General features: G+C 46.5%; 2 protein-coding genes across 2 annotated transcripts; both read right to left on the reverse strand.

Annotated features, from left to right (window-relative positions):
* Window positions 1-23,911: 23,911 nt before the first annotated feature.
* On the reverse strand, window positions 23,912-26,562 carry myod1 (myogenic differentiation 1). The gene is made up of 3 exons (XM_086007818.1): window positions 25,726-26,562; window positions 25,199-25,274; window positions 23,912-24,629 (listed from the first exon to the last, which is right to left on the reverse strand). Exons 1-3 carry the CDS (start codon window positions 26,233-26,235, stop codon window positions 24,388-24,390), a joined length of 828 nt encoding a protein of 275 aa, XP_085863944.1. The 5' UTR covers window positions 26,236-26,562; the 3' UTR covers window positions 23,912-24,387.
* A 3,133-nt stretch (window positions 26,563-29,695) lies between these two features.
* On the reverse strand, window positions 29,696-52,138 carry LOC147106742 (ferritin light chain). The gene is made up of 3 exons (XM_086007819.1): window positions 51,346-52,138; window positions 33,937-34,083; window positions 29,696-32,161 (listed from the first exon to the last, which is right to left on the reverse strand). The coding sequence occupies exons 1-3, from the start codon at window positions 51,517-51,519 to the stop codon at window positions 31,862-31,864; spliced, it is 621 nt and encodes a 206-aa protein (XP_085863945.1). The 5' UTR covers window positions 51,520-52,138; the 3' UTR covers window positions 29,696-31,861.
* Window positions 52,139-144,179: the final 92,041 nt, after the last annotated feature.

The following is a 144,179-nucleotide window of genomic DNA, read 5'->3' on the forward strand; positions in this document are numbered from 1 at the left end:
TCGACCCTATGTAAACTTGAGGTCATCCAAAACTCTGCTGCCCGTGTCCTAACTTGCACCAAGTCCCATTCACCCATCACCCCTGTGCTTGCTGACCTACATTCACTCCCGGTTAAGCAATGTCTCAATTTTAAAATTCTCATCCTTGTTTTCAAATCCCTCTGATGTAAGCTACAGGCGGACCAAGTGATATACAAGGTCGACGCTGAGCTATAGTACAGATGACAGACTTCGATCGGAGGTTCAAAACAGTCTTCATTCACAGGCCTGGGGAGAACCTTCTGAGACCCTTCTCAGATCCGACTCCACCGAAAGTTTAATGAGTTACATTCTTATACATAATCTTATCATTCATATCCTGCCCTAGGGGCAGGTACAAATCTATCAATCATAGTCTCTAGTATTCCATTATATCCATTGCTTCTACCGTGTGACATTCTTACGCTTCTCCCCATATCCCGCAGTTAATCATGTTGTTTGCTTGTTTGACTTATTCCAACTCCTCTATCATTGTGGCCTTCTTCTTATCTATTCTTGTAGCCTGGAGCCACAGCAATAGTTCTTGTTCAATCGGCCTACTGGTCCGAACTATCTCTGCAAAGAACAGATTCTGACCTTGTAACCTGCTCATGTTACTTCTGCAAGGCAAGCATATTTGTAATTAGTTCCACCAGACTTTGATGTAAGCCATTTTGTCTTTTAAAAAACCATGTTGTAGCTTCACAAACAAGCGAAGGCCGCCTTGTTACTCAATTCTTATGTATGTTATCTTGTATGCGTGCTATCCTGCCTGGCTGCATTTTCCCACGAGCCAGACTTTGCAGCTGACTCTGCAGTTTAATTTCCATCATCTCAGTACTTGTCTTTTAGAGTTTAGCTGGATAAATACAATAAATTCAGACCTATCTACCGTTTAACTCAGGGTATGAATTAATTCGCTACCTCCACCCTGTACACTGGTGCTACCGTATACATATTCTAACATAAACTAAAGTTATGTTAGATTTGGTTACTACACCCTCCTTGGCCTCGCCCCTCCCTATCTCTGTAATCTCCTCCAGCCTCATAAACTCCCGAGATATCTGCGCTCCTCTAATTCTGGCCTCCTGAGCATCCCTGATTTTAATCGCTCAACCACTGGTGGCTGTGCCTTCAGCTGCCAAGGCCCTAAGCCCTGGAATTCCCCCCGTAAACCTCTCCGCCTCTCTACCTCTCTTTCCTCCTTTATGACGCTCCTTAAAACCAGCCTCTTTGACCGAGCATTTGGTCATCTGTATTAATTGCTTCTTATGTGGCTCAGTGTCAAGTTTTGTTTGATAACGCTCCTGTGAATCACCTTGGGACATTTTACTACGTTAAAGGTGCTATACAAATGCAAGTTGTTGTTATTATTAGTGACCAAGTCGGAGGCACAGAGCAATTAAACACATTCATATGTCGATGTGTCTCTCAATCCTGCAATGAGTAAATCCTGACACAATCGTAATTCACATTTAGGTTTAATTCCCCATGTGCTTTTTTTGCCCACTGTTTAACAAGTTTACATAAATTTCTGTCCATGCTATTTTAACAGAAAATAAACAGGTTAACAACTTGCCTGATGCAGCTCGGTCAGAGTTTATGTAAATACATAGTGCACATGTGGAATGAAAGACATTGTAGTAGAACAGGCGGATTCTACAGTTCTAAATTGATGGTCTCACTGAAAGATATCACAGGGTATGGATAAAAGGAAAATTGTTGCACTTGTACAGTAGGGGTGATCTGAGGGTGAGGCACATTGTTGGGACAGTGTAGAGGGAACTTCTGTCTGCATTTAACTCTCACTGCACCTGATACTGCAGGATGGTCAGGACTGTATACTGTTCAACACGGCTAGTCATGGTATTTATACCTAGTTAATATTAAAAGATGTAGCGTGGAACTATTTTTGTTCCCTTTTAAAAAAAGAAAAAAATTCTGTCCTACGTTATCAAAAATAAAACTCCATATACAAATAGACTGAAAAACCCCCTTCTTTTGTTTCCCTCTTTTCCTCCCCTTCTGGTGCTAGGGGCTTGGTCAGCCTTCCCTACCACTTCCAAGTGGCCATTGTTTATGTGTGAGCCCAGATAGTGAGTGTTGACAGACTACTGCAGCTGAGCACAATCCTGTCCTCTTCTAGAATATAAGAGCAGGGAGGTTATGCTAGAACTGTATAAAACATTAGTTAGGCCACAGCTGGAGTACTGTGTACAGTTCTGGTCACCACATTACAGGAAAGCTGTGATTGCACTAAAGAGGGTACAGAGGAGATTTACGAGGATGTTGCCAGGACTGGAAAATTCTAGCTATGAGGAAAGATTTGATAGGCTGGGGTAGTTTTCTTTGGAACAGAGGAGGCTGAGGGGAGACTTGATTGAGGTGTATAAAATTATGAGGGGCCTAGATAGAGTGGATAGGAAGGATCTATTTCCCTTAGCAGAGAGGTCAATAACTAGGGGGCACTGATTTAAAGTAATTGGTAGAAGGATTAGAGGGGAGTTGAGGAGAACTTATTTCACCCAGAGGGTGGTGGGGTTCTGGAACTCACTGCCTGAAAGGGTGGTAGAGGCAGAAACCCTCATCGCATTTATGCACTTGAAGTGCTGTAACCTACAAGGCTACAAATCAAGAGTTGGAAAGTGGGATTCGGCTGGAGAGCTCTCATTCCGCCAGCACAGACATAATGGACCGAATGGCCTCCTTCTGTGCTGTACATTTCTATGATTCTCACCCAATGGCAACGCACTTGAATTTTCCAGTCAATTGATAATGATCAGGAGAGGGGGAAACTTTAATTTTTTTCGCTCTCCCTAGTCCACAGTTTTGAAGGCCAATTATGGCATTGACATTGCTTCCCAGGGTGACATCAATGAGCCTTTTCTTGGTGTTTACTTCCCAACAAAATACTGAGGTTGCCAACTAAGTACTTGTGGTGAGACCCTCCATCTAGTGGCTAAACTAAGGTAGTGCAGTGGCTGGAAAGTGAAGTGGCACTGCTGCCCAGGAATTTGAATTGTGGCTATCAGCTTGACAGGTGGTAGTTGCCTGTGTCCTTGTGTTGGTGGTGAAAGTAAATGATTTGCATTTTTGGTTTTTGTATGCTATCAAATTGTTTCCTGGCCTGTTTGTGGCATTGGACTGTGTCATTTAGTCCCCGTTCAGAAATAAACCACTCAGCCAAATGTTAACCTACTCTTTCTCGATGAGATTTTACTTCAATAAGTAAATATTATCCAATATAATATTTATTTAAAAAGAAAGTTACAAGGTTGTACCATTGAGGTCAGCTAACTCGGCCTAAACCTGGTCTGTGCGGCTCAGTTGTTCAGCTGCCTTTCCCAACTGAACCACTAGGAGGAGCTCATGTCGTTTTATTTTACAGGGATTTCTTCTGCTTTTAAACATAGAAACATAGAAGATAGGAGCAGGAGTAGGCCATTCGGCCCCTCGAGCCTGCTCCGCCATTCAATGCGATCATGGCTGATCATCCAAATTCAGTACCCTCTCCCTGCTTTCTCCCCATATCCCTTGATCCCTTAGCCTTAAGAAATATATCTAATTCCTTCTTGAATATATTTAATGAATTGGCCTTTACTGCCTTGTGTGGTAGAGAATTCCACAGGTTCACCACTCTCTGGGTGAAGAAATTCCTCCTCATCTCAGTCCTAAATGGCTTACCCCTTATCCTTAGACTGTGACCCCTGGTTCTGGACTCCCCTGTCATCGGGAACAGCCTTCCTGCACCTAGTCTGTCCAGTCCTGTTAGAATTTTATAAGTTTCAATGAGATCCCCTCTCATTCTTCTAAACTCTAGCGAATATAAGCCTAATCAACCTCATCTCTCTTCATACGTCATTCCTGCCATCCCAGGTATCAGTCTGGTGAATCTTTGCTGCACTCCCTCCATGGCAAGAACATCCTTCCTCAGATAAGGCAACCAAAACTGCACACAATACTGAAGGTGTGGTCTCACCAAGGCCCTGTACAACTGCAGCAAGACATCCTTGTTTCTGTACTCGAATCCTTGGTGAGCGGGCAAGCGGGCAACCTGTTCTCGACTGTTTGACAATTCTGTTCTACAACCATGTGTTGAGGTTGGATGTTCGTGCCTTCCTGCCAGAAAGTGCCTGACTTTTCACGTGACAATTTCCCATCATAGCATTGGTAAAATCGGGAATTCGTCATTTGAGAACTGTAAAGTGAATCTCTACGCTGTCAGTCTGTGATTTTAGCAAAGAATGGAAACTTTTTTTTAAATTGTGAAACTTGGGTGAACGATAAAAGCCTGTATTGCAGGATTTTATCCAAGGTAGAAAGAGTAAAATAATAGCAAAATACTGCGGAAGCTGGAAATCTGAAATAATAACAGAAAATGGCGGAAACACTCAAAAGGTCAGGCAGCCTCTGTGGAGAGAAAAACAGAGTCAACGATGGGTCGCAGACCTGAAACGTTAACTCTGTTTTTCTCTCTCCACGGATGCTGCCTGACCTGCTGAGTGTTTCCAGCATTTTCTGTTGTTATTTTACAATGAGTAAAAGACGGATAACGCCAAGTTTGTTTTAAAAGCTTGTGGATTATAGGAAGAAAGGAATACTGAGAGAGGTGAAACGTTTCACCAACTTGAGGTCCTGGGAAAGAATGAATTAAAGAGGAGACCCCATGTGTCTTGATTTAAAACAAACCACTGAGGATGCAGGAATGAGTAAGAGCGTGTCGGTGATTTATTTGCAGTTTAAGACGAAAAAGAAGGGAAAATTCACATAAGCACTGATCCTGGTAGTGCCAACAAAATACAGACAAAAACATTGTAATGGGGGAGAAAGAGGCTGCAGAGGGTCAGAAGTCTAACGTGATTGTCACATTATCACTTGTAAGAATGTGATCTTACATCATGTGACGTGTGCTGGTCCATTTGATACTGATGTACACAGTGTCTTGTAAACAGATACCACACTTTTGAATGTTCCAGTCTGTTGGTGCCAGCTCACGGCTGTGAGGTTTAACAGAGCTACAGTGAAGTTTTGCGTAACTTTTTCTTTTTGTGCTTGGTTCTGTTTCTACAGGTGTCAGCCGTGGCTCGGTGGTAGCACTCTTGCCCCTAAGTCAGAAGGTTGTAGGTTCAAGCCCCGCTCCAGAGACTTGAGCACATAATCTAGGCTGGTACTCCAGTGTTGTGCTGAGGGAGTGCTACACAGTCGGAGGTGCTGTCTTTTGGGTGAGGTGTTATCTGAGGCCTTGTCTGCCCTGTCAGGTAGAAGATCCCATGACACTTTTTGAAGAAAAGCAGGGCGGTTCTCCTGGTATCTTGACCAACATTTATTCCTCAACCAGCACTTAAAACAAATGCTTGTTTATCTCATTGCTGTTTGTGGGACCTTGCTGTGAGTAAATTGGCTGCCGTGTTTCTTGCATTACAACAGTTACTACCCTTCAAAAGTACTTCATTGGTTGTAAAGTGGTTTGGGACATCCTGAGGTCCCGAAAGGCATTATAAAAATGCAAGTTCTTTTTTATTTTGTATTTAACAAAGTATAATCCTACTTTCTACCAATGACTATCATAAGGTATATTTAAAATGTTGGGGGAAATACGGGACTGCATGGTACAATGTTTTCACCCCTGGATTCTGAGTTTAAATGTAGCTGACTGATGTACTGTAGCCTTATGGCTAAAAACTTTATTCACAAGGATTTTCTGTATTGCAGTGTAGGAGGAAACAGATTTTCCTGCTGTGCTCCCCCAAGGAGTGAATGTATCAATTAGTAATGTATTATTATAGAATAATGAGTTACAGAGTGGAATCCAAATTCAGTTGATTTAGTTAGAATAATCTTACATGTTGTTAACCTTATAGGGTGTTTTTATTCCATTTTGGGTGTGCTTTTTGTGACAATCTTGGTACTAGTGCTGATGGTCAGTGTACTCTTAAAGTTTGTCATAAACTTGCAGTGAAGCCATTAGAGAAGACCCTGTGGTGGTGGATTGGGAAATAGAAACATAAACTTGTGCTGCAGTGTAGAGTGAAATTTCAGCATAATGTCCACATCTCAGTTTAATAACAGAATAGAACCTGCATCAGGAGAACACGTGAGGTTTTGCCCCACGCTTGTCATTTTACGTTGAGCTCGGAGCAGCAAAGGGAGAATAGCTTCGGCCCAGAAGCAGGGATTTTCTTATTTTGTGAATAATGTTCATTTCTGACTCCTCACCCAGTCTTATCCTGGGGTTAACGAGAACTAAGATTCAGGCACTTCTCCAATCCCTGTTGCTATGTGTTACTTTTTTTTTGGTGTAGAATGTTGTTGTATGGGTAAGTGCCTCTGTTGTTGATTCACCCTTTAGTCTACCTGCCTGTTCAGGTGGACACGAAAGATTCCATGACGCCGTTTGATGAAGAAGAGCAGAGAGTTCTCCTGGCATTTTGCACAACAATCTTCCCTCAACTAAAACCACAAAAAAAATCCAGGATGGCCTGGATTCAGACACTCTTTCCATGTGAGATGGCGATTTCCAACTGAGGCAGTGAGTTCCAAATGCACTCTACTCCTCTTAATTCAAATAATCTGATAATTCATTTTTTTCAGCACACAATTCTTACTTCACTGTGTTAATTATGCTTAACTGAGATGATTTTAGCACAGAGAATGACACTGAGTTATCCAGATTAAACATATTCAAAATTCACAGAAAGGGTCGTCTCTATTTTAGGTGACCATCCTGCCAAACAGCTTCATTCTGTCTGCAAGCATAGTCCTAATTAAACACACCTCTGCCCCTTTCCCACTGAAGTTGCAAGTTTGGATTAGAATCTTTATAACATTCAGTTTAAAAAATGCCAATTTATGAATCTTAGTACCTCATCAATTCACCAACTAAGATAGTGTACATGGTGTGGAGATGCCGGTGTTGGACTGGGGTGGACAAATGTAAGAAATCACACAACACCAGGTTATAGTCCAACAGCTTTATTTGAAATCACTAGCTTTCGGAGCGCTGCTCCTTCGTCAGGTGAAGTGGAGAGATGCATAAAAACACAGCTTATATAGTCAGAGAATAATGTCAGATGTTTACAGGTAATCTTTCTTGTAGTGTATGTGCCTTTAAGAGCCCCCTGTGTACTGTAATACCGGTAATGGCCACTCGGGCTATATAAGCCTGTATATTGTGTTGTATCAGTTAGTTCACCTCCAGACTTTGTTCAGTAAACACCTGTGAAACCAACTCCTGCCTTCAGTGTCTCTATTAACACACAGATACAACAGTGGTGACGAATTGGAAACGGACTTACCTGCAATTCGGCAGCACCTCAAGGACATCGATTCCTCAGACGTCCAAAGTCGAAGAAAAGCAAGAAAAAAAAACTGTGGTTTCACCAGCTAGCCGAGCTGGTGGCAGGTACTGCAATAATCCTTCCTGGGCGGCGGGCTGGGGCTCCATCGGCTGGCAGCGAGGCCGAGCAGCGAAGACGGAGGCAAGCAGAAACAGACGGGGGGGAGCAATCGGGAAACGGCCGGCGCTGCAAAGCAGGTCGGCGTTCGGACCTAGCAGAGGGGGGGAAAAGTCCCAGAGAGTCCGGCGGGAACGAGTCTCCACCTGTAAATATTTTTTTTTTTTTAATGCCAAAAACAGCGTTGTCAGCAGCAGCAGTGGTGGGAAAGTGCGGGAAGCGCCATATTTTTTCTGCAGGAAAGAAAGGAAAGCGCGGGAAGCGCCATTTTTTTTCCAGGATGCCTAAGGCTGGCAATATTGATGCTTTTGATAACGATATAGAGGATTGGACTACATATGTGGAAAGAGTGGAGGTATATTGCACAGCAAATGGAATAGAAAATGATAAAAAGGCGTCAGTACTTCTAAATCTAATGGGCGCAAAGACATACGGGCTGTTACGAAACTTTGGGGGTAAAAACAGGAGGGTAGATTATTATCTAAATGGCAATAGATTGGGAGATGGGGAAGTGCAGAGGGACCTGGGTGTTCTTGTGCACCAGTCACTGAAGGAGAGCATGCAGGTGCAACAGGCGATTAAGAAGGCAAATGGTATGTTGGCCTTCATATCAAGGGGGTTCGAGTATAGGAATAGGGATACCTTACTACAGCTGTACAAGGTGCTGGTGAGACCGCATCTGGAGTATTGTGTACAGTTTTGGTCGCCCCATCTGCGGAAGGATGTTCTTGCCATGGAAAGAGTGCAGCGGCGATTCACCAGGCTGATACCTGGAATGGCGGGAATGACCTACGAGGAGAGATTGAATAGTTTGGGCTTGTACTCACTGGAGTTTAGAAGATTGAGAGGGGATCTCATCGAAACATATAAAATTATGGCAGGCCTGGACAGGCTGAATTCAGAGAGAATGTTTCCAATGGCAGGGGAGCACAGAACCAGGGGCCACAGTCTAAAAATAGCGGGCAAATCATTTAAAACAGAGATGAGGAAGAATTTCTTCACTCAAAGAGTGGTGAGCCTGTGGAATTCCCTGCCACAGAGGGCTGTGAAGGCTAATTCAATAAATATTTTCAAGAGAGAATTGGATATATTTCTGAAGGCTAAGGGGATTAAGGGTTACGGAGAAAAGGCGGGGACGGGGTACTGAACTGGTAAGATCAGCTAAGATCTCAGATGAAGATCAGCCATGATCTCATTGAATGGCGGAGCAGGCTCGAAGGGCCGAATGGCCTACTCCTGTTCCTATCTCTATGTTTCTATTATGTTAATCACTCCAGCCAAACCAAAGGACAAGAATTTTAAGGAAATTGTTGATACCCTACAGGAGCACTTAAACCCAACACCGCTGCTGATAGCAGAACGATTCAAATTCTTCAAGTGGAATCAGTACAAGAATGAAAGTAACGCTGATTACCTCACCGAATTAAGAAAGCTATCAAAGCACTGCCAATTCGGGGCAGGACTGGCAGATTCTCTTCGAGACAAATTCGTCTGCGGTCTCCTAAGTGAAGGAACACAGAAAAGGCTGCTTTCTGAGAAAGATTTGACACTGGACAAGGCTTTCAGTATGGCTGTATCATACGAAGCAGCCGCAAGAGGAGCTGCAGAGATACAACAAAAGATACAGGACTTCGGCACCCATGAAATGACACAGGGTTTCGAGAGATGTTATCGCTGCGGCAGATCCACCCATGAACAGAGGGACTGCTGGTTCAAGGACAAAGCATGCAGGCAATGCGGAAAGATTGGACACATTGCACGGGTATGCCGATCTGGACAAAAAAAATCCACGGACAGGAAAAAAAAATCAATAAAGAAAAGTACAGAAAGGTACAAATGATGACGGACAGTAGCTCTGAAGACCAGAAGAGCGATAGCGACTCCGGAAACAAGAGACTAAGCTGTCTCAAATTACATAATGTAATTGCCAAAGAAGATTACCAGACCATTTGGGTTACCCTCACGATAGCAGGGTCCCCAGTTAAAATGGAGCTAGATACAGGATCAGCTCTGACCGTCATAAATCGACAGGATTACGAGCGGCTATTTCCGCATATACCTTTAAAAGACACATCCATTATCTTGAAAACATATATGGGGCAGAAAGTATACCCCAAAGGAAAAATAAGGGTGCCTGTTGTATACAACGGCAAGGAAATACAGAAGTTGTATTTATACGTTCTACAAGATGGTGGTCCACCGCTGTTGGGACGTGAATGGATCAGGAAGATACATTTAGATGGGCACTCCATTCAGGCACTGACGGTGACCAGTAAGAAAAAAAATGATGATGACGTCATACCTGAACGATTAAAAGACATCTTGGCCAACGCCAAGGAAGTGTTTCAAGAGAAACTAGAAACCTTGAAAGGCATCACCGCCTCAATAAAAGTGGAAGATGCGGCAATTCCCAAGTTTTTTAAGGCAAGGCCGATGCCATACGCAATTCGTCCAGCAGTCAAGGCAGAGCTGGAGAATTTGGAAAAGGCAGGCGTATTATCCAAGATAGATTGGAGCAAGTGGGCAACACCCATCGTCCCGGTCATGAAGAAAATGTTGAATAATGATACATCTGAAGAACAGAGAAAAATTTGCATCTGTGGAGACTTCAAGGTGACTGTAAACCCGGTCCTTCACACGGTACAGTATCCTCTTCCGAGGATAGAAGATATTTTCGCCTCACTATCCGGAGGGAAACATTTCACCAAAATTGACTTGGCACAGGCATATCTACAGATGGAGGTTGAAGAGGCCTCTAAAATGTATCTCATGATAAATACACACAAAGGCCTGTACCAGTACAATCGACTGGTTTTCGGAGTAGCATCAGCTCCAGCTATCTGGCAAAGAGCTATGGAGCAAGTCCTCCAAGGGATTCCGGGGACTCAATGCTACCTAGACGACATCCTTGTAACAGGAGAAAACGACAACGAGCACCTTGCCAATTTGGAGCAGGTGCTCACTAGGCTGAGAGAACGGGGCCTACGAGCAAATCGCCCCCAGTGCGAATTTTTCCAGAAACAAATATCATATTGTGGCCACATAATTACTAAGGAAGGGTTGCATAAGTCACCTGAAAAAATTGAAGCGGTCATAAAAGCCCCAGCACCTGAAAATGTTTCACAATTAAGGTCGTTCCTGGGATTGATAAATTACTATCATAAATTTTTACCGAACTTATCAACTCTTCTGCACCCTCTTAATGAACTGCTACAAACAGGAGTAATTTGGAAATGGAGCGAAGACTGTAAACGTGCCTTCCATAAATGCAAAGACTTAATCACGTCCAAGGAAGTTTTGGCTCATTACAACCCATCACTGCCAATCAGACTGGCGTGCGATGCATCCCCTTACGGCGTAGGAGCGGTATTATCGCATAGATTCCCTGATGGCTCGGGACGGCCGATAGCTTTTGCGTCACGCTCATTGAACTCAGCTGAGCGTAACTATACCCAAATCGACAGGGAAGCACTCAGCCTGGTATGGGGAGTGAAGAAATTCAACCATTACCTACACGGACAAAAATTTACCTTGTTGACTGACCATCAACCCCTCATCTCCATATTCAACCCTAAAAAGGGTGTTCCCATTATGACAGCGCAAAAGCTACAGAGGTGGTCCCTTTTTCTAGGGGCACACCAATATGACATAGAATACAAAGGATCAAAACAGCATGGGAATGCTGACGGTTTATCACGCCTACCGTTGCCAACGGTAGAAGAGGCACCTACAGTAGACCCAGTGGAGATGTTCCACTCTACCATAGTTGAATGTCTACCAGTAACAAATTCTGCCATTGAAAGGGAAATGAGAAATGACCCGACTCTCTCACGAGTCTATGATTTAACAGTGAAGGGATGGCCAGCACATGGCGAACCACTGTTGCCAGCATTCTCGCAAAGAAGAGAACAACTGTCAGTGTGCCGAGGAACCTTGATGTGTGGATCCAGAGTGGTGATTCCACCCAAACTCTAGGATAAAGTGCTAAAGGAGCTTCACGAGGGGCATCTGGGTGGAGTGAAAATGAAGAACCTAGCCAGGGCGTTTGTATGGTGGCCAGGTATCGATGGAGACATCGAAGAAATGACCAAGAGCTGCCTAGGATGCCAGAAGGTCCAAAATGCCCCACCACAAGCCCCTCTACATCCATGGGAGTGGCCCTCATCTCCATGGCAAAGGGTACACATCGACTTTGCTGGTCCATTTATGGACTCAATGTTCTTAATCGCGGTTGATGCACACTCCAAGTGGCCGGAGGTAATAAAGATGTCCTCCACCACCACGGAAAAAACCATCACAGTATTAAGGACCATATTTGCCAGGAATGGGCTGCCTGAACAGCTCTGTTCTGATAATGGACCGCAATTTGTGTCCGAAGAATTCAGGAAGTTCTTAAAGAACAATGGGGTTAAGCACTACACGTCCGCCCCATACCATCCCGCCACCAATGGATTGGCTGAAAGGTTTGTCCAGACCTTCAAGAAGGCCATAATGGCCATGGGTAATGAAGACATAAAACTTCAGCATAAGGTAGATAACTTCTTGTTTGTATACAGGAATGCAACACATATGGTTACAAACCAAACTCCCGCCATGATGTTCTTCAATAGAAGCCTAAGATGCCGGCTGGATTTGATCAAGCCAAACATCAGAAGGGATGTGGAGAACCGGCAATTTCAAGGCATGAATGAAAGGCCAACTAGAACCTTCCAGATAGGTCAACAAGTTTTGGCCCGGGACTACCGTACCGAGAAATGGCAGCCTGGAACTATTTGCACACGACTAGGACCGCTGATGTATACCGTGGACATTGGAGAAAGCATAATAAGGCGCCATGCTGACCAGATCATAGAGTCATCCGAAAAGGGACAACCTACACCACAACTCTATATGCCTAATGATGAAGTAGAGATACCCATAGTAGCTACCTCCGATCCGGTGATACTGGAACCAGATGAACCCGACACTGGCATTCAAGCCAAATCAGCCTTGCCAAAAGAACCTACTACACCACCAGAAACTACTACACCACCGAGGCATTATCCGGACTGAGTCAGGAAGCCTCCAGAGAGACTGACTTAAAATTGATTAACTGCAGCAATGTGTAGATTATTGTTCTTGTAACATGTAATTAATGATTACTTAAAATATTATGTACTGGTTGGCTAAAAGGGGAGGAATTGTAGTATATGTGCCTTTAAGAGCCCCCTGTGTACTGTAATGCCGGTAATGGCCACTCGGGCTATATAAGCCTGTATATTGTGTTGTATCAGTTAGTTCACCTCCAGACTTTGTTCAGTAAACACCTGTGAAACCAACTCCTGCCTTCAGTGTCTCTATTAACACACGGATACAACATTTCTAACTGCCATTTATCACACCTCGGCAGAGAGATAATCACAGCAATCAAAGGTGTAAATGGTGTCCAAACAGGTCAGTCAGGAAAACATTACATCAAAGAACAATGAGGTGGGGTCACAAGGGGTCAAATGTTGCAGATGCTGGGGTCTGTATGAAAAACAAAAAAACAGACAAAATTTTTTTTTTGCTGGAAATCACAGCAGGTCCGGCCGCATCAGTGTGGAGAGAACAAGCCAACGACGACTCGAGTCTGGATGACCCTACGTCAGGTAGGGTTACATGTAGCGTGACATGAACCCAAGATCCCGGTTGAGGCCATCCTCATGGGTGCGGAACTTGGCTATCAGTTTCTGCTCGACGATTTTGCATTGTCGTGTGTCTCAAAGGCCGCCTTGGAGAATGCTTACCCGAAGATCGGAGGCTGAATGTCCTTGACTGCTGAAGTGTTCCCCGACTGTGAGGGAACACTCCTGCCTGGTGATTGTTGCGCGGTGTCCATTCATCCGTTGTCGCAGTGTCTGCATGGTCTCGCCGATGTACCATGCTCCAGGGCATCCTTTCCTGCAACATATGAGGTAGACAACATTGGCCGAGTCACATGAGTATGTACCATGTACCTGGTGGGTGGTGTCCTCACGTGTGATGATGGTATCTGTGTTGATGATCTGGCATGTCTTGCAGAGGTTGCTGTGGCTGGGTTGTGTGGTGTCGTGGTCGCTGTTCTCCTGAAAGCTGGGTAATTTGCTGCGAATGATGTTCTGTTTGAGGTTAGGCGGCTGTTTGAAGGCGAGTAGTGGAGGCGTGGGGATGGCTTTAGCGAGGTGTTCGTCGTCATCGATGACATGTTGAAGGCTGCGAAGAACATGGCGTAGTTTCTCCACTCCGGGAAAGTACTGGACGACGAAGGGTACTCTGTTGGTTGTGTCCCGTGTTTGTCTTCTGAGGAGGTCTATGCGATTTTTCACTGTGGCCCATCAGAACTGTCGATCGACGAGTCGAGCGTCATATCCCGTTCTTACGAGGGCGTCTTTCAGCATCTGTAGGTGTCCAGCGCATTCCTCCTTGTCTGAGCAGAAGTTAAGGTGAACTTGGAATATAGCTTCAAAGTAACATGTCAATTTGAACATTCTCATCCTTGTTTTCAAATCCTTCCATTGCCTCACACCACCCTATCTCTGTAGCCTCCTCCAGCCCTACAACCCTCCGGGATCTCTGCGCTCCTCCAATTCTGGCCTCTTGCACATCCCTGATTTTCATTGCCCCAGCAGTGGCGGCCATGCCATCAGTTGCCTAAGTCCTAAGCTCTGGAATTTCCTCCCTAAACCTCTCTACCCCTCTCTCCTCCTTTAAGACGCTCCATAAAACCTACCTCTTTGACCAAGCTCCTTATCTCACTCAGTGTCACATTTTGTTTGATAACGCTCCTGTGAAGCGCCTTGGGGCATTTTTCTACATTAAAGGTGCTATATAAATGCAAGTTTTTGTTCAGTAGAAGCAGAAGATGTAAGTTTTAAACCAGTAAAAAGTAATCCTAAAATAGAGATTAGAAACATTTGATTTACTCAAAGATATCAGACAGGTTAGTGGAGCCAAAGATATTGGGGGCATTTAAAATATCGGAGCTTGCTGCCTGGTGTAAATTAGTTAGACCCCCAAGATTCTGCCAGGGTCAGTCACCAACATGTTCCTGCTAATTACACACCTGACTCCTGCCCAGTTGGAGACCCATGCCATTGTGTGGTGAGCGAGGGGAAGAAGGAAGGCACAGCGCTGGTCCACCTTTTTTAATCTGTTACCAAGTGAAGTGACACATCAAGTACACCAGGCTGAAAATAAAAATGCAAGACTTGGGTTTGTTCTGCATGTCTGAGGCAATATGGAGGCGTAATTAAATAAGGGAGTTTCCTCATTCAAGGTGGCAGTTTTGATTGGTGTTTCAATAAACCAATCCTTAACACAGAGCTGGAGAGGGCCACAGATTAAACGTTTTTCTCTTTCTCTCTTTCCGTTTGGAGAGTTGGTCTTCAGCTAGTTTTGAGCTTGAGGTGGTGAGTTTCATTTTCTCTCCAGCCAGAGGCAGGCTAAGTCGTGGCATGAATATATGTGGCTTAGAATCGGAAAAGTTAGTGCTGGCTAGTTTCAAGGATTGCCACCCTGTAAAGTGAGTTTAGTCCATTAAGTCATAGAGTCATAGGGCTGGATTTTGATACTGGAGGCGTGTAGGAGGCGGGACTACAACTTTCAGGGTTGTAGTCCCGCCTCCATCGAGTTCTAGCCAACCCACGTGATTTTCACTTGATTGACCTTGTTGAGCCCACCCAGCGGGCTCAGCAGGCCAATTAAGGGCCACCCGGCAACAGGTGACGTCACAGATTGACATTTCATCTGTCAAGAGCTTTTGACAGATGAAATATCAGCGTTTGACAGCTCTTTGAAGCTGTCAAACACTGACAATCTGTACACTAAGTTAATTCCTTCCTCTCAGGCTGATTTAGAGATCTCTCCGGAACAGAAAGCTGAATGCTGCAACTTTTGACAGCTCACGGCCATTCTGCTTTCTGTGCCAGTGAGATGAGGGACTCCCGAGACCTGAAGGAAGGAAGGCTGTAAAGGTAAGTAAAGGTAATTAAAACTTATTTAAACACTTTACACACACCAAACACACTTACCTCTGCACTCATGCACCCATCACTCACCTGAACACTGGACATCTCGAACCCCCCAAGCCATTCAGCCTGACGGTCCACCTCGCTAACTTGGCGTGGTTTGGAGCCATCGGGAATCCCACACTTCAGCAATAAAAATAGGGATTAGGCTAAAAACTGCCTGTTAGCTATCTGTTAACAGGCAGTTAATTGGCACTAATCCCCTTCGCACCTCAGGGAGGCGGGTCCCAGCTGGCATGGAGGCGGGTTGGGGGTGGGATGGGTTTGTGCCCCCCCCGATTTCGAGATTTTAACCCCCCACATGCCTCCAATCCTGCTTCCACGGCCCAATGAAAATCCTTCCCATAGAGTCATAACTGCACAGAAGGAGGCCATTCGTCCCATCGAGTCCGTGCCGGCTCTCTGTAGAGCAATCCAGTCAGTCCCATTCCCCCGCTCTATCCCCGTAGCCCCGCAAGTTTATTTCCCTCAAGTGCCTATCCAGTCTCCCCTTGAAAACATTTGAGTTTTGTTATTTTCCATGTTACAAGGAATGATATAAAATAGATTGTATTACACTGGAAGACTGTGCTCTGTTCATTCATGTACATCTTGTAAAATAAACCCATTTGTTGGTTTTCAATTGGCCTTGTTTCACTAGAGTACTTATCATGACATTTGATTACAGACAAGAGAATCATACCTAACGCTACATACAAGATCACAGAACCCAATGTACAAAATGAGGGCGCTAGCAAAATACTGCAGATGCTGGAAATCCGAAATAACAACAGAAAATGCTGGAAAAACTTAGCAGGCCAGGCAACATCTGTGGAGAGAGAAATAGAGTCAAGGTTTCAGGTCAAAACTCTTTGTCTTGACAAAGGGTTTCGACCTGAAACGTTAACTCTATTTCTCTCTCCACAGATGTTGCCTGGCCTGCTGAGTTTTTCCAGCATTTTCTGTTGTTATTACACAAAATGAGGGGTCACGTTATCATGCACCCTGACATTAGGTGGTAAAGGTACTCTCCAGTCATGGGGAATGCAAATTCCATATCAGAAGTGACTGATGATGCTGAACCCAAAAGAACATTTGGTGCATAATTGAGATTTCTAGCAATCTTTCATTTTGAAAGGGGTTATCAAAATAATATTGGCAGAGGTTCGCCAGAGGAACGGGGCCCTCTTCAGGACTGGCAACTAGTGCACTGAGCTCCAAGGAATGTAACGGATGAGCTGGCTACCAGTGTGAATGCTCAAAGCAACAGCCAGAGCACTGGCTGCAATATTGTAAAAAGTTGAATTACCTCACCAGCTGGATGACCCACCATTACTTTATATTAATACGGTGTACTAAGGCTGCATGGCACATATTTTGTTCCCCTTCACGATTTCTGACTGCACTATGAATGCTTACCATGAAAGCCCATAATACAGCAGGGTAAACTTTCCCTATAGGTATTCCTTGACTCGCATCTTTAAATGCTTTTCCTTCTACATAATGTAGTTGCATGATGTAAGTACAACTAATCACCCCCATTTTGGGCTGCACAGATATGAATTTGTCACTACTTCTATGCTGTTTACAGGAGTAAATTGCACATAATGAGAGAGAATGAAACCCTACAGCAGCAGAGCCCCAATCTCCTTTATAAACTAATTATTTCTCCTCTTCTATTCCTGAAGGCAGGTGTTGGTTGCCCTCTGGTACCTTGCCCATATGGGTAAAAATCCAGACGGGGTCATTGGATAGTGAGCAGGAGGAGGATCCCTGGCTTTCCCCCCACCCTCTCCTTAATCCAGATGCTGAAGCCAATTATAGAACACCTACTCTCACTCTGGCTGGGATCAGCTTAGACCAAGGATGAAACATAATATAAAATTATGAGGGGCCTAGATAGAGTGGTTAGAAAGGACCTATTTCCCTTAGCAGATAGGTCAATAACCAGGGGGCATAACCGGGGTGCATAGATTTAAAGTAATTGGTAGAAGGATTAGAGGGGAGTTGAGGAGAACTTGTTTCACCCAGAGGGTGGTGGGGGTCTGGAACTCACTGCCTGAAAGGGTGGTGGAGGCTAAAACTCTCATTACATTTAAAAAGTACTTGGATATGCCCTTGAAGTGCCGTAACCTACAGGGCTAATGACCAAGAGCTGGGAAGTGGGATTCGGCTGGAGAGCTGTTTTTCGACCGGCACAGACACGATAGACCACATGGCCTCCTTCTGTGCCATATATGCCTATGATTCTATGGACCTTCTTAGTCTGTATGGCTCAGTTGCTGACTGGGTAGCCTAACTGATCGATCGTGGAAGCATATCTGTCTTTTATATAATAAATAGCACAAAAGCTGGAGGGTAGTGGCACATTGAGGGGTTCAGATAATAGTCTCCAAGTTTGACTTTGACTTCAGCCTATGTTCCATAAAATGTATGCAGGTGTATGGGGAATGGTTCCATTTTATTTGATGGAGATGTTATTTGAAGGTAGGCGTCTTAATGAAATTTGTTCAATGTTAGATGGTTTCCATGGCCTTTGAGTTTCTGCTATTCCACAGTAAAATTTGGCAGGGTTTTGCGACTATACTGCAGTGATCAAAGGAATTACGCATTTCACTGTCCATTAAAGGGAATAATATATTGTGGGTTTTTTTGGGGGTTGTACTTATAATGCAGATACCAGTTTTAGATTGGTACCTGTTTAGAATTACAGTGTAAGCTCTGCAATGACTTTCTAATCAGGGAATGTGCAGAGACCTGCTCCCTAGAATGTAAATGCTTGTTAGGTCTTTAATGTTAAATAAAGGGCTGACAGGACAATTACTGTATGATAATGTTTGAAAATGTAAAAAGTATTGCCTGGGAGCCTTCTAAAGTTTGCTATGCACTAGTTGTCTTTACTCTGCAGTTGGTACAAAACCGAAGGAGGGTAAGATTACCTATATTCAATGAATGCATTTTTTCTTTAGTTATACTATCAATTCTCATTGATGTGAAAAGGAAACCAGTTGACATTGAACAAGAGTAAGGTAGGTTTTTTTGTGTGTTGCTTGTGCTTCAGTACTTCCTGGGAAGCATATGTTGTGGGTGTTTGAAACAGTGCAGCTTATCGGACAGCAGAAACTGAGAGGAAGGCATCGGAGAACCCTGGGGAAATAGACTGAGGCTTCAGATGTAATGATGGAGGGTGGGGGGATAAGAATGTTAGCAGTACAGTCGCTATAATGTAGGCAATCGAATTACTGAAAAGTTGGAGAGGCCTATGGAGCTCTAGACCTCTCTATATTAATGTTCTAATGCTAAGTGATTGTCTTGCTTGTAAGGCATATTTAATAAACTAAGTGCCAACAAAATGTGATCCATTATGGTATTTTTTCAGTTATTATTTTTTAGCACAGGTTTTAATTCACATAATAAGCTGACAGTAAGCCGTGCTGCACAGTGAGATCATTGGAAGATAGTCACCCCGTGTGATTATCAGTCTGTGTGATATTCTATCTGCAAAATAAAATCATCTGATAGAAAGCATGCCATTCTATATTTTGCAATAGATTCACAGAGAGAATATATACCACGGTGCCAGGTGCTGATCAAAGATGCGGCGATCAGCCATGATCTTATTGAATGGCGGAGCAGGCTCAAGGGGCCGATTGGCCTACTCCTGCTCCTATTTCTTATGTTCTTATTATTTACATGAAACTGCATTAGAAATTGAGTTGTATTGCAAATATATAACCCTCTGCCCAATCACTTTTTAAAAAAAATGTTAAGATACCTGTTATTATTTTGCTGTAAAATTACAATATGATGCATTGTATATAGTTAAATGTCTATTCCTCTTGGTTAGGTGTAGAATGTTCTTGAGCTCTTTTTATTTAATTAAATCAAACTTTGGCGACTATAAGAATTATTTTCAATCTTCTGAACATTTTAAACAAAATTGGTACCAATGTGTTAGTAAACAGTGCTGCACAGTGAGATCATAAGATAAGCATCCCTAGTGACATTCTATCTGCAAAATAAAATCAGGTGATTGAAAGCATGTCATTCTATATTTTGCAATAGATTTAAGAGAAAATATATACTATGGTGTCAGGTCCTGATCAAAAATGTGGGTGAATAGTGTGAGCACCCCCCTGGTGGCCCACTTGAGTAAAGGCACTGCCTGGTCTGGTAGTAAGATATACAGCATAGAGGTGAGATTACTTGGACTTTTCCTGATTGTCTGGCAGAAAACCTGCAGGAACAGCAGAAAAAGCCATTTCTGCCGTTTATGCAGGGTTTCCCTCAACCTTTCACCAAAGTTATGGCGGATGATGGCGGAAGCTGTGGAATTTCACCCTATGAATGTAGATTCAATTCCTGGTCTCTATTGAACTATCTGACCTTAACTAAGGTAACTGTTGCTGTGCTGGGGAGGAGAGCAAATAGCCAGGGTCCACGGTGTTGGGTCTCCAGGTGAAAAGTGAGCATATATGGGTATCTGATGAGAACCTGAGCAGTCTTCACGCATTTCATTGAATGTGTAAGAATTGTAGAACTCTACAGCTGAAAAGCTGGAGTACTGTGAACAGTTCTGGTCGCTATATTATAAAAAGGATTATAGAGGCACTGGAGAGGGTGCAAAATAGATTTATGAAGATGATACCAGAATTGCTAGGTTATACCTATCAGGAAAGGATGAACAGGATTAGTCTCTTTTCTCCTGAAAAGAGAAGGCTGAGGGGTGACCTAATACAGGTCTTTAAATTGGGCTTTCGATAAGGTCCCACATAAGAGATTAGCGTGTAAAGTTAAGGCACATGGGATTGGGGGCAAGGTATTGACTTGGATAGAGAACTGGTTGGCAGACAGAAAGCAAAGAGTTGGAATAAACGGCTCTTTTTCCGAGTGGCAGGCAGTGACTAGTGGGGTACCGCAGGGATCGGTGCTAGGACCCCAGCTATTCACAATATATATTAATGATCTGGACGAGGGAACTAGATGTAATATCTCCAAGTTTGCAGACGACACAAAGCTGGGTGGGCGTGTGTACTGTGAGGACGATGCCGAGAAACTTCAGTATGATTTGGGCAGGTTGGGTGATTGGGCAGAAGCATGGCAGATGCAATATAACGTGGATAAATGCGAGGTTATCCACTTTGGTGTCAAAAACAGGAAGGCAGATTATTATCTGAATGGCAATAGATTGGGAGAAGGGGAAGTGCAATGAGACCGGGGCGTCCTTGTGCACCAGTCACTGAAGGTAAGCATGCAGGTGCAGCAGGCGGCTAAGAAGGCAAATGGTATGTTGGCCTTCGTAGCGAGAGGGTTTGAGTACAGGAACAAGGATGACTTGCTGCAGTTGTACAGGGCCTTGGTGAGACCACATCTTGAGTATTGTGTGCAGTTTTGGTTGCCTTATCTGAGGAAGGATGTTCTTGCCATGGAAAGGAGTGCAGTGAAGATTCACCAGGCTGATACCTGGGATGGCAGGAATGACGTATGAGGAGAGACTGGGTCGATTGGGCTTGTACTCGCTGGAGTTTAGAAGAATGAGAGGGGATCTCATTGAAACTTATAAAATTCTAACAGAACTAGACAGACTAGATGCAGGAAGGATGTTCCCGATGGTCAGGGAGTCCAGAACCAGGGGTCACAGTCTAAGGATAAGGGGTAAGCCATTTAGGACAGAGATGAGGAGGAATTTCTTCACCCAGAGAGTGGTGAATGTGTGGAATTCTCTACCAAAGAAGGCAGTAGAGGCCAATTCATTAAATATATTCAAGAAGGAGTTAAATATATTTCTTAAGGCTAAAGGGATCAAGGGATATGGAGAGAAGGCAGGAACAGTGTACTGAATTTGGATGATCAGCCGTGATCTCATTGAATGGTGGAGCAGGCTCGAGGGGCTGAATGGCCTACTCCTGCTCCTATCTTCTATGTTTCTATGTTTCTATGAAAGGTTTTGATAGAGTGGATACAGAGAGAATGTTTCCACTTGTGGGAAAGAGCAATACTGGAGGCCATCAATATAAGATAGTCACCAAGAAATCAAATAGGTAATTCAGAAGAAACTTCTTTACCCAGAGAGTGGGGAGAATGTGGAACTCGCTACCACAGGGAGTGGCGAATAGTATAGATGCATTTAAGGGGAGGCTGGATAAGCATATGAGGGAGAAGGGAATAAAGGAAGGCAGATTATTATCTGAATGGCAATAGATTGGGAGAAGGGGAAGTGCAATGAGACCGGGGCGTCCTTGTGCACCAGTCACTGAAGGTAAGCATGCAGGTGCAGCAGGCGGTTAAGAAGGCAAATGGTATGTTGGCCTTCGTAGCGAGCAGGCTCGAGTGGAGCATAAACCCCAGCATGGAGAGGTCGGGCCGAATGGCCTGTTTCTGTGCTGTATATTCTATGTAGCCGAATACTCTGTTTAGCATCCCACGTGAAGAATGGCTCCTTGAGCGTTGTAGAAGTGGTTGGCTACTGGAACCTGCCCCAGTAAGAAGGGAGGAGATTGGGAAAGAATTTGAGTGTGGATGTAATATCAGTGTGAAGGATCTGTTGGAATAAACCTTCCAACCAGATGTAGTAGAAGGCAACTTATCTCTTCCAATATTAATAAATTATTGAGGCCTGATTCTTGGTATGTAATATTTCAAAATGAATACTGTGCCACCCTACCTGGGAAACGACTGCCGTATTTTACAAAGGGAAAAGTTTGTACAAAATCAGGAAAATGCGATATGTTTCGAAGAAATATTTGAAGTATGCATTTAACGTGAAAATAACGCGGAATAAAACTTGGGGTAAAGATTGACCATCCACTTGTGCTGAGGTTTGATCTCCCTGGGTATTTCTGCTGGTCTGTGCTAATCTCATTTACAAAAGGCCTACAGCCTGCGCTATATGAGATTTTAAAGCTGTTCACTTTTGCTAAAATAAAAATAAGACACACACACAATTCACCAGCAGACCGCGCCAATTTGACCCTGTCCCCGCGAGTCCATCCCCCTACACACACCAACAATGAAAGACCTCTTTACAAGAACTACTTCTTAAACCAGCAGCAAATCCGTTACTTGGGATCGCTTGTGTATTTGTTCGAGTGAAGAATCCTAATCCTCGGTGTTGAACGCGGTAATATTCCCTGCGGCGGTGTGGAGATGGACAGCAGTGTGCGACCTTTTGCGGCCATCACTGAACCGCATAATTTAACCAATGGTTAGGTTATTTGGCAAGACATTCAAGGTCGGTACATGTTCAAGTGTGAGTCAAACCACATGCAATTCTCATTCCTTCCGAAATATTCCTTCACACGCCGGACTTTATCTGCGGGTCTAAATTTCAGACTACAGTTTAATTTGGCCAAAGCACACACACACACACACTTTGTCCTCCCTATTTTGCCCAATAATATGTTGCCTTTCCTCTGAATAAGGTTTACTGACACTTGTCTTGTTCGGGCCCCTGGTTTGTGCAATACTGATTGGGATGAAATAAGTTGAACATAATGGAGGCCCGTGGTTTAGAGTGACCAATAATCAAATTCCATTATGTTGGGATCTTTAGCAATGTTTTGAGGATCACATTTCACCACTCCGTCCATTCTTCTTTGAAAAGGGCATTTCAACGGCCTTGGACTTGATGAATTCCTGCTGCTAATCCGGGTCCCTGGAGTTGGTTTTTTAGGTGTGGGAATGGAGATTTTAGACTGAAGGCTTCCATTTACATTTCCGACTGATTGTGACTGGTATATGATATAAGGTAAGCTTTATTATGCAACGTGTAGGAAAGCAATCAAAGTAGCACCTGGTAATATATTCCCTAGTGTTTATTATATTTTGAATTTGAGTGTTTTAGCAATAGGAAAATTGGACATAAGTCCTTTTTTTACTTTGATTTGTTCTGTTTCCCTGTCGATCAGAGTGGCCGCTGCCTTTTTCATTTTAAATCGAGATCAATGGCCACTGCCACTTGCAAGAATAGAAATCATTTTCATTTATGGCTTCTCGCACGTCCACAGGACGTCACAGCCAATGAATTGTTTTTGAAATGCAATGTTGTGGACAAATGAGAGAAAGGATGTGTTTTTGGCAATGTGTTGGAGAATTCCATGGGATCGTTTATCCACTTAAAACAGGCAGAGGTTTATAATATCAGACGGCGCCTCCGACAGTGCAGCACCCCCCTCAGTACTGCACTGGAGTCTCAGCCGAGATTATGTGCTCTGGTCCCTTGAAGTGGGGGGTCGAGCCCACAACGCTCTCACTCCGAGGCACAGTGATGCCAGTGGGCCAAGCTGACAGCTCTCCCCCTGGGTAAAATCTCTGCCAGCGATTTGACCCCTTTCTATACTAATGAAACAAAGCTCACAGCTAAGTTCCTGAGCCCCTTTCTACTGTAACAAGTGGCCGACAGGAGTGTTCGAATCAGTGCAGAAAAGGGGAAACTTTTTTTTTATAAATACCTTTTTTATTTCGTATTTCTTGAAACAATCTTGGCATTCACACTGATAATATATATATAAATATATAAATTTAGTTTGGCACATCAAACCAAGCATTTCTATAAACAAGCGACATTAAATATTTAAATGGATTGGCAAAAGGCAACTCTTATTTACAAGTATACACAAAGCTTTACAAAAAGTGGTCCACATTATGTTTTTGATTTTTTTTCTTGGGATGCATTTCAAGAAGGAAAAATAGAGAAAAGAAACACAAATTTTGTTCTGGCCAACACAAAAATATGATGATGGGTTAGATGTTAGTACAAGTGATTGGGGGTTCTCGATCACAGCACTGTCAGTAGTGGTCTGTTCTTGGATGACTTGCCCCTTTGGCTATGAGCCACCCCCCTTAACGAGTGCCGTCTTCTCTTCTGCTGGGTTCAGTCCTTATCATCAGTGTTCAGACGGGACTGGCGGTTATAACACCTGGTAAATGGGGTTGTCACTCGGAATCTCGGTGCGGGTGCAGTTGTCCGGCGATGGGATGATGGCTGTGGGGTCGTTCAAGGTGGCTCCTTCCCGGGGAGACGAGGGACTTCCCATAGTCCCGTCTGGGACCATCATAACCGGACAAGTCGGCCGGTCTGTGGAAATCCTTTCCACGATATTGGAGAGACAGTCCAGGCTTGAAATAACGGAACTTTTTCCAGTTCTCGAATCTAAACATAATGAACATTACAATGATATAGTAAATGACAACTGCACTCGGGGGGGGAAGTAACTCAATAGCTTTTCGATGCGACAAAGCGCTATAGAAATATACAAGTAATTGAATAAATAGCAAATCGAATTAACCGCGGACTGCTTTTCAACCGATAAAGGAGAGACCGTAATATTTCTGAAAAATATCCCAACTCATTAAGACACTAGGTTCAATTATTTGTGCTCCATATAGGAGGCTATCAATAAAATGTGGGATAGATTTTTCTGAAAATCAATTATTCGTAAAGGAGTCGCGATTGTTCTTTAAAGTTTTCGTTCCACACCAGTTACCAGATATGTCTCAAATTGTGACAGCTTGGCTTATTTCTCTCTACTAATTCAATATTCTGAAGTACAACTCGATACCCGTTGGTTTGTTGGAAAGATCTACGGTGAACATTTGGCTGGAATTGATCACTGTGTACTTTAGGGATGTTCTTTCCCAGGATGGGATCCCGCTGCGCTCTTCGCCCGTGTGATTTATTTGTGTTTACGCTCTTGCTCCGTGCAGTAAACATTCACTCACCGTTTGGCGTTTCCGAGAAGTAGGAATTGCTGTAGTTACTGCGTCTCCTGGTGCACGTGGGGCCGCTGCAATCCAACTGCAAAGTCAAAATGAAAACCAGCGAGGGTCAGTCACAGTGCCCTGAACTCGTGTGGCCCACTAGTGTTTGTGTGTACAGGAGCTGAGAGATTTCAAATCGTTTACATAAGATGGGAATTAAGTCGCAGACAAGCCCTTCTTGCATTTATTTGGTCTTAAATACAGACAAAACAGTCTGGAAATCTGCCACCCAACACTTGCATCGAAAACTATACCACTTACGTTTAAAACACAAGGAGTTTTAGTAACTTTTACATTTTTACTTTCATAGCGTCTATCTACAGTACATAATTGTAAATATAATCTTCAAAACTCTTTGGTCGAACGAAATCAGTAGTTCATATGCAAAAGCAATCAAATGGTGTAGTTCTGTGCCTTCCTACCCTTTCTGTCTGATACTGTGTGTGTGTGTGTGTATACAATATCTATATATATCACAGCTTTCTTACCATCCCATCCGAGCAATTGGACCGGGGGCTGGAGGCATCTGAATCGACACTGTATTGATCCATGACCGAGAAATAGTTCTCGTCCTGCTCTCTCAGGAGGGCCTGCAAGCTCTCGATGTACCTGATGGCGTTCCTCAGAATCTCCACTTTGGGCAGCCTCTGGTTCGGGTTGGTGGACGTGCACCTCTTGAGCGTTTCAAACGCCTCGTTCACTTTGCTGAGGCGCCTCCTTTCTCTCATGGTGGCCGCTTTCCTGCGGTCGGCGTTGGTCGTTTTCCTCTTGCAAGCCTTGCAAGCCCAAAGCAAGCAGCGACCGGCTTGGTGGTGTCCACTGGGGGCTCGAATGTGCTCGTCCTCGGCCGGCACCTGGTCGGGTTTGAGCAGCCCAACGTGGACTAACCTGGGGTCTAGATCCTCGAAAAAGTGGATGTCTGAAGTAGAGAAGCAGGGATCATCATAGAAGTCATCAGCAGACGAGAAGGAGCAGAGAGAGGTGTCCGTTATCTCCATGGTGGGGACGATCTGCAAGCGACTGGATCCTAATAAACTTTTTTTTAAGGTTCTTTTCTTTCCCCCCTTTCTTTCTCGTTTCCTCCTTTTAAAATGTTATGTTGTTGCCTTTGGCTGTATTGCTCGTACCGTTCGGTACCTGTGCTCAGTCCAGTGAAAGTTTTGCCCTATTTATTCCAAACTCTGTGGGCTGCAGAGCACAATCCTCCCAACGCCCAGGCTCTGCCGTCAACCAATCCGATGGCTTTGTAAAACCGCTGCGTTATTCAGGGGCCGGGGCCGGCCCGCTTGTGATTGGCCGAGGGTCTCGCCGGCTGGGTTAGTTTCACCCTTCAGGGTTCAGTCGGGTTTGTGTCAGACTATTGGACAGAAAGCCTTTTCTCTCTCCTGAAGGATGACAAGTGCAATTTTCGTGAGGCATTATTAAATAAGACTTTGTTAATCACTTGCGTGCGTCTGTTTTTTGAAAAAAAAATTATTGAAAGATTAAGTTCTAACTTCTTTTGTTTCTAACAGTATTTTAAACATCGCCAGGATTGTTTTTGCTCAATACGGTTTTAAAATGTGGGAATGAAAAATCTTTCGAATGATTTTCGTTAAAGATGTAAACGAAATTAACTGCCGTGGAGTTCATCGGCAATCGGAGGTATTTCAACAGTAACTATTATATTCAAACGAACGCACCAAACAGGACAGCTTCTATGTAATGCGTTTCTTAACGGTGAAACGATTATTGCAGATGAAAATTACTTTGTGGTTACATTGCCCGATCTGTATTTCACGAGATAACTACACATGCTGCAGTGAATTCACTGTTTTAAAGTTCTCTACACATCCAATAAGGCAGAGAATGGTACATTCATTAGTTTAGAAACTACGCCTTAAACTCCAATATTGGGACCATATTTGAAAAGCCCGTGTCTTTTAATCCTGCGGAATGAAGTTATCAAATTATTAAATTACATTTAAACTTATAATTATAACATTAAGTTTGCAGACGTGTGTGAAGACCGGATCCATTTATTTTCCGTTTCTCTGAAGAATTGGCGATGTTTTTGAAAACTGGCACCTGATTTATAACCAGATATATAGAAAAGTGAAGGACCAGGACGATTTTATCATCTTTTTAAAAATTCTAGGTAGCTAACATGAGAGAATGAGAAGGCTTTGCTGTGAGGATAGAGCGAAATCCCCGGGGTCTTGTACAATAGGTGCTGAAAAACAGGATACTGCCCCTAGAAGCTGTGCCTTTGGTCCAAGCAGGGAGATAATCAATGCCCCCCGCCCCCACACACTTCAGAAGTATCAAAGCCCCGTGTAGCCTTACAGGTAGTTAGTTGCTGGGCCGCTTCTCCTTTATGTGTGGTAGGGTGAAACCGCTCCTAATGACCATTGCAGCCAGCAACACAAGGGAATCCGGTAGATGGAGTTAATTGCCCAATGACTGATTTGGCCACACTCGCTTCTGTGCAGTACAGCACCGCTCACCAATAAACCACACTTCCACACGCCGTTTAGAATCCCAATAATGTATTAACCACAATAATTTGTGTGAATAACGATTACCAATTTTCCGAAAGCCAGGATTTAATGGCCTATTTAAATATAAATGTTTGTCTTTCATTGTGCTGCTTTAATGAAAATATTATTTCGTTGTCAAATTAAAACCTTTCCTCTGTATAGGGTTGACTGCCTGCGCCCGCCATCCCTCCCTAATCTATAGCTGTGTCGGTGTTTCTCGGGACCCTGTGCGCTTGTGTACCGCTCAGTTTGACCAAACGTTACCCTTTCTGTGGAAGAGTTGTAATGAGAGCGTTTCTATTATTTTTCATAGAATCCAATTCTGCTTTTAGTGACGGGCTGTTCCGATACTGACTTGTTACTGGTTTTCACACCTTTTTGGATTTTACTTGAAGGTGAACATTTTACGGAAAACTAGGGGAGGGACAGTGGCCAAACTTGGGAACTGATGTGGGATAATAACCAAGAACGGGTGCTCGGACCTGGGACCCGGCAGCTGGTTAGTACTAGAGAGTGCGGGCAAGGCAACAGTACTTGGAGATACTGATTGAAAGCCTCATCCACCCCTCTGTCACCTCCAGACTCGGTAACTCCAGTGCTCTCCTATCCACTTGCCTCCATCAACTTCAGCTCATCCTAAAGTCTGCTCCCCATATCCGACCCATTCCCCTTCATTGGCTGGGTGTCCAACTCCTCACATTTTAAATGTTCATCTTTGTGTTTTAATCCATTCATTTCGTCGCCACTCTCTGTAACCACCTTCAACTCTCTGTCCCTCTGTGCATCCTCTTTCTTCACCCGACCAGTGGTGGTGCTTTCCGCTGCCCCACTCTCCAAGATTCCTTCAACTCCATCTTCCTCTTCAAAACCCTCCTGGCCAATATGTAGCCCTCAGCCAACATCACAAAAACAGATTATCTGGTCATTATCACGTTGCTGTTTGTGGGAGCTTGCTGTGCGCAAATTGGCTGCGGCGTTTCCCACATTACAAGTGACTACACTTCAAAAGTACTTCATTGACTGTAAAGGGCTTTGAGACGTCTGGTGGTCGTGAAAGGCGCCATATAAATGCAAGTCTTTCTTTCCTCCAAATTCACCCTTTCCACAAAGTTTTTGGTCACTCCTAATCTCTCCTTCGGCTTGGCGTCCAATTTTCTCTGCGCCCATGCAAATGACGTTTCTCTAAAGTTAAATACGCAATATAAATGCTTGTTATTATTACCATGATTCTGGCAATGGCACTATACCCGAGAATATCAGCTAGATTTTGAGACTGGGACAGTGTCCCAGAATGCCAGGTTAAAGTGGGAGTTTTGCGGATTCCGCTTTCTCTTCCTGACATTTTGCATTGCACGCGGTCTTTTCCGTGTCTAGCTCCGATACGTTTTACTCCTTTCCAAACGTCAAGCGAAGAGCTTCGACTTCCGGAAATAACGGAGCGCTTACCCTCTGTGCAACCTCCTCCCGCCAGAAGCGGCCACTTTCTGCTCAACTGCAACACGCCCGGCCTTTTCGAGTCTGCGTCCTCCGGTCAGTTAAAGTGACCTGTACAGCACGTCTGAGAAATATCTGTCAGGCCCACTGGTTCAAAGCGCTGGGACTCGAGTGCGCGATGGAGATATTAGTTATAATTGTGGAGGTAGTTTACAAGCCTGGCTAAAAAACTTCACTGAATTGTAACCGACGTATCCATTCACCGCTAATAATGCGAATAGTGTGTGTTGAGGGGAATTGTATTTATTGTATCAAGGCTGAGGTAGACAGCCGTGACATTTTTATGAAAACAAACTCTGCGGGCCTGAATGTTAACTGAATGCGGGTTAAAGATATGCGAGGTGAAGGTGCGGCCTCCTGTGTGGCATCTATTTTAGAACACAAGCAGCGCGCTCTTTTCCTCAGACTCTTTATTGGATTCCGGACACAAGCAGCGAAACAGGTGCACGGTGTATAATCTACTTTATTGTAAAACAGTGAGATGAATTGCACCAGTATAAAAGCATATAAACCTGCATGGAGCAACTTACAAACCCAATGCATCTCTACCTGGCATATCGGCATTGAACACTTGACAGGATGTAAGCGAGATAGCAGAGGGACAGGCTGATCCACCAGTTCCACAATACAGCCTACAGAACCAATTGTAAACCACTCCTATAATTGAGTGTTAAGCAAGACAGTGAAAATACCATTTGTATGAAAAATATTTAGGAAATAGCTTTCAAAAATCTCGGATTTAAGAATAAATTTATACTGCGATAGAAAATTTCAACTTCAAAGGTTATAAAACAATACTTTAATTTTAGTTTTTTTTAATATTTGAAGTGTCGAATGAATAACATTGTAAGGGCGCCCTCACTTGTAATTACTGCCGCTGGGATGCCAAGAGAAGGCAGACAAGAGTTTAAGAGGGATTACCGACCTAATGATAGCGGCCCCGCGGGGAGGCTGCAGGAACACTGTCCCCTACTGGCGACTTGGGAAGAGAGTGTCAGGATCCGAACCTCGTCAAAGTTTCTCACTACAGGGAATGGGAACTAATTGTAGACCTAATCATCTGAGTTGGCAGAAAGTGAGGATGTGTCGAGAGCGCACTTACAGAATAAAGGAGAGTATTACCCGGGACATCCCCTTAGATTTAGAAAATGATTTCACACCTACTGCCCGCTTCCCAGTAAGCTACCTCACTTGATGGGGATGCGGAGTCTCCATCTGCAGATTACGTTGAACAAAACCTCTTTTTTTAGTGCAGGACCCCGCTAAGAACCACAACATAATTACTGCAGTGGGACATCTCAAATCAATTCAGTACTGCACCGCTTTACCGAGCGCAGGAAAGTGCAGATAGGAAACTCGTTTATCAAAGAAGACGCTGCCATCGCATTGAATAGCCGTTTAACATTGATCTATCGTCAACTTGTTCTAATCAACAGTAGTCGCAAAAATAAAAAGCTGAGTTTTTGAACTTAAGTACAAGCATAAAATCTGTCTAAAACTAAGACGCGACATAAGTGTAGTGAAAGATTGGCCCACGGGAGAGAACATACTGTAGCACCGAATACAGCACGCATATAGGCTGGCGGGTCTTGGTCACTTTCGGTTGCCTAATTGTAAGGACTACGAGCGACAAAAGCTTGTAGATGCTACACATTTTATAATAGTCTTGGTTGTTTAGTTGTGTGTAGTTGCACTTTTGTGTTGTATTTGAACAAGAATCTCGAAATAAAGGGACTGTTCCATGATACGTGGTTTCACTGGGATCACCCACGTTGCACACGGAGAGAAAGGCGTCCTTTTAAAACCCGGCAAAGAATATCCGTTTAGTCAGTTAGATTTGAGAAAACAATAAAATTCCCGTTTTAGGAGATGGACCAGGCCCCGATTTTAACTCCTGGTGGATTCCCCGCTCAGGCCTGAGTTAAAATTACAGTGCGGTCTCAATGATGTCATTGGGCTGCAACATGTACATGCAAGGAAGGACCCTGTTGGCTCCAGGCACCTGTCCTCGCTGCCTGCTCAGGAGGGCAGGTTCATATTGCAGATGTTGCGATCATGGCGGCTTTCGGACAGGTAGGAGCCAGGACGATTTTAACTGCCCAACCGCCAGATTTCTGCTGAGTAGGGTTAAAATTGCCCCCTCTCTCTCACTATGGGTCCATATTTGAATCAAAATCATGTTCTCACCTCCAGTTGTTCTTTACCTTTAATACTAAAGAAGACAGTTGGAGACTTTGTACCTAGATACTCTTTGTAAGAGGGCCCCGTTCCTGACAACCTTTCTCATGCTGTTGTTTGGGGAGATTGGACATGGCTCCAATGTTGGAGCTTCTTCCAAACGAAAGTGCAGTTTACATGGGGCCCTACTGGAGTGTGTAACACTTACTGATAACGACCTTCATTCACTGTGATTTATCTATTTTCATAAATTTAAAAATAAATCTCATGGAACAGGATTGAGGTTCAATTTTTTTTTTTTTTAAAAAGGAAACATTTAAATCATTCACCTAGAAAAGGGGTGAATCATTTCCTAAAGGAGTGAACTCGATGCATTGCAGATAGAAAAGTTGTGATCTTTGGCTTATAGAAAGTAATAGAAAGGATGACCAGCTCAGGCAAGAGGCTTCTCCAACTCTTCCTGCAGCCGGTCAATGAGGTATTCCCCAAAGCTGACTTGCCCTTCGTCTGTACAACCCAGCCGGCTGGCGTTGGTGATCAAGTCGCCGGCCACTTTGATTTGCCGGATTTTGGGGACGAGTAGACGTTTCCTGATGAAGCTGGCGGTATGAGGGTCCGTGCAGCTTTTGCTCAGCGCACAGAGTTCTTCCAAGAAGGTCGCTACGGTTTTCCACTGGTGGAGTGTCAGCTCCAGCGCCTGGCAAATGTTCTGCACCGACTCAGTTCTGGGTTTCTGCAAGGGAACAAAAATTTCAAGTGACGAAGACTAATTGCGGGGGGGGGGGGGGGGTGGGCGGTGTGTGTCTCCCACTTGTCCACCCTAACCTCGGCAGAAAACTGACGAAACCTCTGGAAGTTCCAGGTTTTCCGCCGATGTTACGGCAGACCATCAGGAGAATCCAAGAAGACATTTACATTACAAGAATCATTTGGATGTCTCTGCCTGTGTGTCTGTACTTTCTGGTAACTATTAGGGAGCTGGCATCTGAATACTGTATTAAAACAGTGATTATACTTAGAAAGTACTTCATTGGCTGTGATGCGCTTTGGGACGTCAGGAGGATGTGCTATATAAATGCAAGTTCTTTCTTTACCGCATCCCACCTAACAGCGGACTACATGGATATTAATAGAACCCAATTGCTTAATGTGTCATTGTTCCCATCTCCCATTCAAAAGCAAATCCTAAAGCACGTATGTTAACAACCACCACATTTTACAATAGTCAACTGGAATCTCTGATGGGTTTAAGGCCTTGTAATTACTCCCATGAACCTGCTATTTTAATAAGACACTGACATTGTGCAAAAGTAGTTTTTTGTCGTGTTTTGTGATCATCATTTATCCTGGGCACAGGTCTATTCTCAGACCAACAACTCCCCATTCCCCGTAACTATGGCTATGGTCTTGCTTCAATTGTCAACTTCATGTTGCCTCATCTTTTAAAAAACTTCAGTTCTACTGTTGGTCCAGGCAACGTCCCTGCACTCTTGTTCATATGTAAGGCCTGTCGTTTAGATATTCAAATCGCTGCTGGACTGGACTCTAATTTGATTAAGATGGAGTAGCTATGGTTACAGATGAAACAATAAGAATTATTGGTATTTTAATACTGGATGTCGATGGCACAGCATCGCCCCATAAATCTGAAGTAGTTACATCTCTCATTAGCAAGCTGAGCTGTCACAGCGCATGGGAGTCACAGTTCATCATCTGGGCAGGGGGAAGAAACAAAGAAAGAGACTATTTGAGCTTGGTTCCTAGTTTGACATCCTCCGAACCTTTTGGACTGCTGGTTTGTAATTCAGTATTGGTAAATAACTTGGTAAAATAACCATCATAGCGGCCCTTAACGCACATTAAAAACTGAAGTTTCCGTGCGTTTATCGCATTTATGGTTCCAACCACTCCCGTAGAACCCAAGGGTCCTCTCTGTATATACCCTGATCAAATAAACCAGCAGTTCCAGATGGGTTTCAGAACCACAACATTTTCCTCCTCGCCCCCCCCCCTTATTTGTGCCATTTATTGCCCTATTTGAGCTAATGGCCAACAACCAGATCTTTTCTTGCCTCTTCCTACGACAAGTTCACTGAGATGACAATTCATGAGCAAAAAACATAATTCATTGATCTCTATACTCAAGGAAAAGCAATTTGCCTAAATCAACTTATTTCAAAAAGAATACTTTATGCCGATTTAGAACAAGTAAAGGTAACAATCTACCGTCAGCTAACGGTTCCTTGAGTGACCTAAGATTTGTTGCACATCGTTCCAGGGCTATTAAAGGTTTTCCACTTACACATAACACTGGGCAGGATGATACTGTGATAATGGTATGTATCAGAATTAAAAAGTCACATTACATATTGGCCAATGGATTACTCTTTTTGAGCTGTAACCGCTTTAGGATAAACACACACCTCTCTACATGACCTGCTATGGTACGGTCAGATAAACCCGCCTGCTGCTGGCTCACTGCTGCGGTGGCCGAACACTTGCCAATACCTGAATGTCCTTGGCGCAGTAGTGACCCCCTCGCTCCTTCTGGTAGTCGATCAAGGTTTCCGCGTTCTTCTCCTCCTCTTCAGCTGTTTTCCGGAAATAGCCAGCAACTCTGGGCAGAGCAACGTCATCTTGTTCGAAAATCTCCACCTGACAAAAAGGGGGAAACATCAAGCAGATATAGTGAGCGACGGCCAGCAGACTGATCACCAGCTAGAGCCCAAATCTGGGCCCCAGGAGCGAGGAAACCCCTGGTGCCGTTATTACACCCACAGCGTTATTTTATGTTACATTAACAGAACAATGTATGGAGAAAACAAAACAGTTGCCGATATAAAAGTTTAGTTCCAAAAACAAAGGACAGCACTCGTTCTTTATGATAATCTCTTGGGGGTTATGAATATGGAATGCATAATATGAGAGAAAAACGCCAAAGGACGAGGGGTTTAGGAGTGAGGGCTGGATGGTCTTGTCTTTGCGTGCCTCCTTCCCCATGGCCCTATAGCGGCTTAATGGAATATTAAATTACTCGCATGGTTACTATTTCAGTGCCGCTCTATTAGATCCGAGGGTCCAATGCCAATCGCTGCTGGGATTTTTACCCCCACAAATGTTATAATTAAGTCCAGAGTGAAAGACAACGGAGCGGAAAATTTACTGTGCCTTTTAGCTGTTTATTCAGTTAGGGCGGATCTTAAAACTTGTTCTTACGTGTATGTAAGGTATTTTTGTACTATAGGGCATTCCGATTTTATTGCAGTATTTCCCAATGACCCAGTTACTAACTTGATGTATACACACGGATCTGTGTCTGGCACTTTAGGAAGGGGAGGGCACTGGGTAAACAGTTTGTTAACTTTTATTTTTTGTTCACGATTGAAGATGCAGCATTTAGTAATTGTGTGATTGTTCCCAGATTGAAAGCTTGCGAGTCTTTTGGAGAATTCAACGGCCATCCTAATTGCAGCAGTGGCTTAAGTTGAATACTTTTTTTGTGAATGAAGCACTGAAGTGACCAGGACTGGCAGACAGCTGTGCAGAAATGAACAATGAGGAATTGTTAATGTTGCACTGTCTGTCTGGAGCCTGCAGTCAGTGGACAGGACAAGGGGAAATGGTTCTTAGTGTGTAGCTGATCTCCCCAGACCCCAAGAAATAGGAGCAAAAAAATGAGGGACTAGCAGCCTAGAAATAGTATTTACTTGGTTCCACTCTTACCTATTCAATCGTAGCCAGAGCATCTCCAATAATGACACAGTTACCTTGAGTCCTCCAAGGATCTATTCTTGGTCCCCTCATTATCATCTAAATGCTGCCCCTTCACATATATGCTGATGACGCCCAAATGCAATAATGGGCTTCCAGCAACCACAACCATTTTCTTGTGTTTTAACTATGACACAAGCCACTGGACCCACGTTGACTGTAGTTCTCCCTTGGTGCTATACTCAACCTTGATGCTGAGGACAGCTGCTCGCTTCTCCTCTGGCATTCAGCTCTTCTGTCCACATCTGGATCAAGGTTGTGATAAAGTTTGGTTCCCTGGTAGAAAGCTAACTGAGCATTAGTGAGCAAGTTCTTGGGGATTAGGTGCCATTTGATGCCACTATTCATGGCTCCTTTCATTACTTTGCTGATGATTGGGAGGTGGCTGACAGGGCTGTAATAAGCTGATTTGATTTATTCTGTATTTTTGTGGATGAGACCAACCTAGACAATTTTCCATATAGTCAGGCAGATGCCAGTGTCAAAGGTGCACTGGAACAGCTTGACTGGAAAGGCAGTTAGTTCTGGTATACAGGTCTTGAGCACTGCAGCTGGGATGCTTCCTCTGTGGGTATATTTGAACATTGGCCTTAAAGTGACATACCACTTTATACATGCTGCTTAGAAGCTAAATATCACTAATGTCCTTTAGGGAAGGAAATCTGCCGTCCTTACCTGGTCTGGCCTATATGTGGCTCCAGACCCACAGCAATGTGGTTGACTCTTAACTGCCCTCTGAAATGGCCTAGCAAGCCACTCAGTTGTAACAAACCGCTACGAAACACAAGAAGAATAAAACCGGACGGACCACCTGGCATCAACCTCGGCACCAGCTACGGATATGATAACAGCACACCCAGCCCAGTCGATCCTGCAAAGTCCTCCTCACCAACATCTGGGGACTTGTGCCAAAATTGGGCGAGCTGTCCCACAGACTAGTCAAGCAACAGCCTGACACAGTCATACTCACAGAATCATACCTTTCAGCCAATGGCCCAAACTCCTCCATCACCATCCTTGGGTATGTCATGTCCCACTGGCAGAATAGACCCACCGGAGGTGGCGGCACAGTTGTATACAGTCGGGAAGGAGTGGCCCTGGGAGTCCTCAACATTGACTCCGGACCCCATGAAGTCTCATGGCTTCAGGTCAAGCATGGGCAAGGAAACCTCCTGCTGATTACCACCTCCCGCCCTCCCTCAGCTGATGAATCAGTACTCCTCCATGTTGAGCACCACTTGGAAGAAGTACTGATGGTAGCAAGGGCACAGAGTGTACTCTGGGTGGGGGACTTCAATGTCCATCACCAAGAGTGATTCAGTAGCACCATTACTGACCGAGCTAGCCGAGTCCTGAAGGACATAGCTGCCAATCTGGGCCTGCGACAGGTGGTGAGAGAACCAACACGAGGGAAAAACCTACTTGACCTCATCCTCACCAATTTACCTGTCGCAGATACATCTGTCCATGACAATATCGTTACCAGTCATTGTGGAGACAAAGTCCCATCAGCAGCAGCAGAACTGTATTCCACTACAATCTGTAACCTCATGGCCCGGCATATCCCTCACTCTACCATTACCATCAAGCCAGGGGACCAACCCTGGTTCAATAAGGAATGTAGAAGAGCAAGCCAGGAGCAGCACCAGACATACCTAAAAATGAGGTGCCAACCTGGGGAAGCTGCAACACAGAGGACTACATGCATGTTAAAAAGCAGAAGCAGCATGCTATAGACAGGGCTAAGTGATCTCACAATCAATGAATCAGATCAAATCTCTGCAGTCCTGCCACATCCAGTCATGAATGGTGGTGGACCATTAAACAACTAACGGGTGGAGGCGGCTCCATGAATATCCCCATCCTCAATGATGGTGGAGCCTAGCACGTGAGTGCAAAAGACAAGGCTGAAGCGTTTGCAATCATCTTCAGCCAGATGCGCCGAGTGGATGATCCACATCGGCCTCCTCCTGAGGTCCCCACCATCATAGAAGCCAGTCTTCAGCCAATTCGATTCATTCCACGTGATATCAAGAAACGGCTGAGTATACTGGATACAGCAAAGGCTATGGGCCCCGACAACATCCCGGCTGTCGTGCTGAAGACTTGTGCATCAGAAGTAGCCACGCCTCTAGCCAAGCTGTTCCAGTACAGCTACAACACTGGCATCTATCTGACAATGTGGAAAACTGTCCAGGTATGTCCTGTCCACAAAAAAGCAGGACAAATCCAATCCATCAGTGTGGTAAACCACTGTTTGTATTCCACTGTGTACATGCCTGGACATGCCTCGGCTGACTCCTCCCACAAGTCCTAGTATAAAGGTGACTGCTCCCCAGCCCCTTTGTATTCTGGACCGGTCGACCACTCGAGGCAGACCTTCATTCTTTTGTTAATAAAAGCCTTTAGTTACTCTCTTAACTCTCAGTCTTTTATGAGTAATTGATAGCGCATCAATTTTATTAACAAAATTTTTATAATGGAGAAGATCCTCACACCAGCATGCCTGGACTTAGATCATCGGGAGGCGGACTCATCCACCAAGTTTACTCACTGGCTTAAGTGTTTCGAAAAATTCCTGACCGCCTCCGCAGCAATCAAATCGGACGAGGACAAACTGGATGTCCTGACCTCCAAAGTGAACCACCGAGTGTACTCGGTCATCCAAGACGCGACCTCATACGTGGACGCTATCAAGCTCCTCAAGGACCAGTACACGTGCCCAGTGAACGAAGTGTACGCCAGGCACCTTCTGGGGAGTCGTAAACAACAACCTGGGGAATCGACCGTGGAATACCTTCAGGCACTGTCTGTGCTTGGCCAGGCCTGTGGTTGTAAGGATGTAAAGGCCGCCGTGTACACACAGGAACTTATCCGGGACGCTTTTGTAGCGGGCCACAGATCCAATTACACCCGACAGCGACTGTTCGAGCAGAGTGACCTCGACCTCAACAAGGCCTCTGAACTCGCACTATCACTGGATGCAGCCTACCGGGGCATGGATGCCTACTCCTCTGCACCGTGGACGCCGCGGGGAATGACAGCCTGGGACACGGTAGGACCGCCTCATAGCGCCGTGCCACCCCAGCCACACCCCAGCAACAGCCCAACTACCGCAGCAGTGTCCCAAGGCCAGACAGCAGTGCCCCAAGGCCAGAAATGCTACTTCTGTGGCCAGGCAAAACACCCCAGAGCGCGCTGCCCGGCGAAAAACGCGATCTGCTCGGGCTGCGGGAAGAAGGGACACTACGCTAACGTCTGCAGGGCCAAAGCCACCCCGAACCCCAGCAGCGCCGCGTGTGGGCCATGCGGGCCGCCATCTTGGGCCTCCCCGGCCATGTGCGAACCACCGGTACAGCAGCCATTTTGGACGCCTCCAGCCACATGGGGATCATGGACGCCGCCATCTTGGACGACAGCCGGAACGCAGCAGGCCCCCAACACCGCCTCATCTGATACCCGCAGCGACACACCGACCCCTACGCTGGCATCCGTTACACTGGACCAAGCGAGACCGCACCAGCTGGCCAGCTCCACAATGGACATTAAGGTAAATGGCCACGATACAATCTGCCTTTTTGACTCTGGGAGCACGGAGAGCTTCATCCACCCCGACACGGTGCGGCGTTGCTCTCTCCCAGTCCTGCCTGCGCACCAGCGGATTTCTATGGCCTCCGAGTCCCAGTCGGCGGACATCGGCGGCTACTGCGTAGTGACACTCGTAGTAGACGGGACCGTGTACGATCATTTTAAACTTCTGGTCCTGCCCGACCTCTGCGCTGCCGTCCTGCTGGGGTTAGATTTTCAGTGCCACCTTAAAAGTGTTACGATGGCGTACGGTGGACCCCTACCCCCACTCACAGTCCGCAGCCAGCAGCTCCCAAATTGCCCGCCGCGCACCAGGTGCAACCTCTCCACACTCAGAGTCACCCCCCCCCCCACTGTTTGCTAACCTCACCCCCGACTGTAAGCCCATCGCCACAAAGAGCAGGCGATACAGTGCCGGGGACAGGGTTTTCATTAAAACCGAAGTGGAGCGGCTCCTGAAGGAAGGGATTATTGAGGGCAGCACCAGCCCCTGGCGAGCCCAGGTTGTGGTCGTTAAGACCGGCGAGAAGCAGCGCCTGGTCATCGACTACAGCCAGACAATAAATCGCTACACCCTGCTGGACGCCTACCCACTCCCCCGCATAGCTGATATGGTCAACCAGATCGCGCAGTACCGCGTCTTCTCGACCATTGACCTGAAATCAGCGTACCACCAGCTCCCTATCTGCCCTGAGGACCGCCAGTATACTGCCTTTGAGGCAAACGGCCGCCTCTATCACTTCCTTAGGGTTCCCTTTGGCGTCACCAACGGGGTCTCCGTCTTCCAAAGGGAGATGGACCGGATGGTAGATCAAAATGCGTTGCAGGCCACTTTCCCATATCTGGACAATGTGACCATCTGCGGCCGTGACTTGCAGGACCATGACGCAAACCTCGAAAAATTCCTCCGCACCGCCCAACTCCTGAACCTGACATATAACAAGGAGAAGTGCATATTCCGCACAAACCGCCTCACCATCCTTGGCTGTGTTGTGGAACACGGAGTCATCGGCCCCGACCCCGACCGGATGCGTCCCCTTATGGAACTCCCACTGCCCCACTGCCTCAAGGCCCTGAAGAGGTGCCTAGGGTTTTTCTCCTATTATGCCCAGTGGGTCCCCTACTATGCGGACAAGGCCCATCCGCTGATCAAGTCCACCTCTTTTCCCTTGACGGCAGAGGCCCGCTTAGCCTTCCACCATATCAAGGAAGACATTGCCAAAGCCACCATGCACGCAGTGGACGAATCCATCCCCTTCCAGGTGGAAAGCGACGCGTCCGACTTTGCCCTGGCCGCTACCCTCAATCAGGCGGGGAGACCCGTGGCCTTCTTTTCACGAACCCTCCAAGGCCCGGAGACCAGACACTCCGCTGTTGAGAAGGAGGCCCAGGCGATTGTGGAGGCTGTGCGTCATTGGAGGCACTACCTGGCCGGAAAACGATTTACCCTGCTCACTGACCAACGTTCAGTTGCTTTCATGTTTAACAACAAGCAGAGGGGCAAAATCAAAAATGACAAGATCTTGAGGTGGAGAATCGAACTTTCCACCTACAATTACGAGATCTTGTACCGGCCCGGGAAGCTCAATGAACCCCCGGATGCGCTATCGCGTGGCACCTGCGCCAGCACGCAGATCGATGAACTGCGGGCCCTCCACAATGACCTCTGCCACCCGGGGGTCACCAGGTTCTTCCACTTCATCAAGGCCCGCAACCTGCCTTACTCTATTGAGGAGGTCAGGACCATGACCAGGAACTGCCAAGTCTGCGCTGAGTGCAAACCGCAATTTTATAGACCAGACAGGGCCCACCTGATAAAAGCCACTCGCCCCTTCGAGCGCCTGAGCGTTGATTTTAAAGGGCCTCTCCCCTCCTCCGACCGCAATGTGTACTTCCTCAATATTATTGATGAGTACTCCCGTTTCCCGTTCGCCATCCCCTGCCCGGACATGACCAGTGCCACGGTCATTAAATGTCTGAACGACCTCTTCACCCTGTTCGGTTTCCCCAGCTATATCCATAGCGACCGGGGCTCATCGTTTATGAGCGACGAACTCCGTCAGTACCTGCTAACTAGGGGTATTGCCACAAGCAGGACCACCAGTTACAACCCCCGGGGGAACGGACAGGTGGAAAGAGAAAATGCGACAGTTTGGAAGGCCGCCCTGCTAGCCTTAAAGTCTAGGGGCCTTCCAACCTCCCGCTGGCAGGATGTGCTCCCCGATGCGCTCCACTCTATTCGGTCACTGCTCTGCACTGCCACCAACGCCACCCCTCATGAGAAAATGTTTGTCTTCCCAAGGAAGTCCACATCGGGGACATCGCTACCGCCATGGCTGACGTCCCCAGGGCCGGTCCTACTGAGAAGGCACGTGAGGACCCATAAAACGGACCCCCTGGTCGAGAGGGTCGACCTCCTCCACGCCAACCCCCAGTATGCTTACATTGCATATCCGGACGGGCGGGAGGGCACAGTCTCCATAAGAGACCTTGCACCCTCGGGGGCCGCAGTAACCCACTACTACTCACTACCACCCCCCCCCCCGATCCGATATCCAGCCCCAGCAGACGGCAGGCCTGGGCCCAGCGACCCGCTCGACACCTACGAGGACGACACGCCTGTGCCACAGCCTACGCGGGACTCGACGCCGGAAGCTCCACTACCCCTGCCGTCGCCACGCCGATCACAGCGGCAGACAAGACCTCCAGAGAGACTCCAATACACTAACTTTTAATACACTTCACCCCGCCAGACTCAATTTTAAACAAGGGGTGAATGTGGTAAACCACTGTTTGTATTCCACTGTGTACATGCCTGGACATGCCTCGGCTGACTCCTCCCACAAGTCCTAGTATAAAGGTGACTGCTCCCCAGCCCCTTTGTACTCTGGACCGGTCGACCACTCGAGGCAGACCTTCATTCTTTTGTTAATAAAAGCCTTTAGTTACTCTCTTAACTCTCAGGGCTAGATTTTCAGTTGCTTGCGCCAGCAGTTAGCGCCTTAAGAGAAGTGATTTTCGGGCGCTATTCGTGTAGCGCCCGGGCGCAGCGCAGTTTGCGCCCCGCCCCAAATTAAGTTGCCCGTTAGCGCCGGCGCAAAGTTTAGCGGCCGCCCGGATGCGCGCGCAGAAAATGACGTCACATCCTCGTGCAACGCCCTTTGGCCGCCCCGAATCCAAACTTCAGTTGGACCGCCCCATTCTGCGGCTGGCGTCCAGAGCGTTTGTAAAATGGAACGCAACACACCCTGGGGAGCGCAAATTAAAGGGCACTCCTCCTGCACTATAAACGGCAGTCTGCATGTGTTGTGTGGAAGGATCCAGTGTGTTGTTGTGAACGGTGTATTTATGTTTACCACCACCACCACCACCACCACCACCACCACCTCCGAAAAAAACACATGCACCCTTCCCCTTTAAGAGATCACTGGCACCAGAGTGTCTGCCGTGCGCTGCGCCCGAGCTCGGGCGCTGCGCTCTGCACCGCCGGCTTAGCGCCTAAAGATAGTAGTGGAACGCCTCTTTTAGCGCTCCACCAACCTCTTAGGGCGAAGCCACTGAATTTCCGGCAACGGGGCGCTACTTTGGGGCGGGCGCTAACTTCGGGCGGGCGCTAAGGTTAGCGCCCCAAAACTGTCTATACTGAAAATCTAGCCCTCAGTCTTTTGAGTAATTGATAGCGCATCAATCAGTCTACTCTCAATCATCAGCAAAGTGATATAAGATGTCGTCGACAGTGCTATCAAGCGGCACTTACTCACCAATAACCTGCTCACTGATGCCCAGTTTGAGTTCCGCCAAGACCACTCGGCTCCAGACCTCATTACAGCCTTGGTCCAAACATGGACAAAGGAGCTGAATTCCAGAGGTGAGGTGAGAGTGACTGCCCTTGACTTCAAGGCAGCATTTGACCGAGTGTGGCATCAAGGAGCCCAAGTAAAACTAAAGTTAATGGGAATCGGGGGGGAAAACTCTCCACTGGCTGGAGTCATACCTAGCACAAAGGAAGATGGTTGTCGTGGTTGGAGGTCAATCATCACAGCTCCAGGACATCGCTACAGGAGTTACTCAGGGCAGTGTCCTAGGCTTCATCAATGACCTTCCCTCCAACATAAGGTCAGAAATGGGGATGTTCGCCGATGACTGCACAGTGCTCAGTGCCATTCACAACTCCTCAGATAATGAAGCAGTCCATGCCCGCATGCAACAACACCTGGACGACATTCAGGCTTGGGCTGATAAGTGGCAGATAACGTTCGTGCCACACAAGTGCCAGGCAATGACTATCTCCAACAAGCGAGAGTCTAACCACCGCCATTAGACATTTAATGGCATTACCATCGCCAAATCCCCCACCAACAACATCCTGGGGGGTCACCATTGACCAGAAACTTAACTGGACCAGCCACATAAATACTGTGGCAACAAGAGCAGGTCAGAGGCTAGGTATTCTGCAGCAAGTGTCTCACCTCCTGACTCCCAAAAGCCTTTCCACTATTTACAAGGTACAAGTAAGGAGTGTGATGGAATACTCTCCACTTGCCTGGATGAGTGCAGCTCCAACAACACTCAAGAAGCTCGGCATCATCCAGGACAAAGGAACCTGCTTGATTGGCACCCAATCCACCACCTTAAACATTCACTCCCTCCACCACCAGCATACCGTGGCTGCAGTGTGTACCATCTACAAGATGCACTGCAGCAACTCGCCGAGGCTTCTTCGGCAGCATCTCCCAAACCCGTGACCTCTACCACCTAGAAGGGCAAGGGCAGCAGGTGCATGGGAACACCACCACCTCCAAGTTCCCCTCCAAGTCACACACCATCCTGACTTGGAAGTATATCGTCATTCCTTCATCATCGCTGGGTCAAAATCCTGGAACGTCCTCCCTTCACCACATGGACTGCAGCAGTTCAAGGCGGCGGCTCACCACCACCTTCTCAAGGGCAATTAGGGATGGGCAATAAATGCTGGCCTTGCCAGCAACAACCAGATCCCATGAACGAATAAATTAAAAAAAAAAATATGGGGCAGGATTTTGATTGGGCTGTGGAGTCGGGATTGGAGGCGTGCGGGGTATTAAAATCCCGAAATCAGGGGTCCCAACCGCATCCCGCACCCAAACCCGCCTCCATGCCAGTTTCAAAGGAGGCGGGTACCCGCCCTGCACTGGGACCCGCCTACCCGAGGCAGGAAGGGATTAGTGCCAATTAACTGCCTGTTAACAGGTAGTTAACAGGCAGTTTTTAGCCTAATCCCTATTTTTAAGGTTGAAGTGTGGGATTCCCGATGACTCCAAACCACGACAAGTTAGAGGAGGCGGGCCATTGGGTTGAAGGACTTGGAGGGGTCGAGATGTCGGTGTTCAGGTGAGTGATGGGTGCAAAGGTAAGTGTGTTTGGTGTGTCTAAAGTGATTAAATAAGTTTTACATACCTTTTCAGCCTTCCTTCCTTTAGGTCTCAGGAGTCCCTCATCTCACCGTCACAGAAAGCAGAATGGCCACGAACTGTCAAAAGTGACAGCCTGCAGCTTTCTCTGCAGGAGAGAATTCTAACTGAGTCTGTGGAGGAGGACTCATGTTTCATGTTAGAAGTAAGACTGTCAGTGTTTGACAGCTTCAAACAGCTGTGAAACGCTGATACTTCATCTGTCAAAAGTTCTTGACAGATGAAATTTCAGTCTGTGACGTCACCTGTTGCTGGGTGGCCCTTAATTGGCCTGCTGAGCCCACTGGCTCATCAAGTTAAAATCGTGTGGATTGGCCGCATCTCGATGGAGGCAGGACTACAACCCCGAAAGTTGTAATCCCACCTCCAACCCGACTCCTGAATGAAAATCCTGCCCATGGTCTCCTCCACATTTTCTAACAGCAATGGCACAGGAGATCTGCTCGTTACAGAAAACGAGAAAGACTTGTATTTATACAGCATCCTTCTACATTTCTCAGAAACATTTCAAAACTCTTCATGCACGATAATTATTTTGAAATGCGGTGACTGCTGTTATGTAAGCAAGTGCAGCAGCCATTTTGCACATGGTCTCACAAACAACACTGAGGAAAATGACCAAGTAATCTGTTTCTGGTGGTGTTGATTGAGGGAGGAATGTTGTCCAGGAGAACTCTTCTCTTTGAATTGTACCCTGGGATCTTTAATTCTAACCTGAACCACCAGAGCAGTAAGACAAGATCTTGGTTTAACATCTCACCTAAAGAATGACATTTCTAACAATAATAACAGCACAAATTGCATTTTTAAATGTAGAAACTATCCCAAGGCACTTTGCAGAGAATAAAATAAATAAAGCAATAAACATAGAGCCATGGAGATATGAGTTAATTGAAAAGTTGGTTGAAAAGATTTTTTTTTAAAAAGGTAGAAAGAAATGGAGAGAAGGTTTAGGAAGGGCACTCCAGATAGCAGGACTGAGATGGCTGAAGTATGGCACCAATGGTAGGGCAAAGGAAAGACAGGCTGATAAAGGTTAGAGTCCAAGAGTAGAAAGGTGCAGGAGCAAATTTAAGGCTGGAGGAGATTGCAGAGATTGGGTGGGGTGATTGATGCTGCAGAGGGATTTGAAGACAAGAACAGGGATTTTAACGTCTATACATTTGGGGTACAGGGAGCCAATGTATGTAAGCAAGGACTGGGTTGAAAACTGGGCCATAGTGCAGGACGGGATACAGGCCTTATCCAGCCCCTCGAGCCTTCCTGACCATTCCCACCTTACCCTCGACCCCAGCTCCAACCTTGCAACACTATAGCTTCTTTCCTAACTCCACCCCAACTCTCACCAGACTCAGTTCTTCCACAAAGCTCCTGTTGCCCTGACTCCCCTCCTAACTCAGGTGACCATTTATTTACCCCTCCTTGACCCAACAGCTCCTGCCAAAGCTCTTGATCTCATCCTCCTTCCTGGATCCTTGCATAAGTTCAGCTTGATGGCGTGTATAATTTTGTGTTCTTCTCAATCTTGAGCTGAGTTTCAAACCTTACATTCAGTCTGACCAGATTGCTTGCTTCTACCTCTGAAATGTTGCCCGTCTCTATTCTACCACCCCCCCATTTCTGCTGAAACCCTCATCCCTGTTTTTATTACTTTTTTATTCAACTTTTCCAATAATCTCCTCAATGGGCCTCACAAGCTCTACACTCCATAAACTCCAACTCATCCAAAATTCTACTACCCGCAACCTATCCCAGATGAAGTTCTGCTCACCAACTGGTCCTGTCCTTGCCGAGCCCCATTGGCTCCCATCCCCGAGTGCATCAACTTCAAAATCCTCACCGATGCCTACACATCCCTCTGTATCCGTGTTCCTTCCTTCAGTCCTACCTCCCTGTTTGTGTTCTCTGCTCTTTCGACTCTGGTTTAATCTGTTTTCCCCTCCCTTCGCTGTACATCGGTGGAAAACCTTCAGTCATCTGCCACCATGCTCTCTCCTTCAATTTGTCGCCTTGTGACATCTCTCCGCCCTCCTTCAAAATCTCCTTAAAACCTGCCTATTTGACAATGCCTTTTCCCACTTCTCCAATCTCCCTTCTACTCCTGCTCATGTCTGATTCCAATTGTGAAGAAACAGAGGTTCTGCTAAGTTAAAAGATGCAATATAAACGTTGCTGTAAGTTCAGATAACAGTGGGAATCTGTCAATTATGGTAACAACACTGTTCGTCAGGTCTCCTGTGGAAGAATCGGCAATATGGAGTGTTACTTTTTAATTCACAATTGACATAATGGTATTGAGTTTAGAAGTGGCATAGAAACTAAAAGTCTTAGCTGAAAACCTGAAGTACTAATAGTTCTTGATAGCCAGACTTACTTTTCACTTTTTTTCCCGCCCATTCTGAAGGTGCTACTGCTTGTTATGGTGCAGTTCGATGGACTCAGCAGACCTCCAGTATCCAACACAGGTGGCTATTCATTGTTTGTTGAGACAGTGACAGTCCACACACTATTCAACTAGCCTAATCTCACTTACATTCGAGGTCCAGAGATACGAGATCTTTCCAGCTAGCATACCAAGATAAGGGTCAGAAGCTGGTTAAATTCCCCTTCTCTCAGGGGTGCGAAGGCCTTTTGTGATGCTGCAACTAATGTCCTTGTTCAGATCAGATAATTCAACACAGAAGAAAAATCAAACCTGCAGGTCTTCTGCTATGTATATTTTGGTATTAAATTGTCCATTGCCTTTACCAATTAGGACCTAAGAGGAGCATCTTGAAATGCTTTTAGACTGCTGTTCCACTACTTTTCATGTAGATGGTAACTAGTTTCAGGTGTACATCGATACAAGATGACAGCATAAATCAGGACTCATGCTGGCAATCTCCAGTAATTAGTCACACACCACTCGTACTGTGTACTGAGTGTAGTATAACTCCCAGGGTCTGCCTGGGCACTTTTTAAACTCTGGGTAAGCCATTTAGTGTTCCGAGAGAAGTGATGCTCCCATTTGCTCTGTAACATTAAAAATGAGCAAATCTCCTCATGACTGAGCAGCGTGTGATGCATACTGAGGCAGTGTAACTTAGGTCTACCAACTAACTATTGCAATGTGCATCTATCAGTTTCCGAATGGTATCTGTAGTATAACAGCAGCCTTTAATGAACTATGAACATTTTCACAGTTAATACCTATGCACTTCCCAGGGAAAATCATTAAACACAGAACATTTACTGTAGGACTCAGAGGCAGGCTCTTTATGTTTGACTAATCCTCAGATCAGCTCCTCTCACATGCACAACAGTTGGTGTGGTGCAGTATATTTTCAAAAACAAATAGTGGCCAATCCTGTATTGCTAATCTGGGACGCTCCAGCACACAAATTATGTAATTGCTCCTTTTTCAAACCACTTCCATTTATTTCCAATTCAGTGCACTTCTACCGCCCAAAAAAACTGTCTTTGCTTTACAGTAAATACAGCTCATCAGTGACTGAAGTTGGGGTCAAAGTATACAGTGAGCTCTAGTGCTTCTGTGTTGTATTACAACCCAATTCTGAATGGAAGCAATCACAGAACTAATGAATGAAAGATGGTAATGACACTGCAGTTTGCTGAGACTTGGGTATCTTTATACTGCAGCTAAGTCCGAGACTGGTCACTACAGTATAGGTTGGAGCTAAGCAGTACCTTGTTTATATTGTCTGGCTCCCCCCTGACTCTTATTTGAATTTCCTTTACTGGGAGAGAGCTCTGTGCATGTAAATGTTTTGAGACGACAGGTGGGAGTGTCCACTCTCTAAAATACTGCATAGATTTATAAAGTTCCCAGGAAGCTCAAAGGACCCCTTGGGCATTTAGTAAGCCCTTGTTTTTGCAGTGAAGCTATACCTCATGCGGTGTCAAACCATTCTGCAGGGAGTCTCATACCACTCTCCTCTGGAGTCAATAGTACTAAAATTGCAGGATAAATGCATCATTAACCTACAAGTATTATAAAAATCTATTTTGGGGAAGGGCCATTTTATTGCTGACCCTAGAGGCATCCTCAATACTGTACACAGCACACACCTTGTTCATTGTTAATTCATTTTGGTTTAAAATGTAACTTGTTTTATGTAACACACTGAATTGAAAAGAAAGGTTCACATTTTTATGTCCCCGGAAGAGTCCGCGGTTCAGAAAAATGGGCTTAGTGGCAGGAGGCAGAGGGTGATGGTCAAAGGTTGTTTTTGTGACTAGAAGCCTGTGTCCAGTGGTGTACCGCAGGGATTGGTGCTGGGTCCTTTGCTGTTTGTAGTGTACATTAATGATTTAGATATGAATGTAGGAGGTATGATCAGTAAGTTCGCAGGTGGCACAAAAATTGGTGGAGTGGTAAATAGCGAGGAGGGAAGCCTCAGGCTACAGGGCGATATAGACGGGTCGGTCAGATGGGCAGAACAGTGGCAAATGGAATTTAACCCTGAAAAGTGTGAGGTGATGCAGTTTGGGAGGACTAACAAGGCAAGGGAATACACAATGAATGGTAGGACCCTAGGAAGGACAGAGGATCAGAGGGACCTTGGTGTGCATGTACATAGATCCCTGAAGGCAGCAGGACAGGTAGATAAGGTGGTTAAAAAGGCATATGGGATACTTGCCTTCATTAGCCGAGGCATAGAATATAAGAGCAGGGAGGTTATGATGGAGCTGTACAAAACGCTAGTTAGGCCACAGCTGGAATACTGTGTGCAGTTCTGGTCGTCACACTATAGGAAGGATGTGATTGCATTGGAGAGGGTGCAGAGGAGATTCACCAGGATGTTACTTGGGCTGGAGCGCTTCAGCTATGAAGAGAGACTGGACAGGCTGAGGTTGTTTTCCTTAGAGCAGAGAAGGCTGAGGGTGGACCTGATTGAGGTGTACAAAATTATGAGGGGAATAGATAGGGTAGATAGAAAGGAACTTTTCCCCTTAGTAGAGGGGCCAATAACCAGGGGGTATAGTTTCAAGGTAAGGGGCAGGAGGTTTAGAGGGGATTTGAGGAAAATCTTTTTCACCCAGAGGGTGGTTGGAATCTGGAACTCACTACCTGAAAGGGTGGTAGAGGCAGGAACCCTCACAACATTCAAGAAGCATTTAGATGAGCACTTGAAATGCCATAGCATACAAGGCTACGGACCAAGTGCTGGAAAATGGGATAAGAATAGATAGGGCTTGCTGGCTGGTGTGGACATGATGGGCCGAAGGGCCTCTTTCTGTGCTGTATAAATCTATGACTCTAAAGCTCGCCCCGTATAGAGTCTTTGTTTTTTTAAACGTGAATGTACAGAAACCCTGGGAGTGAGATTCTCGGCCCAATTCCTGCACGGTTTGAGCTCAGGTTCGGATTCCAGGAGCCGGTTCAACGGAGGCAACGATGCTGGCCCCGCCTTCCCACAATGCAGCGCAGTGGAGAAAAGGCCCCATCGACAGCTTGGGCTGCACTGCACTCTGGGAGCTTAAGTCACCTGACCCCGTGTTTCAGCCAACAGTGACTGGCTGGAGGGCAGAACCTTTAAAATGTGCGGGAGAAGCCAAGGGCATGGTGAGAACTGGTGGGTGAATGGATTTACTTCATCTCAGAGATCAGTATGGTGTATCTTTTTTTTTTACTGAATAAGGGAAGCTCTAAAGTCTCCCACCAGGAAGAGGATTCTGAAACCTTCTGAGACACACCTTACCTGGAAAATCTCAGTCTGTTTGGAACAGATTTTAAAATTGAGAAATGAAAAGTTAGGGTATTTAGGGACGAGTATAGATGGTACAGATTGCTAGAACACACGCAAGATTCGAGATTCAGTGTAAAGTGAAAATGGAGTTGTCTCTATGTATATTCCACTAGCAGAAGCAACAAAGTCGAAACGCACCCTGGCTACTTTGCTGTGCTCCCACCCTATGTGACCCGGATTCGGTTTAGAATATATGGTCACCCTAATCTATTGCCCCCTATCTCACAGGGATGACCCCAGTTACATTGACTAAAGTAGAAGCTTAATCCACTGGTCAGTACTTAAGGCCCAGTCCGTGGGGAGGGAACAGACACCACCCACCGTCCCCACCCCCATTCTCCAGTACAAGAGCCAATCTGGGGGTAGGGAGCAGACACCACCCAGCCCCCCTTCCCTCTCCACCCCAGTACAAGACCCAGTCTGGGGGTGGGGAGCAGACACCACCCACCCCCCTCCCCTCCTTCCCTCTCTACCCCAGTACAAGACCCAGTCTGGGGGATGGAGCAGACACCACCCACCCCTTCCCTCTCCACCCCAGTACAAGACCCAGCCTGGGGGTAGGGAGCAGACACCACCCACCCCAGTACAAGACCCAGCCTGGGGGTAGGGAGCCGACACCACCCACCCCAGTACAAGACCCAGCCTGGGGGTAGGGAGCAGACACCACCCACCCCAGTACAAGACCCAGCCTGGGGGTAGGGAGCAGACGCCACCCACCCCAGTACAAGACCCAGCCTGGGGGTAGGGAGCAGACGCCACCCACCCCAGTACAAGACCCAGCCTGGGGGTAGGGAGCAGACGCCACCCACCCCAGTACAAGACCCAGCCTGGGGGTAGGGAGCAGACACCACCCACCCCAGTACAAGACCCAGCTTGGGGGTAGGGAGCCGACACCACCCACCCTAGTACAAGACCCAGCCTGGGGGTAGGGAGCAGACACCACCCACCCCAGTACAAGACCCAGCCTGGGGGTAGGGAGCAGACACCACTCACCCCAGTACAAGACCCAGCCTGGGGGTAGGGAGCAGACACCACCCACCCCAGTACAAGACCCAGCCTGGGGGTAGGGAGCAGACACCACCCACCCCAGTACAAGACCCAGCCTGGGGGTAGGGAGCAGACACCACTCACCCTAGTACAAGACCCGATCTGGGGGTGGGGAGCAGACACCACCCACCCACCCTTCCCTCTCCACCCCAGTACAAGACCCAGTCTGGGGGATGGAGCAGACACCTCTTCACCCCCTCCCCAGTGCTGAGGGGAGCCCAGTTTGTCCGTCTGGCTCCGAACCACTTCCCCTTCCCTCCCGGCCAGCCCCAGCCTCCCGCCGGCAGACGCGCGCAATCCGGCCGCCTTACCAGAGCCTGAAAGCGGTAGGAGAGCTGGTAGAAGAGTGTGATGAGCCCGCACACCGCCTCCTCCACACTCGGCGGGTAGTTCTGCTTCACCTGGGTCCCGGGCGCCGGCTGATGCAAGGAGCAGATGGGCAGGCATGTTTTCTGCCGCTTCCCCTTCGGCTCTGCCATTTGCATCCAGAGAGAGAGAGGGAAATAATAATTTTAAAAAACTAATTGTAAAACGTGACAAGGGAGCTTGTTACGGCAGCAGAAGAACAGCTCCTTTCCTCTTCCAGTTCAAACCGAGCCTCATCCGGATAAGGAGACCGCAAGGGTCAGAAAGCTTAAAGGTGGAAGCGATCACAAGTCTGGCATGAAATAGATTGCGACTGACGGGCACCTTGTTAGGGAGGGAGGGAGGGGATTGCTACTTTGAAGGTGATCACACATTTCTCACCATTTGGCAAAATTGTTGCTTAATCTGCATTGAGTCATCAACATAATAAGTAACTGGTCCACTGAACACATCCACACAGATTGTACAGGACAGCCCTGATTAAAAGAAACCTGACTTGACAGATAAAACAACGCAAATCTACAACACCCTTCTAAGACAGCTTGCGCTTATCAGTTGAAAAGAAATGTACCCGCCCTTGAACTCTTGATTTAAAGCTACTCTGTCACATCTCTGTCACAATCAGTAGATTATTGCAGTAAAACGTTCACGGAAGGTTGTCAGTAGATGGGCAAAACTCCAGCAACTGTTGGTTTTAATCCTAATTGCAAGACTTCCTGTTGTTTTTTTTTTACCAACTTCCTTTCCTTTCATTTCCTCTTCCCCTTTTCCCACCCCATCTCTTGTGGGCATTGGGCCCTGCTAATTCGCTCAGTGAGTGCTGCTGTCCAAGTAGCTACTCTTCACATGTGATCCTCCTGTCGGTGTTGGCAGGCTAATCAACACTGAAGGGGGCATGTCAGTTGAACTCAGTCTGTCCTCACCTGATGTTCCAAATTGTAGCCTGCTGTAGATACCTTCTTAGGCTCAGTGGTGCCTGTGGCTCATGTAAGGAGTTTAAACGTCTTTCTTTTACGGGGATTATTCATGCTGTCCTACGCTTACTTGTACAACAGCGTAACCCAAAGATGTAACACTAGCGATCTAGACCGGGTATTTGTGTCTTTTGCATGTGTATTTGTTCAATCTCTCTGAAGGCACACCAAGCGAATACTTGGTGAGATGAGGATTGATATGTTCACTTAGTTCAATCAATGCAATGTGTCTACGTGTAACAAAATAACATAATCAACATACCATGCTTCCCCACATCAGTGGGTCATCTTACTTGATTTAAAATGGAATAACTATGAATTCTGGCTTATAGCCCAGGGCAGCACTTTCTCTTCCGACAGTCTCTTTTTTTCTGTGCCTACCTTTTCTGGGGCCTCTCTCTGCACAGAGAGGGATCAAAGAGTTTTCCAACATACTAGATGTGGTTTATTTTGATTATCCAATGAGCGAACAAATCACTTATTGTTTAGTCTTTGGGGAAAACAAAGTCCATTTAGTGTACAAACCACCTTTTCATCTAGGAACCTTTTTTTTAACTTTTGCTTTTAAAAAAAAATTAACTCATATTTTCAAATCTTTTCTGTGGGAAAAGTGGTATCTGACAACCAAGCTTTTCTAGCAAGGGTCACTGGAGAGCCATCAAGAGTGAGAACTGTGCAGAATTTTTCCCTCCTTTGCTCAGGACGCTGAAGATAATTCTAGCACCTCTATTGCCTTTCTTATATGGAGATAAAGTAATTCAGCGCAGACAGGGGATTGATACTTGGGACCATCTGGCCTGTTTTCTGCAGCTCAAGATCTATTTCTCAAAACGTTTCTTGTGTTCAGGACTAGACTACCATTTCCATAAGCAGATTGAGTCCCTAAAGAACAGAAACCTGTGTCTTTATTCACCATCGAAGAAGATGAACAACAACTTGCATTTATATAGCACCTTTAATGTAGTAAAATGTCCCAAGGTACTTCACAGGAATGCTATCAAACAAAAATTTAACACTGAGCCACATAAGGCAATATTAGGACAGATGGCCAAAAGCTTGGTCACAGAGATAGGTTTTAAGGAGCATTTTAAAGGAGGAGAGAGAGGTAGCGAGGTGGAAAGGTTTAGGGTGGTAATTTTTGGGCCTAGGGCCTAGGCAGTTGAGTGATTAAAATCGGGCATACGCAAGACGCCAGAATTGGAGGAGCAGAGAGATCTCGGAGGGTTTTAAGGCTGAAGGGGGTTACAGAGATAGGGTGGGATGAGGTCATGGAGGGATTTGAAAATGAGGATGAGAATTTTAAAATGGAGGTGTTGCTGGACTGGGAGCCAGTATAGGTCAGTGAGCACAGGGGTGATGGGTGAATGGGACTTGGCGTGAGTTAGGATATGAGCAGCAGAGTTTTGGATAAGCTCAAGTTGATGTAGGGTGGAAGATGGGAGGCCGGCCAGGAGAACGAGTATGGGCCACTGTTCCAAGGTTTAATTGACCCAGAACACTGGTAAACCACTTACTGGAGAATGTAAGTGTTGCCCACTACATTTTTCCATCAACCCAGAAGGCAGAAAATAACTAAGTGGCATGGGCTAAAATTACTTTGTCACATTTATTTATAGATGAAATAATGTATAGAAGCAAAAAACAAAGCAAGATACCAAACATCACAACAATAGTATATTTTAAGTCTACAAGTGTTTAATGTAACTCCTTCCCAAAAAAATTGCTTCTTGCTGTCTATTGGCAAGTGACTGTTCCTTTGGATGAAACAGTGAAGTTGTCTCTTTCATAGATCTTTAAGATGAGATATTTCATGTGGATGATGTGAGCTTCAATTTGACCACAGAACCTGGATGTCTTCCAGACCTGAAGACTTAGCAGCTAGAACTGGTTTTCACCTGTGGTGCTTCTGAAATGTTTTGAGCTCTTAATACATTTATTGGAAAGTTGGACTGGGCCTATTTGGCAAGTCTGAATGTGTATATAACACCTTAATACAATGTCGAGGATACTTGAGATGTTTATTCTACAAGTTGAACAATGCCTACAAGTTTTCATGGGGTGCAGTGAGAAATATCATCATGACCAATGATTTCGCATCAATTGTTCTCTATATATTACGCATTACTGAAACAGAAATTAAAATTTAAGAGAGCACTTTATGTTTAAAGTGCTTACTTCCCACTCTGTTTGAAAGGAAAATATTAACATGCATGTTTGTTGCTTTTCAGAAAATATTGTCATTGTAGCAGCCCATGCTCGTCTCAAAGCAGCTCCAATCATTTTCAATGGCAGCGTACACATTGAACCGACCAGGGAGCTGATCCTGAATGACTGATTGATTTACACTAATGTTATAGACATGCCAATGGAGAGCACTGCAGTGTCACGGAGCTCCAGATTGATTCCCAGATTAGTCTGAAATGCTGGGTCCCATTGCAGTGAATGGAGTCACTTTGAGATGTACCGGGTGAGACATGATCTACAGTGAAAAATAAGGCTGGAACAACAGAATGCAAACAAAGTTCAAGTAGTTGGGTGGGAGGGTAAGCTGTGAGGAGGATGTCGTGAAACTCCAGTACGATTTGGACAGGTTGGGTGATTGGGCAGAAACATGGCAAATGCACTATAATGTGGATAAATGTGAGGTTATCCACTTTGGTGGCAAAAACAGGAAGGCAGATTATTATTTGAATGGCAATAGATTGGGAGAAGGGGAACTGCAAAGAGACCTGGGTGTTATTGTGCACCAGTCGCTGAAGGTAAGCATGCAGGTGCAGCAGGCGGTTAAGAAGGCAAATGGTATGTTGGCCTTCGTAGCAAGAGGGTTCGAGTACAGGAACAAGGATGTCTTGCTGCAGTTGTACAGGGCCTTGGTGAGACCGCACCTTGAGTATTGTGTGCAGTTTTGGTCACCTTACCTGAGGAAGGACGTTCGTGCCATGGAGGGAGTGCAGCGAAGATTCACCAGGCTGATACCTGGGATGGCAGGAATGACGTACGAGGAGAGATTGTGTCGATTGGGCTTATACTCACTGGAGTTTAGAAGATTGAGAGGGGATCTCATCGAAACCTATAAAATTCTGTCAGGTCTGGACAGACTAGATGCAGAAAGGATGTTTCTGATGGCCGGGGAGTCCAGAACCAGGGGTTATAGTCTAAGGATAAGGGGTAAGCCATTTAGGACTGAAATGAGGAGGAATTTCTTCACCCAGAGAGTGGTGAACCTGTGGAATTCTCTGCCACAGAGGGCGGTGGAGGCCAGTTCATTAAATATATTCAAGAAAGAGTTGGATATATTTCTTGAGGCTAAAGGGATCAATGGATATGGGGAGAAGGCAGGGACAGGGTACTGAATTTGGATGATCAGCCATGATCTCATTGAATGGCGGAGCAGGCTCGAAGGGCCGAATGGCCTACTCCTGCTCCTATCTTCTATGTTTCTATGTTAGTTTATCAAGGGCATCTCAACTATGGCTTCTGTTCCTACGTCCCAATACTCTGCAAATAATATGTTATTCTGTATAATATATATATAAATATACAGCAAGTTGTTGTCCTTTCCCACGTTCAGTTTGCCTTCTAGTTGCACACACTGCAGGGGAATTGTTGTAGACAGTAATATAGTCTGCTCCTGCTTATATGTCACTTATTTAGACCAGAGACGATATTAGGATTGATTTTGTTAACTAATATAGGGAAATACTGTAACAAAAGCAAAATACTACAGAAGCTGGAAATTTGAAATAAAAACAGAAAATGCTGGAAATACTCAGCACATCAGGCTGAATCTATATATATAAAGGAATCGATCTGTCTGTCTGTCTGTCCTTCTGTCTGTCCTCGGGTGTGCGTCTGTCCGGCTATGCGCTCGAAAGTTATACGGCGTACCTACGCGCGCGTTACCTCCGAAGAAAGCTTACACTTCCGGGACACTCGTAAGCGTATTTACTTTTCGGTCGGACGAAAATTGTTCGCGCCTTATGCAAAAAACCTTCAAAATTAAACTCATTATCTGCTACTTAGCATTGATTGACTGACGTCAAGGTTCGACCAATCCTGTGCCGTCACGATTGACCAATCCTACAGTACGGTCCCCTGATGGTTGGCCAATCGGTGTGCGTGTGTGTGGGCGGGACTAATCGTTTTCATCTCAGGGATGTGGCAGCCATTGTTTCACTGCCATTACTTCAGCTTCCAGCTCAAACTACTTTGATCATCCAGCTTTGAAAAAGTTAGTATCTCTTTTAAAAATAACATAAGATTTACCAAAAACGTTTTATAAGTACTTTCACTTTCATCTTTCACGGTATTAAAAGGTAGAAATGTTGCCCGGCAGCAGATTCACACAGGGAGAGAGAGACAGGGCCTGAAAGCCCTTTGATCATCCAGCTTTGAAAAAGTTAGTTTCTCTTTTAAAAATAACATAAGATTTACCAAAAACCTTTTATAAGTACTTTCACTTTCATCTTTCAAGGTATTAAAAGGTAGAAATGTTGCCCGGCAGCAGATTCACAAAGGGACACAGACAGGGCCCAAAAGCCTAGAACTCGATTTAAAATGTTGCCCGGCACCAGATTCACAGAGGGACACAGGGAGGCCCCAAAGCCTCGCACTCGATAGTATCTATATATATAAACGGATACTTCTTTCTGTCTGTCCTTCTGTCTGTCCTTCTGTCTGTCCTCGGGTGTGCGTCTGTCCGGCTATGCGCTCGAAAGTTACAGAGCATACCTACGCGTGCGTTACGTCGAAAGAAAGCTCACCATTCCAAAACGATGGTAAGCGTATTTACGTTTCGGCCGGACAAAAATTGCGCTCGCGGTATCCGAAAAACGTTCAACATTCCGCTCATTAGCATCTCATTAGAGTCATAGAGTCATAGAGTTATACAGCACGGATAGAGGCCCTTCGGCCCATCGTGTCTGCGCCGGCCATCAAGCCCTGTCTAATCTAATCCCATATTCCAGCATTTGGTCCGTAGCCTTGTATGCTGTGGCATTTCAAGTGCTCATCCAAATGCTTCTTAAATGTTGTGAGGGTTCCTGCCTCCACAACCCTTTCAGGCAGTGAGTTCCAGACTCCAACCACCCTCTGGGTGAAAAAGTTCTTTCTCAAATCCCCTCTAAACCTCCCGCCCTTTACCTTGCATCTATGCCCCCTAGTTATTGACCCCTCTACTAAGGGAAAAAGCTCCTCAGCATCCATCCTATCTATGCCCCACATAATTTTGTACACGTCAATCATGTCCCCCCTCAGCCTCCTCTGCTCCAAGGAAAACAAACCCAATCTGCCCAGTCTCTCTTCATAGCTGAAGCGCTCCAGCCCTGGTAACATCCTGGTGAACCTCCTCTGCACCCTCTCCAACGCGATCACATCCTTCCTGTAGTGTGGCGACCAGAACTGCACACAGTATTCCAGCTGTGGCCTAACCAGTGTTTTATACAGCTCCATCATAACCTCCTTGCTCTTATATTCAATGCCTCGGCTAATGAAGGCAAGTATCCCATATGCCTTTTTTACCACCTTATCCACCTGTTCCGCCACCTTCAGGGATCTGTGTACTTGCACACCCAGATCCCTCTGACCCTCCGTCTTGCCTAGGGTCTTACCATTCATTGTGTATTCCCTTGCCTTGTTAGTCCCCCCAAAGTGCATCACCTCGCACTTTTCCGGGTTAAATTCCATTTGCCACTGTTCCACCCATCTGACCAACCCATCTATATCGTCCTGCAGACTGAGGCTACCCTCCTCGCTATTTACCACCCTACCAATTTTTGTATCATCCGCGAACTTACTGATCATACCTTTTACATTCATATCCAAGTCATTAATGTAGACCACAAACAGCAAGGGACCCAGCACCGATCCCTGTGGTACCCCACTGGCCACAGGCTTCCAGTCACAAAAACAACCTTCGACCATCACCCTCTGCCTTCTGCCACTAAGCCAGTTTTGTATCCAATGTGCCAAGGCACCCTGGATTCCATGGGCTCTTACCTTCTTGACCAGTCTCCTGTGCGGGACTTTATCGAAGGCCTTACTGAAATCCATGTATACCACATCCACTGCGTTACCCTCATCCACACACCTAGTCACCCCCTCAAAAAATTCAATCAAATTAGTCAGACATGATCTTCCCTTGACAAAGCCATGTTGACTATCCCTGATTAATCCTTGCCTCTCCAAGTGGAGACAAATTTTGTCCCTCAGAATTTTTTCCAATAATTTTCCTACCACTGATGTTAGGCTCACTGGCCTGTAGTTCCCCGGTTTTTCCCTACTTCCCTTCTTGAATAATGGTACTACATTAGCAGTTCTCCAGTCCTCTGGCACATCCCCTGTGGCCAGAGAGGTCCTGAATATATGTGTTAGAGCCCCCGCAATCTCTTCCTTTGTCTCACACAGCAGCCTGGGATACATTTCATCCGGGCCTGGGGATTTATCAAATTTTAGGCCAGCTAAAACCATCAATACCTCCTCCCTCTCGATGTTAATATGTTCGAGCATATCACAGTCCCCCCACCCTATTTCTATGTCTACATCGTCCTTCTCCATAGTGAAAACAGATGCAAAAAATTCATTTAGAACCCCTCCTACATCTTCCGGCTCCACACACAGATTGCCACTTTTGTCCCTAATGGGCCCTATTTTTTCCCTAGTTATCCTCTTACCCTTAATATACTTATAAAACATCTTAGGATTTTCCTTTATTTTGCTCGCCAGTGTTATTTCATGGCCCCTCCTTGATCTCCTAATTTCTTTTTTAAGTATCCCCCTGCACTTTTTGTAGTCCTCTAGGGCTACCTCCGTCTTTAGCCTTTTGTATCTGCCAAAAGCCCTCCTTTTTTTCCTAATCCATTCTCGTATATCCCCTGACATCCAAGGTTCCCTGTGGTTTTTGGAACCACCCTTGACCTTTACGGGAACATGTTGCCATTGTATGATCTCAATCTCCCTTCTGAAAGCCTCCCATTGCTCCGATGCAGATTTTCCTACAAGTAGCTGATCCCAGTCCATTTTGGCCAGATCCTGCCTTATCCTATTAAAATCGGCCTTCCCCCAATTTAGAACCTTTATTTCCGGCCCATCCATGTCCTTTTCCATGACCACCTTAAATCTTACCATATTATGGTCACTGTCACCAAAGTGCTCACCTACTAGCACTTTTTCCACTTGGCCAGCCACATTCCCTAGAATTAGGTCCAGTACCGCCCCCTCTCTTGCAGGACTTTCTACATGCTGGCTCAAAAAGCTCTCTTGGATGCACTTTAAGAATTCTACACCCTCTGAGTCTTTCACACTCTGACTATCCCAGTTAATATTGGGGAAGTTGAAATCCCCCATTATTATTACCCTATTATTTGCACATTTCTCTGAGATTTGCCTACATATCTGTTCCTCTATCTCCCCCTGACTGTTTGGAGGCCTATAGTACACTCCCAGCAAAGTGCTTGCCCCCTTTTTGTTTTTAAGCTCCACCCATATGGCCTCATTAGAGGAACCTGCTAATATATCATCCCTCCTTACTGCAGTAATTGACTCCTTAATTAATATTGCGACACCCCCTCCTCTTATACCTCCCTCTCTGTCTCGCCTGAAGATTCTGTACCCCGGAATATTGAGCTGCCAGTCTTGCCCCTCCCTCAACCATGTCTCCGTGATAGCAACAATATCATACTCCCATGTGTTTATCAACACCTTCAGTTCATCCACCTTATTTGCAAGACTCCTTGCATTAAAATAGATGCCATCCAGCCTTGCCCTTATATATTTGCCCTGTCTACCAAGCTGACTTGTTTTTTTCTCTATAATTGGCAGCACATCACCCCCTATTTCAGCTCCCCTCTGTATCCCATCCCCCTGCCAAGTTAGTTTAAACCCCCCCCAACAGTGCTAGCAAACCTCCCCGCAAGGATATTTGTCCCGCTCTGGTTCAGGTGCAACCCGTCCGACTTGTACAAGTCATTAGCGATAGAGTGACCTCGAGGTCGACCAATCGTACGCCGGGTTGCTGGCGTGTGCGGCTGGGCCCTCCTACGGTCGAGTGACGGGACGATTGACCAATCCTACGCTTCGGTCACTTGACGGTCGACCAATCGGTGCATGTGTGGACGGGCCTTATCGTTCTGAACCGAGGTGAGTCGCCGCCATCTTGATTCCAAACTTTTCCTTTCTTTTTCCCGCTTTCTGCATCTTTAAAAAAAACGTTGCTTTTAAAACACATATTGTTTTTAAAAAAAGTTAATTACTTTCTAAATCTTTTATCTAATCTCATTAATTTTCCTACCTTTCCCCGTTTTTCCAGGTAGGCCTCGAAGCCTCGGCCTCTCCTCCGCACCCACGCCTGAGCTAGGCACCTCACGGCCCCAGTCAACAAGCGGCCCCCCGATCGCCACCATCTTTGTGAAGGCTGGAGGGGCGGGCCTCAGCCGAGCGCCGCTACCGCCATCTTAGTAAAGGCTGGTGCGGCGGTGGCGGCACGGAGCTCCGCGGAGCAGGAGCGCGGCGGCGTCTAACTGCCCCCCCGCCCCCCCCCCACAGTCTGTCTCTCTCTCTCTTCCCCGCGCCTCCTGAATGCGTGGGGGAAGAGGCCCGGGGCACCGTGGCCGCTTTCGGAGACTTCAACTCCGTGACAGGTGAGGAGGGTCTTTGTTAACGCAATCGGTCGCTCGGGCCCAGAGATCGGGAGGCGGAGAGGGGAGGAGGGTTACCAAGGCAACCGGGGCTCGGGCGGGGGGGGCGGGGTCTCTCTGCTCTTGAAGCCGGCTCGGGCGGGGGGGCGGGGCTCCAGAGATCGGGCCTCCGGAGATTGCGTGGGGGGGGGGGGGCGAGCCTCGGGAGATCACGGGGGGGGGGAGGGGGGGGGCGAGCCTCGGGAGATTGCGGGGGGGGGCGGCGAGCCTCGGGAGATCACGGGGGGGGGGCGAGCCTCGGGAGATCGCGGGGGGCGAGCCTCGGGAGATCGCAGGGGGGGGGCGAGCCTCGGGAGATCGCGGGGGGGGGGATGGGGGTGGTGAGCCTCGGGAGATCGCGGGGCGAGCCTCGGCGGGGGGCCGGGCCGAGCCTCGGGGGGGCGAGCCTCCCTAACCCCCTCCTCTACCCCCCGCTCCCTCTCCCCTCCCCTCCCCCCGCTCCCTCTCCCCTCCCCTCCCCCCCGCTCCCTCTCCCCTCCCCCCGCTCCCTCTGCCCTTCCCCCCTCCTCCCCCTCCCCCTCCCCCCTCCTCCCCCTCCTCCCCCCTCCCCCCTCCTCCCCCTCCCCTCCCCTCCTCCCCCTCCTCCTCCCCTCTCCCCCCTCCCCCTCCCCTTCCCCCTCCCCTTCCCCCCTCCCCTTCCCCCCTCCCCTCCCCTCCCCTTCCCCCTCCCCCTCCCCTTCCCTTCCCCCCTCTACTTCCCCCCTCTTCCCCCCAGTCACTCTCTCTCTTCCCCCCAGTCGCTCTCTCTCTTCCCCCCAGTCGCTCTCTCTCTTCCCCCCAGTCGCTCTTTCTCTTCCCCCAGTCGCTCTCTCTCTCTTTCCCACAGTCGCTCTCTCTTCCCCCCAGTCGCTCTCTCTCTTCCCCCCAGTCGCTCTCTCTCTTCCCCCCAGTCGCTCTCTCTCTTCCCCCCAGTCGCCCTCTCTCTTCGCCCAGTCGCTCTCTCTCTTTTCCCCCAGTCGCTCTCTCTCTTCCCCCCAGTCGCTCTCTCTCTTCCCCCCCAGTCGCTCTCTCTCTTCCCCCCCAGTCGCTCTCTCTCTTCCCCCCCAGCCGCGCTCTCTCTTCCCCCCAGACGCTCTCTCTCTTCCCCCCCGTCGCTCTCTCTCTTCCCCCCAGTCGCTCTCTCTCTTCCCCCCCAGTCGCTCTCTCTCTTCCCCCCCAGTCACTCTCTCTCTTCCCCCCCAGTCGCTCTCTCTCTTCCCCCCCCCACCAGTCGCTCTCTCTCTTTCCCCCCCCTCACCAGTCGCTCTCTCTCTCTCTCTTCCAACAACAACATGCCCTCGAAAAAGCCTCAGCACCGCCGGGCACTCCAGCTAGTCTATCTATCTATATATATAAATCGGTCGATCTGTCTGTCTGTCATTCTGTCATTCTGTCTGTCATCGCGTGTGCGTCTGTCGGGCTATGCGCTCGAAAGTTACAGGGCGTACCTACGCGCGCGTTACCTCCAAAGAAAGCTTACGCTTCCGAGACAGTTTTAAGCGTATTTACGTTTCGGCCGGGCTAACATCGCGCCCGCGGTATCCCAAAAACCTTCAACATTCCGCTCATTAGCATCTCATTATCCGCTCATTAGCGACAGAGTGACCTCGAGCTCGACCAATCGTACGCCGGGTTGCTGGCGTGTGCCGCCGGGCCAATCGGTGCATGTGTGGCCGAGCCTTATCGTTCTGAGCCGAGGTGAGTCGCCGCCATCTTGCTTCCATTCTTTTCCCTACTTTCTGCGTCTTTCTTTTCAAATATACATTTCCAACAAAATAAAATTGAATTTATTAAATTGTTTTAAAAAAAATCACTCATTTGTAAACCTAACCTGAACATTCTTTTTCCTACCTTTCCCCGTTTTTTCCTTAGGCCTCAAAGCCTGCGCCTTTCTTGCCCAGCCAGGCCCGAGCTAGGTGATTGCGCTTCTGCTAAGCTCCTCACCGCCCCCCCCCCGCCGTGTCACGTTACCCAGGGCAACGGCGGTCAGCCACGAGGGTCAGGGTGCGCGCGCAGCAGGAGCAGGTGAGATGCGGCGTCTCTGTTCCGCGCTCGGCGGGGGGGGGGCGGGGCTCGGCCGTCTCTCAGAGCCGCAATCGGGCTCGGCCGGGGGGGGGGCGAGGCTCGGCCGCCTGCCGTCTCTCAGAGCCGCAATCGGGCTCGGCCGGGGGGGGCGGGGCTCGGCCGCCGGCCGTCTCTCAGAGCCGCAATCGGCCCTCGGCCGGGGGGGGTTGGGGGGCGTGGCTTGGCCGCCGGCCGTCTCTCAGAGCCGCAATCGGGCTCGGCCGGGGGGGGCGGCGGGGGCTCGGCCCGCCCGGCCGTCTCTCAGAGCCGCAATCGGGCTCAGCCGGGGGGGGCGGGGCTCGGCCGCCCGCCGTCTCTCAGAGCCGCAATCGGGCTCGGCCGGGGGGGGGGGCGGGGCTCGGCCGCCGGCCGTCTCTCAGAGCCGCAATCCGGGCTCGGCCGGGGGGGTGGGGGCGGGGCTCGGAGAGTGGGGCTCTCGGCCTGGGCCCCACCCCGCCCCTTCCCCCCACGCCCCCCCCTTCCGCCCCCCTTCCCCCCCGCCCCCATGCCCTTCTCCCCCCGCCCCCTTCCCCCCTCCCTTCCCCCCCCGCCCCTTTCCCCTCCCTCCCTTTCCCTTCCCCCCTCCCTTCCCCCCCTCCTTTCCCCCCTCCCTTTCCCCCGCCCCTTCCCCCCCGCCCCTTCCCCCCGCCCTCCCTTCTCCCCCGCTCTCTTCCCCCCACCCGCTCTCCTCTCTTCCCCCCAGTCGCTCTCTTTCTACCCCCCAGTCGCTCTCTCTCTTCCCCCCCAGTCGCGCTCTCTCTCTCTCTTCTCCCCCCCCCAGTCGCTCTCTCTCTCTACTCTTCCAACAACAACATGCCCTTGAAAAAGCCTCAGCACCGCCGGGCACTTCAGCTAGTATTTATATATATAAACGAGTCGATCTGTCTGTCTGTCCTTCTGTCCTCGGGTGTGCGTCTGTCCGGCTATGCACTCGAAAGTTATAGAGCGTACCTACGCGCGCGTTACCTCTGAAGAAAGCTTACGCTTCCGGGACGGTCGTAAGCGTATTTACTTATCGGTCGCACGAAAATTGTTCGCACCTTATGCAAAACACCTTCAAAATTAAACTCATTATCTGCTACTTAGCATTGATTGACTGACGTCAAGGTTCCCACCAATCCTGTGCCGTCACGATTGACCAATCCTACAGTACGGTCCCCTGATGGTTGGCCAATCGGTGTGTGTGTGTGTGGGCGGGACTAATCGTTTTCATCTCAGGGATGTGGCAGCCATTGTTTCACTGCCATTACTTCAGCTTCCCAGCTCAAACTACTTTGATCATCCCAGGCTTTGAAAAAGTTAGTATCTCTTTTAAAAATAACATAAGATTTACCAAAAATGTTTTATAAGTACTTTCACTTTCATCTTTCAAGGTATTAAAAGGTAGAAATGTTGCCCGCCAGCAGATTGAGAGAGGGACACAGACAGGGCCCAAAAGCCTGGGACTCGATTTAAAATGTTGCCTCGCAGCAGATTCACAGAGGGACACAGAGAGGCCCAAAGCCTGGCACTCGATTTAAACCGCCCGCCCCAAAACAGCCCTGGCAAAGCCGGGCTCCCCTAGCTAGTATACTATATAACAACAACAATATAGTAGGTACTCGACAGTGATCAGTAGGCAGTAATTCTTTTGAGGGTGTTTAGACTGAAGCTGGAGAGGTTTACGATCATTTTCTACTCCCAACATGAGATTATTGCCGTAAAAGCTTTTCAGTTGTATCTTGCTTTGTTTTTCTAATACATATATTTATTTTGTGGGATGATTTTACTGTATTTTAATCTATTTTTGTTGCAATAGTGGGCATCAATGGAAATTTAGACTGCTAGTGTACTCTACATTAGTAATATATACTGACAGTCACATTGAAAGATTAGTAGGGGCTAGAAATTCGTTATAGCCAAGGAATGGGTCGTGCCAGTAGAAAAGTTGGAGAATTAGCGCCAGGCACAAATGTTTTAGACTGCACACAAAATTTGTCCTCACTGCTCAATAAAATGATTCAAGTCCTATATTCCAGTCTTAAAATCCAAGCTCATTGGCGTTACCCTTAAAAGCTGGACCAATATCGGGTGCAGTCTAATCACAACTCATCATTGTCACGAGATGTTTTCACTAATTAAAGGGGAGGTTCATTGATGCTGCAGCACCTCATTCTCAGCATTGCTGGCTGTGCAGCTGCCTCAGCAAGCAGAAGCAGAACAAGGAGAAGGAGCCGGAGAACTGAATGAGGTGTGCTCATGGCAGGTCCACGCCCCAGGGAGAGAGCCCGCAGATTCTGCGATGAAGCATTGGAGGCATTGGTTTTTGCTGTGGAGAGATGGAGGGCGGTGCTCTACCCAACAAGTGGCAGGACACCCTCAACACAAGTCTTACGCACCATGTGGAGGGAGGTAGCGCAGCACATCTCGGGCAGCACTGTGGTCCCCAGGACCCACACACAGTGCAGGAAGAAATTTAATGACCTCACTCGGGTGGTCAGGGTGAGTGAATGCTTCAACAAATGCTACATACCACAATCTGTACCGCAGTCTTCACACACTGCCCAAAGCACCACACCCCAGCACTCACCCACCAACAATCTGTACCTACCAACACTCACACCGACATCTCACACCTTGCACACAATGACAGCTATTCAACTATGGCAGGCACATCACCCAAACTCATTGCTCCACACTCACTCACACTTTCCTTTCTCTTGCAGGCCAAGGTGGTGCACAGCAGGAGGGAGGAGGAGCGCACAAGCAGGGGACAAGCTGACACACAACCACTATGTGCGCTGGAGAATCAAGTGCTGCAAATCATTGGGCGGCAGGTGGTGGGCACCGTGGCCACCGGCAATATTGACCCCCTTGGGGACAACAACAATATGTTCATCCCTACTCCTTCTTCTCGCATCCCACTTCCCCCTCACCCCACAAACGTTTCGCACTTTCCAGCTAATCATGCTGTATGCATGCTGTTCTCCCTTCCTGCCCCCCTCACCTCACCTTAACCTGACTCTTGTGCCTTTATGCTTTCAGGTAATCAGCAAGCACCTGAGCAGCCTGTCCCTGAGGGCATGGTAGAGAGCGAGGCGGGAGAAGAGGAGGAGGAAGAACACACCGAGTCACTGCATGCCTCACCCACAGACACCAGCTCAGATACTGGCACGACGCATTCTTTAGTGGCTAGTATAGTAGCGGGATCTGCACAGGGTGAGACACCGGGGATGAGTGGGATGTAGCAAGGCCAGGGGGAAAGGGTAGCTCGGGGGCCAGCTCCCCAGAGGACGAGTTCGCACGCAAGTTCTGCTGCACAGGACTCAGATGAGGACCTCGATGGGGAGGCCTTTAGAAGAAGGGTGATGGGCATGCACAGGGAGATGATAGATTCAATGGAAAGGCTGCCTGAGAGCCTCTTGGCAATGGTAAGGAGCATGGAGGAGTCCGCCTCCAACATTGCAAAAGGCTCTGCGCGCACACCATGGAGCCCATCATTTCCAGTCTGCAAAGGATGGTAGACTCCCAGAGAGACTGTGGCAACCCAGTCCTGATGCCGTGTGTGATGGGCGATCTGGCGGAAGCGACGCAATGTCTTAATGCTGTAATGCAGTCTATGCTTGGTGGCATCCAATCTCAGACTGCTCTCATGCAGTCTCAGCTTGATGCCATGCAAGCTCTGACTGCTGCCATCGTGGCTGGGTCTACCACCGTCGACTGGGGCTTTCACGGTGTCACAACAGGCCAGTAGTTTGTGCTCCAACATTTTGCTAGGGTTGCTAAGGTGCTGCCCCGTGGGAGTGGCATTGCATCAGTGGAGCAGGAAGCTGCTGTCCTCTCTCAGGAAGACAGCATTCCTGTTCCCACCACTGCCACCCCACCATTGCCCTTGTCGCTGCCTGTCATCCAGCCAGCCCAGACTGCTGCTGCCCATGCTGAGGTGGTGCAGTCTACAGCCGGACCTACCAGGTCCAGAGCTGGTCGAGGACATACTGCAAGGCCATCTGAAGTCTCCCGCATGGACACTCAGCAGCCTTCCACCAGCCCTGCTGCAGCCACTGGGCCAACACTTCATAAGAGCACTAGAGCAGGAAAAGGCACAGTAATGACAGGCACTAAGGGATTGCACAAGGGTGAAAAGTAAATATTTTTGTTGTAAATATGTGTCCACTAGTTTTTGATAAATTTATTACTTCACTTAACATTCTTTTGTGTTTCTCATTTCAGCTTTGCACTGTGATATGGCCTGATGTAAGAAAATTACTAGGCACTTGGTCTAAGCATTAAACAAAGCTTTAATCAACTGTTTTACAATATGGAGGTCTAGTTGTGTCCTTCACTAGTTCCTGTTAAGAATGTCCTGTGCAAGCTGGGCCCGTGCCCGAGTATTTATACTCTCCCTGGACAGCGCCACCTGTAGGCCGCTCAGTATTATTTCATAAGTCTTTCTTTCATGAATGACTGATTCATGTCATGGCCCATGAGAGGGATGGCATGATGGGGATGTGGTAAGCAAAGGGGATCTGGGGATTAAGTCATCCTGGTGTGAGGCTAGATGTCTGTTTGCAGGAGGTGGCAGAGTTCTGTGACCACCTCCTTGGTGAAGTGGAGCCATCTAATACACTGCTCCTCGCTTAATTGAAGATAGGAGAAGTGCTCTCGGAATACCCTCAGAGAGCTCTAATGTCCCTCCTCATCTCTCTGTGCACATGTTCCTGTATTTCTCGCTGCCTACTCTCCCTCCACTGTAGATCCTGGAGGGTGAGGTGGTATGCCAGTACAGCCCCCATTAATGTTACCAAGGGGGTGATTTTGCCAATGGGGAGCTTTTGGAGGCGGGACTTCCACTTGTCGGGTTTCAGTCCCGCCTCCATCAACTTCTGGCCAACCCACGCTATATTCCCTTGATTGACCTTGTTAAGCCCGCCCAGCGGGCTTAGCAGGCCAATTAAGGGAAAGCTGGTTGCAGACAACATCAACGTATGATGTTTCATCTGTCAAAAATTTTTGACAGATGAATTGTCATCATTTGACAGCTCTGTGAAGCTTTTGCAGAAATGAGATGGTTGTTGAGGCTAGATGTCAGTTTCCATAAGCAGCCCTCCTATAAATCACAGAATGGATTCATAGGACTGAATTTTGCTGGCGCTCAGAGTGCGGGTTTGGAGGTGGGTCTGTTGTCAAAATCACAAAGATTGACAGTGGGTCGGTATCCCGCTGTAAACCCACCTCAGTGTCAGTTTCCCAAGTGTTGGGTCTGTCATCCCTGAACAGAACAGACGCCAAGCGATGGGTCAGCCAATTTAGATAATTAAAAGATTATTAAAAGGTAGTTAAGAACCATTTTCCCATGTACTTACCATTTTACCTTGGTTTTCAACAAGGTTCCCAGACAACGGTTATCACGTCAAGTAATATGTCGGGTTCTCAATGACTGTGGATTGCTGTGAATAGGTGAAAGCTGCAAAAGTGGTATAAAACCTACCATTTCACAGCTGGTCACTTCCCAATCTTAGAAGCTGGAGCATTAATGATTTGGAACCCACTTTTGAGCTTTATGCCCTTCTGAAGTGTTTGGAGTAATCTCTCTATCCACTGTCACCTCCTTGGAACAACCTATCTCAATATTGACAGATTACTTCTGTCATCTCAACCTCACCTGCCATCTATTCCATCAGCATCGGTGCCCTTGAAAAACTCTCACATTGATCCTCAGAATCCCAACATGATCAGCATCACTGGATACACCAGCAGCACCAACATCCGCACCAACCTTTTCCGTAATCAATAGAGGCTGCACTGGAACCAACATCACCTGTGCACATTGCTGCCCAGGATGCCAGCGATGGCCTCACCATGGCCAGATTTGCTTCACTTAACACTGTACACCCTGGCTGCCACATGATGCACCTGGTTGGCAGCACCCCACACTAGCACCATAAAGCACCCCTACAATGTCCAAGCCATTCCTTTCACACTCATCACCATTGTGGGGGGGGGGATGTGGAGGGGGGAGGGACGTATGTCTCATCATTCACTGCAACTCACTAAACCACTTCCAAAGGTGCACACAAATCTGTTCAAGAACGCAAAGTGTTCAAAATAAAGATTTCAGTGTTTGACAGCACATTACCAGAAACCTCACATGAATATTGGCTAAACCACCCAAGTGCCCACCCTTGTGTATTGTTAGTTGGTATGCTTGCAATAGGATGAGGGTGAGTGTGAGGAGTGGCTAGTGAAATGGGGAAGTGATAATGTAGATAGAGAGGGATGGGTGGAGGTACAAGGTAAGTTGGTGTGAGTAAAGATGTGCAGGAGTAGGGTAGGGAAGGCAGAGTGATGGGGATGAGGTTGAGTGTGGCTTTGCAGTAACATTTTGTGATCTACTGAGATCATTGAAAGGTTTGCGCCACTGCAGCCTGGTCCTCCTGACGACATCCCTGCTTGTGCCTTCCTGTGTAATGTGCAACCAGGCTGCGTTGATCTCCTGGGGAGGAGGCTTCTGCCCATTGGGAGGGAAGAGAACCTCCCTGTGTGTTGTGACTCCCTCCTTAAGCATATGGAGGGAGTCATGGGTGAGCCTGGGTGCAGCCGTGCACCTTTGTGCAGTGCTTGTCAGTGTTTGCCTCAATGCTGCAGATCACTGACAGCAGAACTGTCAAAATCAGGATCGAGACAGATGCGAGGTCCCCACATGCCACGGATGTTGCCCGCCAGGGACCCACCGAGGTTGGATAAATCCAGCCCGAAAAATGGTTACAGCATGGAAAAAGGCCATTCGGCCTGTTGAGCCCTTGCTGGCTCTCTGCAAGAGCACTTCAGCTAGTCCCACTCTCCCGCCCTTTCCCCGTAGCCCAGCAAATTTCTTTCCTTCAGATACTTATCCAACTCCCTTTTGAAAGCCGTGATTGAATCTGCCTCCACCACGCTTTCAGGCATTGCATTCCAGATCTTAACCACTCGCGGCGTAAAAAAGTTTTTTCTTACATTGCCATTGGTTCTTTTGTCAATCACCTTAAATCTGTGTCTTCTGGTTCTCGACCATTCTGCCAATGGGAACAGTTTCTCTCTATCTACTCTGTCCAGACCACTCATGATTTTGAACACCTCTATCAAATCTCCTCTCAATCTTCTCTGCTCCAAGGAGAACAATCCCAGCTTCTCCAGTCTATCAACGTAACTGCAGTCACTCATTCCTGGAATCATTCTCGTAAATCTTTTCTGCACCCTCTCTAAGGCCTTCACATACTTCCTATAGTGTGGCACCCAGAATTGGACACAGTACTCCAGTTGGGGCCAAACCAGTGTTTTATACAGGTTCATCATAATTTCCACACTTTTGTACTCTATACCTCTCTTCATGAAGCCCAGGATCCCGTAAGCCTTTTTAAACTGCTTTCTCAACCTGCCCTGCCACCTTCAATGATTTGTGCACACATATCCCTAGGTCTCTCTGTTCGTGCACCCTCATCAGGATTGTACCGCTTAGTTTATGTGTCCTCTCCTCATTTTTCTACCAAAATGTATCAATTCACACTTTTCTGCGTTAAATTTCATCTGCCACGTGTCCGTCCATTTCACCAGCTTGTCTTTGTCTTCCTGAAGTCTCTCTCCTCCTCACTGTTCACTATACTTCCAAGTTCTGTGTCATCTGCAAATTTTGAAATTGTGCCCTGTACACCCATGTCCAAGTCATTAATATATCAAGAAAAGCAGTGGTCCTAGAACCGACCCCTGGGGAACACCACTGTATACCTTCCTCCTGTCCGAAAAACAACCGTTCACCACTACTCTCTGTTTCCTATCACTTAGCCAATTCCGTATCCATGCTGCCACTGTCCCTTTTATTCCATGGGCTTCAACTTTGCTGGCAAGCCTATTATGTGGCACTTTGTCGAACGCCTTTTGGAAGTCCATGTACACTATGTCAACTGCATTACCCTCATCAACCCTCTTTGTTACCTCATCAAAGAACTCAATCAAGTTAGTTAAATATGATTTGACTTTAACATATCCGTGCTGGATTTCCTTAATTAATCCACACTTGTCCAAGTGATTGTTAATTTTCTCCCTGATTACTGTTTCTAAAAGCGTCCCCACTACTGAGGTCAAACTGACTGGCCTGTAGTTGCTAGGTTTATCTTTACACCCTTTTTTGAACAATGGTGTAACGTTTGCAATTCTCCAGTCCTCTGGCACCACCCCTGTATCTATGGATGATCAGAATATTATGGCCAGTACCTCCGCGATTTCTGCCCTCAATTCCCTCAGCATCCTAGGATGCATCCCATCCACTCCTGGTGACTTATCTACTTTAAGTACAGCCAACCTTTTTAATACCTCATCTTTATCAATTTTTATCCTATCAAGTATCTCCACTACCTCCTCCTTTACTGTGTCTATGGCAGCATCCTCTTCCTTGGTGAAGACAGATACAAAGTACTCGTTTAGTACCTCAGCCATACCCTCTGCCTCCATGCGTAGGTCTCCTTTTTGGTCTCTAATAGGCCCCACCCCTCCTCTTTCTACCCTTTTACTATTTATATACCTACAGAAGACATTTGGATTACCTTTTATGTTGGCTGCAATTCTATTCTCATACCCTCTCTTTGCCCCTCTTATTTTCTTTTTCACTTCTCCTCTGACCTTTCTATATAAAGCCTGATTCTCAGATGTATTTGCAACCTGACATCTGTCATATGCACTCTTTTTCTGCTTCATCATATTCTCGATCTCTTTCATCATCCTGAGAGCCCTGACTTTAGTTGCCCTGCCTTTCCCCCCAGCGCAAGTGTACCTCAACTGTACCTGAACTATTCCCTCTTTAAAGGCAGCCTGTTTCTCCATTACAATTTTGCCTGCCAATCTTTGATTCCAGTTTACCTGGGCCAGATCCATTCTCACCCCACTGAAATTGGCCTTCCCCCAGTTAAACATTTTTACTCTAGCTTGCTCCCTGTCCTTTTCCATAGCTAATCTAAACCTTATGATAATATGATCACTGTTCCATAAATGTTCATCTATTGACACTTGCTCCACTTGTATCCTTTTTTACCCATGTGTACAATTTAATATTTCGCCCCTACAGCATAGAAATTACTGTTGCCAATATTAGTGGACAAATGCTAAATACATTGATCTGACATTCCTCTGTCCACTGTTTTAACACAAGCACTAACTGTATTAATGCCTCTGCTAAAATAACAGATGGACTTGTTAAACCGAAAGTCATTTCTAACCATACATGTGTGCTGTGTTTTTATTCACTACAGTAGGGAAATTGTAAACATGTTCTTTATAAATACGTTCAGGATTTTGCTACAAAAAATGCAGAGGAATTTTTGCCTGAAGATCACATGTTTGTTGCCCAAATGCGGAGATAAGATAATATTAATTGGAATTACTCCCACCTCTTTTATTATGATGAAAGACACATCTGTTCCATGTAGCAGAAGTTGTTCTGACTTGTGTAATTTTCTTTTGGATGACAGGGTTTTCCCAGTCAGAGGCAATATAGTGGATGCAGATAGCCATGAGTTGATAGGGAGGGGTGCAGGGTGGTGTCATCAAGGGACTAAATCAATGATTTAATCACTGCAAGACGTTCTGAATTTAACCTGCCCTCTTCTCAATGGTCTCAGAAACACGTATGTAAGCTCCTCCATTGCTGCAATTATGTAACTAAACTGTACCGAGCAGTTTCAGTTCTTTATTCTGCACCGAGTTAGCTGTTCTTGGCTAGGCTGGTAGTTTTGGTACTAAAATTTGTCTCACCAACCCTGACATTTCCTGCTCCTAACTTAATCAGTGAGAACTGCTGGAAATTGCACATACTGGATGTTAAGTGGGGATAGGGTGAAGTTTGTCTGTGATGTCTTCCATGGTTAACTAACCTGAGAAGTTGTCAGAAGGAAGCTGATACCAATTGGACCAGATCCCAGCAAGAGGTAATTATTTTTGTTTCATTTTATATTGACTTTTCTCTGCTCTCCATTTTGTTTAGTTCCCTGAGTGAAGAGAAGTGACCTGCTGCTCTTCATGCTACTAGTAAATGAATGGTATGGCCAAGGTAAACCTTTCTTTGTGGAGAATTGAAATTTAGCAGTTCCCTTATTGGAGCAGGTAAAATAGGGACTTGTTTTCAGGGTGATCCTGTGGTACTGTGCAATTGTTTCTATTCACTTTCATTGTACAGAATTCCTGATCTACACATGCACAGAATTACTCAATCCTAATCCAAATGTAAAATTCGTCCCATTTTATCTAAGCAGTGAAAGTTACCCCTGGATTCACTTGATGATAACAATGTATACTAGAAGTCTAATTAGTTTGCAGTAAAATAACTTTTTGTTTGATGTAATTGTTAAATAAGATGTAGTTGAGTCTGGAATGGGCTACTTTTGTCTGTGCTTTACAGAAGCTGTACATTGGTTAGGAACCTGCTGTATTATATTAATTGAACGGAGTGGTAGAGAGATATTTTACATGACAGTACTGTCAAAAATAATTTGCGTTGTGTCATGGTGTTTTTCTTAATTTTTTGTGCTCATCAAGTTGAGGGAATGGAACTCTTCCCATATCAGGCATCCAGTTCCACATCAAGCCCACCCAGGTCAGGCACACCAGAGACCGACACAGAGTAAAGATCCATCTACTCTACTCCTCACCTTCAAACTCAGAAGAACATCAGCTTCTACATCACTGTGACATTTTTCCATTTCCTGCACTAGCCATCCTATGGCCTCTTAGTGCCATATGTTACATAGAATTACATAGATTTGCATGGAAGGTACAGCACATAAACAGGCCATTCAGCCCAACTGATCTATGCCAGTGTTTATGCTCCACACAAGCCTCCTCCCACCCCTCTTCATCTAACTTTATCAGAATAACCTTCTATGCCTTTCTCCCACATATGTTTATCTAGCAACCCCTTAAATGCATCAATGCTATTTGCCTCAACTACTCCTTGTGGTAGCATGTTCCACATTCTAACCACTCTCTGGGTAAAGAAGTTTCTCCTAAATTCCCTATTGTATTTATTAGTGACTCTTATATTTATGGCCCCTAGTTTTGGTTTCCCCCACAAGTGGAAACATCTTCTCTATGTCAAATCCTTTCATAATTTTAATCAGGTCACCCCTCAGCCTTCTCTTTTTTAGAGAAAAGAGCCCCAGCCTTCAATCTTTCCTGATAGGTATAACCTCTCAGTTCTGGTATCATCTTTGTAAATCATTTCTGTACCTTCTCCAGTGCTACTGGAAATCAGAACTGTGCACAGTACTCTGAGTGTGGTCTAACTAAGGTTCCATACAAGTTAATTTCTCTGCTTTACAATTATATCCCTCTGAAAATGAATCCCAGTTCATTGTTTGCTTTTTTATGACCTTATTAACCTGCATCGATACTTTTAGTGATCTGCGTATCTGTACCCCTAGATCCCTTTGCTCCTCTACCCCATTTAGACTCTTATTTTCCAAGGAATATCTGGCCTCCTTATTCTCCTACCAAAAAGCACCACATGTTTTACTTACCGTTTTGGCAGCATCCACCAGCAGTCCCTTTACAGACCACTAGATTGGCTGCTGTGTGCCTGAGAAAACTGAACACAGCATGCATGGCACATGCTGTTCAGTCGCGAAACAGCTTCAGAAAGGGAGCTGAAATAGCCGTTGGGCCCCCGATTTGCATAGGCAATGGACCTAATGCTTGTTTCAGGTGGGTGCCCTGGTCGACTACAGGGCAACCTAATCAATATGGCGTGCAGCTTATACCTAGCGTGGAATGAGCACGTGCATGCCTCACGCCACACTGATCCCTTCGGCACTCATTTATCGCCTGAAAAACGGATGCTGTGCGATCCAATTTCTAGGGCATGCTCTCCCAGTGGCAAAGTATTTTCTCCAATACAGTCTTCCTTTTTACAGATTTAAATAGCTCCCGTTGGGGTCTGTGGTCTTTTTGCTTTATTTCTGCCAATATTTGAGTTTGATTGCAGCAGATCTCTAAACAGCAGACTTTCTCTTCCTGAGCACATGTACTGGAAGCCTCATGGTGTCAGCATATATTCGCCCTGACTTTACAATTTCCAGAGGTTTCAGACTGATTCTAAAACTGGAAGTCAAAGTTCTGTTCTGGAGGAATGGGTGTAAATTGGCTCTCAGACTCTGGAGCGATTTGTTTTAAGTTGATTTGGTGTAGTACAAACTCATCCTTAAATTGCTTAAATGTTATCTTTCAAGTTCCCTCAGTGTAGTTGGGTATGCTGGCTGAAATTATTCTCACATGGCATTAGAAGTCAAACTGAGTTCGTTTAGGACATTTAATCTGGTTCATGAAGTGAAGTCACTACTTTATAAATAGATGCTTGTGAAACCAAATGATGTGTGAAGTGCCTTCTAGCTGGGGCTTCATGCTTTCCACACTATTCCGGTGTGATCCCTGTGCAGACTGAGGAGAGCCAAACATTTTGCAAAAATGCAAATTGTTTAAAATAATTCCATTTATGTCAATGAGCTGTTGACTGTACCTGAAAGTGATCCCAAACAAAACAAATATTCATAATACACGGTGAACATCAATTTTTTAAAACAATTTGGTCGCCCCAGTTCCTCTTTATTCTTTCAGTGCTGTGTACTATCCTCCGGTTCAGCGGTATACCTGCTGTCCGTGTTGTGTACTATCCTCTGGTTGAGCGGTATACCTGCTGTCCGTGTTGTGTACCATCCTCTGGTTGAGCGGTATACCTGCTGTCCGTGTTGTGTACCATCCTCTGGTTGAGCGGTATACCTGCTGTCCGTGTTGTGTACCATCCTCTGGTTGAGCGGTATACCTGCTGTCCGTGTTGTGTACCATCCTCTGGTTGAGCGGTATACCTGCTGTCCGTGTTGTGTACCATCCTCTGATTGAGCGGTATACCTGCTGTCCGTGTTGTGTACCATCCTCTGGTTGAGCGGTATACCTGCTGTCCGTGCTGTGTACCATCCTCTGGTTGAGCGGTATACCTGCTGTCCGTGCTGTGTACTATCCTCTGGTTGAGCGGTATACCTGATGTCCGTGTTGTGTACCATCCTCTGGTTGAGCGGTATACCTGCTGTCCGTGTTGTGTACCATCCTCTGGTTGAGCGGCATACCTGCTGTCCGTGTTGTGTACCATCCTCTGGTTCAGCGGTATACCTGCTGTCCATGCTGTGTACTATCCTCTGGTTGAGTGGTATACCTACTGCCCGTGTTGTGTACTATCCACTGGTTGAGCGGTATACCTTCTGTCCGTGCTGTGTACTATCCTCTGGTTGAGCGATATACCTGCTGTCCGTGCTGTGTACTATCCTCTGGTTGAGTGGTATACCTACTGTCCGTGTTGTGTACTATCCTCTGGTTGAGCGGTATACCTTCTGTCCGTGCTGTGTACTATCCTCTGGTTGAGCGATATACCTGCTGTCCGTGCTGTGTACTATCCTCTGGTTGAGCGGTATACCTGCTGTCCGTGCTGTGTACTATCCTCTGGTTGAGCGGTATACCTTCTGTCCGTGCTGTGTACTCTCCTCTGGTTGAGCGGTATACCTGCTGTCCGTGTTGTGTACCATCCTCTGGTTCAGCGGTATACCTGCTGTCCATGCTGTGTACTATCCTCTGGTTGAGTGGTATACCTTCTGTCCATGCTGTGTACTCTCCTCTGGTTGAGCGGTATACCTGCTGTCCGTGTTGTGTACCATCCTCTGGTTCAGCGGTATACCTGCTGTCCATGCTGTGTACTATCCTCTGGTTGAGTGGTATACCTCCTGTCCGTGCTGTGTACTATCCTCTGGTTGAGTGGTATACCTACTGTCCGTGCTGTGTACTATCCTCTGGTTGAGTGGCATACCTCCTGTCCGTGCTGTGTACTATCCTCTGGTTGAGTGGTATACCTGCTGTCCGTGCTGTGTACTATCCTCTGGTTGAGTGGTATACCTGCTGTCCGTGCTGTGTACTATCCTCTGGTTGAGTGGTATACCTGCTGTCCGTGCTGTGTACTATCCTCTGGTTGAGTGGTATACCTGCTGTCCGTGCTGTGTACTATCCTCTGGTTGAGTGGTATACCTCCTGTCCGTGCTGTGTACTATCCTCTGGTTGAGTGGTATACCTCCTGACGTAATAAAGACTCACTATGCACTTGGTTGTACATAAAGCAAGGCTTTAATCGACTTGTAACAAAACATGGAGGTCTAGTTAGTAGTCACTAGCTTCCTGTTTCCAGATTGTCTCTGGCCAAGTTGGGCCCACGCCCGAGTATTTATACTCCTCGAACGGCGCCCTCAGCTGGCCATTCAGTAGTACTTCCTGAGTTTCTTCTTGTAGAAGTTGCGATTTACGACATTCTTCCTCCCTAAAAGGTTTGGAAGTCCAGTCTTCCTTTAACGGACTAGGCGGACCAAAAATAGCCGTAGTCGTTTAGCTTTCTGCTTGTGACCGGAAGGCACGTCTCCCCGGACCGTGTCCTGGTCCCTGGGTCGCTTGGCCCATACCGATAAGTTGGTAGAGTCCGCGTCGTCTTGCTCGTCCTGTGGAGGCCTGGGAATATCATGACTCCGGGTGCGTGTCCCCACAGGCGCAGAGCTGGCCTCATCCTGGGTCGTAGCCAGAGATTGTCCGGCATCCTGATTTCGGGTGGCCATCCTACAGGGAGCGTTCGGCTCCCTGAGTTGATCCGGTAGCACTGCCGGCAGATCCCTCGATGTCCCAGTTAGGGCGTCATCTTCATAGGGGTGCTGAGTGTTGACATCATCGTCGTGGGATCCTTCATCATTCGGGCCCGTGTGACCGGTTGGGCAGGGAGCCAGATCTCTGAGCGAGACGGTGGACTCCCGGCCATCAGGGTACCGCACGTGCGCATAGGTGGGGTTTACCTCCGTTAACTCCACCTCGTCAATGAGAGGGTCATTCTTGGCAGACCGGACGAACCTCCGGAGTAGCACAGGGCCTGGAGCCACCAACCATGATGGTAGAGATGTCCCATGTGTAGAACAACGCCGGAACTTGAAGAATCACTCATGAGGTGTGACATTAGTGGATGTGGAGAGAAGAGACCTGATAGAGTGTAACACGTCGGGGAGCACAGTTTCCCACTGCTGGTCTGGTAGGCTGCATGACCTCAGTGCCAGATGGACAGCGTTCCAGATGATGGCATTGTATCGTTCAACCTGTCCATTGCCGATTGGGTGATATGGTGTCGTCTTACTCAAGGCGATTCCCCGTTGGGAGAGATAACTTTTAAGTTCACTTGACATAAAGGATGGACCCCGATCCGTGTGGATAAAATTGGCCATCCTGCAAAGGGAAAAGACCTGATTGAGGCATTTAATTACCGTAGAGGCAAACATATTAGGACAGGGGAAAGCAAAGGGAAAGCGTGAATACTCGTCTACCATCGTAAGTAGGTAGGTGTTCCGCGTCGACGAAGGCAATGGCCCTTTAAAGTCTATGCTGAGCCTCTGCATAGGCTGCATTGCATGTATGAGTAAGTCATCTGATGGGCGGAAGAATTGTGGTTTCAATTCTGCACAAATCCTACAGGAGGAGCATGTTTTCTTTACATCCTCTGTTGAGAATGGTAGATTTTTGGAACGCACAAAGTGCAACATACAGGTAACACCAGGATGGCATAAGTCCATATGCAGATCCGCCAGAGTCGACGTTGACATTGAAGAGCAAAATGCCCGTGTGAAGGTATCTGGGGCCACGTTCTGTTTGCCGGGTCGGTAACGGATAGTATATCCAAAGGCGGCCAGCTCCATCCTCCAGAGTTGAATTTTATTATTTTTGATTTTCGTGCGCTTCCGGTTATCCAACATGAAGGCCACGGAGCGCTGGTCAGTTATGAGTGTGAAATGACGCTGAGCAAGAAAATGACTCCATTGGCGTACAGCCTCGATGATGATGGCTGTAGCCTCCTTCTCGACGGGGGGGGGGGTGGTGGTGGGTAATGGAGCTCGCTACCCTGTAAGGTTCTGGATAGGAATGCCACGGGTCAACCACCTTGATTCAAGATAGCCGAGATCGCCACCTCCAAGGTAGCCGAGATCGCCACCTCCGATGCATCGCATTCAACCACAAAAGGAAGGTTTTCGTCAATGGAGCGAAGCGTGGCTTTCTCCAGCTGTCGTTTGAGGAGGTTGAAGGCAGAAATAGCCATTGCTTCCAATGGAAAAGACTTCGCATGAAGCAGGGGCTGTATTTTATCGGAGAAGTGAGGTATCCACTTTGCGTAATAAGCAAACATGCCAAGTGCCCGACGAAGAGAGCCGAGATTTGTAGGGGGAGGGAGCTCCTGAAGTGGACGAAGTCGCTCTGGGTCCAGTTTAATAACACCGTTGCCCACCCAGTAGCCGAGAATGTTCACTGATGGCACCAATTTCACCGATTTGGATTCGTTTAACGTTAAATGGCGACGACGGAGAACGTCAAAAAATCTCTGAAGATTGGCGTCACGCTCCTTTTGATCATGGCCGGCAATAGTGATATTGTCTAAATACGGAAAGGTATCCGTCAAGTTCTCTTGCCGGACTAGGCCATCCATTGCCCATTGGAAGACGGCCACCCCATTGGTGACCCCAAATGGAAGGCGACGAAACTGATAAAACCGACCATTGGCCTCAAAGGCCGTATTCTTTTTGTCAGCGTCTTTCAGCGGTACCTGATGGTATGCGCTCTTTAAATTGAAGGTTGAAAATACCTTGTATTTGGCAAGGTTGTTGACCATGTCATCTATGTGTGGTAGCGGGTAGGCATCCAGATCGGTATATTGATTAATAGTCTGCGAATAATCAATACACAGACGTTTCTTATGTTGTTTTAAAGGGTTTTTCACAATGACGACTTGAGCCTGCCAGGGAGATGACCGTGGCTCGATAATACCGTCAGCTAAAAGGCGAGAGATTTCTGCCTCAATAAATGCTTGGTTGTCTTGGCTAAAGCGCCGCGATTTGGTGGCTATGGGTTTACAGCGGGGGGAGAGATTGGCAAACAGGGAGGGTTCACCGAGTAAGGCCGCCGAGAGCGCACAAAACGGCACCTTAGAAATGGTAAGCTCCAGCTTCGACCTTCCAAACTCAAAAGCGAGTCTTTTGTGCTGCTTCTGGAAGCCCTGTCCCAGAAGCACATCGCTACATAAGTTTTCGAGTACTCCGAGCCGGGTGGAGGGATACGTGCGACCATTGAGGATGAGGTTGACAAGACAGAAGCCAGAAGAATTGGTGGTCAGAGTCGTCAGAGCCATTGCAATCTCCCTGTCCGAGGGATAAATGTGCAGTTTTAACCTGCTGACAGCCCGCTTACTAATGAAGCTGTCAGAGCTGCAGGAGTCGATTAGCGCGCTTAGAGTGTGCCCATTTTCTGAAACCTTCGTGGCTGCATGGGACAAACTTTGGGGAAAAACGGCTGTGATGGGAGGAGGGGTAATTTTTCCTTTGGCAGCTGTAGCCTTAGCAGTGGTTCTTGGGGGAGGAGCAGCTCCATAGATAGCAGCTGTGAAGCTAACAGGAGCTCTCGACCGGTATACTTTAGAGGAGCGGCCTTTCTTGTTAGCAGAGGCCCATGACTGGCATACCTTGGAAAAGTGTCCTTTCTTGCTGCAATGATTGCAGGTCGCATTACGAGCCGGGCAAAATTTTCTGTAATGGAACGTACCTCCACAAAAGAAACACTTTCTTCCTGATTGCCAGGATGCTGCTAGGGCGGGGTCGTCATCAGCAAAGGCCTCTAGGGTAGGGTCATCGCCCATTAGAGTAGAGTCATCATCAGCGGGGGCATCCACCCGAGACCTATCGAAAGACTTATTAAAGGTGATAGCCGCCGCCCGTGCACGTGGTGGGAGATAAGTGTCTGCATTCTTCTCGGCCAAGTCCAGGGAACACGCCTGGTCATAAGCAGCCCGTAAATTGAGGGTTTTATTTTCCAGCAGGCACTGACGTATAAAAGGGGACGCAATCCCATTGATAAAGGAATCGCGGATTAGTTCCTCTTGATACTGTTCAGCTGTAACCACTTTAAGGTTACAATCTTTGCTGAGCCTGCAAAGTTTCTGGAGGAATTCATCAAGTGATTCTGCAGGCTGCTGCCGAGTTGTGGCCAATAGGTGTCAAGCAAAGATTTCATTCGGGGACTTGACAAATAGCTGCTGTAAAATTTGGATAGCAGTGTCGTAGTCTATACAGTCCTCAATATAATCATACACATGAGGGGATACATAGTTAATAAGCATTCATAACTTATTAGAGGCACCCACCCCACATTCTTCAAGAAAGTTGCTAAAGGTACGAAACCAATGCTTCCATACCTTCGCTGCCGCAGGTGCATTCGGGTCCAGGTCGAGATGAGCGGGTCTAAGGAGTTTTTCCATGATGGATCAGTTTCTTGCCCAAGTCTCTTTCTGCAGTTCGAGTTGCAGCTGGTTGTTCCGAATCACCCAAGGTGTGGAGACGATAGCAAGTCGATTAAATTGACGTAATAAAGACTCACTACGCACTTGGTTGTACATAAAGCAAGGCTTTAATCGACTTGTAACAAAACATGGAGGTCTAGTTAGTAGTCACTAGCTTCCTGTTTCCAGATTGTCTCTGGCCAAGTTGGGCCCACGCCTAAGTATTTATACTCCTCGGACGGCGCCCTCAGCTGGCCGTTCAGTAGTACTTCCTGAGTTACTTCTTGTAGAAGTTGCGATTTATGACACCTCCTGTCCGTGCTGTGTACTATCCTCTGGTTGAGTGGTATACCTGCTGTCCGTGCTGTGTACCATCCTCTGGTTGAGCGGTATACCTGCTGTCCGTGCTGTGTACTATCCTCTGGTTGAGCGGTATACCTGCTGTCCGTGTTGTGTACTATCCTCTGGTTGAGCGGTATACCTACTGTCTGTGTTGTGTACTATCCTCTGGTTGAGCGATATACCTACTGTCCATGTTGTGTACTATCCTCTAGTTGAGCGGTATACCTACTGTCCGTGTTGTGTACTATCCTCTGGTTGAGCGGTATACCTACTGTCCATGTTGTGTACTATCCTCTAGTTGAGCGGTATACCTGCTGTCTGTGTTGTGTACTATCCTCTGGTTGAGCGGTATATCTACTGTCCATGTTGTGTACTATCCTCTGGTTGAGCCGTATACCTACTGTCTGTGTTGTGTACCACCTCTGGTTCAGCGGTATACCTGCTGTCCGATCTTAGCCTTTAGCTGGCAGTCAGAAGCTGTGTGAGGTCTGTCCTTGGAGTAAACAGGTCTTTGAGTTTTTCTGTCTCTTGAGGTGTGCACCTGTCCTCTGCTTGTTACCTCAACTTAGGCCCAGGAATGGGATTTGGGAACTTGCAGAGCTCAGAATTATGGGCATAAAGTTCCACCTAGACCCCACCTTTTTGAAGCTCAACAACACACTGTTGTTCCCTGGAATCTTGTTCTATTTCACAATCGAATAAATGTTCAAACCAAATGTGATTTTATCTCTTGGTATGATTTTTGTGCCAAGCTGAAGTAAACTTGCTGGATTCGCCGAGGCTGGACACTGGCAAGGCTTGTTTTGTGCTGCCGGTTTAGTAACTTCACCCTGCATTACTGACTATATCCTGCTGCTTTAATCTATCTCCTTCGCACTGTCAGACTCGGTAACTCCTCCCAGCCAGCACCCTGTGTTAAGGTGCTTTTAGACTGCCGCTTGTTTGAATTCTGGGAAATTGGTCTCCGTGTGCTGCCTTCCCGTATTTACACTTGTAAATCCAGGTTTCTTATCCTAGTGGCACAACCGTAAGATGTATAAAAACTGGGCCCATGATTCTGGGACTAGGATAAAGCAGCCGGATTTAGTAAACATGGGTATCTGGCTCTCAGATACGGGTCTTACAGAATCTAAACCAAACAAGTGAGTGTAAAAGCACCTTTAATAATTGACTTTTTCTCTATTGATGTTAATACAGCTCCCTTACACTGTCAGGCGTCAGGTATTCCACACAATCAGTTTTCCTGATATATTTAGCACTCACTGCCGGAAATGGGAAAATGGTTTAGTGGAGGTGAAGGGAGGGGATTCTTCTGAGCCTAGGGCTGAGTCGAGGGAGCATCTCTGGATCTAATTGTGCTGTGCCCTGACCTGGAAGCAGTTGGTGCTGACTCTGGGAACCTGGAATGGAAAAGTGTTCCATTCCCCAGAACTAAAATTCCTCAGCTTTTTAAAAAAAAACTCACCTTACAAGAACAGAATAGCAAGACTGTCCAATTTACACAAGGCTCAAAAATGAATTTTAATACAATACATTTTATACAATTGATGGCAAGTAAATCCTGTGTAAGAATAAATGTTGACCGCTCTGTAATAAATGAGATCAGCGAGTGAAATTCTTTACATCTGCTTTGGAGTATAAAGGGAGCAAGCTGACTCTATCCCAATGCATTGTAAGCCAAATATTAAACTGTGACACTACCTCAGCACAGATCAGATTGCACACAGATTAATTCGTCAGTAACACTCTTTCACTGTAGACAAAAGGAATAGGAAGAATGGCCGTGACAAATTTTTTCTTTGCGTTCCTTATATTCTGAGTGGTTCAACAGACATCAGGGCCCTGAGCGGGGAGGAGGGTTGCAGTTTTTGCGTTCAGGAAACCCGGAAGAACAAGTCCTACAGAATATAATGCCAGGGCCTGATTAACATCTCCATTTCCCAGCCGCAGCCAGCCAGATTGAGAGGCTGGCTGCCTGCCATCGGCACCAGGCCACAGCCGAGGGATGTCGAGGGGGGAGTAGGGATTGGAAAGGTCTGGGGGGTGGGGGGAGATCAGAGGTCGGAGGGGACAGATCGGCACTTACCTGCTGGATCCAGCAGTCCTTACCTCCCTGTAGTTGCCGGGTTTTCTGAAGCCTGGGAAACCCAGCCAGTCAGTGTAAAATTTAAAATGGAGGTAAAATTTGAAAAAAAGAAAAAGAAAGACTTGCATTTATATAGCGCCTTTCACAACCACCAGATGTCTCAAAATGCTTTACAGTCAATGAGGTACTTTTGAAGTGGAGTCACTGTTGTAATGTGGGAAACACAGCAGCCAATATGCACACAGCAAAGTCCCACCAAATAATCTGTTGAGAGATAAATATTGGCTAGGACACCGGGGATAACTCCCCTACTCTTCTTCGAAATAGTGCCATGGGATCTTTTATGTCCACCTGAGAGAGCAGACGGAACCTCGGTTTAACGTCTCATCTAAAAGACGGCACCTCCGACAGTGCAGTACTCCCCTGGAGTTTCAGTCTAGCTTTATGTGCTCAAGTCCCTGGCGTGGGACTTGAACCCACAACCTTCTGATTCAGAGGCAAGTGTGCTACCAACTGTGCCACAGCTGACATTGCTGACGGTGAGGCACACAGTCTCATTAAAATATTTAAATGAACAACCCGCCTCCTGGGAGCATGTTGGTTACCTGCTCCCCATCCTGCCCCCGTTAAAACCGGAAGTGGACGGTTTCGAGGTGGGATTGGTTTCGGGTTTGAGATTGTTAACTTTTTAACATCTCACCTGACCCGAACCCACCCATTTTTGGGGTTAAAATTCCCCCCCCAAGATTTCTGTGGGGGTGTAAAGAATGGCACAACCAACTCTTTGTCCATGAACAAAACAAACTACAATACTCTACATATAGTGAACTGTAAATGCTATGTCACTGCGTCACAGAGCAATTTTTGTTGTCATAGTGAAGCAGTGTGGTCAAAGGATGACTGGCCTGGCACACGCTGAAACTCTGATTGGAGTTTATCTCTGCTTGCGTTTGTCATACCCTGATCTGTAAAAGCTTTTATAGATATGTGAAGAGAAAAAGATTGGTGAAGTCAAGCATAGGTCCCTTGCAGTCAGAATCAGGGGAATTTATAATGGGGAACAAAGAAATGGCATACCAACTAAATACATATTTTGGTTCTGTCTTCACAAAGGAGGACACAAATAACCTCCCAGAGATGCCGGGGAACATAGGGTCTGATGAAAGGGTGGAACTGAAAGAAATCAGTATTTGTAGGGAAATGGTGTTAGGAAAATTGATGGGACTGAAGGCCGATAAATCCCCAGGGCCTGATAATCTACATCCCAGGGTACTTAAGGAAGTGGCCCTAGAAATAGTAGATGCATTGCTAGTCATCTTTCAGAACTCGATAGACTCTGGAACAGTACCCATGGATTGGAGGGTAGCTAATGTTACCCCACTATTCAAAAAAGGTGGTAGAGAAAAAGCGGGGAATTATAGACCGGTAAGCCTGACATCGGTCTGGGGAAAATGCTAGAGTCCATTATAAATGATGTAATAGCAGAGCACTTGGAAAGCAGTGACAGGATCGGACAAAGTCAACATGCATTTACAAAAGGTAAATCATGCTTGACTAATCTACTGGAATTTTTTGAGGATGTAACTGGTAAAATAGATAAGGGAGAACCAGTGGATGTGGTGTATTTGGACTTTCAGAAGGCTTTCGATAAGGTCCCACATAAGAGATTAGCATGCAAAATTAAGGCACATGGGATTGGGGGCAAGGTATTGACTTGAATAGAGAACTGGTTGGCGGACAGAAAGCAAAGAGTTGGAATAAACGGGTCATTTTCCGAGTGGCAGGCAGTGACTAGTGGGGTACCGCAAGGATCGGTCCTTGGACCCCAGCTGTTCACAATATATATTAATGATCTGGGCGAGGGAATTGGATGTAATATCTCCAAATTTGCAGACGACACAAAGCTGGGTGGGAGGGTATGCTCTGAGGAGGATGTCGTGAAACTCCAGTACGATTTGGACAGGTTGGGTGATTGGGCAGAAACATGGCAAATGCACTATAATGTGGATAAATGTGAGGTTATCCACTTTGGTGGCAAAAGCAGGAAGGCAGATTATTATTTGAATGGCAATAGATTGGGAGAAGGGGAAGTGCAAAGAGACCTGGGTGTTCTTGTGCACCAGTCGCTGAAGGTAAGCATGCAGGTGCAGCAGGCGGTTAAGAAGGCAAATGGTATGTTGGCCTTCGTAGCAAGAGGGTTCGAGTACAGGAACAAGGATGTCTTGCTACATTTGTACAGGGCCTTGGTGAGATCGCACCTTGAGTATTGTGTGCAGTTTTGGTCGCCTTACCTGAGGAAGGACGTTCTTGTTATGGAAGGAGTGCAGCGAAGATTCACCAGGCTGATACCTGGGATGGCAGGAATGACGTATGAGGAGAGATTGTGTCGATTGGGGTTATACTCACTGGAGTTTAGAAGATTGAGAGGGGATCTCATCGAAACCTATGAAATTCTGTCAGGCCTAGACAGACTAGATGCAAGAAGGATGTTTCTGATGGCCGGGGAGTCCAGAACCAGGGGTCATAGTCTAAGGATAAGGGGTAAGCCATTTAGGACTGAAATGAGGAGGAATTTCTTCACCCAGAGAGTGGTGAACCTGTGGAATTCTCTGCCACAGAGGGCGGTGGAGGCCAGTTCATTAAATATATTCAAGAAAGAGTTGGATATATTTCTTAAGGCTAAAGGGATCAAGGGATATGGGGAGAAGGCAGAGACAGGGTACTGAATTTGGATGTTCAGCCATGATCTCATTGAATGGCGGAGCAGGCTCGAAGGGCCGAATGGCCTACTCCTGCTCCTATCTTCTGTGTTTCTATGTTTCTGTTTCTATCTCTGCCTGTGCCTAAAAAGCCACAGATAGGGAGTTGGGATCAACGCTGTATAAAATATTATTATTCTGAATTTTATTAGAATCCATCAAAGTATGTAATAACATTCAAGGAAATAAACTTTGTGACTCTATCACCCCCAAAATAAAATTCCACAATTATCTCACCTCCTCTTGGGCTACGGTACAGTTCTGTGGCCAGTGGCGACCCTCCACACCTCATCTAAGTGGCCATTCTTCATATGTGACCTCGGTAGTGAGTGTTGGCAGGCTGCTTCAGCATGAATGTCATCACAGCTATGCTCAACCTTGTCCCCATCCAATGGTCACACAGGTGGACTTTTGGCAGGGAGCCTGGACAGCCATCAGGAAAAGGGACATTGGCTGATTTTTTTTCCCTCCCTAGTCAGAGGTACTGAGGCTATGCCTCTTGAGATGTTGCTTTTAAGATTTTATAAAGTATTTGTACATCATTTATTACTGAACTGAAGATTGAGGCATGAGTAAAATAATGCAGCAAAAGTAAAGCCAAGGAAGAACTTGCATTTAGATAGCACCTTTCATGACTTTAGGACGTCTGAAAGCACTTTACAGCGAATGAAGTATTTTTTGAACTGTAGTCATTGTTGTACTGTAGGAAATGCAGCAGCCAATTTGTGCACAGCAAGCTCCCCACAAACAGCAGTGAGATATATGACCAGATAATCTGTTCTATTGCTGTTGGTTGAGAGATAAATATTGGCCAGGACACCCGGAGTACCCCCTGCTCTTCTTTGAAATAGTGCCATGGCATCTTTTACGTCCACCTGAAAGAGCAGATGGGACCTCGGTTTACCGTCTCATCCGAAAGATGGCACCTCCAACATTGCAGCACTCCCTCAGTACTGCACTGGAGTGTCAGCCTGGATCATGTGCTCAAGTCTCTGGAGTGGAACTTGACCCCACAAACCTTCTGATTCAGAGGTGCTCTTGTGCACCTGTTAGTTGGTGGTTTAGAACAGCACTGGTATCAGCTGCCTCTCAGCTGGGCAGTAATGCAGGGTGATTTGAGAGGAGGAAGCACTTAAAAGTAGGGGAGAAGTGGGGGGAGCGAAGAAAAAATAAAACAACTACTCGAATTAATGTAAAAGCAAAATACTGCGGATGCTGGAAATCTGAAATAAAAACACAAACTGCTGAAAAGGCAGCATCTGTGGAGAGAGAAACAGAGTTAACATTTCAAGTCAGTTCTGATGAAGGGTCATCAATCTGAAATGTTGAATCTGTTTCTCTCTCCACAGATGCTGCCTGACCTGTTGTGTATGTCCAGCATTTTCTGTTTTTATTTAATTCTAGTTAATGTGTTTAATAAACAGCACTTGTTGAAAATAGAGAACGTGAAATTGCAGAGTGCAGTTGCGTATGTGTTTGGGCTGATATTGTGCAATGATATTTATGTTCTGGCTGCACTCTGGGGAATGCGACCTTTCAGATTCGGTCTATCCAACTATATTTAGGTACATTATTGAAATACTGTATAAAATATACTGTTGGAAAAGATGCAACATGAGAGGTGAGTGTGGAAGTGACGCACTGACCTTCTGTTATAGATGAGACGCTGAACTCTTGTAATCTCTAGAGGATACATTATGACCTGTGGGATATCATTTGCACTCGAAGGCCGGCCTGACCACTTCAGTATGAATTATGATCAGTACCGTAAGTTTATATCCCACAGATCTTAGTAAAAAAAGAAAGACTTGCATTTATATAGCGCCTTTCACGACTACAGGAAGTCCCAAATTGCTTTACATAAGAAATAGGAGCAGGAATAGGCCAATGAAGTACTGTTGTGATGTAGGAAACACAGCAGCCAATTTGCACACAGCAAGGTCCCACAAACAACAATGAGATAATGTCCGATAATCTATTTTAGTGGTGTTGGTTGAGGGATAAATATTGGTCAGGACACCGGGGAGAACTCCCCTGCTCTTCTTCAAAATAGTGCCATGGGATCTTTTACATCCACCTGAGAGAGCAGATGGAGCCTCAGTTTAATGTCTCATCCAAAAGACTGCAGTACTCCCAGCCTGAATTTTGTGCTCAAGTCTCTGGAGGAGGACTTGAACCCACAGCCTTCTGACTTGGAGGCAAGAGTGCTGATGCCTTACACCTACTCAAACCATTCTCTTTATCACTATCCGTATTCTTTGCTGTCTATGATTCCACAGGTGTTTGCTTCCCTCCAGTATGTTGCTCAATCAGCCGTTCTGCATGCGCGAGACTTGACTGAGTGTCAGCAGGCTGTTTGATCGTTGACTGTGTTAAACCCGAGCTGGTTCATGCCCTCACATCAAAGTTCACACAATCGCATTCTCTAGTAGGTATCACTAGATAGCGATGAGGAGCAGGAACCCTAGCTGCTTTTTTTTTGTCTCTTCATCCAGTCGCTAACAATTGTGGCACTCTAACTTTGACCCCAGCTGAATTAACTAATTCAGCACAGACCAGAGATTGAACTTGGAACCCTCTTAGTCTCTATGGCTCAGTGCCATACCAGGCAGCACATTTACCCATGGAGCTATTAATACAGCTGCATCTCGTATGTCTGCACAAATATAAAGTGAATATAATACAAACAAACATTAACTTTGTAAAGAATTGCAATTGTAACTATTTTCTCTATGTTAAATAGGGCACGGTGCCCACAGTGGGTTGGTTCCAGTGACAGCCCTGCTCTGTTATTTTGATGTGCAATTGAAAACAGAAATACTTTAAGCAATTTTTTACATTTGCACTGATTTTTAGATTTTAGAATTTCTAATTTTCATTTAAAAAGAAACAAGAAATAGAAAAATAAAGTAAATCAAATTATTTTTAAAACTTTTCTTGCATAGAAAGCCTAAGCATAATACAGTCTGAGCATAACGGAATCCAAACTGGAGTGGAGCAGCATCGTGAGAGCTGACTAAACTGAACCCAGATCTCGGAAGTGAATGATCTGCTGCAGCTGTACCTCAACATTCTGAATCAATCCAAAATATCACATGGAATGCTAATGCAATCTCTCCCAAGGAGTGTTGTTGCTTGGGACCCTTCCCCCTTGAGCACAAAACTTTAAACACCGAATTAGCTATCTCCAAGGGTGATGGAGCATGTATTTAGGCCGAAGAAGGATCTGGGCTTGGCCTTCCAGTGCAAAATCTCTCCGGCCCTGAAATTGCATCAAGGACTGCTACTGTACAAACACTTAATGCTACTTGTCTCAAATTCCTCCTATTTTAGCAGAGACATTAACCTGTTTATTTATTAAAATAGCAGAGCTAAGAATGTCAGACAATCTCCATTAAATGTTCATGAGCTTAGTATCCCATGGTATAATTTCAGAGCCTTGACTTTTTACAATCACAACAATTTCCAAGATCCATTATGTCTGATATCTCCCTTCTTTACAGCTCTCTTTGGTTGCACCCTATTGCCATGCCACTTAGTTCACTAAAAAGGCATCAGACTGGAGAGCAAACATGCAAATACATTGCACTGAGTGATCTTCCAGGTATGAGTAGGTAAGAGCCCCCAACCCCAATGCACCATTACCCAATATTTCAAACCCCTCAATACAGATATCACTTATAGATTTGTAATATAATTGGCTGCTGAATTTGTGTATTTTAATGAATGCAGCATGACCTTAAATTGTAGATCTTCTCACTTTGCACTGTAAATAGTTGACCATTTGAAATATAACACATTGCAGTGCTGAGCTTCTAATGTGGCGTCCAACACCTCACATTCAACACCAGATTAGTGCTGAACATTGGTATGGTCAAAATTTTTGATTTGCCAGAAAGACAAACAATCAAGGGTGTTGAAATACAATATATTCTTTCTTCCTGCCACAACTCTCTTGTGACTCACTACAAATACAATTGGAAAAAAAAGAAAGACTTGCATTTATACAGCACCTATCATAACCACCGGACATCCCAAAGCGCTTTACAGCCAATAAAGTACTTTTTGAAGTGTAGTCACTGTTGTAATGTAGGAAGTGCGGCAGCCAACCTGCACACAGCAAGCTCCCACAAACAGCAATGTAATAATGACCAGATAATCTATATTTTAGTGATGTTGATTGAGGGATAAATATTGGCCAGGACACCGGGGATAACTCCCCTGCTCCTCTTCAAAATAGTGTCATGGAATCTTTTATGTACACCTGAGAGAGCAGACGGGGCCTCGGTTTAACATCTCATCCGAAAGATGGTACCTCCAACAGTGCTGCACTCCCTCAGTACTGCACTGGAGTGTCAGCCTAGATTTTTGTGCTCAAGTGTCTGGAGTGGGACTTGAACCCACAGCCTTCTGACTCAGAGGCAAGTGTGCTACCCACTGAACGTTGGTTGACAAATTGTGCACCTTCTACAGCCTCATAGTCATTTGCTTTCTTGCCTCTGTTATCCTGTGGCTACGGGATGGGTATCGGTCTTTTCTTAGTTAGGCTGCTACCCCATGCCTCTATATTTCCCACACTCTTGTCACCTTACTTGACATGGCTTGCATTGGGCATCCGAAACTATTTTTGGAATGCCCAATATTCGTAAGTTTAATCTTTGGACTAATGCTCTATGTGTACATTAGTAGAAGGTTTGATAACAGACGCTACCTCCACCTACTGAGCCCAACATGAAAGAGAAAATAAGAGTCCATCCCACACCCTCCCCAAAGTAGGCTTTTTATTTAATGTACGCAGACTCCGCATTTAATTCCAGCCATTTTAGAGCACTGTTATCACCAACATGCAAAGTGTGTAGGTCACCAGATAGTTTAGATAGAGGGCATGTGTGGGCAATTATAGGAGCATCTGCTATCCACTGTTCATGCCGGGGTGGAGGGGTGGCGGGGGGTGGGGAGGAGGGGGCGGGGGGGTGCTCAATACATCAGCGATCTTGTGAATAAACAATTTATTTGGGAAACTAATGATGCAACCAGCAGATCGAATTGGAGAATCTTCAGATCCTGGTCAATTGGCTAATAACGACCCAAAGTAGCTGGAGAGTGCTATTACTAATGTTGCTATACTAAGATTTTTGTGCTGCATTGACGTAGCTACAATTATAAATGCAAAGTGAGGACTTCATTAGGGAGCCTGTGGTCCACCCACACCCACCGGACGTGAGTATCCCCTTTGGATGTCAACCCAGGGTTTGGAGCTGGAGCTCTGGTCTCCACTCACCAGGACTGTCTGGTACGGGGTTCAAAGCTTGTGCCTTCTGACTCAGAGGCAGGAATGTTACCACTAAGCTTAAGGCTCGCTCTTTTGAATAGGTGATTAAACACATACCAGATTTCACAGACAAAAGCAACTGATGCATTTATAACCAAATAGAAATATGATAGGGCCATTGATTTTGTGTTTAACTTTTTAATCCCTAAATTGTTTCTATTTTGTATCTGAACATGCAGCTCTCCCCCAAGTCACTCATAGGCCGGAATTTTCTGGGGTCCATGCTGGCGCGATCGGAGGTGGGTCAGCTAGGAAATTTGAAATAAGTTGGAGCAGGTCAGGAACCCGCTGTCATCCCACCCCCACACGCCTTTCCCTTGGGCATGTTTGCCGGTGCAGCAGCGACCCGAATGGCAGAGGCGGGCGACCTAATTCAAATCATTATGACCTTGTTGTCAGACCCTTAAGCACCTTTTTTAGACTACCTTTCAAATTTCCCTGCATGGCCATGGGATTCACATAGCTCAGGAACCATGTCTGTCAGCCTGAGGTGGGAGTTGAGTGGCCATTGATCCAGCTGATTAGTTGACAGCATGAAATGTACTATAAAAGCTCCCACCTCACAGCTGATCACTTTCCTCAGGCAGAAACTGTTGCTGACTGTATTTGCAGCACAGATTTAGCTTTCTAAAGGCTGCAAGTGTTTCCAGCAAAGTCGTCACCCAGTCTCACCTCTTTGGTAGAACATATCACACCATTGACAAATTGCTTCTCTCATTTCTACTTGACCTGCCATCTATTCCATCAGCATGGGTGCCGTTTATACTGTCTCACCTTGGTCCTCAGAATTGGACCACGATGAACCCCAACACCAGCAGCACCAACAACAACTACCCTTGTGAATCTACTTGTGTCATCTTTCTCTTACGCGTGCTTCTACGAGGTGCTACCCCTGTAGCTTCAGCAGAGGTAAAGGCAGCCTGCTCACTTCCCTGCTGCAACTGCTTAGACATTCTTGGTGGACATCCTCTGAGTTTTTGAGCCTGTGATGGCCCCACGAAAGTCTGCTCCTCCTGCAACTGTGCAGGGGCAGACTCGGCCATTACTGTCCGAGAAGGCATCTGGGGCTCTGACTGAGACGGTGGCAACAGGGGAGAAGTGTAAGCACTTTGAGAGGAGCCGACACTTCCATGTCCCCTCTCACTATCATCCCTCTCATGGGCCACCCGCACATCCCTGCTAGCAAGGAGCTGGAGAGCACCTTGCTGCACAGCAGTAGGGCCATGAGGACCTACGTCTATGCTGACATTCCTCCCAGACAGGAGGTCTATGAATGTCTGCCATCTATTCTCCATAGATAGCCATCTATTCTCCATAGAGACCGTGTGTTCCTGTGAGTGGCGCATTAGCTGTTCCATGCAGGTGGTTAACCTATCCATGGAAGAACCTACAGTCGCCATCGCCTGCGACACAGTGGTACTCATGTTGGAGATGGACTCCTCCATTTTCTAAACATTTGCAGACATCACGGTCACAAAACCTGTCAAAGCCTCCTGCACTTCTTGCTGCACCTCCAGGATCGCCTCTTTCTGGATGGTTCCCAAGACTCAGCGTTTGCATGCAGCCGAGCGGAGCTAGGAGCATCCTGCGCCCTCCGGTGAGGAGTCTCCACTGCTGTCCCTGTCTCCACCATCTGCTCTTGCTCACTTGTGACAGACCAGGTGACAACACTACTCTATCTCGCGAGGGACCCACCGAGGTGTGCGTATCTGCACTGGTGCTGGGTGCACTTATGTCTGGTGATGCTGTGCCCTCAGAGGCTGGAGGCTCCTCTGAGGAGTTGTCTTCCTCTTCTGCCTGGACAGTGGGGTTGCTCTGTGAGAGAGTAAAGAGATGATTTAGAAATGCACTATCAAGAATGGATAATGATATCATTATGCACATTCACTGGCTGCTGACATCAGTCCCCAAATGAGTGACTGCTGTATGCCATGTGGCTGTATGAGATGTAATTCTGTCACCAGGTTGCTGAGATGTCCACCCCCCTCTTTGTCTTCCACCTCCAGCTGCTCGGCCACACCTGAACGCAGCCTCCTCTGCTGTTGTGAGGGTGGCAAATGATCGAGGTCCACCTTCAGTTCTCTCCCTCTTATTGTGTGCTCTCTTTTCCTGCAAGGAGGGAAAGAAGAGAAGGTTGAGTGAGAGTGAAGGAATGAGTGTAAGGAGTGGATGGGTTACATCTTTAGAAGGAGACTATAATGGAGTGGGGTGGCAATGCCAAGTGGCCTCCTTGTGTGTTGTTGGTTGGTATGATTGCATTAGGATGAGGGTGAGTGTGAGGAGTGGCTAGTCAGTTGAGGATATGATAGAGAGAGATGGATGGGTGAATGTGCAAGGTATGTGTAAGGATGTGCAGGAGTAGGGTTGGGAAGGCAGAGTGATGGGGGTGTGATGAGAGGCAGAGCAGGATGAAGTTGAGTGTGGTTTTGTACTTACCTTTCCTGATCTAATGAGATAATTGAAACGTTTGCGGCACTGCACCCAGGTCCTCTTGAACACATCCCTGCTATTCACCTCCTCTGCAATTTGGAGCCAGGTGTTTTGGTCTCCTGGAGAGGTGGCTTCCGCCCATTGGAGGGAGTTATCGGAGAACCTGGGTGCAGCCCTCTGCCTCTGTGCAGTCATGTCTCCAAGTGTTTGGAGCAAGCAAAACCTCCAGTGCCGTGATTGCACACTCCTAGATGAACCTTCAAATGCAATGTGGCCATGGCTCCTTTAAATATCCCAGCTGAAAATACGTCATGGATGATGTCATCAGACCTGCACCATTTAATAGGGCCGGGTAACGCGCAGGGCGGGCTTAAAAGGCCCCATTAGTGCAAAGTCGATTTCTACAATGGGAGGGAAGCAACAATGGGGTCGTGACCTGCCACAGCGACCACCTGCACCCAACCCGCCCAGGTAAAGAACATTCCGGCCATAATGTCCCTGTCCCTGCCTCTGGTACAGTTTCCAACAGTGCACCCCGATGTTTGAGAGCGGTAAGCTTGAGTGGATGACTGGCCTGGTTGTCGTTCATCATTTCAGGCTGGACCACCTTAAGTACTTTGTGCTCCTGCTCCATGCCCAAATCCTCCTAATGCTCAAAGATTACCTAAAAGGTAAGGGCAATCCCCAACTCCTCAATGACAAAAAGCTTCCTCCAATTCCTTTCATCTTCTCAACCTCCACTATCAAATTGAGAAGCTGATGGATATTTTTCAGCTTTAAGCTTAAGATTATGCACTTGGCTGCTTCAGCTTCCTCCTCTGCTCACCCCCAGCAGCTCTCTCCATACTTTGGCCCTGGCATTGTATCACTCTGTAGCTTATCCTCCATCTTCTAACCCTGCCTTTATCAGGCTCATCTCCTCCATTGGACATTAACCAACTGGAGACCAAACTCTGTGGATGAGCAGATCTTTCTTCAAATTAATACAGGCGACACTGAAGCTATCTCGTTTGTCTCGCCCTCCCAAAAAGAATTAGCTCCCCAGCCACTGACTCCAATCCTTCTCTGGCCGCTCCTGTGCCAAACCTAATGGTCCGCAATCATGGTGTTTTGTTTGACCCTGTGCTGTACTTTAAAATTTAGATCCTATCCCTCACCAAGACTGTTTTTTCCAGCACGGCAGTATCTCCTGTCTCTGCTCTTACTACACCTCCAGTACCACTGAAACCATCATCCATGTTTATTATCACTTCCAGGCCAACTTCTCTAAAGTTCTCCTCACTGGCCTCCCAGCTGCACCTATATAACTCCAACTTATTTAAAACATCACTGCCCTTACCCTATCCTGCACTCTCTTATTATCTCTCTCCTCGTCAGTCTCCATTTGCTGCCAATCTTCCAAATCATTACATTCAAAATCATTGTCTTTGTCTAAAAATCCCTCTGTGGCCTCACTCATTCCTAACATTTCAACATCCTACAGCAATATGTGCCAGTGCACACTCCGCTCTTCCAACTCTGACCTTCTGTGCAATCCTCCCCCCTCCCACTCCACCTTTGGTGGCAAAGTCGTTAGCTGCTTTGGTTCCAGAAGCATTGTTTTTATCATGATAACCTTTTCTGTTTGACAACCTTTTTCTATGTTTAATGAGCAAACACCTTTTCCTGAAGATGGTGCCCCTTTAATTTACTTTCCCCTTTATCATTTGACACTTTCTCTGGCAGCCATTGATGTGAAGAATAATACTGCATGTAATTATAGACTGGAACAAAGATGAGGTGAGAATAATCTCCTCTATCAACAGGGAATAATCAAATCACTCTTCAATAGGAGCCACTACCTACAGCCAATTTTATGAAAGTTTTATTCTGTCTCTTTCTGCAAAAGGATCATATTCTACCAAATTGATTAGACACAGTTACTATAAACTCAAATGAGGGATGCAGTGAGTGAGAACTACCAAGGTTCAGGAATCGGCAACATTAAAGGACAGGGTCTGAAATGTTGTCTCTTTCAGCCTTATCTTTCTGATTTCACACAATACCTTTACCTGTACATTTCTGTCACAATATTTTGCCTCTCATTCATTCAATCATTTGGAAGAGAAGTCAGGCTTTACCTGTTATTTTTTTTAAATTGCTACCTCTCAGCTCTCAATGGCTTCTACAAAATACACATATACATGGTGCAATTCATTGCTAAGCCTATACGCTAGATGGTGAGCCCAAACTCCACTCACCTCATTACAGTATTATTATTGATAATATTTAGATTCTATATTAACCATTTGTATTTAACAATAATTTAGCAGTGATTTTAATAAATTTATTTCATTTGTTTCCTACATTACAATAGTGACTATACTTCAAAAGCACTTCATTGGCTGTAAAGTGCTTTGGGATGTCCTGAGGTCCTGAAAGGCGCTATATAAATTCAAGTTCTTTCTTTCTTTCTATTATACTAAATACATAAGTTAGAACACAGAGCTGCATGGACTTCACTTGATGGCTTAGTTGGTGAAGACATTTCACAGAGCAGACCTGAGCTGCACAGGAAGTTCCCGTGTTTGATTCCTCATCTGTGCTGAACTAGCAGATCTCAATTGGCCTCAGGTGCTTCTGGGCTAGGGGGAGGGAAAAATCCACCAGATTTCTGCCCCTGATTGCTATCCAGTGACCACTGTTGTGAAATAGGGACTTCAAATGAGGGTAGGCTCATAAATAGAGAGGGTGTCCATGGAATGTACCCTAGAAAGAGTCAATGCTCTTGGGAGAAGACGGGGGAAATTGGAAGTGAATAAACGCACAAAGCTGCTCATAAAACAAAGAACAAGAAAGAACAATTTCTAACTTATCCAAAATCTCATGGATTTTTTAGAAAGTTGTGAGATTGTGAAACTGGACAAAATCTGTGAGATGTAATCTCTCCAGCTTGATTTTATTTTGATTTGAGAATGGGTTACATTACCTTTCCATAACAGGTATGGTTTCACTGATCTCGGCAGAATATGTTTTATTTTTGTAAATCTTCCTGTTCGTTGTATTTGTTTCTCCTATCCTCTTCGGCCATTCTCCTTATCCAGCTCTAGTTTGTGCAATATATTTCTTGCTGAGACTAAAACAGTGCAGAGTTACTATTTGTCCTGTCTGGACTGGAGGTCATTGTTGAGGTGGGCTTTCTTGAAACTTTCTGAAATGTAAGAGTTTGTTTTTTTAAAGTGAAGTCCATTTTCCATTTATTCATGTGTTTTATAATATGGAGGTATTAATTATCAACATTTCAAATTAATTTTTATCAACAGCAAATAAACATCACTCAAGCCATAATCTTCCATTATGTCCCTATCCCACCTCTATATGTTTTAGTACTTGGCTAAAGGTGGCAACCTTAAACCATTCCTGTTCTCTTGTTTTCTTTCCTCCACCCCAAATGTCCCTCGTTGAATTCCCTCCTCTACCCTCTCAAAATGAACCAGTTCCTTCTCGCCTATTCCCACCCCCATCATCGCACTCGGGTTGGTTTTACCCTTAAATTGGGTATGAAGCAGCCTCCTCTACTCCCTCCCTCCATGCAACAGTTTGTGTCCTCATTCACCGCTCAATAATTGCCGATTAATCAGCAGTAGTGGAGGCGGCAGCGGCGGTGCGGACCTGCAAGGGACGAGGCTGAGCGGCGGTAGTTTAAAAAGGGCGCCAGAGTTCAGGTGAGATGTACCAGTCTCCAGTCTCCAAGCTCAGAGGGAGGGAGAGAAGTAAAAAGTAATTGAAGTGTGATGTCACCAGAAAGCAGGTAGGTGATTGGTTGGTGAGTATTTCTCTCTTTTTAAACTTAAACTCTGTGGTTTATAGTTACTAAGGTCTCTCTGGTGTAGCAGGGACAGTTGGTAAACCATTTAACTGTAGTGTAATTAATGGGATTGATTGATTTAATTTAAAATCATTTAAGTAAAGGGTAAGCCATGGCAGGACAGCCCGGCCACGTGGCATGCTCCTCCTGCGATATGTGGGAACTCAGGGACACTTCCTGTGTCTCTGACAACTACATGTGCAGGAAGTGCATCCAGCTGCAGCTACTGACAGACCGCATTGCGGCACTGGAGCTGCGATTGGATGCATACTGGAGCATTCGCGATGCTCAGGACGTCATGAATAGCATGTTTACGGAGTTGGACACACCGCAGGTAGAGGTTGGACAGGCAGAAAGGGAATGGGTGACCAACAGGCAGTGTACTAGGCGCAGGCAGGTAGTGCAGGGGTCCCCTGTGGACATCTCCCTCTCAAACAGATTCACCACTTTGAGTGCTGTTGGGGGGGATGGCTTATCAGAGGAAAGCAGCAGCAGCCAACTTCCTGGCACCAGGGGTGGCTCTGCTGCACAGGATGGGAGGAAAAAGAGGGGTAGAGCTATAGTAATAGGGGATTCTATTGTAAGGGGAATAGATAGGCATTTCTGCGGCTGCAAACGAGACTCCAGGATGGTGTGTTGCCTCCCTGGTGCAAGGATCAAGGATGTCTCAGAGCGACTGCAGAACATCTTGGAAGGGGATGGTGAACAGCCAGTTGTTGTGGTGCATATAGGCATCAACAATATAGGTAAAAAGCGGGATGAGGTCCTAAAAGCGAGGAGTTAGGAGGTAAATTAAAAAATAGGACCTCAAAGGTAGTAATCTCAGGATTGCTACCAGTGCCACGTGCTAGTCAGAGTAGAAATAGAAGGATATTTCAGATGAATACGTGGCTAGAGGAATGGTGCAATGGGGAGGGATTCAAGATCCTGGGAAATTGGAACCGGTTCTGGGGGAGGTGGGACCAGTTCAAACCGGACGGTTTGCACCTGGGCAGGGCTGGAACTGATGTCCTAGGGGAAGTGTTGGCTAGTGCTCTGGGGGAGGGTTTAAACTAAAATGGCAGGGGGTTGGTAACCTGAACAGGGAGACAGAGGAAAGGGAAACAAGGATAAAAGCAAAAGATAGGAAGGAGAAAAACAAAAGTGGCAGTCAGAGAAATCAACGGTTTAAATCAAACGTGGCCACAGTAAATAATAATTCTAATAGGTCTAAGAGTGTTAAAAAAACAAGCCTGAAGGCTTTGTGTCTTAATGCGAGGAGCATTCGTAATAAAGTGGATGAATTGGCTGCGCAAATAGAGGTAAACGAATATGATTTGGTTGGGATTACGGAAATGTGGCTCAAGGATGGCCAAAGCTGGGAACTCAACATCCAGGGGTGTTCGATATTCAGGAAAGATAGGCAAAAAGGAAAGGGAGGTGGGGTAGCATTACTGGTTAAAGCAGGGATTAACACAATTGTAAAGGAAGGATATTAGCTCTGATGATGTGGAATCTGTATGGGTAGAATTGAGAATTACTAAGGGGCAGAAAATGTTAGTGGGAGTGGTATATAGACCTCCAAAGAGTAAGGCGGAGGTTGGGGATGGCATTAAAAGGGAAATTAAAGAAGCGTGCAATAAGGGCACAGCAGTCATCATAGGTGACTTTAATCTACATATAGATTGGGATAACCAAATTAGTAACAATACTGTGGAGGAGGAATTCCTGGAATGTGTACGGGATGGTTTCCTGGACCAATATCTCGAGGAACCAACCAGAGATCACGCCATCTTAGACTGGGTATTATGTAACGAGAAAGGATTAATTAGCAATCTTGTTGTACGAAGCCCCTTGGGTCAGCGCGATCATAATATGATCGTATTCTTCATTAAGATGGAGAATGAAGTAGTTGACTCAGAGACTAGGGTCCTAAATTTAAATAAAGGAAACTATGATGGTCTGAGGCGTGAGTTGGGTAGGATTGATTGGGGAATGTCACTCAAAGGGTTGACGGTGGATAGGCAATGGCAAACATTCAAAGACCGAATGGATGAACTACAGAATTTGTTCATCCCAGTTTGGCATAAAAATAAAACAAAAAAGGTGACTGAACCGTGGCGAACAAGGGAAATTAGGGATAGCATAAGATCCAAGGAGAGGACATATAAATTGGCCACAAAAAGCAATAATCCTGAGGATTGGGAGCAGTTTAGGATTCAACAAAGGATGACAAAGGGATTAATTAAGAAGGGGAAAATAGAATATGAGAGTAAGCTTGCAGAGAACATAAAAACTGACTGTAAAAGCTTTTATAGATATGTGAAGATAAAAAGATTGGTGAAGTCAAGCGTAGGTCCCTTGCAGTCAGAATCAGGGGAATTTATAATGGGGAACAAAGAAATGGCATACCAACTAAATACATATTTTGGTTCTGTCTTCACAAAGGAGGACACAAATAACCTCCCAGAGATGCCGGGGAACATAGGGTCTGATGAAAGGGTGGAACTGAAAGAAATCAGTATTTGTAGGGAAATGGTGTTAGGAAAATTGATGGGACTGAAGGCCGATAAATCCCCAGGGCCTGATAATCTACATCCCAGGGTACTTAAGGAAGTGGCCCTAGAAATAGTAGATGCATTGCTAGTCATCTTCCAGAACTCGTTAGACTCTGGAACAGTACCCATGGATTGGAGGGTAGCTAATGTTACCCCACTACTCAAAAAAGGTGGTAGAGAAAAAGCGGGGAATTATAGACCGGTAAGCCTGACATCAGTAGTGGGGAAAATGCTAGAGTCCATTATAAAAGATGTAATAGCAGAGCACTTGGAAAGCAGTGACAGGATCGGACAAAGTCAACATGGATTTACAAAAGGTAAATCGTGCTTGACTAATCTACTGGAATTTTTTGAGGATGTAACTGGTAAAATAGATACGGGAGAACCAGTGGATGTGGTGTATTTGGACTTTCAGAAGGCTTTCGATAAGGTCCCGCATAAGAGATTAACATGCAAAATTAAGGCACATGGGATTGGAGGCAAAGTATTGACTTGGATAGAGAACTGGTTGGCGGACAGAAAGCAAAGAGTTGGAATAAACGGGTCATTTTCCGAGTGGCAGGCAGTGACTAGTGGGGTACCGCAAGGATCGGTCCTAGGACCCCAGCTGTTCACAATATATATTAATGATCTGGACGAGGGAATTGGATGTAATATCTCCAAATTTGCAGACGACACAAAGCTGGGTGGGAGGGTATGCTGTGAGGAGGATGTCATGAAACTCCAGTACGATTTGGACAGGTTGGGTGATTGGGCAGAAACATGGCAAATGCACTATAATGTGGATAAATGTGAGGTTATCCACTTTGGTAGCAAAAACAGGAAGGCAGATTATTATTTGAATGGCAATAAATTGGGAGAAGGGGAAGTGCAAAGAGACCTGGGTGTTCTTGTGCACCAGTCGCTGAAGGTAAGCATGCAGGTGCAGCAGGCGGTTAAGAAGGCAAATGGTATGTTGGCCTTCGTAGCAAGAGGGTTCGAGTACAGGAACAAGGATGTCTTGCTCCAATTGTACAGGGCCTTGGTGAGACCGCACCTTGAGTATTGTGTGCAGTTTTGGTCGCCTTATCTGAGGAAGGACGTTCTTGCCATGGAAGGAGTGCAGCGAAGATTCACCAGGCTGATACCTGGGATGGCAGGAATGACGTATGAGGAGAGATTGTGTCAATTGGGCTTATACTCACTGGAGTTTAGAAGATTGAGAGGGGATCTCATCGAAACCTATAAAATTCTGTCAGGCCTAGACAGACTAGATGCAGGAAGGATGTTTCCGATGGCCGGGGAGTCCAGAATCAGGGGTCATAGTCTAAGGATAAGGGGTAAGCCATTTATGACTGAGATGAGGAGGAATTTCTTCACCCAGAGAATGGTGAACCTGTGGAATTCTCTGCCACAGAGGGCGGTGGAGACCAGTTCATTAGTTATATTCAAGAAGGAGTTGGATATATTTCTTAAGGCTAAAGGGATCAAGGGATATGGGGAGAAGGCAGGGACAGGGTACTGAATTTGGATGATCAGCCATGATCTCATTGAATGACGGAGCAGGCTCGAGGGGCCGAATGGCCTACTCCTGCTCCTATCTTCTATGTTTCTATGTTTCTATGTTAATTGTGCCACAATTAGTCATATCTTACTAATCTACAGTTTTGTCCTGGATTATATGGATTTTGTTTGGTATAATATAACACTTTTTCTTTCTAGTTGTGGCAGGAAATTTGTGAAGTTCCACAAAGACCCAGGGACTTGGTGCCATTTATCAATTACTTCGGAAATCAGTGCAAAATATTACAAGATTTGATGAATTTCACAAGTCCTCCAACTTCACAGGCTATACAGAACTTGTGCCGACGGTATAACAGTAGTTATTGTCAGTTTACTTGGGGGGGAGGGGGGAGGGTGGTGGGGTTGGGGTCTGGGGTATGTAAGAGAACAGGAGAAGAGACAACATTATATCATCATCCGCTATGCATTATTCTGTTTATACCAGAGATTAATATTAATTTTAATAAAGAGGACCCTGAATGTGAACTACCATTTAATACTTCCATGCGATGTACATCTCGCTTCCCCGTATAGATGGATTTCTGTCGTCTTGAAAATCCTATAAATGAAGATAACTGTTTCCCTCCCCTATCTCCAATTTTTCTCCTCTGTTGTCCTAAAGGTGAGTGCACATTCTGAAGCAAGGCAGCAGCACTCAGGTTCCTCACCCAAGTGACCATTCTTCACGTGTGAGTCTGGCCAATAAGTTTTGGCAGGCTATTTGATCATCATGGTCAAGTAAAGTCAACATGAATCAATTCAGATGCCACTCAACATCGACGGGCATAGGCTTTCCAGTAGGAATCACTTAAAAATGATTAGGATGGGGAATCCTGTCTTCTTTTCATTTTTCTGGCCCCTTTCCTAACACAGGAACATTGAAGTAATTGTAATGGCTGCACTACCACTTTGGCTGAGGCTGCTCAGCACTTAATGGGGATTGAACCAACAACTGTAAGGCTCAGGATCACACTGAATCTCACTATGTGGTGTGTTTATCCAGTCAGTAATCAGTCTATTTCAAATAAATATAAACAAATGCAGTGTTTAAATGGATGGCGTCGCTATATTGGGAAGCTTTTGGGCAGATTCAGGTCCTGAAATGCCCTGGAACTTGTCACCCTAGAAAATTAGTCCCACAAAGAAACTGTGCCTGAGCAGCATGAACTATTACCATGAAGTTTAAAAAAATCATCATTTAAAAATTGTCATAAATCAAAATGAAGTAGTGTCCGGGGAAACCAGAATCATAAAACAAAAGAAATACTAAACTATGATGGCAACTGCAAATATCCTGTAGTGCAATACAGTCTAGTCCTCTTAAATCAAAATTACTTTATTCAAATGTTCTGATTATTTGAATTTTCTAGCACAAAATTCCCAATTTTGCTGTGGTATTTATGTTGCTTGATTCAAATTATTGGATGGTTCAAATGTTTTTTAAATGCAGAAAATGGCATTGAATTATTAGCAATAGATTGTACTAAACTCTGCAGCCATTCTGCACACTCCTCCTGTAGGGCTGGTGGTAGTCTGGCAGCATGTTTGCATTTCAGGTGAGGAACCGAATATCCCAGATTCTGACCTTCTCTGGCAATTTCGGATGGGCTTTCTTTGGGGTGGAGCCTCTGCCTGCTCCAAATAAGGTCGCTGTTGCAGGAGAGGAGTGGGTTGGGGGTGGGTGGTGAGGGGCACGATTTCTATGTCCCTAGCCTGTTAAAAATTTTTAGCAGGTTAAATCCTCCAGCAAGTTAGAAGCTAATTTGCATTAATTTAACTATGTGATAGCAGATCGCAAGATCCTGCAAATCCATTGGCAGGATAGGTGCACCAACGTCAGTGTTCTCGTTCAGGCCAACATCACCAGCATCGAAGCTTTGACCACGCTCGATCAGCTCCGATGGACGGGTCACATTGTCTGCATGCCCGATACGAGACTTCCAAAACAAGTGCTCTACTCAGAGCTCCAGCACGGCAAAAGAGCCCCAGGTGGGCAGAGGAAACGCTTCAAGGACACCCTCAAAGCCTCCTTGAAAAAGTGTAACATCCCCACCGACACCTGGGAATCCCTGGCCCAAGACCACACAAAGCGGAGGAGAAGCGTCCGGGAAGGCGCCGAACACCTCGAGTCTCTTCGCTGGGAGCAAGCGGAAGCCAAGTGCAGGCAGCGCAAGGAGCGCACGTCAACCCAAGCACCCCACCCACCTGCCCCTTCAACCACTGTCTGCCCCACCTGTGACAGAGACTGTAGGTCCCACATTGGACTCATCAGTCACCTGAGAACTCATTTTTAATGTGGAAGCAAGTCATCCTCGGTTCCGAGGGACTGCTTAAGAAGAAGAAGAAGGTAGCAGGTGTATCAGCCCACAAATGGTGAATGTGGGGCCCACCTGAGTGTCCAGGCCTGGGTCGACAATTTAAAAATAAAATTAAACACCCCTTACAAAGGTAGCCAATAGGACACAAAGTGGAAGTTTTCTGTGAGGGAGGGAACAATCCAAAACTGATTCTATTGTCCCGCTCTCTCCCCACAGCGCTGTATCATCTGCTGCTCCAAATATTTACCCATATTTCCTGTTTTGTACTTTGTGCCAGGATATAGCTCCATTGCTTTTAACTGCTTTTTGTGTATTGTAATTCTACCTCTCATCATTGTACATGCCATCTTGCTAATTCTTAATTTACTTTGTAAAGCCAAACTAGGACTAAATGTGAAATGAATTGTATCAGTATCTGCTCTTGAAAACATAGAAACATAGAAGGTAGGAGCAGGAGTAGGCCATTCGACGACTCAAGCCTGCTCCGCCATTCAATGCGATCATGGCTGATCATCCAAATTCAGTACCCGGTCCCTGCTTTCTCCCCATATCCCTTGATCCCTTTAGCCTTAAGAAATATATCCAACTCTTTCTTGAATATATTTAATGAACTGGCTTCCACTGCCCTCTGTGGCAGAGATTTCCACAGGTTCACCACTCTCTGGGTGAAGAAATTCCTCCTCATTTCAGTCCTAAATGGCTTACCCCTTATCCTTAGACTATGACCCCTGGTTCTGGACTCACCCGCCATCAGAAACATCCTTTCTGCATCTAGTCTGTCCAGGCCTGACTGAATTTTATAGGTTCCTATGAGATCCCCTCTCAATCTTCTAAACTCCAGTGAGTATAAGCCCAATCGACACAATCTCTGCTCATATGTCATTCCTGCCATCCCAGGTATCAGCCTGGTGAATCTTCGCTGCACTCCTTCCATGGCAAGTACGTCCTTCCTCAGGTAAGGCGACCAAAACTGCACACAATACTCAAGGTGCGGTCTCACCAAGGCCTTGTACAACTGTAGCAAGACATCCTTGTTCCTGTACTCGAACCCTCTTGCTACAAAGGCCAACATACCATTTGCCTTCTTAACCGCCTGCTGCACCTGCATGCTTACCTTCAGCGACTGGTGCACAAGAACACCCAGGTCTCTTTGCACTTCCCCTTCTCCCAATCTATTGCCATTCAAATAATAATTTGCCTTCCTGTTTTTGCCACCAAAGTGGATAACCTCACATTTATCCACATTATAGTGCATCTGCCATGTTTCTGCCCAATCACCCAACCTGTCCAAATCGTACTGGAGTTTCACGACATCCTCCTCACAGCATACCCTCCCACCCAGCTTTGTGTCGTCTGCAAATTTGGAGATATTACATCCAATTCCCTCGTCCAGATCATTAATATATATTGTGAACAGCTGGGGTCCTAGGACCGATCCTTGCGGTACCCCACTAGTCACTGCCTGCCACTCGGAAAACGACCCGTTTATTCCAACTCTTTGCTTTCTGTCCGCCAACTAGTTCTCTATCCAAGTCAGTCCCTTGCCCCCAATCCCATGTGCCTTAATTTTGCATGCTAATCTCTTATGTGGGACCTTATCGAAAGCCTTCTGAAAGTCCAAATACACCACATCCACTGGTTCTCCCTTAACTATTTTACCAGTTACATCCTCAAAAATTTCCAGATTAGTCAAGCATGATTTACCTTTTGTAAATCCATGTTGACTTTGTCCAATCCTGTCACTGCTTTCCAAGTGCTCTGCTATTACATCTTTTATAATGGACTCTCGCATTTTCCCCACTACCGATGTCAGGCTTACCGGTCTATAATTCCCCGCTTTTTCTCTACCACCTTTTTTGAATAGTGGGGTAACATTAGCTACCCTCCAATACATGGGCACTGTTCCAGAGTCTATCGAGTTCTGGAAGATGACCAGCAATGCATCTACTATTTCTAGGGCCACTTCCTTAAGTACCCTGGGATGTAGATTATCAGGCCCTGGGGATTTATCGGCCTTCCGTCCCATCAATTTTCCTAACACCATTTCCCTACAAATACTGATTTCTTTCAGTTCCACCCTTTCATCAGACCCTATGTTCCCCGGCATCTCTGGGAGGTTATTTGTGTCCTCCTTTGTGAAGACAGAACCAAAATATGTATTTAGTTGGTCTGCCATTTCTTTGTTCCCCATTATAAATTCCCCTGATTCTGACTGCAAGGGACCTATGCTTGACTTCACCAATCATTTTCTGTTCACATATCTATAAAAGCTTTTACAGTCAGTTTTTATGTTCCCTGCAAGCTTACTCTCATATTCTATTTTCCCTTTCTTAATTAATCCATTTGTCCTCCTTTGTTGAATCCTAAACTGCTCCCAATCCTCAGGATTATTGGTTTTTGTGGCCAATTTATATGTCCTCTCTTTGGATCTTATTCTATCCCTAATTTCCCTTATTAGCCACGGTTGAGTCACCTTTTTTGTTTTATTTTTATGCCAAACTGGGATGAACAAATTCTGTAGCCCATCCATTCGGTCTTTGAATGTTTGCCATTGCCTATCCACCATCAACCCTTTTGAGTGCCATTCCCTAATCAATCCTACCCAACTTGCTCCTCAGACCATCGTAGTTTCTTTTATTTAAATTGAAGACCCTAGTCTCTGAGTCGACTACTTCATTCTCCATCTTAATGAAGAATTCGATCATATTATGATCGCTCCGACCCAAGGGGCCTCGTACAACAAGTTTGCTAATTAATCCTTTCTCGTTACATAATACCCAGTCTAAGATGGCCTGATCTCTAGTTGGTTCCTCGACATATTGGTCCAGGAAACCATCCTGTAAACACTTCAGGAATTCCTCCTCCACAGTATTGTTACTAATTTGGTTGGCCCAATCTATATGTAGATTAAAGTCACCCATGATGACTGCTGTGCCCTTATTGCACGCTTCTTTAATTTCCCTTTTAATGCCATCCCCAACCTCCGTCTTACTGTTTGGAGGTCTATATACCACTCCCACTAACGTTTTTTCCCCCTTAGTATTCCTTAATTCTACCCATACAGATTCCACATCATCAGAGCTAATATCCTTCGTTACAATTGTGTTAATCCCTTCTTTAACCAGTAATGCTACCCCACCTCCCTTTCCTTTTTGCCTATCTTTCCTGAATATCGAATATCCCTGAATGTTGAGTTCCCAGTCTTGACCATCCTTGAGCCACGTTTCCATAATCCCAACCAAATCATATTCGTTTACCTCTATTTGTGCAGCCAATTCATCCACCTTATTACAAAACCTTATTACCTTTAAACTGCCCTATTCTCTTAAATATAATATGGCACTTCACAGGTAAATGGGGTTTTGTAGTACAATGTGCTTTGTACTGGCACTTAATGGTGCATCAACAAATGGAAATGGGGGAGGGGACAGTAGGTTAATGTATTGCATTACAACAATATCGTTCACCTCTGAAACCAGGTTTTGAATCCAACCCAGACTGATGGATTGAAAGTCTCTTGTTTCTAATAGCTGTGAGGCATGTAAAATGAGTTTAGGGTAATCTCAACCGCATAAAGCTGCCTACAATTTGGCACCATGTTAGTTGTCTCAGGACACACAATGGCTGGTGTGGGAAATGGAAAATTGTTACACTGCTGCAGTAGGGGGTGCTCTTCCGAGTTGGAGGCTAAGACGCATTGTTGAAGCTGAGAGGGAGCTCAGCCTGGTGGAACCCGACACTGGCCACTAGAAGTGGAAAAGTGTTCTATTCCTCAGCACTAAGACCCCTCACCTTGATAAGCACAAACAGATTTATTTTTAAAAGTGGAAATCTGTTTCACATTTAACACTGTAATTAGAAAATTCTAAGCTTGTGATTCTCTTACTTGAGTCCTGTTTCCTTATTTAATTGAAGATAGAGATATTATCTGTAACATATTTCCACTATAATCTCCTCGGTAATGGCTGGTGATGACACCTGATTAATAACTGTACAAGTCAGGCAGACCGGAATAGTCACCAGTGACAGTGGTGTGTGAGTTACGATTAGCCTCTTGAGTAGAGAAGTAAATTACATGGTGGACCATGACTTGATTCAATTTATACCACATGTTCAGTAATTTTTGTATTTAATTTTTTTTACAGGGATTACAGCTGACTCAATTTCAGTGAATACCTGTTAACTGAATAGATATTGAAAGCCCCAAAGCATTTCCTGTCTGCACCTCTTGCATTCCCTCCAGCAATTGGATACTTTGAGCTGTTCGATCCAGTTTTAAGCATAAACTTTAAGCCTCCGTCACACGTTTTACCTTGTTCACGGGTTAAATTATGTGCAAAGATGCTTATGTGACAGGAGTTTTATAACCTTCAAGTTTTTCTCTCCTCCTCTCCAGAAGGTGCTGATTCTTGACCAGGTACAATTCCACGAGTCCAAAGGCCCTCCGATATCCTGCAAAAGTGTCCATTCTTCATCTGAGAGCTCAGACAGTGAATGTAAACAGGTTAATTAAGCCAGGAGCAGCACAACTGAGCCCGATTCTGCCCTCCCCCCAACGTACACACGTGCATTTTTCCAGCATGCACATCACTGACTGACATTTTACCTCCAACCCTGGCCAAAAGACAATGAATACTCACTTGCCACCTTGGCTGAGATAAGGTAACTCACCACAGATGAGGAATAGAAATAGAGAGAACCTTCCTAATTTATATGGCTCAGTACTGCAGATAATACTAAGCAGCTGAAATCTTGCTTTGTGTGGTCATGGAGCCACTGCTACTCCACTGTCACACTGCGGAAGTTGTATCACTCACTACTCACAACATTCACTGGCTTGCTGCTCTGTTCTCTCAGCCTCTATCTAATGCTTATCAGGGAGTGAGCAGCACCATGAATGGACTTCCAGGGAAGGTATTTGAGGCCAGAACCTTGGAACCATTTAAGAGGCATGTGGATATTGTAATGGAAAGATTGTGTGGTTCTTTGGGTAGATGATTTAAGCTGAACAGAATGGTGCCATAACTGGCCCCAGGAAATTTTGATTGTGACACTATTTTTGGTGCTTTTTCCAGCTTTTTGGAGTATACAGTAATTCCATCTTTGAAGCCAAAATTGATAGTGATGTGCATTAGATCCACTGGTAAGTCCGGTAACAAGAGAATATCATTTGTGAAAAGAAGTACCTTTCAGAATTGCCTAGAACAGGCACACTGAGGTCTTCTCTTACAATGCCATCTAACACATCATTGATGAAGACATCAAATAGGTTGGGTGACAGTAGGCAACCTTGTCTCACTCCTTTTTTGAGGGTGATGGGTTCAGTGAGTGAGTCATCTATTCTTACATGGATTTTTAAAACTAGAGCAAACATTCCGGATAAAACCCAACATTTGCTTTGCGCTCCCACAGTTTGTGGCTTCTTTATATGTAGGGTTCGAAAATCCACAACCATGTTTTACCAAAAATTGGATTGCCCTATACAGTTTAAAACCAACATTTTCGGCCAAGGCAGAGGTCCCGGCAAGCAGGCTGGGATATGCCTGGGACATCCGAATACAGGGGACTGTGGCTCAGAGGCGAGCCATAGATGTCGGCCAATCGAAGCAGAGTGCATTCTCAAAGGCCAATCAGGGGACCGAGTCAGACCTGAAGCAAGAAAACCCCCGGCCAATGGGGACCACCCGGTCCGGGTTTGACTATGTGACTCACCCCTAATCGGGCTATGAATACAAGCCATCATCACCTTAATCAACTCGGACTAGGGACAATAGTCTTGGGATCACTACAGTTAAGAGGTGGCCCAAACTAATCAAGTCCCAGGACTGACACAATGGGGCAGCAGACTTGGAGGAGCTGATGTGCACTCAAAACAATACCCCTGTCCTCACACCTACCTGTATAAATATGGAACACAAGAAGGACTAACGCTGAGAGAGAACTATTACCAGAAGAACAAACAGGAGAGCGAGTTAAGACGCTGAGGGAAAAGACGAGCCCGGGAGGGACGAGCTGGGGCGAACTAACATCTAAAGAACTCCAACCGCGCTGAGGAGAAGATCCACCATCAGGCCCCAGGCTCAATCGGTATACTGAAGGTTTACTCCACTACCAGACGGCGCAACATCGCCGCAAGAAGCCGTACCGTATACCGACTCCCGTTCCGGGGACCTCGACAAGAAGACACCAACGACCGAAGTGACTGTGGAAGATGGCATTCACTCCAGTCATTTTGGGAACCTTTTCCATCAAGCACAAACCAACCAACGACAACCGACCAAAAGCGCAATCAACCAAACCAAACTTCGAGAAAACCTGACCAGACGCAGCAAGGTCCTCTCCAAGGTTCGGGGTACGGCGAACCCCGAGGCACAGATCGAATTCCGACGACGACAGCAACAACAACAACCCAACAACTGCACTCAAAATTCCATCTGTCAAGGGAGGAGGCTGTGAGTATAATCCAAGGGCCTGCAGCTGTCAGTCTAGTTTAGGTAGGAAAGTGGGTTGGTGGGATTGGACTTGGTAAAGATAAAACTGTGTAAACATTCTCGTTGTGTCCATTCTCTCTCATATTTTATTTATAGTTATAAATGTGTGTGTGTGTTTATTACGTTTGTGGTAGAACTTACCTTGGCAAATAAAATTGGTTGTCACCTGTTCTTTTTCCAAGGACTACTTGTCTCCGAGTGTCTATTTAAAGTGCATCATTCTCCACCCAAATTCTGGAGTTAGAACCAGATAGGGGCATTAGGGTGCTTCGAACCCGCCAAACAAGGGAACAGCAGACTAGGGAAAAGAGAGAGGACTCCAGGAGCACTTGGGCTCAGGAGTACCCCACAGCTTAGGTATAAACTGTGCGGGTCGCCACCATATTTTAGTCCTCCTCTGTAAGCTGTTATTCTCTATCTCCTTAGAGGGTGTTTAGTGACACCCGACCTGCAGGCTAACATAAGCTGCAAGGGTATAAAGGAGACCGAGGCCCAATACATCAACAGGCACTAAAGACCCCTGCAATTGGGCAGAGCAGAGCCCTATCCCCCTACATATAGGGGCTGCTAGAATAAAATAATTACTTTAATCAATGAAAGAAATGCAATTAGGTTTCCTCTGCACCTTATGAACCACAACCTGTTTTACATATTCCTCATGAGCAAAAGCCAAAATCTACCCCATTGAACCTTTTGTATATGACCAGACTTCATAACAAACTCCCAGTGAAAGGTATTGCATTCTCCTTTGTGATAGCATTCAATTGATAACTGTCCTAAGACTTGCCAGCTTGGCTCAGTTAGTAACGATCTGAATTGGAAGGTTGTGGATTCAAGCCCCATTCCCAGGACTTGAGCACATAATCCAGGCTGACACTCCAGTGATGGGAGGTTTTGTCAAGTGTTGTCCTTTGGTTAAGATGTTAAACTAAAGTTCAATGGTGAGCGTTAAGATCCCATGGCACTTTTTTCCCAGTGTCATGGCCAACAGTCCTCCCTTAAAAAGTACCATCAAAAAAAGAGTGATTCTGAACTTTCTTTTCATTGCTATTGGTGGGTCTTTGCTGGCACAGAATGTCTGCTTACGTAATAAGAATCACTGCACTCTAAACGTAAATCATTACCTGAAACACTTTGAGATGTTTCAATACGATAAGACTATATGGGGGTGATTTTAACTTTAGGCGATAGTATAACAAGGGCAATATTGGAACAGTCGCCTGTTATACACCTTGAAGTCAATGAAATGAAAATCAGGGGAGGTGTATAATGAGCGGCCCTACCAATATTTCTATTTTACACCATCGCCAAAAGTTAAAACTACCCCAATAAATGCAAATGTATTATTTATCACAGATTTTAAAAAATCTCTAATCTTTTTAGGTGTTCATAATCACTGCATTCTTTTACAGTAAGTAATGTCGAGAGACTGCAATGGTCGGTCATGGTCTGCAATGAATCCTTTATGTACAGAAAAGCCCCCACACACCATATCAAATATAAGTTGGCTTTTTTTTCTGGCAACGACCATTCAAAGCACTTTCAGCTCTCTGTCCAGTTGTGCTTTGAAGTAGGTTTGCATTTAGCTGGCACGACTCAACCAACTGGAAACCTTTCCAACACTGGGAAAATCTAAACAATCCCAGTCAATCCAATTTGTGTCAGGAAATTGGAAGCTTGTTTCCATTGTCAAAGTATGTGGGACCCCTTCCCTGTTCCAGTGTGTGAGGATGTTAATTGAGTTTTAAGAAGCATTTGATGTCATAATTTTAAAACAATGAAACTGGACCCATGAAGTTTTTTAAAACCTGTTTTAAATTTTTATGTAAAAGAAGAAAAAGGCTTATTGGGTCTAAGGCAAATTAACTATCTTTTCATTCATCGAGGACCCCTTTTTAATTATAATGTTGAGAAGTGGGATCGTCTCAGCATGCACATCTGGTATAGGGATCAACACGGGCTATACCATTACCAAAATATGCAGCTGTTTTGATGGCTGTCTTGCGTAATATCAGCAGATTTGCTGTGCTGTAAACCATTTGGCTAATTTGGCCATGGATTAATGTGCTCTCTCTTCTGATTCTCCCCAGTATCTCCTATTTTGTTAATAGTGTAAAAGTTGATGGTGACAGTAGAAGCACTTCATGTCATGCAAGAACCTGCTTCTTGTAAAATTCTATTCACTTGTAAGAAATGGCGACCATTCTCTTTGAAATCCTAGGAAGCATGTCTTGTGCCTAATAGTCCAAAGGACTGCAGTGTGAAAGATTTACAACCTAAAAATGCCATGTTATGCGATTATCATCCTTTTTACTTCCTGAATGTTGGTGGATGAAAACAAGTGGGGAGTCCAGTCATTTTATTTGCCTATTTTCTCTCCTATGATTCTTGGAGATGCTGGCCTAGAAATTCGGGTGTGTAGCGTCTGTTGTTTGGGCGCAATGGGTGCTGAATTGGGACCAAAATGGCATCTGAGCAGTGCACGCACACTTCTGGTGTGGGCCGCGCAGGATGCCATCTTGGTGAGGGCAGTAGGGCGGCCATTAGGAGTGTGAGCTAGAAGTATGGTAAGTAGGCAGATCGTGATATCAATCAGCGTGCAACGCTGATTTGGCGCCAGTGCTGCCATTTTTGTCATCATCACCGGAGCTAATGCCCTCTCTTAATCTCACACAGCTGAACATACGTTCAGCAGCAGGAAGGACCCCCCCACCAGTGCTATTTATAAGGATCATCACCAACTTTCAGGTAACTTGCTTTTTAATTTCTACTGGCTCTGTGTAAGTTTATGGAAGTGTTTGGAGCTTTCTCGAGTTATTTAAAGTTGGTGAGGTGACAGGGAGTGGTATTGCAGGTGGAGAAGGCCTTGTTTCTGACATCAAGGGTTCTGGACAGACCAATTGCTCCCAGTAATGGGTGCTCTAGTTGTCATCCCTCTTGGCCTGCAGCATGAAAGGGAGATGGAGCAGAGGCAGCAAAGGAGAGAACAAGCTGCTCGCAGAGGGAGGAGGACGAGGGAGAGAAGGGCTCTCAGCAGGAGACCTTACCCACCTAGGGTCTTCTGAGAGCAATTCTCTTGCCTCAACCTGAACCAGGAGCAGTGTGTGAGGTGTCTGCACTTTACGAAGGAGGTGCTCACAGGACTCCACAACTCTTGTAACCAGACCTGCAGCCTCACTCCAGGGCAAGGACAGTGCTGCCAGTGGCTGTGAAGGTGACTGTGGCCCTGAATTTCTTTGCATCGGAATCCTTCCAGGCTGGAGCAGGCGACATCTGTAACACCTCACAGTTTGCCATCCACTGCTGCATAAGAGAGGTGACAGACGCTCGTTATGCCAGGAGAGGGGACTTCACTCTCTTCTCTCTGGCCAGAGAGAAGCAGACGGAGTGACATGAATCAGTCATTCATGAAAGAAAGACTTATGAAATAATACTGAGCGGCCTGCGGGTGGCGCTGTCCAGGGAGAGTATAAATACTCGGGCACGGGCCCAGCTTGCGCAGGACGTTCTTAACAGGAACTAGTGAAGGACACAACTAGACCTCCATGTTGTAAAACAGTTGATTAAAGCTTTGTTTAACACTTAGACCAAGTGCCGAGTAGTTTCCTTACATCACGGAGTGTGCATGTGGCTTTGCTAGGATAGCGGACTTCCCCATGGTGCAGGGCGCCATCGACTGCACTCACATGGCTTTGTGGGCACCGTATATAAATGCTGAGATGTACCGCAACCACAAAGGTTACCACTCACTGAATGTGCAGTTGGTGTGCGAGCATGCTCAGCATATCATGATGGTGAATGCCCAGTATGCTGGCAGCAGTCATGATGCTTTTATTCTGTGCCAGTCTGCTGTTCCCTCAGCCTTTGAGCCACAAAGACAAACCAGATGGTAGCCACCTGGCTCATGACTGCGCTCTGCAACCCAACCACACGTGGCCAGCATGTGTACAACGAGAGCCATGCTGCCACAGAAACATAATAGAGCAGGCCATTGGGGTACTGAAACAACGCTTCCACTACCTGAACCGCTCTGGAGGAGCCCTACAGTACTCACCGGAGCAGGTGTCCTGATTCGTGGCAGTCTGCTGTATCCTCCACAACCTGGCCATCATGAGGGCACAGCCCTTGCCACCAGGGATACAGTCACCAGCTCAGGAACAGGAGGAAGAAAAGGAGGAGGTGAAAGAGGAGGAAGTGGATGAGGAGGAGGAGGAAGATGAAGGAAGGAGGCAACCCAGACAGCCCCTTTCTGGCCAGGATATCAGGTTTGAATCATCTGCCTGTGCCTGAGTGAACGCAACCCCAATTCCCCTTTCAACATTAGTCCCACACCTTACCTTCCCTCTGTTACTGACCATCACAGCGTCCTCTTGGCCATGATGCTGAAATAAAAGCCACCACAAAGCAAACATTTCAATCAAACTTTATCCATCTATCCACCCAATATTACATTAAAAAATCAACTAATTACCTTGTGCATTCCTTTAGTGACTGTCTTGCATGTGCCTTTGTCTATCCTAGTGCTCCTGCGCAGTGCTACCCCAGTGGCTGCAGCATGGCTCGTGGAAGGCCTGCTGGATTTCAGTGGGGGAGACTCCAGATGGCCTTGCAGGATGACCTCGAAGAGCTCTGGGCCTAGTAGGCCCGGCTTCAGACTGCACCACCTCAGCATAGGCAGCAGCAGTCTGGTCTGGCTGGCTGACAGGCAACAGCAAGGGCACTGGCGGAGTGGCAGTGATAGAGGATGAATGTTGTCATCCTGAGAGAGGACAGCAGGGTCGGCCTCCATGGATCCATTACCAATCCCCCGGGGCAGCACCTCAGCAATCCTAGTAATCTGCTGGAGTACAGATTGCTGGACAGCTGGGACACCCTGCAAGCCCCTTTCAAAACTGGTAAACCCAGCCATGATGGCAGCAGTCAGTGCTCGCGTGGCAGCAAGCTGAGCTTGCATGACTTCAGTCTGAGCTTCCATTGCAGGAATCAGACGGTGGGTGGCTTCTGCTTGGGCTGCAATGGAAGCTGAGACTTCCACCATCAGACACGGCATGGTGGTTGGGTACACAAGTGCATTAATGGTTTTGCCGACCCCTTCCACGCTGGAAAGGATGGGCTCCAAACTCTTCCAAAAGCCTGTGCAAGGCTGGAGCTGGACTCCTCCATGCTCCTTGACATTGAATTCATGCTTTCTGGCAGGCCTGCTAAGCACGAAGCATTTCATTGTGCATACCCATCAACGTTCTTCTGCAGGCCGCCCCATCGACGTCTTCATCTGAGTCCTGTGCAGCAGAACTCATTTACAACCTTGACCTCTGGGGAGCTGGCACCTGAGCTACCCATTCCCCCTGCCCTGGCTGCAGGCCACTTGCGCCTGATGTCTCACCACCTGCAGATCCCGCATCTAACCTATCCCCTAAAGTACGCGGAGTGTAAGTATCTGAACTGAGTGGGAGTGTGAAATTGAGTGATGGTGTTTCTTCTTCTTCTTCACTCTCCTCTCCCTCTTCTTGTTTGACCAGTGGCTGGGCAGGCTGGATTTCTTGGGGTCTGAAATGAGAAAGGCACAAGGTTAGGTTTATGGTGAGGGGATGAGGAAAAGCAAAAGCTGCAGGCTTACACCATGTGCAGATTGTAAATCAGAAGAGATTGTGGGATGTGGGGGAAGCAGGATGTGAGAAAGAGGATAACGTATGAGGATACCGGCATCTTCTATTCTTTCAGCCCCACTGCTGGCTATGAGCTCAGCCATGCCCCTGCCAAGTATGGCCAGCACCGTGTCCTCCAAGGGAATGAAGTCATGCAGGTGAGCCTGTCCCTTGCCAGTTAAAGTCTGCTGGGGCCAGTTTTGTGCCACCAACAGGCAAGAGAAAGGGAAGTTTGTCAGTGAGTGTGGTGCGATGTGTTTGGGTGATGTGCCTGTCATGGCTGAATAGCTGGCAGTGTGTGCAAGCTGTGAGATGTGGATGTGAGGCTTGCAGCAGTGCTATGTGTGTGCAGCTGAGATGAAGCTATGAATGTGAGGTCTGATGGTGCATTGAGTAGTTGTGAGGCTAATGGTGCAGATGGTGGGATATGGCATTTGAAGATGAATTCACGGACCTTGACCACTCAGGTGAGGTTATTAAACTTCTTCCGACTGCAGTCTTGTCTATTGCCTGGAGGGTCTCCTGGCCCCCTATGGAAAGAGAACCTTTCTCCTGGAGTTGACCTCCTGGACCAAGGCCTCCACTGCTGCACCCAAGAACCTTGGAGCCCTTTCTCTTGCCTGTTGAACCATTACTCAGTTTTCTTCTTTATAAAACTTGCCTCCAGAACCAGTTCCAGCACCTGTTGCAGGCAGAAGGCACCTCCCCTTTAAGAGGTGCAGACTGCCTTTAAGAAGTGGAGGCTAGCTTTAATTGGAGCTAGCCTCGCTTGAACTTGGGCCCCCTACTGAGTATTCAGCCACTCAGCAGTGCATTCAGCACTCGGCTGAACGTTACAATCATGTAACCAATCATGCTTCATAAATAGAGCTATTGAGTGCAAAATTAGAGAAGTTATGCTGAACCTTTATAAAGCGCTGGTTAGGCCACAACTGGAGTATTGCATCCAGTTCTGGTCACCACACTTTAGGAAGGATGTGAAGGCCCTTGAGAGGGTGCAGAGGAGATTTACCAGAATGGTTCCGGGCATGGGGGATCTTAGCTACAAGGACAGGTTGGAGAAGTTGTATTTATTTTCATTAGAACAAAGAAGGTTGAGGGGTGATTTGATAGAGGTGTACAAGATTATGATGGGTTTGGATAGGCTAGACATGGAAAGACCGTTCCCACTAGTTGATAGTACAAGGACTAGGGGACACAGATTTAAGGTTTTGGGCAAGAGATACGGGGGGATGTGAGGAAGAACTTTTTTATGCAGCGAGTGGTGAGGACCTGGAACTTGCTGCCGATGGAAGTGGTGGAAGCGGAGACACTCAGGCCTAGAAATTCAGTTAAGGCCCGCCAGCAGGCTAACGCCCAAAAGTTAGCGCTGCGCGCGGAGCCAGGTGCGCCCGTCAGATATTCGGCTTTTGCGCCCCAAGTCGGAACCGGGCGCTATTCCAGGGTGTGCCCGCCCCCGCTTGGGGCGCTGAAACTGAATTTCTGCGCTGTAGGCCCCGCTGCGCCACCCGCTGCGGAGCGGCAGGCTGCGGTACTGCAGGCCTCCTCCTTCTCTTAAGGGGGAGGTGCCTGCAACAGCGAGATCGCCGCTGGATTGTGCCGGCAAATGAGCCCGGCACCAAGCAGAAGTGCCGGGCTCGCGGAAAGCAGCCGGCAATGCCGTGGGGGGGGAGGGGTGGAGGAGGCCGGGGAAGGAGGTGCGGGCAGGCGGCCGCCGAAAAAGCGGCCGGCCGCACCTCCACCTTAAAGCGCCCCAGTAGCGCAGCAGTACGGCCCCGTTTTTCAATCGCTGTTTGCGGCCGCTGCAGAAGACGCGGCCGCAACTAAATATGGGGTTTGGGCCGGAAGCGGGGCGGAACCGGGGCACTGCGCACACCGATGACGTCATCGGTGTCGGCGCAGTGCTACCGGCTACCACTGCCATTACCGCAGCGCTGAATATCAGCGCACCCTCTTACACTGGCGCAGAAACCCTATTTGGGCGGTAACTGGGTGCAAAGCCCACTGAATTTCTAGCCCTCAATGTTTTCAAGGGGAGACTGGATAGGCACCTGAGGGAAATAAACTTGCAGGGCCAAGGGGATAGAGCGGGGGAGTGGGACTGACTGGATTGCTTCACAGAGAGCTGGCATGGACTCAGTGGGCCAAATGGCCTCCTTCTGTGCTGTTATGACTCTATGTTGTGACTGTATATAAAGTAGCAGGCAACACCAATTTTATGTGCTGCCTGCAGTTCCCCGAACGGGCGCAGGTTGCTATTGCATTGCAATCCCCACGCCCGTTTTTGGGGATACCAAATTTCTAGGTCACTGACTCTTGCTGGGGTATAGATCAATGGTCACTAGGGTCTCCCAGTACCATAGTCAAGAGGCCATTTTTCATGCATAGAATGGGTAGTGTTAAAACCAAAACATATTAACAGTGAAAAGACTTAACGGCTAAAAACTGTAATTGAAGCAAGAAACGTGTGAGCCTGGTCAATGTGTGTCAGCATAATCCAGGAAAGGCAGACTGACCTAGATTTTCTGATCACAAAACTGATGCTAACTAATTTAAAATGAATGGGTTATTATCAGTGTTATGATTGGAAAACCTAAGCCACTTATTTGTCAGCTGTGAAAGTTATAAATCATTGTAGAGGTTCACTGTGGCCCTGGCTGATGTATCTTGTTGCCCTCCCTCCCCCACCCCCAATCCTGATGTTGCTCTCTGATATATTCTGAGATACTCTTGCAGCACGCACTAATATAGCAACATTCTGATACTCTGACATTCATTTTGTTTTCTGGCTCCTTTTTATTGAGAAATTACATAATTCATTCATTTTTTTCACAAATCAAAATACCTCCCATAGTGTGAATTGATTTTAGATCCCTCATTAATGCTTACACAATATAAAATATGACTACTGTAATGCACATTTTAATTATTTTTCTATTTTGCTCCCCTTTTCTTTCCTTCCCTTCTGTGCACATATTCTTGCTGAGGTATGGCATAGGCTCTTCTCTGGTACCTCACTCCACAGCTACTTTGCATGTGTGAACCCAGACATCGAAGGGGCAATTTTCCAATAGTTTACACCACTACTGGGGAGGCTAGAAGGCAGGGCAGAGATCACACTTGCTAGAACTCCACCCAAAACGTGTTGTCAAATAATTTCTACCAGGAAGCTAGAACGAGTAAGTTTCATTATAATTAAAGTTAAATGAAGGCATGTCAACACTTCATAAGACAGGTGCATAAAGCACGTGATAGATACATTGGGCCAGAAATTCGGGTCCCCATGGGTGAGTACGCGCTGGGTACTCACGCGTAGGGCCAACAAAAGTGCCGGTTTCGTGCATACACTGCGCATGCGCGGGAAACTGGAACTTCCATTCCCTTGAAAGAAGGGGTTTACAGGTTGAACACGTGCACTGGAGAGGCAGTGCGTACGCCTGGAACTTACATTTTTTTTACAGGTTTCTCCGGGAGGGTAAGTTTCCAGGAGCTATGCTTTTAACATGGTAAGTGGTGAATTAAGTAAAATTACAACATTTTTTCCACAGGTTTAATGGCCCTGAACTTAGATCGGGGGCTTGCCGCGCGTGCAAGCCCCCGATCTGCACTCACCCTGCGCGCCGACATCTGAAGCCCGGGCCTGCTTGCATTTCCTGTCACTGGCCCGGTTCAGCTGTCGGCGCGATGTGCTTACCTGATCCAGCGGCGTAGTTAGTGCGATGTGCCAGCTGGGATCAGGTGAGCACTGTGCAGCCAATCAGGGGAGGGGAAACTCATTCATGAGTTTGACAGTAAGAGCTGTCAAACTCATGAAAAGTATGGGCTGCCAAAACACTACTTTAACTTTAAATAAAATTTTAAAAAACATCCCACTGATTATAATAACTATAAATAAGTTTAAAAAAATGTTTTAAACAATTAATCAATTTTTTAAAAAAAATAATTTTTTTAAAAATAGGGTCTAAAACTAAACTTACCATCCTGTAAATTCTTTAAAAATAACAAACCTGTGGAAAAAAAATTCTACATTGTACTAAAAGCCCACTTACCTGAAAAACTAAATACTTACATCTTGTTTTTCCACGCGTAAAGACCGGAGGCCTTTACACGCGCGCAACTTTAAAATAAAAAAGGAATTTTACTGCGCACGCGCTGCCTGTGCAGTCGCGCGCATTCTGCCTCTGAACCCCTTCGTTCAGAGGACAGGAAATGCCGGTTTTCCCCGCATGCGCTGTGCATGCTGAAAACCGGCATTTCCTCCGGCCAGACGCGTGAGTACCTCGACCGTACTCACGCGTTGGGACAGGAATTACTGGCCCATTATTTTTAAATACTTTAAAGAAAGGTAAGTTTATTTTTAGCCCCGTTAAAAACTGTAATTAATTTTTTCAAAATATAAATTATTGTTTAAAATAGTTATTTTATGTTATTTAAAAAATGTGATGTTTTAAAAAAAAATTATTTGAAGTTTTAGTTATGTTTTGGGGCCAATCTCTATTTCATAGATTTAACAGGACTTCCTGTCAAATCTATGAATAGAGATTCCCTGCTACGATTGGCTCTCCATGGCCCACGTGATCCCAGGGGACACTTCGAACTAACTGCGCCCCTGGGATACGCAAGCACTGCGCGCCGGCAGTTGGAGGAGGCCCAGGGTCGGAATCCCACGTGGGCCCACAGCACAACAGCAGGCGCGCTAGGTAAGTGCAGGTCGGGGGCTTGCACCCGCGGGAAGCCTCCGACCCGAATTTCTGGCTCATTATTTGCAAAGGCAGACTAGTTTATCTCATTCCCCATGGACAACCCACATTTCAGCCTCCTGCATCTATTACTAGGATTACCATTCCCTGATGGAGCAGCTCCCGTTTGACCATCAGCATAGAATTTTAAAAATTATTATTCATTCATGGTATGTGGGCGTCGCTGGCAAAGCCAACATTTGCTGCCCATCCCTAATTGCCTTGAGAAGGTGATGGTGAGCTGCCTACTTGAACCACTGCAGTCCATGAGGTGAAGGTTTTTCCTAGCAGTTTGAAACAACTGAATGGCTTGTTAGGCCATTTCAGAGGGCAGTTAAGAGTCAACAATATTGCCGTGGGTCTGGAGTCACATATAGGCAGGCCAGGTAAGGACGACTGATTTCCTTCCCTAAAGGACATTAGTGAACCAGATGGGTTTTTATGACAATCCGGTAGTTTTATGGTCACCATTACTGAGTCACCATTACTGATACTAGCTTTTTATTCCAGATTTAATTTAATTAACTGAATTTAAATTCCACAGTTGCTGTGGTGAGATTTGAACACATGTCCCTGGATTTATTAGTGCAGGCCTCTGAATTACTAGTCTAGTAGCATTACCACTATGCTACCATTCTCGCAAATAATGCAAGTTAAGACACAAGTCCTCAGCAGCAGTAACAATGCTTTTATCATGAGGCAATCTACAATGTCTCCTTTTATTTGAATCTCCCATAAAATACAAGGTTGCCTGCTAGATGTCTAAGGCTACCCTCTGCAGTCATGGCTCATGTCATCTCTCATACAGCTGCAAACACCAGCATGGCACAGATACAAAACATACAGGCACAAGGATTATAATGGAATATAGTAACGCAGCATTTCAGATGCCTTAATATGTCAAAGGGTAGACTTCAAAACAGCCCGCCACAGTGTCCCACAGCATCGCTATCTGTTGCATGCTGCATAACTTTGCCATACAATGAGGCAGAAGCATGGAACAGCTGAAGGAGGAGGACAACCGACTGCAGCCAGATGAGTAACCAGAACAGGAAGAGCCGGAGGAGCTGCATGCCGTGTTGCTTTTGCAGACTGCTAGCGCTATACACCAGGCTCTCATACATGAGAACTTCTCATAAGTACCCACCAAAGCATCAACAGTCATCTTTACCAAGCAGTGCCTAAATACACCCTCACCTACATTGCCAATTGCTGTAATTAAACTCCTGTGGCTTAATTCTTTCCTTCTCCTGAACCATTACGCAACACCATACTAAGAACATTCTCTGGATACAATACAACTTAAATTCAGCTAAATTTAATGCCCTGAAAGTGATCGGTGTGGATGTGTGCCCAGTGTTGGTCATCCCAATACTTTCTTCTGGTGACACTGTATGATCTGTGTGCTCTGGACCCTAAGCTATCGCTCCTTCTAGATGCTCCCTCTGGTGGCAGGAGTAAGTGAGGTGGCTGGATGCTGTCTGTCAGCTGGAGGCTCTTGGGGTGAGGCTGCTCTGTATTTCCTTGAGCTGACTAGAGCTACTGGCCGCAGCTGCAGTATCTGCCTGGCCCTACAAACAGAGAAGAAAGAATCTGAGATTGTCAGAAGGACTTACTGTGATAGTCAAGAGCTGTTGGGCCGAATGGCATGTTTCTGTGCTGTTTCTCTGTGTAAAAGTACCACCCTGTCGATCAGAGGGGTGTGATCACATGCACGTCCATCACACAGTACCGTTAGAAGGGTACTTTGGGTGATTCCCTTCATGGAAGTACCAAAAGAAAGAGTTACAAGTCTAAGTTGCTGCAGAATAGCAAATAAGTCACTGGGAATAAAAATCGGGAGAGATGTAAAATGGGCTGTCAATTCACTATCACCCGTTTTACAGTATCACACAAAATCAAAGTTACCCCCACAGAGTGATACGAAGTCAGTGGCATAAAACTAGGGAAATCAAGTGCTGTATAATAATATCTGCATTTGCATTGAATCTGGCGCACATTCAGTCATATTCTGTCCAAGAGCAAGCCGTGGGAAGCCTGGGGACAGGGAATTGTGTGGTGTGCAAATCGCGCGGGGAACTAGTCCAGGAACTCACTACTGTACTTTATGGCTTCTGCTCATCCAGTTCCTACCAGTGAAGGCACTTGTTTTATTATCCATAATAATATAAAGTGGCCCGGAATGTACATCAAATTTGTATGAGTTTATTTTTGTTGAGCTTTCCTATTTGAATTCATACCTTGTTACTGCAATCCACTTCCCTCTGACTGCTGCTTAATTGTCCCGCGCGCGGGGGATAATCTCATGACAGGAAGGGAACATTATATTTTATTTAAAAAGAATAAACTCCGGGATATTCAGTAGCCTCAAAAGATGCAATAAACGTCACAGTGTCTACTGCCCGATGAAGAGGTCTGTACGATGTTTAGAAAGCTGCTGCAGTTTATATTTTTCTTTCAACAGAAATACTCAGGTAGATAACTAGTAACTATTAGCCGAGAAACCAAAAGCTATCTGGAATCTGGAGATTTCTCTGGCGTGAGGGGGGAGGGGAGAATTGTAGCAGTTCTTGCTGAGCAGGTGGAGTGTGGGAAACTTTAGAAAGTCCGTGTACTGTTGTGTAAAATCCATTTTCATTCCTTTCTCCTTCATTTTTCATTTTTTTTCAGCTCTCTTTATAGTCCTTCTGGAACTCTTACATCATGGCATCTCTCTTATCCACATATTGTAGTGTGCAGGCTTTTTGACTTTTTCCAGCCGGCTAGTTCACAGCAAAGTGACCATTTATCAAAGCCCCGCTGGTTACTTGGGTTTCATTCATACATCCTGTACAAGACCAGTGACAAAACAGGAATGTTGTAACAGTCGGTACGCATCCTCTGTTGGTTGGGAACTCATGTTATATATAAATGTATCTACCAAATAACCAATATTTTTAATGCAGCCAGTGGAACGCTCTGAACAGCCTGTAACATAGCTGTCATTACACATTGCTTAATTGTATAATTTAAAAGTTTCCTCACGTTTCAGTCTTGGGCACTTAAGTGATATTAGCTATAGTGTTTCAAAACTACTCCCTGACACAACGGACTTCAGATCCAGGCAGTGCTTCACAGTGCTGCCTGTAATGCTCGGTTATATTCATTGCCCAGCTAAACTTCGTGGACATTTTACGTCCCATTTCATCCCACCCCTCCATCCCTGACCAGGGGCATGTTGCTGAAAGGTTTACATTTGCTCTTCTTCATTTCCCCTGCCTTGTAGCGTGCTCTGAGCCTGGGTCCAGAAGGCTGGCAACCTTCTCCTTGGCCTTTGCCAATGCTCGTCTTGAGCTGGTCACGAGAAAATGTTTGAGTGTGTGTTGATGTTACTTGATCACTCGGGTATTTATTTTTTATCCCCTTTCTTGCAGAGAAGGAACACATTAGTTTCTTTTGCTGCAGCTAGAACATATGAACATGTGCAAATGATGGACAGGAAAGGACCAGCTGGTCCATCGAGCCTACCACACACTCATGATGGCTGGAGCATCATGACTAGACACTTTACACCGCCGCACCCCTCCACCCCCAGCCCCTCACCGCCCCCCCTGCCCCTCACCGCACCCCTCCACCCCAGCCCCTCACCGCACCCCTTCCCCATCCCTCACCGCCCCCCTGCCCCTCACCGCACCCCTTCCCCATCCCTCACCGCCCCCTGCCCCTCAGCGCCCCCTCCCCCTGCCCCTCACCGCACCCCCGCCCCTCACCGCACCCCTTCCCCATCCCTCACCGCCCCCCTGCCCCTCACCGCCCCCTCCCCCTGCCCCTCACCGCACCCCTTCCCCATCCCTCACCGCCCCCCCTGCCCCTCACCGCACCCCTTCCCCATCCCTCACCGCCCCCCCTGCCCCTCACTGCCCCCCGCCCCTCACCGCCCCCCCCTACCCCTCACCACACCCCTCCCCTGCCCCTCACCGCACCCCTTCCCCATCCCTCACCGCCCCCCCTGCCCCTCACCGCACCCCTTCCCCATCCCTCACCGCCCCCCTGCCCCTCACCGCACCCCTTCCCCATCCCTCACCGCCCCCCCTCCCCCTGCCCCTCACCGCCCCCTCCCCCTGCCCCTCACCGCACCCCTTCCCCATCCCTCACCGCCCCCCCTGCCCCTCACCGCACCCCTTCCCCATCCCTCACCGCCCCCCCTGCCCCTCACCGCACCCCTTCCCCATCCCTCACCACCCCCCCTGCCCCTCACCGCACCCCTTCCCCATCCCTCACCGCCCCCCCTGCCCCTCACCGCACCCCTTCCCCATCCCTCACCGCCCCCCTGCCCCTCACCGCCCCCTCCCCCGCCCCTCACCGCCCCCCTGCCCCTCACCGCCCCCTCCCCCTGCCCCTCACCGCACCCCATCCCCATCCCTCACCGCCCCCCCTGCCCCTCACCGCCCCCTCCCCCTGCCCCTCACCGCACCCCCGCCCCTCACCGCCCCACTCCCCTCACCTCCTCCCCCGCCAACCATCGCACCCCACCCCCCACCCCTCACAGCATCCCCCGGCCCCCATCGCACCCCTCACCGCCCCACTCCCCCCACCCCCTCCCCTGCCAACTATCGCACCCCTCCCCATGCCCCTCACCGCACCCCCCAGGCCCTCATCGCACCCCTCCCCCCGCCCCTCACGGTCTCCCTACCCCCCGCCACCACCTCCCCCACCAACCACCACACAAATAACCTCCCAGAGATGTCGGGGAACATAGGGTCTGATGAAAGGGAGGAACTGAAAGAAATCAGTATTTGTAGGGAAATGGTGTTAGGGAAATTGATGGGATTAAAGGCCGATAAATCCCCAGGGCCTGATAATCTACATCCTAGGGTACTTAAGGAAGTGGCCCTTGAAATAGTAGATGCATTGCTGATCAACTTCCAACATTCGATGGAATCTGGAACAGTACCCATGGATTGGAGGGTAGCTAATGTTACCCCACTATTCAAAAAAGGTGGTAGAGAGAAAACGGGGAATTACAGACTGGTAAGCCTGACATTGGTAGTGGGGAAAATGCTAGAGTCCATTATAAAAGATGTAATAGCAGAGCACTTGGAAAACAGTGACAGGATCGGACAAAGTCAACATGGATTTACAAAAGGTAAATCATGCTTGACTAATCTACTGGAATTTTTTGAGGATGTAACTGGTAAAATAGATAAGGGAGAACCAGTGGATGTGGTGTATTTGGACTTTCAGAAGGCTTTCGATAAGGTCCCGCATAGGAGATTAGTGTGTAAATTTAAGGCACATGGGATTGGGGGCAAGGTATTGACTTGGATAGAGAACTGGTTGGCAGACAGAAGGCAAAGAGTTGGAATAAACGGGTCTTTTTCCAAGTGGCAGGCAGTGACTAGTGGGGTACCACAGGGATCGGTACTTGGACCACAGCTATTCACAATATATATTAATGACCTAGACGAGGGAACTAGATATAATGGGGTAGATTTTGCTGAACCTGTCGGGAAGAAGGCGGGACTTGCCCTTTCGGGTTTTTGACCCGCCTACTTCGACGTCCGGCCAATCCGTGCGATTTTCCCTTGATTGACCTTGTTGAGCCCACCCAGCGGGCTCAGCAGGCCAATTAAGGGCCACCCGGCAACAGGTGACGTCACAGACTGAAATTTCATCTGTCAAGAGTCCTTGACAGATGAAATATCAGTGTTTGACAGCTGTTTGAAGCTGTGAAACACTGACAGCCTGAGTTCTGACATGAGTCATTCTGCACAGACTCAGAACTCACACCGGCACTCAAAGCTGAAGGCTGTCACTTTTGACAGATCGCAGCCGTTCAGCTTTAAGTTCCGGCTGAGCGATGCGCTCCCGACGGCTACAGGAAGAAAGGCTGTTAAGGGAAGTACAGGTAAGTAAAAGTTCTTTACACACTTTACACACACAAAACACATTTACCTTTGCACTCATGCACCCATCACTAACCTGAGCGCCGACATCACGACCCCTCCAACTCCTTCAACCCGACGGCCCGCCTGCTCTACCTGGCGTGGTTTGGAGCCGTCGGGAAACCCACACGAAACCCCTCAAAATATGGATTAGGCTAAAAACAGGCAGTTAATTGGCACTAATCCCTTCCCACCTGGTTTCGGCGGGTCCCAGTGCGGGGCGGGTACCCCGTCGCCCCTGAAACTTAAGTGGGGCGGGGTTTTGGGCGGGATGGTGTTGGGACCCCCAAATTCGGGATTTCCCCCCCCCCCCACATGCCTGAAACCCCACCTGATGGCTCCCCGAAAATCTAGCCCAATATCTCCAAATTTGCAGACGACACAAAGCTGGGTGGGCATGTGTGCTGTGAGGAGGATGCCGAGAAACTACAGGATGATTTGGACAGGTTGGGTGATTGGGCAGAAGCATGGCAGATGCAATATAACGTGGATAATATGTGAGGTTATCCACTTTGGTGGCAAAAACAGGAAGGCAGATTATTACCTGAATGGCAATAGATTGGGAGAAGGGGAAGTGCAAACGAGACCTGGGTGTCCTTGTGCACCAGTCGCTGAATGTAAGCATGCAGGTGCAGCAGGCAGTTAAGAAGGCAAATGGTATGTTGGCCTTCGTAGCGAGAGGGTTTGAGTACAGGAACAAGGATGTCTTGCTGCAGTTGTACAGGGCCTTGGTGAGACCACATCTTGAGTATTGTGTGCAGTTTTGGTCACCTTATCTGAGGAAGGATGTTCTTGCCATGGAAGGAGTTCAGCGAAGATTCACCAGGCTGATACCTGGGATGGCAGGAATGACGTATGAGGAGAGATTGGGTCAATTAGGCTTGTACTCGCTGGAGTTTAGAAGAATGGGAGGGGATCTCATTGAAACTTATAAAATTCTGACAGGACTGGACAGACTAGATGCAGGAAGGATGTTCCCGATGGTCGGGGAGTCCAGATCCAGGGGTCACAGTCTAAGGATAAGGGGTAGGCCATTTAGGACAGAAATGAGGAGGAATTTCTTCACCCAGAGAGTGGTGAACCTGTGGAGTTCTCTACCACAGAAGGCAGTAGAGGCCAATACATTAAATATATTCAAGAAGGAGTTGGATATATTTCTTAAGGCTAAAGGGATCAAGGGGTATGGGGAGAAAGTAGGGACCGGGTACTGAATTTGGATGATCAGCCATGATCGCATTGAATGGCAGAGCAGGCTCGAGGGGCCGAATGGCCTACTCCTGCTCCTATCCTCTATGTTTCTATGTACCCCTCCCCCCCGCCCCTCACCGCCCCCTCCCCCCGCCTCTCACCGCCCCTCCCCTGCCTCTCAACGCCCCCTCCCCCGCCAACCACCGCCCCCTCCCCCGCCCCTCACCACCCCCTCCCCCGCCCCACTCCCCCCCAACCCCCCTCCCCCGCCAACCATCGCACCCCTCCCCCCCGCCCCTCACGGCCCCCCTCCGCTCCACCCCCTCCCCCACCAACCATCGCAACCCTCCCCCTACGGCAGCTCCTGAAAGAGGCAAAAAACAGAGAAAAATGAAGGGCCAACAAGGGAAAAAGTACTGTGGAAAATTCCTCTGCCACCCCCTCAGCCGATCGAAAGCAGTGCAGGAGATCAAATGGACCAAGTGTGAACTGTTAATCCACTGACCTTCTCTATGATGCGATTTGTGCACCAGTCAAGAACCGTTCCAACTCCCTCTTGAATCCACGCAGAGAGTCAACACGCACCACATCAGCTGGCAATGCATTCCAGAAGCTCACTGCTCTCTGGGAACAGAAGAACCGCCTAACCTCCAGCCTATTCCTACTTTTGAATAGTTTAAGCACATATTCCCTGGTCCTCCCCAATCTGTCAAAGTGGAATAATCAATGAATAGGCATGCTATGCAGCCCTTTCATTATTTTATAAACCTCTATATTATTTCCAGTATCAGGAATTTTTTTTTTATTCGCTTATGGGACCTGGGCGTCGCTGGCAAGGCCAGCATTTATTGCCCATCCCTAATTGCCCTCGAGAAGGTGGTGGTGAGCCACCTTCTTGAACCGCTGCAGTCCGTGTGATGAAGGTACTCCCACAGTGCTGTTAGGGAGGGAGTTCCAGGATTTTGACCCAGCGACGATGAAGGATCGGCGATATACTTCTAAGTGAGGATGGTGTGTGACTTGGAGGGGAACTTGGAGGTGATGGTATTCCCAAGCGCCTGCTGCTTTTGTCCTTCTAGGTGGAAAAGGTCGGGGTTTGGGAGGTGCTGCCGAAGAAACCTTGGCGAGTTGCTGCAGTGCATCTTGTAGATGGTACACACTGCAGACACGGTGCGCCGGTGGTGGAGGGAGTGAATATTTAAGGTGGTGGCTGGGGTGTCAGTCAAGCGGGTTGCTTTGTCCTGGATGGTGTCGAGCTTTTTGAGTGTTGTTGGAGCTGCACTCATCCAGGCAAGTGGAGAATGTTAACATGCAGGAAATTGTGGTCCTGAACCTGCACCTTACCAATAAAAAAACCCTTCCATTTGTATAGTGTTTCATCACAGTCAAAGGGCTGGATTTTGTCAATGGAGGCGAGTTGGAGGCGGGACTGCTGCTTGTCATGTCAATGTCCCGCCTCCATCCTCGCCTGACCATTCAGAGGGATTTTCCCCTGATTGAGCTTGTTAAGCCCGCCTGGCAGGCTAAGCAAGCCAATTAGGGAAGAAGTCACTGACAGATCACGTCAACTTTAGATGTGCTATCTGTCAAGACTTCTTGAAAGAAGAAATGACAGCATTTGACAGCTCGGTGAAGCTGTCAAACACTGACATTCTCTTGAGTTTGATTCGTTTTTGTGGTGAGGACTGAAAAAACATTGTAAAAAAGTAAATTTCAGATGTCTGATGGATCGGAGGGTCCATCAGCCATTACCTGAAATTGACAAGGTGGATGTCCGCTCTCCCGATCCAGCACGGCTAAAGGCTACAGAAGTAAAAAAAGGCATGTGAACACTTTTTTAAACTTATCACTCACCTTGCATACTTACCACTCCACACTTGCACCCATCACTCACCTCTACACCTTACTTCCAGGTGCCTCCGACTGCCACAGACCTCCTCCACGTCTCCTCCAACCCGGCGGGGTTCTCCGAGGTCGGGAAGCCGTCACCTGTGAAGGTAAAATGGCACTAATCCCTTTTTCTGCCTGTTACCTACCTGTTAACAGACAGTTAAAAGGATTAAAAGCCTTTCCCGCCTCCAGGAGACGGGACCCGAAGCTGCACATCTTCCCACCTCCTGTCAAAAGGGCATGGAGGCGGGATGGGGCGGGTTTTCTCCGATTTTATGTGCTGTCCCGCCTCCATGCCCGCCTCCTCAGGGCTTGGAAAATCGAGCCCAAAGTGTCTGTAAGCACATCACACACTGAACAGTTTTTGAAGTGCAGTGACTGTTATGTAGGCAAATACAGCTGCCATTCCATGTCAGCAATGTCCTACAAGCACCAATGAGATGAATGACCAACTAATTTGTCTTTGAGGGAGGAATGTTAGCCACACCAGGAGATCTCCCTGCGATCCTTCAAATAATACTGCGGGATCCTTAATGTCCACTTGAACAAGTGGAACAGACAGGCAGGATCTTCATTTAATATTTCATCTGATTTCTGGCCTTTCCACTACACTTTGCCTGAGTTATGATGGGTGTGTGCCAGAAAGGCCATTGATTTCTGACCCCTATATATTTAGCTTTTGAATATTATCACAAAGCTGACAGAACTGTTGACTGTGGCTAATATTAAAATTTAACTGACATTCAGGATGTTAGTGAGCAGTCATTTCTTTCATCTGGGCAAAGAAATGATGTGCAGCCAACAGTATAACTGATGTCTGATATCCCCATGTTGCTCAAAACAGATACTGGTTTCAAACTCGTATCTGTAGCATACCCTTAAAAATAGCCCCCGTGGACCAGTTGAGGTATGTGGAAGAATTGACTGCAAACATCTATCAAATTAATATGTCTTTCATAGATAATATAAATATTTATTGGTTGTAAGGTGAGATAATCTTTTATAGACTGGATCAAATATAAACCTAAAATCTACCAGGTCTAATTTTTTGATTGACTGTAACTGTTCTGGACCAATGGACTTTTTACATGCAGTGAACATTTTATATGCAGATAGCACCCTCTGGTGGTGGTTATTGTGTTAGCAGTTTGTATGCTGGAAAGGTCATCTGACCTTTCTATCTTTCTTCCTGTGTGAGGTCATTTGACTTTTGTTCCTTTCTTCCTGTGAGAGGTCATTTGACCTTCGTACCTTTCTTCCTGTGTAACCCAGGAAGTAGAATTCCAGGAAGAACCTGGCAGTAATGGAGGATTCCATAAGGGATTCACAATCCAATGTAATCTGATGTTCTTTGTTAGGCCAAGCGCAATATCTGTGAGTATCTTTGTTTGTTAGTATAATAGCAACGTTGTCAGAGTAGTATTTTGATAACACTATGTTTATAAAAGGTTAATATTTGATAGTTACAGAAGTGAGTCCAAATGTTAGTTAGTTATACAATTAATCTATTCTACTGTTGTAAATACGTTTATATCTTATAACGTAATATCAAATGTATAGTACTCAGTTTATGTACAAAACATACTTTATCTTTGTTTACAGTTTCACAAATTTGTTCAAGTAAAGGCTTCAAACAGCAAACGGCTTCACGAAGAATTATTTTGAATAAGTGTTTAACTTGCTGGATAACTAGATAGGAGTACGTCTAGTGCGGCCAGTTACAGTGAAAAGATATCAGTGAAAAGATATCAGTGAAAAGATAGCAATACGGCTAGCTGTGAAGAGCGGAGCAGGAGGAACCCAGTGTAAGCCTTAACCTCGTAGAGCACATCTACCTCACATCAACATGTCAGAAGATAATAACGAAAATGCTTTGCAGCAAGTAGAAGACCTTAAACAGGCAGACGAAACTGTAGAATGTGACAATCGGTCTATAAGCTCCGGTTACTACAGATCACAAGTTGGTTCATGGTCATCGGGTGGTTCTAGAGTAAGCATAGCCATCGCCAAAGCACGGGCTAAGCTAATAGCAGCTCAAGCCAGAGCTGCGCATGCGGACAGTGAAATAGAAATAAAAGTAAGACAGGCCCGTCTCCAAGCTGAATCCCAAGCCGAACAGGCCCAATCCCAAGCCGAACAGGCCCGATTCCAAGCCGAACAGGCCCATCACCAAGTGGAACGCCAAGCTGAACAGGCGCATCTCCAAGCCACATTAGACGCTCTGCAGCAACAAAAAGAGATAGATGCTGCATTAGCCAAGACACAAGTATTCGAGGCAATTTTGGAGGGAGCTGTTCCTGAGACAGCTTACAAACCTTTCCCGTTTCATGGCAGAGTCCACGACAGCACACCATAGATTACGTGAGCGACCATGCCGACATACAGTTTACAGGAGAAAGGGATGAAGGCCCGCACATCTCTACAGACGCAAGCACTTCGTATAACATGCCACAAGTTGCCAATCAAGGTCAAAGCAGATGGCGTGCCTCAAGCCGCAGAGTCTCCCCTAGCAGAACGGAAGACACGGTGCAGAGGAATAGGACGCCGAATAGAGAAAGTCAGAGGCAAATCCCCTCTCGGTTCCTTGAGACCCCCAACAGAGCCCCTAGCCAAGGCAACCCTGGCACAGGTCCGAGCACCTACGACCTTGCCAAATACCTTGCACGCACCCAGCTGGTGACTTCAGGATTAATTAAGTTTGATGACAGGCCGGAGAATTATCGGCTCAGAAGTCCTGCTTCCACGATGCCATATCGGGCTTAGACCTGTTGGCAGGAGAAGAGCTCGGCCTCCTTACCAAATGGCTTGGCCCAGAGTCCGCCGGACAGGCCTGCAGGATAAAAGCGGCCAATGTGGGACAGCTGCCAGAGGGGTTGAAGAAGGCTTGGGCGAGGCTGGAAGAAAGCTACGGCTCGCCCGAAGCCATTGAAAGGGCTCTCTTTGACAGGTTGGAGAACTTTCTGAGGTTGACGAGTAAGGAACCCCAGAAGCTCCGCGACCTTGGAGATCTGCTGTCGGAACTCGAAGCTGCAAAGCAGGACGGCTACCTACCCGGTCTATCATACTTAGACACTTCCAGAGGGGTAAGTCCCATCATTGAGAAGCTTCCATTTAACCTGCAGGAGAAGTGGATAACGTTTGGATCAAAGTTCAAGCTAAAGCACAACGTGGCGTTCCCACCATTCTCTGCATTCGTTAAATTCATCCGTAAAGAAGCCAAAGCCAGGAATGACCCCAACTTCAACTTCTTCTCCTCCCACCCAGCACTTGCCAGAAGAGACAAGTTCGACACCAATATCTGTCCACAAAATGCAAGTGTCCTCAACTGAGCACACAAAGATTCAGAAGAAACCTGAGGATATGAGCAAACAATGCCCTATCCACAACAAACCCCATCCTTTAAAGAAGTGCAGAGGCTTCGGGGAGATGTCCCTGGAAGATCGGAAACAATATCTTAAAGAGAACTCTATATGTTTCAAGTGCTGCTCTTCCACGAGCCATCTCACCAGGAACTGCAAGGTAGATGCAAAATGCACAGAAGGCGAAAGTGATCGGCACGTTTCAGCACTACACCCAGGCCCAGCTCCTTGGAAGTCAGAGATGCCTCCTCCCGCTTCAGAGCACGGCAGGGAGAGAGAGGGAGCTGCTGGTCCAGAGATTACATCCAGGTGCACCGAGGTGTGTGGAGAAGGAGTGAGCGCAAGAGCATGCTCCAAGATATGCCTCGTTAATGTGTACCCTGTAGGACGTCGCACACTAGAGAACAAGCCATCTCAGGTGAGCAGACTCAAGACTTCCATCTTGGAGAATGGTCGTCCAAGCTACCTTACCCCATGCCGGAACAGATCCGCGTGGTGTTTGACTCCAGTGCACCATATCAGGGAGTCTCTCTCAACGACGTACTCCTCACAGGGCCCGATCTTAACAACAGCCTCTTGGGAGTGCTCATGAGATTCAGGAAAGAGCCCGTCGCCATCGCTGCTGATATCCAGCACATGTTTCATTACTTCATGGTGAGAGAAGACCACAGAGACTTCCTCCGCTTCCTGTGGTATCGGGACAATGACCCCAATAGAGACATTGTGGACTACAGAATGCGTGTCCATGTCTTTGGGAATAGCCCATCCCCTGCTGTCGCCATATATGGACTACGGAGGGCTGCCAAGGAAGAAGACAACGACTTTGGCAGTGATGTGAGAGGGTTCATCGAACGAGAGTTCTATGTCGATGACGCACTGAAGTCATTCCCGACCGAAGCAGAGGCCATCAGTACCCTCGGACGAGCCCAGGAACTACTTGCACTATCCAACCTCAGGCTGCATAAGATAGCCTCTAACAGACCAGCAGTGATGGAGGCATTCCCCCCTGAAGATCGTGCTAAGGACGTCAAAGACCTAGACCTCTTCACTGATGACCTCCCCCTACAGCGTAGCCTAGGGGTGTCGTGGAACATAGCAACAGACACATTCACGTTCCAAGTCTTAGATGCCAAGAAACCCTTCACACATAGAGGAGTGCTCTCTACAGTCAACAGCCTATACGACCCTCTCGGCCTCTTAGCCCCTGTCACCATACAAGGCAGGCTGCTCCTCAGGGAACTCTCCACACGCGTTGAAGAGTGGGATTCACCTCTCCCTGAAGAGATGGAAGCAGAGTGGGACAGATGGAGAGACTCACTCCAAGACTTACAGGAAATCTGAATACCTCGCTGCTATTCATCTTTCTCTCCTTTAAATGCCCAATTCAAAGAGCTTTGCGTCTTTGCAGATGCATCCGCCAAGGTCATTGCAAATGTGGCTTATCTGAAGGTCACCACTCACGAAGGACAAAGCAAAATCGGCTTTGTCTTTGATAGAGGCAAGTTGGCGCCCCAGCCAGACCTCACCATACCCAGATTGGAACTGTGCATAGCAGAACGCAACCTACCTCCTCACAGCAGTCTAATGAAGCTGCATCCTATCATTGACACCGATGGACTGTCTCCAAGGTGGTTCTTCTTTTGTCGCCAGAGGACTCCAGTGACAAGTAGAGTTCAGACTATGTGCAGTCGTTAACGACCCCAGATGGGGAGTGTTCTGGACCAATGGACTTTTTACATGCAGTGAACATTTTATATGCAGATAGCACCCTCTGGTGGTGGTTATTGTGTTAGCAGTTTGTATGCTGGAAAGGTCATCTGACCTTTCTACCTTTCTTCCTGTGTGAGGTCATTTGACTTTTGTTCCTTTCTTCCTGTGAGAGGTCATTTAACCTTCGTACCTTTCTTCCTGTGTAACCCAGGAAGTAGAATTCCAGGAAGAACCTGGCAGTAATGGAGGATTCCATAAGGGATTCACAATCCAATGTAATCTGATGTTCTATGTTAGGCCAAGCACAATATCTGTGAGTATCTTTGTTTGTTAGTATAATAGCAACATTGTCAGAGTAGTATTTTGATAACACTGTGGCGTTTGGGGAAACACTGTGTGTATGTAGATAAACCTGTATAATCCCCTTTTAACTGCTGTATTCCCCTCCCCCCGCAAGACAGTTGCAAGCTGAGAGGAATAAGGCATGTTCAGACTTGCCTGCTGCTGAGAGAAGGAAAACCAATCAGGTTCCAGCAGGTGACCAATCCGTGAGTCATCACAGGTTCGTGGGCTGTATGAATTCAGTACTGTATTGTGAGAGTTGGAGTAAAGACCTATTTCTTGTAGCTCGCTGTGTTGCCTATTTCTTTACGCGGGAGACTAGTCTCCCACAACACTATGTTTATAAAAGGTTAATATTTGATAGTTACAGAAGTGAGTCCAAATGTTAGTTAGTTATACAATTAATCTATTCTACTGTTGTAAATACATTTATACCTTATAACATAATATCGAATGTATAGTACTCAGTTTATGTACAAAACATACTTTATCTTTGTTTACAGTTTCACAAATTTGTTCAAGTAAAGGCTTCAAACAGCAAACGGCTTCACGAAGAATTATTTTGAATAAGTGTTTAACTTGCTGGATAACTAGATAGGAGCACATCTAGCGCGGCCAGTTACAGTAACCAATGGACTTTAAAACCATCTTTCAGTCAGGGAAGACTTTTTCTACCTAATTTAAGCTTCCACCTTAACAAATGTAAAAACTTTTAAAAACCTGTTTTCTTTCTACTACTTCACATGTTTTATTTGGGAGGCGGGATTCAATTTGGAAATGCCAATTTCCATTGGCAAATAAAGTTCCAGCTTGCAATTTTGTTAAAAAAAATGAGGCCAAGTAGTGGAAGGAAGACAATGGAATCAACAGAGTGATCAGCTTGTATATTTTTAAATTTTAGTCAAATTAATGGGCCAGAATTTGCTGTAGCAGGGCCTTGAACATTGTCTGCACCCTTCAGCTCAAAATAATTTTGCCCACAAAGTTGCTGAAGGTGTGAGCTGATAATGGTGCAGCGAAGGAAACAGAGCATCTGGGACCTGAGTGAACAGGGAAAACAACAGTGTAACTCCCTAACCAATCAGATTGAAGAATTGAGAAATAAACAGAGGAAGGACTGAGAAGGAGGGTGAATTAAAGGGGGAGAATTCAATGTCAAATCAGGTACAGGAAGAGAAATAAAATGAGGGAAAGAAAGATTGGATTAAGAGAGGGAAAAAAAGAGACAAAGGAAAAGTTAAAAAAATTAATTCAAAATGTGATATTTTTAAAATTTCCCCCAAAAATTCAAAACCTGAAGGAGTGAGACTCCACACTTGTAACGGTTCATTTTCAGTGCCAGAGAGGTTGATTGGATGTAATTAATAATTATCATGTCATTAAAAGGGTACTTACAGTATAAATACCAGCCCTCAATATATGATGGTGGGTTTAGTTCATATCTACTGAGCAAATACAGCAACTTCATGACATTCAATGCATTTCAATAGTGAGCCAGACAGCGAGATGCTGCTTTCGCGAAGGTAACCGTGGAGCGGTGCAACTCAGACAACAACATTTGGATTTTCGCATTTAACTGTGCAGCTGCTCCTTGCGTGAAGTTGCTGTACCATTTGCATTACCATTAAACAACTGACAGGAGGAGGAGGCTCCATGAATATCCCCATCCTCAATGATGGTGGAGCCCAGCATGTGAGTGCAAAAGACAAGGCAACCATCTTCAGCCAGAAGTGCTGAGTGGATGATCCATCTCAGCCTCCTCTTGAGGTCCCCACTATCCCAGAAGCCAGTCTTCAGCCAATTTGAGTCACTCCACGTAATACCAGGAAATGGCTGAGAGCACTGGATACAGCAAAGGCTATGGGCCCCGACAACATCCTGGCTGTCGTGCGGAAGACTTGTGCTCTAGAACTAGCCGCGCCTCTAGCCAAGCTGTTCCAGTACAGCTACAACACTGGCATCTATCCAACAATGAGGAAAACTGCCCAAGAATATCCTGTCCACAAAAAACAGGACAAATCCAACCCAGCCAATTACCGCCCCATCAGTCTACTCTCAATCATCAGCAAAGTGATGGAAGGTGTCAGCAACAGTGCTATCAAGTGGCACTTACTAACCAATAACCTGCTCACTGATGCCCAGTTTGGGTTCTGTCAAGACCACTCAGCTCCCGACCTCATTACAGCCTTGGTTCAAACATAGACAAAGGAGCTGAATTCCAGAAGCGAGGTGAGAGTGACTGCCCTTGACATCAAGGCAGCATTTGACCGAGCGTGGCATCAAGGAGTCCTAGTAAAACTGAAGTCAATGGGAATGGGGGGGGGGAAATGCTCCACTGGCTGGAGTCATACCTAGCACAAAGGAAGATGGTTGTGGTCAATCATCACAGCCCCAGGACATCGCTGCAGGAGTTCCTCAGGGCAGTGTCCTAGGCCCAACCATCTTCAGCTGCTTCATCAATGACTTTCCCTCCAACATAAGGTCAGAAATGGGGATGTTCGCTGATGACTGCACAGTGTTCAGTGCCATTCACAACTCCTCAGATAATGAAGCCGTCCATGCCCGTATGCAACAAGACCTGGACGACGTTCAAGCTTGGGCTGATAAGTGGCAGGTAACATTCGTGCCACAGAAGTGCCAGTCAATGACTATCTTCAACAAGCGAGAGTCTAACCACCTCCCCTTGACATTCAACGGCATTACCATTACCAAATCCCCCACCATCAACATCCTGGAGGTCACCATTGACCAGAAACTTAACTGGACCAGCCACATAAATACTGTGGCAACAAGAGCAGGTCAGAGGCTAGGTATTCTGCGGCAAGTGTCTCACCTACTGACTCCCCATCTACAAGGCACAAGTAAGGAGTGTGATGGAACACTCTCCACTTGTCTGGATGTGTGCTGTTCCAACAACACTCAAGAAGCTCGACACCATCCAGGTCAAAGCAGCCCGCTTGATTGGCACTCTGTCCACCACCTTAAACATGCACTCACTCCACCACCGGTGTACCGTGGCTGCAGTGTGTACCATCTACAAGATGCACTGCAGCAACTCGCCAAGGCTTCTTCGGCAGCACAACCCAAACCTGCGACCTCTTCTACCTAGAAGGACAAGGGCAGCAGGCGCATGGGAACACCACCACCTCCAAGTTCCCCTCCATGTCACACACCATCCTGACTTAGAAGTATATCGCCGTTCCTTCATTGTCGCTGGGTCAAAATTCTGGAACTCCCTACCTAACAGCACTGTGGGAGCATCTTCACCACACAGACTGCAGCAGTTCAAGAAGGCGGCTCACCACCACCTTCTCAAGGGCAATTAGGGATGGGCAATAAATGCTGCCCTCCAGCGATGTCCACATCCCATAAACGAATTTTAAAAAAGCGAGCGGCATTAGCCTCAGTATTATTTTGACTGCAAATTCTAGCCCATTGTTTTAAGTGGTCTAGAATTAGTATTAAAACAATAAAGCTATTCCTGGAGTTATATTCCTTTTGGTGTCATAGTGCAAGAGCTAAAAACTAATCCTGGTTGATCAAGGGAGATTGGACTTTCCCTGAACATGTTGGTAGTGTGGGCAGTGTTACCACTGCATAGAGCTCTGCTTGCTGGTATTGCTATCAGCACCTTATAAGTATTAGGCTGACATTTTAATACTTTACCAAAGTCTTTCAGCTTTTCCTTACAACAAATTATTATAAAGTCCTTTATCATGAGTAATTTCTATAACTGTGATCATGAGGAAATGGGACTTTTAACTCTTGCCCTTGCTCTAGCCCTTCAGTGGTTAGACGGTGTGTGGTAACTTTCCTTGTTTGTCCAGCAGATTTTTCTATTGTTTTATGTTGGGTGATGACCAGTTATCCCAGGTTGATACAGTGCAGTGAGGAACAATATTTGACCTGACTGTCACAACTTTAAAAAAAAACATTCCAACTGTCCCCAGCTGCCTGTACTGTTCTTGATTCTTACTCCATCCTTTAAACGAAAAAAACCTTTTTATTTCTGATTTGAAGAAAATCTCTAACCTAATGTCAACTTTTAAGTTTTAACAACGATTAGACCTTTTACTTAATAATCAAAGTCCTGAATGTATATTTGAAATTATATTGTCCAATAATGTTGCTCCCCTCTTATATTTACTATTCCATGTAGCATGGTGAACATATACTCTAATACAAAGTACTTAACTAAAGTGATATTACAAGTGGAACAATCCATTGGAAATGGGGGCTGGGGGTGGGGGGGCGCAGCATAGGGTTTAAAAAACTGAAAGCCTAGATTTTTTAATAGTTTGACCAATAAACTGCAATTATGTGATTATTAATTTAATATTTTTAAAATTTATCTTCTTATTGAAGATTGTTTGCAGTTTCTGTTTCATTTTGCAGATTGAAAACGGTTTCCGGTTTTATAGATTATATAGTATTGCTCTGTGGTACCAAGGAAAATAGGGTTATGTGGAGAAAATTTTGATGTTGGGAGTCTGCTAATTGATATTGTAGACTAAAATAACTGGAGTGTGAACCGTAGTGCTGGGTGTTTTATTGAACTGAACAAATTGAATTGTCAGGCTCCAGGAGCACAGTAATAAAATAGAGACTGGATCAGACCTGTCGTCTTAGATATTGTCTAAGTGCAGATCTTGTGTAATTCTATGAGCTGGGCAGAAGAAACTGAACACTCATTAACTGCCAGTGACCCAGCGGTAGAGTTTGTGGCCTACTGCAGGAGCTGTGTTTGATATTGGTAACCCTGCCGACCACAACTACCAACCTGAATAACTAAAACTTGCTCATAGATCAGAGGCTTACATTCCACTCTGACAGAGGCCCCGAATGGCCTACTGAGCCTAGGCCTGTGTTGCCCATCAACACCTCGCATGTAAACACTTACTTTAAAGGAGAATCTTAAAACAACACAAACACAGAGAACAGGGAGAGGCCACCCAAATGCAGAGGCAGAAGTAGCATGTGGGCTCTAGGCCAGTTATTTACACTTGAAGCTCAGATAGTGCCTCTTGCCAGTTAAGATTGTTTTTTTCCATTTTTATTTGTCTTGCCTGTTTCTGTTTGTGTGAAGACAAAAATCTAATTTAATGGGAAACAACGGTGACTCTTTTATACATTTTAAATGTCTAGTCCCTCGCTAATTGGCAGGACTGAGCCATCCTAATTCTGATTGGCATGTTGATGCCCATACTGACCTATCCTGGGTCTGACAGGCATGTTGGCAGTACTGATGCATAGTCGTCGGTCTAGCGTATTGTCTTCCAGCCAACATTCTTGTCAGCAATGCTAGAAAGGAGAGAGAAAATACAACTGTGGCAGATGCCAACCTTTGATTACTATCTGGGCATGGAAGAAGACCCTCTTTGTGCCAGCATGAATGGCGTAACCAAATTCCAGCAAAGGACAAATGTAATATAATATTTTGAAAGATTATTCCTTTAAAAATAATAATGGTTATTTTTTTACCCAATTGCTGATGGAAGAATTTTATGAGGTGTTCATAAATCAGCATAAAATTGCTTGCATTTTTTGAGACTTGTTGCACTCTGTAAACCATACAAAAATAAATACAGCTCCCAAACAATCTATAGACAAACCAAACGTGGCAATCTAGTTCTCACAGACTGCCAAACTTCCCCATTCACAGTGCCAGCAGAGTATGTTCTTCTCTTGAAGCAGATGTCACAGAATCTTTGGCAAAAAGTGGTTGAGACCCTTTCTCCCCCTTTCTCCTTTCTTCTATCATTTTTTCCCCTTTCTTGTCCTCTCTGGACAGCATAAGCTCCTTACTGGTGAATGGTTCCACAGGTGCCCTATAGAACTCCGCACAAGTGCCAATTCTTAAATGTGTTGGCCTAGACAGAATATCAGCAGGCTATTCGACTGCAGATGACATCACAGCTGACTCATCCTGTCCTTGCTTAACATCCAAGTGCATGCAATTAAGTGGGGCTTTCAGGAACTCTGATTTATCTTCTCTTTCCTTACCCACATGGGCTCTGTCCAGTTGTAGTGCTCCTACCTTGGCTGCAATCAGCTATATCAACACAGGGATCAAACCAGGAATTTTCCTGGCCTGAATGGTGCAGTTATATCACTGCATTAACAAAAGGTGGCAGAGATTGCTTTACATTGCAAAATAATATCTAAGTGATGGAGAAATATCTGAACTTAGCTTTTCCACCTGCAGAGTCTCTGTGCATTCCGATATACACAAGCCTTGCTGGGGCGTAATTTCGCACTTTGCATTTCGATCCCTTTTATATAACTGCCCTGGTTCCAGACGTAGCCCTACTTTTGGAGGTAGTACTGCCTTTAAGCACGATGGCTGTCATACAGGCCTCCAGAAGCACACAACACTGCCACACAAGGTCGTTTCACTTCCTGTGTCCAAAAGTAAAATGTCCCCGTTTGGCAAGTGTAAATTTTGCACATGTGCAGTTCTTAATTTGATACTGTAGGTAGATCTAGGTTATAAACTGCAACCACAACCCACTATATCTAACAACTGCTTCCACAGAAATATAATTGGGGAGTCATTCTCCTCCAGACCTAAATACTGGACACCAGCATGCACTGTGCTAAAACGCCTCTGCCATCACTTCACTGAACAGAAGATTGTGCACAAAAATTCATCAGCAGATGCCTCCACAACAATGTAATAATGTGGAAATGGTTGTACATCTCAGGCTGTTTCTGTAAGCCAGAAAAATGGAATACTGCCTCTTCTGCTCTGTAGTTTCCTAGTTTAAATTGCAAATTAGTCTATGATATATAATGCTAATTTGGCTCTTTGGCGTGAAAAGATTGCAGCTCACAGAAGCAGTCTGCACCATGTTGTTTTAATGGTTTTGGTGATTTATCTGTCAGATGGTTAATGTGTCACATTGTCACCTGATATCAGTGGGCTGACATTACATTGCAGAATCACTTTTGACTTTCAAGCTCCAAGCTGTTCTCTCAGGTTACACAGCGCTGTGCTGAAGTGACTGTGCCAGGAATTCCTATCTTGCAAAGAGACCAACAAGCAAGAATTCAAAATGGCATTGGGTGTGTAACCCAGGCCTAATTTACAACAGAGACTTTTGCTGACTTGAATGGAATAGGCTTTTTTTTTTACATCTGGCACCACCTTTAATTTTTACCAACTTCAAGCCCAAATTCCCCCTCCCCTCTCTAAAACTTTTGTGTCCATTTTCCAATCTTATGCATCCAATTTCAGTGCCTTTAATAGCAGGCCATTTTTTTGCGGTCCAAAATCCCGAGTTGGCTGTAAGGGGTGTAGGAGGGGGTGGTGGGCAGATTTGGGAATTACAGAATCCTGACGAATGTCGGTCTAGATTTTCCACTTGCCCCCCAACCCACCCCCAAGACAATTTTTGTTTTTGGCTGATCTCGGTTGAGCGTGGGTGGAAACTTACTCAGGAATGTGTTCTGCTAAATATCCGCCTCTTTCTATTTCCTGGTGGCTATACCTGGCAACCTAAAATGTAAATTAAATTAAAATCCGGACATAAAGGCTTTTGTCGTGTGTAGTGTATGTACCTTTAAGAGAGAACTACTTTTACAGCTCCTGTATACTGTGGTACCGGCAGTGACCACACCTGTATATAAGCCTTGAGCATGCCTCTGTACCCCAGTCTTGAGACTACCCTACTCCAGTAAATACCTGTTGATTGTTAAGTTACAGCATCCGTGTGGTTATTGAAAAACATCATACTCTCAGAATCATGGATCTAACAGTGGCGACGAGTGTCGATTCGAATCTACCTGCAACTCTGCATTTCCCTTCGAGGATTCGCTCCGGGAGGGCGGTGGAAGAAAGTCGAGGGCAGAAACACGGGCGTCGACCACGAGCAACCGCCCAGTCGTCCGGCAGGGAGTGAACATTGCAGGGGAAGCTGTGGAGAGCCGGGCTTGGTTCCTCAGCCACGACGATCAGCAATAGACTGACGACAGGTACAGCGCAGACCCTTCCCGGACAGCGGCGGCTGGAGCCAACCGACGGCGGAGAGAAAGCCGAGCAGCGTCGACGGGGTAAGACAGAGGGTGAAGCGCACAGGGCGCAGCCGGGGGTTGAAAACCGAGCGGCGTCGAGGAAAAACAAAACGGAGAGAGAGAGGGTAAAGCAACAGCCGGGTTCAGGAGCGAGCGGCTGAAACGGGAAAGGCGCACAAAAAAAAAGCGCGCA

Source organism: Somniosus microcephalus, chromosome 15 (assembly GCF_052327205.1).
Source record: "Somniosus microcephalus isolate GS21.2 chromosome 15, FLI_Smic_1.0, whole genome shotgun sequence".
Taxonomy (NCBI): Eukaryota; Metazoa; Chordata; class Chondrichthyes; order Squaliformes; family Somniosidae; genus Somniosus; species Somniosus microcephalus.

Excerpts from the sequence above, each read along its gene's own strand:
- myod1 (XM_086007818.1), bottom strand. The coding sequence starts at position 26,235 with ATGGAGATAACGGACACCTCTCTCTGCTCCTTCTCGTCTGCTGATGAC. Across the intron at positions 25,275-25,725 it reads CCAATTGCTCGGATGGGATG|TTGGATTGCAGCGGCCCCAC; the intron begins GTAAGAAAGCTG and ends TTGACTTTGCAG. Across the intron at positions 24,630-25,198 it reads CTTCTCGGAAACGCCAAACG|ATTCGAGAACTGGAAAAAGT; the intron begins GTGAGTGAATGT and ends CATTATGTTTAG.
- LOC147106742 (XM_086007819.1), bottom strand. The coding sequence starts at position 51,519 with ATGCAAATGGCAGAGCCGAAGGGGAAGCGGCAGAAAACATGCCTGCCC. Across the intron at positions 34,084-51,345 it reads CCTACCGCTTTCAGGCTCTG|GTGGAGATTTTCGAACAAGA; the intron begins GTAAGGCGGCCG and ends CCTTTTTGTCAG. Across the intron at positions 32,162-33,936 it reads ACTGCGCCAAGGACATTCAG|AAACCCAGAACTGAGTCGGT; the intron begins GTATTGGCAAGT and ends GTTCCCTTGCAG.